Here is a 144,179-nt window from a genome sequence, read left to right as displayed (position 1 = left end):
GTCCTCATGGCAGAACTGACAATGCCTTGGGAAGACCAGAGGTATTTGAATGTAAGAAAGCCACATACCAGGAGCTGGCAGAGCATTGCCAGAGACAGGGGTGGAGGGCATGACGTGAGGTTTTGTTGGCTGCTCACTCTGCAGAACCTACTCTCTCTTTGGCATTGTGGGGGCTGCAAAGAGAAGAGCCAAGACTGCCAGAGAGGCTGCTGAGCGAGCCTCCAGATGGCTATGGATCAAGAGATGTGACCCCTGGGCCCATGCTATGAAGACATGTCAGGACCCGTTCAACTCCGGCTGAGCTGCCCGGGCGAAGGTGTCTAATGTTGAAAGACCCGAAGCAACAGATGACCGCAGGTTATATCACTGATGGTGTGTTCCAGTGTATCCCGGGATGTATTGCAACATCAAATTGTGGAGGCCCTTCCAGAGATATATTTGAATTGTCTTTAGCCAAAGGAGAAGTTCTGGAAGACCAGATGGCAGTTAAAGTCGCACTGTTATTTAAGAAAGGCAACAAAGGCAAGAAAGTAAGTGAGTCAAACATCAATAGGTTTCAATAGGTACATTTAACGTCAGAGAAATGTATGCAATATACATCCTGAAATTTTTTTTCTTCACAAGCAATCACGAAAACAGAACAGTGACCCAAAGAATGAATCACAGATAAATGTTAGAACTCCAAAGCCCCCCCAACTTCCCCCACCCTCCCCCACCCATGCACAAACAGCAGCAAGGCAATGAACCCACCCCCACCAGCAAAAAAGCATTGATTTCCCCCCCATACCAAGCACTCTAGCTTGCAGCAAAAAATCCATAAAGACACAGCCTTGCAGTAGCCCAAAGGCTACTCGTTCACCTGGTAATTCAACATACCACGGGATCCCTCTCTCCCTAGTAAGAGAAGAAGAGGTGTCCCTGTTTCACAGCGAGAGGGCAGACATAACAAAATGACTCGCTGATTTATGGCGTTAAAAATCTGTGGCGTGGCTTTTTCCGAGCTCTGTGTCTCTGGACTCACAGCCAACAGCAAGCCTGTTGCTTCCGATCTTCCTTGTTCTCCCTCGATGCATCAGTCGGTGACACCAGGCTTGAATTGGCCCACCTCCAGAGCCATGGAAATCCAGCACCCTGAGGGTGCACTAGTCTCCTATGCCGTGTCCTTGGCATATCGTAAAGTGGCTGGTATAAGTTATCGGAGGGGACAGAATCTACCAGCATTTTCATAGACAAGGAATGATTAGAGATAATCCACATGGCTTTGTGCGAGGGAAATCTTGTCTCACAAATCTACTAAGAGCTTTTTGAAGAGGAAACCAAGAGGATTGATGAGGGCAGGGTTATCTGTAGAGATTTTTCCAAGGTCCCACATGACTAATCTGAAAGGCTAGATTGCAAGGGATGCAGGGAGAGCTTGCTAAATGAATATATAATTAGCTTGAAGGTAGGAAGCAGAGGCTGAGGGTGCAAAGTTGCTTTTTTGGACCTTGAGACCTGTGACTAGTTGTGTGTCTCAGCAAACAATAATGAGCCCATTGTTGTTTGTCATTTAAGTACATGATAGTGATGGGAATATACAAGGCAGGGGGAGTAAGTTTACAGATGATATTAAAATAGATGGTGTAACAGATAGTGAATAAACCATATAACCATATAACAATTACAGCACGGAAAAAGGCCATCTCGGCCCTTCTAGTCCATGCCAGACGCTTACTCTCCCCTAGTCCCACTGACCTGCACTCAGCTCATAACCCTCCATTCCTTTCCTGTCCATATACCTATCCAATTTTTTTTAAATGACAATATCAAACCTGCCTCTACCACTTCTACTAGAAGCTCATTTCACACAGCTACCACTCTCTGAGTAAAGAAGTTTCCCCTGGTGTTACCCTTAAACTTTTGCCCCTTAACTCTCAACTCATGTCCTCTTGTTTGAATCTCCCCTACTCTCAATGGAAAAAGCCTATCCACGTCAACTCTATCTATCCCCCCTCATAATTTTAAATACCTCTGTCATGTCCCCCCTCAACCAAGAATAAAGACCTAATTTGTTCAACCTTTCTCTGTAACTTAGGTGCTGAAACCCAGGTAACATTCTAGTAAATCTCCTCTGTACTCTCTCTATTTTATTGACATCTTTCCTATAATTCGGTGACCAGAACTGTACACAATACTCCAAATTCGGCCTCACCAATGCCTTGTACAAGTTTTGCATTACATCCCAGTAATGGCATCTGCTTCAGCTAGGTAAGTGGGCCGAAGACTGGCTTTCAATTCAGACAAGTATGAGGTGTTACATTTTGGGTAGTCAAACTCTGTAGAACTTTCACTGTAAACAGAATGCCCCTAGTTGTGTTGTAGAACAGAGGGACCAGGAGTTTGTCACCACAGATAGGGTAAGGAACGTTGGACAGAGTAAGGATACTCCGGTCAGTCATGACATGGAGTATGGAAGTGTATTGCAGTTGGGAAGTTGGGATGTTGTATTGCAGTTGTCCAAGACATTGCTAAAGCAACACTGAGAGTAATGTTGACAGTTTTGGCTATAGTAAAGATGTCTTCAACCTGAAAAGAATGCAGAGAAGATATACGAAAATATTGCCTGGAATCAGGGGCTTGAATTAGAGGAGAGGTTGGGCAGGGTAGGCATTATTCATTAAGGTGTAAAAGACTGAGAAGAGATATTGTAGAGGAATATTAAATTATGAGGGCATAGATAGAGTGAATACACACAGTCCTTTCCCAGGAAAAGTGAATCAAAAATTAAAGGGCATATGTTTAAGGAGAGAGGGTAAATATTTAAAACAAATCATGAAGGGTAACTTCATCAAACAGAGAGTGGTCCATATATGGAGATCCAAGGGTAGTTGAGTAAAGTAGATTAACAACATTGAAATGACATTTGGACAGGTACTTGGATGGGAAAGGTCTAGGGCATGGTTCCCAACCTGCGGTCCATGGACCCCTCAGTTAATGGTAGGAATGAATGGTTTAGCAAATGCTGGGAACCCCTGGTTTATTGGGATATAGGCAAGTGGGACCAGCTCAAGTGGTATTTTTGGTCAGTGTGGACCAGTTGGGCCAATGAACATGGTTCCATGCTGTATGGCTCTTTGATTCTATGAGCAGTGTTCCCTGTAGATGGGAATAAAACCACTGCTGTTCTCAATATATATCAACAACTTGATGCTTCGATAACAGCAAGGCACTTTCTACCTTGGAAGTATAACCATCTTCTTTATGTGAGCAGACACTATCATCACAGTCAATGGCAGGTTTCCCAGCCAGGCTATTGCTCTGTGGGAGAGCAAACGTAACTCCAGGGCAACATTCTGAAGCTTGTGTCAGGGATCTATGTTATTATGTGTCTCATGGTTTGGTCAGAGTGTTAGGGTTTTATCCAGTTCCAGACTGTCTATGTGCTCCATGGCAAGTTGATGGATCTTCTGCTCTATATGCAAGGTGTTTGTTTGTAAAGGTGTGATTTGTCCAAGCTCATCCATGGTTTTATTTGTACAAACATAATTTATTGGGATATGGCCATCTCTGACAGGGGCAGCATCTATCTCCTATTCCTAACTGTCCCTGAGAAGCTTACAGGGAAGCATTTCATCGAGTAGGGGCAGCCCATTGGTAATAGGTGTTCTAGGGTTCAGACCCAACAATGATGAAGGATTGGAAACATATTTCCAACTCAGGACTTTGTATGACTCAGAAAGGAAGCTGCATCTGGTGGTGTTCCCCTACACCTGCTCTCCTTGTGGTTTCTTGACTATAGAAGTAGCAGGCATGGACTGCAATCATTCTTATAGGTAGTTTTCACAATGCCTCCACCTCCTCTATACCCTTTCCATAATGTAGAGACCAAAACAGTGGACAGCACTCCAAACATAATCTGAGATTCTATGAAAACTTAATAAAACGTTTCTGTTTTTTCAAACTTATTCCTAGGTGTGAACCAAAGTCTCTGACCTTGCTCATTGGCGTAGCACTTGGTAATTTGCAAATCTGTTTTCCTACATCCCTTTGTCCCTCCTTGACACTAAGTATGACGGGGCCATTTTATACATCCTCACAAAATGCACCCTATCACACTTATTAAAATTATGTATCCATTCTGAAAGGTTGATGTGTCACTAATCGCAGCGGCACCTTCTCAAATTCCACCTGTAGCTCTCAAATGGACTGAGATGGAAAAAAATGCAGGCGCCAGATTTGTTTCGAGATTGAGCACCATTTGGAACTACGTGTTGCAACATCTCCCTAATTACCTACTGATGTAATGCTGCTAGTAACGAAACAAACTGGATATGTTCAAATTAGATTTTCTGCAAGGATGTAATATCTTGGCAGAAACCTCTAATTCCTTGTTTTCTGCCATTTTTCATGTGTTTCCACACATTAACAAATCTGTCAGCATCATCTTCCAGAGTCTGACTGTTGCAAATTAACAGTTTGCAATCGCAAGATTTCTGAAGAGGGAATAACTTATGTGTTTCTGTAACTATGAGCCAAGCCAACTTCTGTATGAATATTAATGTAAGTGACTTTCATGAGCTAAGATCCCAGAACCGATGCCAACTGTACAGAGAGGATCTCTCTGCAAGGTGTCAGTACCGAGATACGGAAAAAGCACAGTACATTGGAAGTAACGCACTGCATGATCGTTAAATAACCCTCTCAAATGTCACAGAACGACTCAATTAATGTGTGGCTAATTATGTCAGAGTATCCTGAAATCCCACAAGCAGTCATCTCTGTGACTTGCTGGAGGTTAGGGATCATCAAGATGAATTCAAATTGGTGTGGAGTGCCCACACATATAAAGCAATGTAGATTTCTCCTCCTGCCTGACATAGGAAGAGCTTTCTTTATTGACTTCACTCCATCTTCACCATACTCATTCCAGTTGCTGGATCTGAACATCACTCGTTGGGTTCACATATCCTCCAGTAGACGTCTCATCTTAGTGACCCTCAGTAATACAGAGCCTGGTTCTCTTACAGCCAGGAGGACGGACAGTACTTGCTTTTGAGATAAAGGAGGAGGTAGTGTTGTGTTTTTAAAGGAACATCAAGGTGGTTAAGTCCCCAGGGCCTGATGGGATATACCCAAGGTTATTGAGCGAAGCAAGAGTTAAGATTGCCGTAACCTTGAACACTATCTTTGTGTCCCTGATAGCCACAGGTCCTGGAGGACTGTTAAGTAACTAATGTTGCTCTATTATTCAAGGAAGTGTACAGGAATAATCCTGGAAAATATAGACCAGTGAGTTTCATCTCAGTTATTGGAGAAAAGTCATTAGAGTAAGCTTTATGTTCATTCGCTCATTATGTACCATGATGTATGACATAGACAATCATGGTCCTTCTAGGACTAGGATGGTCTCAGCAAATTTTTCTGCAGAAATGGTTTGCCATTGCCTTCTCCTGGCCAGCATCGGACCCCAGCCAGTTCCAAGACTCTTCAGGTTTTCTGCCTAGTGTCAGTGGTCACATAACCAAGCCTTGTGATATACACCAACTGCTCATGTGTCCATTCACCACCTGCTCCCATGACTTCACATGACCCTGATCGGGGGTTAAGCAGGTACTACAACTTGCCCAAGGGTGACCTGCAGGCTAGCTGAGGGAAGGAGTGCCTTACACCTCCTTTGGGGTGGTGAGGTACATCTTCACTTTGCCACCCAAGGATTTATGAGCACTTGGAAAAGCATGGCCTAATTAGGGACAATCAGCATGGCTATGTGTGAGAAAATCGTGTCTTACTAACTTGATTGACCTCTCAAGGAAGAGACTAATGTGGTTGATGAAGGATGAAGGTAGATGTGGTTGTGCTTGGATGTTGTCTACATGGATTTAAGTAGATGTTGAAAAAGTCCCTCGTGCGAGGCTCATGCAGAAGATTAAAATGCATGGGATCCCTGATGAATTGACAATTTGGATTCAGAACTGGTTTGCCCATGGAAGGCACAAGGTAGTGCTTGATGGGTCTTATTTTGGCTGGAGGTATGTGATTACTGGTGTTCCGTACTGGGACCTCTGCTGTGTATAAATAACCTGGTTGAATATGTAGATGGGTGGCATAGTAGATTTACAAATGATGCAAATATTGATGGTGTTGCAGATAATGTGGAAAATTGCCAAAGGTACAGGAAGTGTGGTCATCAGATCATGAAAAGCAAGGCCCCACCAGCACCAATGTTATCATGACGGGAGACACAGATGCTAGAAATCTTCAACACCACAGATAAAATGCTGGAAGAACTCATGAGATCAGGCAACAAGATTATAGAGGGAAACAAATAGTTAACATATTCCCCATCAGGAAGGCATGGGAGATTTACCAGGATGAGCCTGGATTAGAGGAAAGGAAAGGGGGGGGGGGATGTCAGAAGTAGGTTTTTTACACAGAAAGTGGGTGCATGGAACGCACTGCCAAAGGATGGTGGTAGAGGCAGAGACATTAGAGTCAATTAATAGATTTTTGGATAGGCACATCCAGGGACAACACTTTCAATAGTGTAGCACTTTGTCTTGTAGAACAAAAGCATCTGCTGGCATTTGGTGTTCAACTCCCAGTGCAGGACTCAAACCTGACAGCAAATAAACATTCTGCAGTCCTGAAGAAGGGTCTCGGCCTGAAGCGTCAACTGTTTGTTCATTTCCATGGATGCTGCCTGACCCGCTGCGTTTCTCCTACATTTCGAGAGTGTTACAGCAACTAAACACGTTAGCTATGAAGCAGCACACACAAAATGGTGGAGGAGCTCAGCAGGCCAGGCAGCATCTGTGGAGGGAAATTAATTGTCAATGTTTTGGACCAAGACCATACGCTAAATCCTATTGAGCCATATTGGAACAACTTCATACCACATCTTACCCTGCATCTGTTCCAGAGAAGAAAGCAATTCAAAGTAAAACTCTGGACATTAACATTTTTAAAAGGCAGTTGGACAAGCACTTGGATAGGAAAGGTGGGGAGGGATATTGAACCTAGTGGAGTTAGTGTAGATGGGCACTGCCATCAGCTTGGTCATGGTGGGCTGAATGGTGTTTCTGTGCTGTGCCATTCTATAATTTTTCTGGTTGGTCAGGTGTTCAAGTGAACATCATAACCTGTTAATCAATACAAAGGAAAACAGACAAGTGCGCTTCCAGTTGCCCCATAGCCTTTCCAGTGTTAAACCACAAGTGATGGAATCCTCTCCACCTGCCTGGATGAATGCCAATCCTGGAGTGTTCCACATCAACCTGGACAAAGCATTCATTCAATTAACCTCCCAGCATTTAGAAATCTGATGGCAGAGGGGGAAAAGCTGTTCCTGAAATAATAAGTATGTGTCTTCCGCCGTCTACACCTCCTACCTGATGGTAGCAATGAAAAGTGGGCATACCCTGGGTGATGGGGGTCCCTATTGATGGTTGCCTCCTTTCTGGGGTATTCTCTTTTGAGGATGTCCTCGATACTGGGGAGGCTAGTCCCCATGATGGAGCTGGCTGAGATTTCAACACTCTGCAGCTTTTCCTGATCCTGTGCTGTGGCCCCTCCATACCAGACAGTGATGCAACAGTTAGAATGCTCTCCATCTGTAGTAATTTACCCGAGTCTTTGGTGACATATCAGATCTGCTCAAACTCAAAATGAAGTTATAGCCACTGCTGTGCCTGCTTCGAAATTGCGCCAATATGCTGGGCCCATCACCTGCCTCACTTTTCACCCCTAATCCTGGAACACCTTTTCCACAGCTATGAAACTCCTATGAAACATGGGACAATAGTTCAGCAGAGGAGACTCTGCCTCCAAAACCCATTACCTAAAAAGCTAATCTTCAGCAATTTGGGCATCGAGGGAGAGAGGAAGAGGAGAGCCATCCTCAGTACCACCGATGTGGCAGAGAGGGCCTCAAGATGGCTGTGGCTCAAGAGAGGGGAGCCATGAAGTCAGAAGTAGCTAGCAAACTGGACACAAGCTGGGGTCTGATCAGCCCCAGCTGGGTCACCTGGAGAAGGGTGTATGATGCTGAAAGACCTGAAACACCCGATGATTCCAGGAACATCACTGAAGATGTGTCCAGAAGCATCAGTAGATGTATGCACACAACTCCATACATGGGCTGACAAAATCACAGGGGAAGGGTGCATCGAAGATAAACAGGAACAAGCTTGTACATGGCCTATCAGTGGTGTCAACAGAGCTTTACCAAGATGGATTTCTCGCAGGTCGACAGCGGTTATTTAAAAAGGGAGCATTGAGAACGTTTGTCCATTATACATGGCCTATCAGCGGCTATAACTGGAGCACCTTCGTGAGTTAGATAGCAGGGAAGGTTCAGGCATAAAAGGGAGACACTGCCTAGTGGAGCGGTCATTGACGGAGTGATCTGAGGCAGAGTGGTAGAGCTTTGGCTCATTCGGGCTTTGGCGATAATGGGTCTAAATGAGGTAAGTTACTTGTGTAGAAAAGAAACAGGAAGTACATCAGAGGCCTGTGTTCTGTACAGGGTATCAGATATGGGAAGTCCGGGAGACTCACAGCCTCTCGAATGGTGACATTTGCGCCAGGTATGTCGAGCTGCAGCTCCTGAGGGATTGCATGAGGGAACTGAAGAATAAGCTCAATGACCTTCGTCTGGTCAGGGAAAGAGAGGAGGCGTTAGAGAGGAGCTATAGGCAAGTAGTCACTGGGGCCTCAGGAGACAGTTAAGTGGGTAACAGTCAGGAGAGGGAAGGGCAAGAGTCAGTACTCAAACTCCTGTTTAAACTCCTGTTTGAGTACTGTTGGTGGGGGTGGAAATGGCCTACCTGGGGGAGGCAACTGTGGCCGCGCCTCTGGCACAGAGTCCGGCCCTGTGACTCAGAAGGGTAGGGTAAGGAAGATGGCAACAGTAAAAGGGGACTCTATAGTCAGGGGATCAGACAGGTGACTTTGTGGACACAGGAAAGAAGCACAGATGGTAGTTTGCCTCCCAGGTGCCAGGGTCCGTGATGCTTCTGATTGCATCCACAATATCCTGAAGGTGGAAGGTGAACAGCCAGAGGTTGTGGTACATATTGGTACCAACGACATAGGTAGGAAATATGAGAAGCTCCTGAAAACAGATTACAGAGAGTCAGGAAGTAAGTTGAGAAGCAGGACTTCGAAGGTAGTAATCTCAGGATTACTGCCTATGACACACGACAGTGAGTATAGGAAAAGAGTGAGGTGGAGGATAAATGCGTGGCTGAGGGGTTGGAGTAGAGGGCAGGAATTCAGATTTCTGGATCATTGGGACCTCTTCTGGGGCAGGTGTGACCTGTACAAAAAGGACGGGTTGCACATGAATCCCAGGGGGACCAATATCCTGGCAAGGAGGTTTGCTAAGGCTATCAGGGAGAGTTTAAACTAGAATTGCTGGGGGGTGGGAACCAAACTGAAGAGACAGAGGGAGGGGCTGTTGGCTCACAAATAGAGAAAGCTTGGAGACAGTGCAAGGGGGAGGATAGGCTGGTGACAGAGAAGGGATACGCTCAGACCGATGGTTTGAGATGTGTCTATTTTAATGGAAGAAGCATCATGAACAAAACGGATGAGCTTAGAGCATGGATCAGTGTTTGAAGCTATGATGTTGTGGCCATTACAGAGACTTGGATGGCTGAGGGGCAGGAATGGCTACTTAGAGTGCCAGGCTTTAGATGTTTCAGAAAGGACAGGGAGGGAGGCAAAAGAGGTGGGAGTGTGGCACTGCTGATCAGAGATGGTGTCACAGCTGCGGAAAAGGAGGAAGTCATGAAGAGATTGTCCACTGAGTCTCTGTAGGTGAAAGTTAGAAACAGGAAGGGGTCAATAACTCTACTGGGTGTTTTTTATAGACCACCCGATAGTGACAGGGACATCGAGGAGCAGATAGGGAGACAGATTCTGGAATGGTGTAATAATAACAGGGTTGTTGTGGTGGGAAATTTTAATTTCCCAAATATTGATAGGCATCTCCCTAGAACGAGGGATTTAGATGGGGTGGAGTTTATTAAGTGTGTTCAGGAAGGTTTCCTGACACAATTTGTAGATAAGCCTAGAAGAGGAGATGCTGTACTTAATCTGGTATTGGGAAATGAAGTTGGTCAGGTGTCCGGTCTCTCAGTTGGAGATAGTGATCATAATTCTATCTCCTTTACCATAGCATTGGAGAGGGATAGGAATAGACAAGTTAGGAAAGCATTTAATTGGAGGAAGGGGAAATTGCAAGCAAAAATTGGGAAGAGAAGTTCTCAGGGAAAAGTACGGCAGAAATGTGGCAAATGCTCAGGGGATATTTGCATGGGGTTCTGCATAGGTACATTCCAATGAGACAGGGAAAGGATGGTAGGGTACAGGAACCATGGTGTACAAAGGCTGTTGAAAATCTAGTCAAGAAGAGAAGAAAATCTTATGAACGGTTCAAAAAACTAGGTAATGATAGAGATCTAGAAGATTATAAGGCTAACAAGAAGGAGCTTAAGGACAAAATTAGGAGAGCCAGAAGGGGCCATGAAAAGGCCTTGGTAAGCAGGATTAAAGAAAACTCCAAGGCATTCTACAAGAATGTGAAGAGCAAGAGGATAAGACATGAGAGAATAGGACCAATGAAGTGTGACAATGGAAAAGGAAGTGGAGGGATGGGTTAGTAAATTTCCTGATGGCACTAATATAGGGGATGTTGTGGATAGTGTGGAGAGCTGTCAGAGGCTACAGTGGGACATCAATAGGATGCAAAACTGGGCTGAGAAGTGGCAAATGGAGTTCAACCCAGATAAGTGTGAGGTGGTTCATTTTGGTAGGTCAAATGTGATGGCAGAATATAGTATTAATGGTAAGACTCTTGGTAGTGTGGAGGATCTGAGGGATCTTGGGGTTTGAGTCCATAAGACACTCAAAGCTGCTGCACGGGTTGACTCTGTGGTTAAGAAGGCATACGGTGTATTGGTCTTCATCAACCATGGGACTGAGTTTAAGGGCTGAGGGGTAATGTTACAGCTATGTAGGACCCTGGTCAGACCCCACTTGGAATACTGTGCTCAGTTCTGGTCTACAGGAAGGATGTGGAAATTATAGAAAGGGTGCAGAGGAGATTTACAAGGATGTTGCCTGGATTGGGGAGCATGCCTTATGACAATAGGTTGAGAGAACTTGGCCTTTTCTCCTTGAAGTGGCGGACGATGAGAGGTGACCTGATAGAGGTGTATTAGATGATGAGAGGCATTGATTGTGTGAATAGTCAGAGGCTTTTGCCCGGGCTGAAATGGCTAACACGAGAGGGCACAGTTCTAAGGTGCTTGGAAGTAGATAACAGAGGAGATGTCAGGGGTAAGATTTTTATGCAGCAAGTGGTGAGTGCATGGAATGGACTGCTGGCGATGGTGGTGGAGGCGGATACAATAGGGTCTTGTAAGAGACTGCTGGGAAGGTACATGGAGCTTAGGAAAATAGAGGGCTAGGGGTAACCCGAGGCACTTTCTAAAGTAAGTACGTGTTCGGCTCAGCATTGTGGGCCGAAGGGCCTGTACTGTGCTGTAGGTGTTCTATGTTTCTATTAATGAAAATTAATGTTTAAAATGATCATTTCCTGACAGTGTGGATCTTACTTCATGGAAGGTGTCTCGTGTGGATCTTACAGTTCAGATCAGCTGCAAGGCCCCAGTGTGCAGACTCTGTTATGTTACTCAGATTCAGCCGGTGTTGTGTCCTCGTGTGGTAAAGGTGACCTACTGTTGAGGCTTTCCCTGCACAGTTTGCTGTTCCTCCCTCCAGCCTCCATAGGTCCTCCTCCCACTGCCAGTGGTGATGCCGCACTGTGGGATACAGGGTTCGATGTTACTCGAAGCAATGCAGACTCAGAAACATTGTCAGCTTTCCTGGCTTTAATGGTGGGCTCACCTTTCTCTCTAAACTGGCTGCAACCCATTGCTGTCTACTCACAGACTTATGAATCTTCACCTCTTGAATAAAGGCACTTTAGTGTTGTTTAATCTTTGCAATCTTCTGAACAGCTCCTCTGGGTCTGGAAGTAATTAATCGTTGGTTTATTATTATCACATGTACTGCAGTACAGTGGAAAACTTTGTTTTGCATGCCATCCATACAGATCACCACACATCAGTACATTGAGACAGAACAAGGGAAAATCAGCAACAACAGGCAGAATACTGGGTTTCAATGACAGAGAAATTGCTGTATAAGTAGGCGATAAGCTGCAAGGTCATAACAAGGGAGATTATGGGGCTAAGAGTCCATTTTATTGTACAAATAGCCTGCTCAATTTTCTTATAACATCAGGGTGGAAGCTGAGTTTCAGTCTCGTGGTAAGTGCTTTCAGACTTCTGTCTTCCTCCTGGTGGGATGGGAAAAGAGAGAACGTCCAGGGTGGGGGGGTCTTATGTAGGCTGCTTTATCAAGCCTGTGGGTAGCGTAGACAGAGTCTATAATGGGGAACCTGGTTTTCATGAAAGACTAAGCTGCATTCTCAGAGTTAGATAGAGCTCTTATAGATAGCGGGGTCAAGGGATATGGGGAGAGGGCAGGAACGGGATACTGATTGTATATGATCAGCCATGATCACAGTGAATGGAGGTCCTGTCTAGAAGGGCTGAATGGCCTACTCCTGCACCTATTGTCTATTGTCTATTGTCATTCTCAACTCTCTGCAGTTTCTTGCAGTCTCAAGCAGAGCATTTGCCAGACAAAGGTGTGATGCCTCTAAATAGGAAGCTTTCTGTCGTGCGTCAATAGGAATTGATGAGGGTCCTTCCCTGTCACCAAGATATGGCAACCAGGCTCTCATCCTGATTGCCTCAACAATGCTTATCACTGGTCGCTTTCACATAATTTTTACTTCACACGAGAGTTTTGTTTAACAAGTGGATAATAATCAGCCAGAGGAGCTGACTTTCATCATTTGTGTTCCAGAGAGACTTGTCACACAAGTCTTGGGACGTCGGCAGACAGTAGCACTCACTCTTTACTGCTCTTGAACTTGACAGCAGTACAAAGGACGTCAGCAAACACTGCATTGTCCACAGACCTACGGCAGGACTTCCGACATTCGATTGTCTGCAAAGAGACACTTTTATCCACCTTGTAGACATTATCCCCATGTTTTGCACCACTCTCATCAACATCCCATGCCACTCAGTTTGGCCTTTGTTCTGCTATCAGCACCTTCAATGCATCTGTGCAGGTCAGGGTTCAGAACCGACATCTGGTTTTAGGATGTTCCCTCACTAACCATTTTTGAAACTTTAAAGCTCCGCATATCGTTACAGATAGAGCACTCAAACTTGGTTATCGTGTAATCACATTGAATAGATTTTTCTAATTCATCATCCACTCTTTTAAACTAAACTCGTCTTGACAAGGAAGTTATGTTCCAGCTTTATAAAACTGGTTAAGCTACATTAGGAATATTACATTTATTTCTGGTTATTACATTGCAGGAAGAATATTGAGGCTTCAGGGAGAGTGCAGAGAGGTTTACCAGGATGTTGCCTGGATTAGAAGGCATGTTCTATAAGGAGGGATTGGACAAACCTGGAGGCTGAGGGGAGTTTATTTGATAGAGAGATGCATGAAGTAGACAGCCACACACACAAACTGATGGAAAAAAGTCAGCAGGCCAGGCAGCACCTATGGAAATGAGTAAACAATAGTCGTTCTGGGCCGAGACCCTTCATCAGGACTGATGAAGGCTCTGGGCCTGAAATGTCAACTGTCTTTTCCATAGATGCTGCCTGGCCTGCTGAGTTCCTCCGCCATTTTGTGTGTGTTGCCTGGATTTCCTGCAGATTTTCTCGTTTTTGGCAGAGTAGTCAGCCAGTATCTTTTCCCAAGGTTGAAATGTCTAATAATAGAAGAGATGATTTAAGATGGGGGGTGGTAAGTTCAAAGGAGATGTGCCAGGCAAATATTTTACACATAGGTTGGTGGGTGCTGAGAATGCACTGCCAGGGTTGGTAGTGGAGGAAAGCACGACAAAGGCATTTAAGAGGCTCTTTGATATGCATAGGGATGTATAGACAATGGGGGAATACAGATACTGTGTAAACAACAGAGATTTGTTTAGTTATGCATTCAGTAACTAATTTAATTAGTTTGGCAGAACATTGTAGGTCAAGTACCTATTCCTATGCTGTACTGTTCTATGTTCTGAATTAGTCTGGTTAATCTCATTGGTAACTGCCTTGTGTTTAGTATAGAGGTCCATATGCTCCTCGTGTCCCCGGATTCTTAGGATCTTACCTGAACATAGTCTGAATTCTCAAACACTTCTCATAAAGGCCCCTGCTTAAACTCATGGTACAAGTCCCTCTTCATTACAAAAGAATGCACTGCTTTGACAGTACAGGCCATTCCTAGGTAACAAACAGGCTTCACATTCATTAGCCAATTTTATCCATAAACTGGAAAAATACAAAAATCATTCAGCATAGTGACCACACCTCCACAGCATCAAAAGCACATGGGGCTGAAGAGAAAGAACAACCACTAAAAGTGGAGTAAGTGCCATTACAAAGAAGGCACGGCAGCACCTCTAGGAGTTCACAAAGATATGGTATGTCATCTAAAACTTTGATAAACTTCACTGTGGAAAGTAACTGACTGGCTGCATCACGGCCTGGTATGGAAACACCAGTGTCCTTGATCGGAAAAGCCTACAAAAGGTAGTGGATGGTACAAAAGGTAGCACAGTCCATCATGGGTAAAATCCTCCCCACCATTGAGGACATCTACAAGGAGCGCTGTCACAGAAAAGCAGCATCCATCATCAAGGGCCCCCACCTTCCAGGCCTTGCTGTCTTCTCACTGCCGCCATCAGAAAGGGGTACAGGAAACTTAAGTCAGGAACAGTTATTAACCCTCAACTATCAGGCTCCACTCACCCCAACAATGAGGTCCCAACTGATTTCACTGCCTATGCATTCACTTTCAAGGACTCTACCACTCGTGCTCTCAATATGATTTATTATTATTGTGTGCTTCTTTTAATATGCACAGTTTTTCTCTTTTACATATTTCTTGTGTGTCTTTGTGTGTATTTTTTACAGACTCTATTGTGTATCTTTGTTCTTATTGCAAATGCCCACAAGAAAATGAATCTCAGGATGGTGTGCTTTGTGCTAACATACTTGTACGTTGATTATAAAGTTCCTTTGAAGTTTGGAGAGAGAGGAATCTGGTTCTGCCATTCATACAAACAAAGATACATTCATATTTCAGACCTGAACTGAATAGTATTGGAGGAGCTCAATCGTATGGAGGGGTGTCTGTAAATCAGGTATTCGTAGCCTGTACTCATATCAGGACTTTAAGACTTGATTCAAGCACAGGCTCATTTCAGGTTGTGAGACCCTGACACAGAAATCACTGCTGACTGTTTTTGTTTGTCAGTGGGACACATGTTTTTCAGTCTGTGCTCCTCTAGCTTCACTTTTGTGATGGAGCTGGGCAGTGATTTCCCTTCCACATTGCTGGAAGCTGTCTCCTGTCAGTCCCCGTGCACAGAGCCTACCTCACCCTGCTCTATTCAGACTCTGCACGCTTGGTAGTCTGGACGATTCTCTGCAATCATATGACAGACCATGAAGTTATCTCTCGGCACATTCCAGCAGTCAACAGTGATTAGGACACAGTAGCTGACCGTTATTACTCCTGTTATTACCCCTGATCACTGGACTGCAGGTGGTCTCTGAGCATGGTTGAGAGTCCAATGGGACACCTGTAGCTTTGCATGCACTTCAGCTGGAGCTTGGCCTATTTCTACAATGGATTGTTTTCCATTGCGAAGATTCAACTGCTAAAATAATCTGCTTCCATCCACATTTCTCCAAAACAGTGACCAGCCCTTTACCTCTGCAGATGCTGCTTGACTTGCTGAGTACTTCCAGGGCTTTACTTTTACCTTGAGTAAGCAGCATACGTAGTCCCTTGCATCGTACTCAGCCTCGCCCTCAATTTGAATAATGTTAGTGATTTACACAGGTATCCCTATCTTTACTCAGGAACAGCTTAACCCCCTCTATCAGAGTTCTGAACCAATCACCATTTCACACCCCACCTTCTGCCACGTTAGAATCAGAGCCATGAAACACCACAGCACAGAAACAGGCCCTTCAGCCCATCTAGTCCAAGCCAAACTGTTACTCATCCTAGTCCCACCAAATTACAGCTGGACCATAGCTTTCCCTGTCTGTCCTATCCCTGTACCTACACAAACCTCTGCGAAATGTTGAAATCAAACCCACGTTCTTGGACTCTTAAATTTTACCCTTTCTCAGTTATTCTGTTATTGTCATTTCCACTCACACTACTTCAAGATTTGCACCACTCTGTTGTTTTGCATTCGGAATCAGAATTGGGTTTAGTATTTGTCCAAGATGAGGCCAAACTCAGGTTGAAGGAGCAACAACTCATATTCCATCTGCGTAGTCTCCAACCTGATGGAATGTGCATTGATTTCTCTAACTTCGGGTAATTTCTTTGCCCTTCCTTCTTCTCTCTTTCTCCATTCCCCATTCTGGTTTACCTCCCACCCCTTCTCTTCCCTCACCTCATCATCTCCCTCTAATTTCCCTCCTTCATTCCTGTCTCCTATGGTCTGCTGTCCTCTTCTATCAGATAACTCTTCACCCCTTTACCTCTTCCACCTATCCTCTCCCTACTCCGTACATATCCCCCTCCCCTACCCACCCATTGTACCCCTCACCTATCGCCTGCCAGCTGGTATACCGTCCCTCCCCCCAGCTTCAAATTCTGGCTTCAGCCCCCTTCCTTTCCAACCCTGATCTATCTTTTTATTTATTTTTGAGATGAAGTGCAGAGTAGGCCGCACCAGCCCTTCAGGCCATGCCGTCCGGTTTAACCCCCTGGTTTAACTCTTGCCTAATTACGGGACAATTTACCATGAACCATTAACCTACCAACTGGTACATCTTGGGACTGTGGGAGGAAACTGGAGCCCCCAGAGGAAGCCCACGTGGTCATGCGGAGAACGTGCAAACTCCTTACAGGCAGTGGTGAGAAATGAACGCGAGTTGCTGGTACCATAAAGCATTGTGCTAACCACTACACTACCATGCCACCTGAGGGATCTTGGACAGAAACATCCATTATTTATTCCTCTCCGTAGTCGCTGCCTGACCTGCTGAGCATCTCGGGTGCCCTGCTCTGGCTTATTATGACTGGCATATGTCCAGAAATTTGTTGCTTTGTGGCAGCAGTACAGTGTTTTGGCATAAAAATTACAAGTTGAAAAAATATATTGTGCAAAAGAGTAATAAAGAGGCCGTGTTCATTGTCCATTTAGAAAACTGACGGCAGAGGGGAAGAAGCTGTTTGCTAAAACATAGAGAGTAGGTCTTCAGGCTCCTGGGAGGTAGCAACGACTCATCATTGTATTTATTTTATTATCATGAACTCTGTGAGTAAGTAATCTCACAGCCAGGTGTGCATGGCAATCAGGATCTGAATCTGAATGTAGCATCATGTTTGGTGGTGCCCCTGAGATATCCATTCTGGGACATTTTGTCCTCTGACAGTTATAATCAGACCCTTTACTTGCAATGATGCGTGCATGACTGTTTCGCCCCAGTGCTCAGGTCAGCATCTCAAATCAACACTCTTTGTGCATTGTCTGGACTCCCACGAATTTGGACAGTGACAATCATCGGCATCCTGTCCTCATTTCCCAGCATGGGGGCAGTGCTCTGGGTGGATTCATTCTAGCCAATGACATCCCAGTGCAGCCAAGCACGTCAGAGGGGTCAGGAGCTCGAAAGAAGGTGCGTCCTCTTTACTCGGGCGCTCCGGGGAGCCTGCTTCTCAGGGTCTTGATAGCCGTTAGTAAGCATGACACAATCCTTAAAGCGACACCTCTTGTCTGCATGTTCTACTGGCAATGTGTGCACAGTGTCAATTAGGGTACATGTAAGATGTGTAAAATAATTGTTCACCAGGCAGTGAAGAAATTTAGCAGGGTGTCAACTGACAAAGCAGTTCAGTTATGGTGTGTGTAAATAAGGCAAGTCTGTCTGTCCATGAACTCCTCTATTCACACAATGAGGCCAAACACAGTTTGGAGGAACAACACCTCATAGTCCATCTGGGTAGTCTCTTACCTGGTGGCATGAACATCAATCTCTCTGACTTCTGGTAACCACTTCCCCTCTGATTAACAACACAATCCCCTGGCCTTTTTGTATTTCTCCCTTTCTGGTGACCTCTCTCCTCTCCTCTTCCCTTCTCCCACCCACATGACATGACTATCACCTCCTTTCTATTCCCCACCCACTTCCTTTTATTACATGATCTAGTCTCCTCTCCTATCAGATTCCCTGTGTCAGCCCTTTACCTCTTCCCCCCTCTAAGCTTCTCACTTCATCTCCCTTCCCCATCCACCCATCCTCCCCGTCACCTAGTCTCACCTGCCACCTGCCAGCTCGTACTCCTTCCCCTACTCCAGCTTCTTATTCTGGCTTCTTCCCCCTTCCTTTCCACTCCTGGTGAAAAGGTCAAATGTTTACTCCCCTCCATTGATGCAGCTTGACCTCGGGGTTTCTCCAACATTTTGTTTGTGTTGCTCAAGATTTCCAGCATCTGCAGAACCGCTTGTGTCTTGGAACATATTGGCCAGCATGTCCATGAGGTGGTGTATAAATCTGGTAGTGTGTAAGCCAATAATAACTAAGACAGACATACGAGAGACTGCAGATGCTGGAAATCCAGAGCAACACACACAAAACGCTGGAGGAGCTCAGCAGGTCAGGCAGTGTCTATGGAGGGGAATAAACAGTCGATGTTTCAGTGTTGATGAAGGGTGTCTGCCCGACACATCGACTGTTAATTTCCCTCCACAGGTTCTGCCTGACCTGCTGACTTTCTCCAGCATTTGTGTGCGTTAACTGAGACAGGGAGTGTGTAAATCTGGCCGTGTGTATAGCATGCAGTGTGTAAAATGTTTGAACAGAACAATGTGCACTGTTGTTATACTCTGGCAGCTCATTCCACAATTAAAATGACGATATCCCTTTAAATGGTGCAACTATCGACTCCAGCCTGGAGCTGGTCCAAAGTGGGGGTGCTATCCTCACAATAATAACATCTACAACTTGTCATGCGAATGAAGGGGTTGTTGATAGGCTCAGCAGGGAATGAATACCTGATGTGTCATGTGCAAGGTCTGCCCAATTCCCAAATCTCAACCACGTCTCTTCAGAAAGTCTGCACAGACAGAAACAATCCCACATGATGAGTCAACTGCATCCAGCCGTGACAGTCACCCAGCAAACATCCTGCCTCTCTAATTTGTTGTAATTCAGAACATTCAGCTTTCTAACTGCTTAACTGTTCATTCTCTCAGTTATGGCTGGTGTTGATTGGCCATCTATAATTTCTACTTGGTCTAAGTGGCTTGTTCATTCATTCCACAAGCCTGGTTAAGGGCCAGCCACATTATCCATGGCCAACTCTTTCTGAGGTAAGGGTGAGGAATCTGCGCACGAAACCCCATGCATGGGCAGCACTGCCCACAGAGACTAGGGTCACCCTGTACTTCCCAGTCTCGGGCTGATCCAAACCAGATTTCCCAGCTTTGGGGAGGTCACTGGTGCCTTATACTCAGAGAACAGAAGCAATCCAGCTATGCGGACACATGGATTCCTGAAGGCCAGGGAGAAATGGACTGCATTCACACGCAATTCAGTACTGTGTGGTCGGAGGACTTTTCGACCCATCCCCTTTCGGTGCCAGATCACAGATCAGTCCTAAACCTGCATTCATGTCCCAGTAATCTATTCACCTCTGATTCCTATCCATTCCCCCCAGATTCATCCACACAACGAAGGGTCATTTATAGTAAGTTGTGGCCATGCTGTGTTGGCTAGGCCCAGCACATCCTTGGATTGCGTAGACCATTGATGCAGTCACTGCGTTTCACTGTATGCTCCAATGTGTCAACATACATGCAACAAATTAAACTAATCTTCACTGCTATCTTTAGCAACTCAGCTGTCACCTTTGGGACATGGGAGGAAGCCGGAGCAGATGGAGGAAGACTGCAATGCCAAGGGAAGTCCATGCAGACTCCACGCTAACAGCCCCAGAAGTTGGGATCAAACCCTGGTCACTGTCCTGCCACTTTGAACAAGATCAGTTTCTGCATTTTTGTTGAACATGTGACAAAATCATGCTTGCCCTCTGCTTGACTATGTGGTTCATTCGGAAAGGCATGTCCATGAGCTCAAGGGCACCCACGCTTTGTTACAGAGACTTTTGCCATACCCAGTCTGAGAATGGTACTGCGTAAGACTGCTCTTCCACTTATTCACAGTGGTTTGTGCACTACATCCAATGACTAAGCGAGAAGGAAGTTCTTGAGATTGACTCAGATTATTTGTCACACGTACATCGAAACCTTCAGTGAAATGTGTCAATGTAACCCCCCCACCCCAAGGGGGCAGCCTGCAAGTGCTACTACACATTCTGGCACCACCTTAGTGTGCCCACCATGTTCAGCAGAACACAAGCAACAAGGACAACAAAACAAGCCCCTTTCCTCCAACTCACACGCAGAGACAGTCTGCCGGCCCCACAACAGGCTGCCTCTGGAGACTTGTAGCTGTCAGCCCACCACCTTCCCCACTGGACTGCAGACTCACAAACCCAGGGCTTTGGCTATTGGGCCTCTGGGACTCTGGAGTTTAGATCAACCTTTGGCCTTTGATCTTTGACATTGACCCCAGAATTCACCGATGACAGGACCCCGAACTCCAGACTCATTGACTAATGTACCTATGGGGTTACCGGCCCTTGGGGCTTGGTACCCTGTATCCGTAATTGGTCATTAGTAATTGGCTTTTTATTGTCACGTGTGGTACAGTGGCGTAGTGGTTAGCAGGTCACCCAGGCTCAATTCCCACTGCTGCCTGTAAGGAGTCTGTACGTTCTCCCGGTGACAGCGTGGGTTTCCTCCCACGGTCCAAAGATGTACCAGTTGGAAGATTAATTGGTGATTGTAAACTTTCCCGGGATTGGGCTGTGTGACATGACTCAAAGGGCCAGAATGGCGTACTCCGCAGTGGATCTTAACAAATAAATAAAATACAGTAAGATGCTAGCAACATACCAGCCGCCAGAAGAACTAAGGAGGTCGAGCAAGTTCCAACAGGGGAAGGTGTAGAATATAGTGTTACAGTTACAGAGAAAGTGAAGTTCAGGTTAACAATAAAGTGCACTTCACCTGGGGAACTGGCATGACCATGTCATTCTCCGACAGTTCCATTTATCGCTACCATGTTCCTTGATGGAAGGGAGTTCTCTCTCCATTCCTGCCTTCAGTTTCCTGTCTGTGATCCAGAGTGCCCGGTTTCCACAAAGGAACAAGGCATTCTTCTGACGCCAAAGCAGCGATGACAAAACTTTGGGAAGTGTACAGCTATTTGTGCCCCTAGTACTGCTTTAACAAGAGGCATCATAGAGGTGGCCTCAGTGGGATAAACTGTACTCATAAACAACCCTTAGTCTTGCCAATAGAAGCATTTAGTCGATCAATGGGCTTTACTGAGGATCCTTACAGAGGAATGCTATGGTTAAGTGTTCCATAACTGATATGAAAATGTCAGGAAGTCCATGGATAGGAAAGTTTCAGAGAGATATGGGCCAAATCCAGGCAAATGGGACTAGCTTCGAAAGAAATATCGGTCGGCACAGAGCAGTTGGGTTGAATGGCTTGTATCCCTGTAGCATGACTCCATTATATTCTCCAGAGTGACCAATCTTAATAATGGTCAGTCTGGAAGTCCTTATGTTCATAATTCTCTCTGCTACCTTGCCGCAAATATTTGGGAATCAGCAAGCTGTGAGACTCTGTTCTCATCCAAGAGAAATATATTTGGTAGCTGGTTTATACAATGAACAGTGTTCTTTGCATGCCATGCAGAGAGATCTTTCCATATTGAGGTAGAACAATGGCAAAACAGTAACTGCATGCAAAATAACCAATAGAATCACAATCAGGTTTAGTATCACCGGCATATGTGGTGAAATTTGTGAACTTTACTGCAGCAGCACAGTGAAATACATAATAAATAAATATAGAGAGAAAAACTGAGTTACATTAAGTATGTCTATTAAATAGCTAACTTAATATAAGTAACACAAAATAACAGAAATAAAAAAGTACGGAGGTAGTGTTCGTGAGTTCACTGTCCATTTAGGAATCAGATGGCAGTGGGGAAGAAGCTGTTCCTGAATCACTGACTACATGCCTTCTGTACCTCATTCCTGACGGTAACAATGAGAAAGGGGCATGTCCTGGGTGGTGGGGTCCTTAATGATGGATGCGGCCCTCCTAAGGCACCGCTCCTTGAAGATATTCTGGGTACTACAATAGCACTGCAGTTTCAGGGAAAGTGCCGTGTGGGTAGACAATGACATGCAAGTGCCGTGATGGGGTCAAGAGGTCATCTTTATCCTAAGAGGTCCATTCATGGGAGCAGGAGAGAAGCTTTCTTAACCTTTCGCATCTTCTGCCCAATGGAAGGGGTAGGAGACGAAATGTCTATAGAGGATGGTCTTTATGTTATGCTGGCTGCTTCTTCGAGGCAGCAGGAAGAGCAAACAGAGTTAATGATACTGGAAATGTGAAGTAAAACAGAGAGGGAGGGGTAACCAAAGGAGAGAGAAACAGAGTTAATGTTTTGAGTCTAAGAGATTACCTTTATTTGCCACGTATACATTGAAGCATCGTTTGTGTCAAACCAAACCAGCAAGGATTGTGCTGGGCAGCCTGTTTCCAGAGCCAACACGGCATGTCTGCAACTGACTAACCCTAACGAGCATGTCTCTTTCGGAATGTCCGGATCACCCACAGGGAGAATGTAGAAATTCCTTAAAGACAGTGACAGGATTTGAACCCCAATAGGTGACCACTGGCACTGTAAAGTAAATGCACTAAACACTAAGCCGTCAACCCTTCAATAACCTGCAGAGACGTGGGCAATTGGAGTGGGAGGGATGAGGAGAGATCACAAGGGAAGGCATGTGGTAGGGTTGAGTGCAGAAGAAGTTGCTGACCGTTCATCAGCCGAACTAGATTAGGAAACTCACTATGCAACTCATAATTAATCGAAGCTCGCACTTTATTGTCTCTGCACCAACAACCACTTAACCCCAGGCCAACAACTTAGAACATAAATTCTACTGTTCCCTCTGTACCAATACTCACTCAGACAACTTTTCCAATTTATAACACCGAAATAAGGGATCTCCTTTGGCCAGACAATCAATCGATCCTTCCTTCTCCCAGCCCTGGCGTGGGTCTCTTCAGAGAATTATTGTTGATAGCACAATTGAAGTGTCCACTTTTATATTCATTCTTTATCAATTCAAATATTGGCTATAAGTCACCTGGTTGACCTTTAACATCTTGTTATTGGCTCTGATCCAGAAATGACTACTGGCCATTCATTGCTCTGTTCTCTTCAGTAACCAGTTTAAATCACTCCAGACAGACATAAACCACAACATTCACAAACCTGCATATTATATTGTATCAAAAACACCTCACAAGTAACTTCTTATTTGGAAATGATCTCTCGTTCAGCAGATTACCGGAAGCATCATTGTGTCTACAAAGCTAAGCAACTTCAACTCACAAAATGAAGGACGTAAAACAGATCCACAAAATGGCAGCTTCCATCTCCAAGCACAAGGCAGATCTGCCTGCTTCCATTGACCTTGACCCATTCAAGTTTGACACTTCCTTCCCCATTTTAAATCCACCATGGCTAACAAAGCTACAAAGTGGGCCTAGTACTTGGTGAAGGAGTGAGAGGAGGAGATCAAGGAGAGGAGTGCATGGAAGAAGCCGAGTAATCCTCTAGGTTACCAGAAAGGAAAGACACATCTGCTGGAGGAGGGCTAAATCTTGACTTTGGCACAGTCAATGTGACTGCACCGGGTTCAAACACATTGTTCCCAACTCTCAAACACCAAATAAGGCAGCACACTAAACTAATGATATCCGGCTGCATCCACCAAGAGAAATAAACAGTCAACACCTCAAGCGAGACTCTTTCATCAGCAGTCCACATAGCCAGTATAAAGAGGAGAAGGGGAGAAAAGAGACAGGAGTTGAAGGTGATTGGTGGACTGAGAAGGGGTGAAGAATGAAGGACAAATGGAGCTAGGTGGGGAAGGGAGACAAAGGCAGATGGGTATGATAGATGTCTCCACACAGTATAGAGTTGGCTGGTGCATGAAATGACTCACTGATGGTCAAGACTCGTATATTGAGAACTTAAAGGAAGCTTTACACATTTAAAACTTATACTGATAGACTGTCACAATAACATACCTGATCTAAATCAAGGGCAGTGTGCACCCGTCCACCTTAGTCACACAGCAAAGGGCTCAGGTTTCTGTTTCAAAGCAATCTAACTACTTGTCAACAAGGAGAAGATGACAAGCAGTGCAAGTCCATGTGTCGAATGCGAACGAGCTGCGCTGGTGCGAGTCCATGAGGGTGCAGGAAATATTCCTTCAGCTCGCTTGGGACAGTAGGTCTCACTAGACTGTGTCCAGGATGTAGGGTCCCACACACACCCCATGTCCATCAGGATGTAGGGTCCCATCCACACCCCATGTCCATCAGGATCGAGGGTCCCACACACACCCCATGTCCATCAGGATGTAGGGTCCCACCCACACCCCATGTCCATCAGGATGTAGGGTCCCACCCACACCCCATGTCCATCAGGATGTAGGGTCCCACCCACACCCCATGTCCATCAGGATCGAGGGTCCCACCCACACCCCATGTCCATCAGGATGTAAGGTCCCACCCACACCCCATGTCCATCAGGATCGAGGGTCCCACCCACAACCCATGTCCATCAGGATGTAGGGTCCCATCCACACCCCATGTCCATCAGGATCAAGGGTCCCACCCACACCCCATGTCCATCAGGATGTAGGGTCCCACCCACACCCCATGTCCATCAGGATCGAGGGTCCCACACACACCCCATGTCCATCAGGATCGAGGGTCCCACACACACCCCATGTCCATCAGGATCGAGGGTCCCACCCACACCACATGTCCATCAGGATGTAAGGTCCCACCCACACCCCATGTCCATCAGGATGTAGGGTCCCACCCACACCCCATGTCCATCAGGATCGAGGGTCCCACACACACCCCATGTCCATCAGGATCGAGGGTCCCACACACACCCCATGTCCATCAGGATTGAGGGTCCCACCCACACCCCATGTCCATCAGGATGTAAGGTCCCACCCACACCCCATGTCCATCAGGATGTAGGGTCCCACCCACACCCCATGTCCATCAGGATGTAGGGTCCCATCCACACCCCATGTCCATCAGGATCAAGGGTCCCACCCACACCCCATGTCCATCAGGATGTAGGGTCCCACCCACACCCCATGTCCATCAGGATCGAGGGTCCCACCCACACCCCATGTCCATCAGGATGTAGGGTCCCATCCACACCCCATGTCCATCAGGATCGAGGGTCCCACCCACACCCCATGTCCATCAGGATGTAGGGTCCCACCCACACCCCATGTCCATCAGGATCGAGGGTCCCACCCACACCCCATGTCCATCAGGATGTAAGGTCCCACCCACACCCCATGTCCATCAGGATCGAGGGTCCCACCCACAACCCATGTCCATCAGGATCGAGGGTCCCACACACACCCCATGTCCATCAGGATCGAGGGTCCCACCCACACCCCATGTCCATCAGGATCGAGGGTCCCACCCACACCCCATGTCCATCAGGATGTAAGGTCCCACCCACACCCCATGTCCATCAGGATCGAGGGTCCCACCCATACTCCATGTCCATCAGGATGTAGGGTCCCACCCACACCCCATGTCCATCAGGATGTAAGGTCCCACCCACACCCCATGTCCATCAGGATCGAGGGTCCCACCCACACCCCATGTCCATCAGGATCGAGGGTCCCACACACACCCCATGTCCATCAGGATGTAGGGTCCCACCCACACCCCATGTCCATCAGGATCGAGGGTCCCACCCACACCCCATGTCCATCAGGATGTAGGGTCCCACCCACACCCCATGTCCATCAGGATCGAGGGTCCCACACACACCCCATGTCCATCAGGATCGAGGGTCCCACACACACCCCATGTCCATCAGGATCGAGGGTCCCACCCACACCCCATGTCCATCAGGATCGAGGGTCCCACCCACACCCCATGTCCATCAGGATGTAGGGTCCCACCCACACCCCATGTCCATCAGGATCGAGGGTCCCACACACACCCCATGTCCATCAGGATCGAGGGTCCCACACACACCCCATGTCCATCAGGATGTAAGGTCCCACCCACACCCCATGTCCATCAGGATCGAGGGTCCCACACACACCCCATGTCCATCAGGATGTAGGGTCCCACCCACACCCCATGTCCATCAGGATCGAGGGTCCCACCCACACCACATGTCCATCAGGATGTAAGGTCCCACCCACACCCCATGTCCATCAGGATGTAGGGTCCCACCCACACCCCATGTCCATCAGGATCGAGGGTCCCACACACACCCCATGTCCATCAGGATCGAGGGTCCCACACACACCCCATGTCCATCAGGATGTAGGGTCCCACCCACACCCCATGTCCATCAGGATGTAGGGTCCCACCCACACCCCATGTCCATCAGGATGTAAGGTCCCACCCACACCCCATGTCCATCAGGATCGAGGGTCCCACCCACACCCCATGTCCATCAGGATGTAGGGTCCCATCCACACCCCATGTCCATCAGGATCGAGGGTCCCACCCACACCCCATGTCCATCAGGATGTAGGGTCCCATCCACACCCCATGTCCATCAGGATCGAGGGTCCCACCCACACCCCATGTCCATCAGGATGTAGGGTCCCACCCACACCCCATGTCCATCAGGATGTAAGGTCCCACCCACACCCCATGTCCATCAGGATCGAGGGTCCCACCCACACCCCATGTCCATCAGGATGTAAGGTCCCACCTGCACCCCATGTCCATCTGGATGTAAGGTCCCACCTGCACCCCTCCCCGTGTCCATCAGGATGTAGAGTCCCACCTGCCCTCCCATGTCCATCTGGTTGTAGTTTTCTACCTGCTCCTGTGTCTATAAGGATGTAGGGTCCGACGTGTCTCATGTCCCTCAGCAAAGAGCTGTTCTCCACAGAGACACTGTGTGGATAGCCTCTCCCTCACACTACAGGGAAGATCTCCCCTCCTGCTGGATCCATTAGCAGTCAATCCATGGGTTGGGGAACTCCTGACAGTAAGCAAGCACTATCTGTCATCTCCATCTCTGGTGGGTAAAGTACAAGGCAGGGGTCTGTCACTGAATCTCACCCCCACCAACCATCAACCACACCCATGCAGGAGCAAAGGCTGAGCTATCTGGGTCAGGATAACCCTCCTTCACTACTTGCTGCAGTGGGTCCGGCTCCTATTACACTCTACCTTGTCGTAGCCTGACACGTTATCGTCGGCCTGCCTGCACTTTATTCTGCTTTTGCTACTATTTCCCTTTGCACTAACTCAATGTGCTTTTGCAATGAAGTGATCTCGGTGGATGGCATGTAAAACCAAGCTTTCAGCTTTTGACTATACAAGAAGCCAATTTGCAAATGTCCCAATTATTGCCGGTCTGTCAAGACCACCAAAAGATGTAGCATAAAAAAAAGCATGAGATGACATCCCTGAGAACAGCAAAGAGCTTCAGTTTTATAGGAAGCATATATCTAAAGCAGAAGAGAAGAAAGATGTACCTAGAAAATGGTGCCAATAGCACACAGAACCATGGCACTGACTAGAATGCTGATGAAGCTCTCCCATCAAACCTTTAAAGTCCTCCCCTATCTCACACACATCTCTCACTGGGAATAGGCCCCCATTCATTACCCCACGCGTCTCCCAATATGAATTCACCCTCCAACACATGTCTCACTGGGAATTCACAACCCTGGCCTGCACATGCTCCTCCTACTTAGACTTCACACCCTTCCATTCCGCACACATATCCCACTGGGAATTCACATCCCTCCATTCCGCACACATATCCCACTGGGAATTCACATCCCTCCATTCCTCACACATATCCCACTGGGAATTCACTTTCCTCCATTCCGCACACATATCCCACTGGGAATTCACATCCCTCCATTCCTCACACATGTCCCACTGGGAATTCACATCCCTCCATTCCTCACACATATCCCACTGGGAATTCAGACCCCCCCCCCACTGGGAATTCACATCTCTCCCCTCCTTCACACACATGTCCTGTAGAGTAACTTAATTGAGTAACATAATTCACATAGAGTTGGGGTTTCGCTTAAGAACCAGGTTTGATATGATGACGTTACTATGTAAAGAAATTTTAGAGCGTTTTGTCTTTAGGTTTTGGAGTTTAATAAAATGTGTTATACGTTTCTTCAAACATAAAAAGATTTGCTTCATTTTATTTGTGAAAACCTACAGTTCCACCAGGAATTCAGATCCTCACACACACATCTCCCACTGGAAATTCACCGCAACCCTTACCTCCCTCAGATACATCTCCCATTTCTATCTCATACATATGTCCTATTGGGAGCTTGTTTCTATCACCCTCCTGTTCCACCCATCACCTCTCAGTAACACCCCTCCCCCTCCCATCGACCTTTCCCCTCATCTAGTTCTACCCATCACCTCTCAGTAACACCCCTCCCCCACCCATCGACCTTTCCCCTCATCTAGTTCTACCTATCACCTCTCAGTAACACCCCTCCCCCACCCATCGACCTTTCCCCTCATCTAGTTCCACCCATCACCTCTCAGCAACACCCCTCCCCCTCCCATCGACCTTTCCCCTCATCTAGTTCTACCTATCACCTCTCAGCTACACCCCTCCCCCACCCATCGACCTTTCCCCTCACCTGGTTCCACCCATCACCTCTCAGCAACACCCCTCCCCCACCCATCGACCTTTCCCCTCATCTAGTTCCACCCATCACCTCTCAGCAACACCCCTCCCCCTCCCATCGACCTTTCCCCTCATCTAGTTCTACCTATCACCTCTCAGCAACACCCCTCCCCCACCCATCGACCTTCCCCTCATCTAGTTCCACCTATTACCTCTCAGCAACACCCCTCCCCCACCCATCGACCTTCCCCTCATCTAGTTCCACCTATTACCTCTCAGCTACACCCCTCCCCCACCCATCGACCTTTCCCCTCACCTGGTTCCACCCATCACCTCTCAGCTACACCCCTCCCCCACCCATCGACCTTTCCCCTCATCTAGTTCTACCTATCACCTCTCAGCAACACCCCTCCCCCACCCATCAACCTTGCCCCTCATTTAGTTTCACCAATCACCTTCTAGCTTGCACTCCTTGACCTTCCCCTTCCTTTCCAGTGCTGATGAAGGGTCATGGCCCAAACTGTCGACTCTTCATTCTTATCCACAGAAGCTGCCTGATCTGCTGTGTACACCTTGCATTTTATATGTGTGGACTCTGGATTTCCATCATCTGCAGAATCTCTCGTGTTTCTATTTCACAGTCTTGTCTTCAATGAGGACAAACATCAGTTAATAACTTCCTTCTTTTTTCCCCATAACTGCAGAAGTTGTAATAGTTTCTGCTTTGTATGCTAGTTCACTTTCATTCCCAATCTTCTCCCACTCAAGAATTCTTTTCATTATCGTTGGGTCAGAGTTATACAGCTTGGAAACAGGCTCTTTGGCCCAATTAGTCCAGGACAACCAAGAAGCCCCATCCAAGCTGGTCCTATTAGCCGGCATTTGTCCCAAAACCTTCTAATCCTTTCCCATTCACGTACACATCCAACTGTTCTTAAGACATTCTTATTGTACCTGCTTTACTGAACCTGTCTGACAGCTCATTCCACATAGATACTCTCTTTTGTGTAAAAATGTTGCTCTTCGAGTTGCATTAAATCTTTCCCCTTAAACCTACACCTTTTGGTTTAAGTTCAAGTTTGTTGTGATTGAACTGTATACATGTATTTCGCCAAATGAAACAACGTTCTTCCGGACCAAGGTGCACAACACAGTACATATAATTCACACACAAAGTAATATTACTACAAATAATAAGGTGCATTTGCTAAGGGCCTCGTGTGCTCAGTGCTCCTGATGAAGGTCTCAAGCGACTGGAAAGGAGATCTCAATGAACCTCTCAGTGATCATCTCCTAGTTCTTGTTTCCCCAACCTTGGGAGAAAGATTTGGTGAATTAATGCCCTTGTGATTTTATACACCTTTATAAGATCATCTCTTAGACTCCTACTCTCCAAGAAATAAAGTATTCATTAATTAATTTGTTTAGAGATGCAGTACACTAACAGACTCTTCCAGCGCAATGAGCCTATGCCACCCAGTTACACCCATATGACCAATTAACCTGCGAAGCTGTACATCTTTGCAATGTGGGAGAAAACCAGAGTACCCAGAGGAAACCCACATGATCACACGGAGAATGTATAAACTCCTTACACACAGTATCAGGAATTGAACTTGAACTTGGCTTCCACCAAGGCTGTCCAACTTCTCCCTTTAATTCAATTCCTGGCAATTATCATCATTGAATTCGAAAAACATTCCCATCCTCTGTCCTACAGCTGATCTTCACAACATTTTACCTCTTTGCTTTCAAGCTAATACCATTCTTAGCTTCATTACTTCGCTGCAGATGACGGTTTCTTCTCACAGACTTTCTTCCTCAGCAGTACATACTTTTGCAGAGATTTATGAAATAAGTATCCACTCTTACTGATTCCTCTCTAATTTGTCAATGTATTCTCCCACACAAATACAGGACAAACTCAGCAGAGAAGGCAGCACCAGTGGGCAAAACAAACTTTCCTGATAAAGGGTCATTACACAATCCATTAATGGGATACCTATCCACAGATGCTGTCGCTCCTGTTAAGTTTTCCCTGTATTTTCTGCTTTTATTTTAGTTTTCCAGGGTCTGCAGATTTTGGTTTGACTTTAAGTGGATTTTCCCAGTTTGCTTTGAATAATTCAAAGTTCATTTATTAATACTGCCTTGAGATTCATTTTATTGCAAGCACTTAGAATAAAATAAATAAACACAATAGAATAAAAAGCTACAAATAATGAAGATTGACAAACAACTAATCTGCAATGGAAGACAGATTGTGAAAATAATAGAAAAAATACTGAGACCACGAGTTGCAGAATCCTTGATAGAGTGGCGAGGTTGTGGAGGCAGTTCAGTGCTGAGGTGAGTGAAGGCATCCACACTGGTTCAGGAGCCTGATGGTTGAAAGGATCCTGAACCTGAGGCTCCTTCACCTCCTCCTTGAGTCAGCAGTGAGAAGAGAGCATGGACTGGATGGTGGAGGCTCCAGATGATGGATGCTGCTTTCTTGTGGCAACACTCTTTGTAGATGTGCTCAATGGTGGGGAGGGCTTTTCCTGTGATGATCCGGGCTGTATCCACCACTCTATGTAAACTTTTCCATTCCTGAGCATTGTGCTTTCACACCAGTCCTCATTCCATTAGAATGGTCTTTGTCCAAGCTTTGGCACCAGTTTTAGATGCTTGTTTCTCACCCTCACAAATGAATTTAAAACCCTGCCATGTTCTGATTATACTTTTCCAATAGAATCCTTCTTAATGAATCTTACACATCCTCACACGTATCTCTCAGCTAACATTGCTTTGTACAATCTGAGCATGCAAATTGAAATTCAAAAATATTGCAGATACCAAAAGCCTGAAATAAAAGTAGAAAATGCTGGAGAAACCCAAAACGTCAGGCAGCATCTGTGGAAAGAGAGGAGAAAAAAACTTGATGTTCCAGGCCAAAGACACTCAATTTTAATTTGTGCATTAGAGCTAAGTGCCTATGACCTGAAACATCAGCTCTGCTTCTCGACTTCAGAACTTGGAGCAATCCCTTCAGTTAGTGAAGGCACCCCTGTAAAAATCCACAGTGGCGTGGGATGTTCTGCTTTGTCTTCTTCTTCTGGAAGCTGACCGACCAACCCATTGTGCATTTCAACAGGCTCTGTGTCAGAGTAGTAACTTCAATGGCAGATTAACCAAAGCCCTGGGCATCTCTCTACTGCTTCCAACACTACCAAAACCAAGCTGACTGCTGGAATCTTGCTTTATGAAAAATGCTGCAATTTCCCCAAAGACAGCACAACAATTAAAGGAGAAGTACTTGGGTGGGGGAACATTTTCACTCTTCCTGCAGTAACTTCCTTCTCTCCTCAATCCCAGCACAAAATCCTTCTCCAGGCCTCACTCAGTGTATTTCCATTAAGACAGAAGTCTTTCCTTTCCCTCTTGTGAATGGTAAAATTAATCTCTTTGGGGCCTTCTAATTGCAAGGCAGTTTAAATGATCTCACAGATGTGGCTGGCAGAAGACTGAATTTCATTAGTGATTCTCTTTGATCAACTCTTAAAGCAGTAAATGGTGGGATTGGCCCTCATCCTGTAATGATGAACAATTTCAAACACCTGTTAGTGAATAATGAAATAATTATCATTAAATCAGCCTCTTTGTCTCGTTGTTTCCCCAGGCTCAGACTTGTGACAAATGTTTCTAAAAGGCAAGAGCTGATGTGCTTGTCTGAGGTTTCCTAGGGCTGTAACTTTACTCAAACATGGTCTGCCAGAGTTAGGGAGACATGCTGCCAACTTCACACAGTACGAGCTGTCGGGGGAACCTGCTGTTCCTCAATGCACGCGGTCACCCTCTCTGCCCAGCCTCCTCCTGATCTCCTGAGGCTGTCCCTCAGAGTCCAGGATGACTCGTTCCACTGAGCACTGGGTGTCAAACGTGGGGGCTTCTGCACACCAGATTTCCCTTGGACATGGAAGAGCGGGGTTGGTCCGCTGGTGATGGGGACCAAGTCGATGGGAGATTGCATGGGATTGGCACACAGGAACTTATATCTGTTACCTCTCTCACTCACACATAGACATTTTCTCACACCCTCCCTTATACTCACTTTCTTACTCACACTTATGCATACAAGACCATAAAACTCAGAAGCAGAATTAGGCCATTCAGCCCATCAGGCCTGTTCATTCCATCGTAGCTGATGTGCTATCCCCTGTCCCCATTCTCCTGATTTCTCCCCATAACCTTTGATGCCCTGACTAACCAAGAACCTATCAACCCCTGCTCTAAATATATTCAATGACTCGGCCTCCATAGCTGTCAGTGGCAATAAATTCCACAGATTCACCACCCTCTGGCTAAAGAAGTTCCTTCTCATCTCTGATCTAAAGAGACACCCCTCTACTCTGAGGCTGTGCCCTTCAGTCTTAGATTCCCCCACTATAGGAAACATTCACTCAGTCTAGGCCTTTCAATTTTCAATAGGTTTCGCTGAGATCCCACTCATTCTTCTAAACTCCAGCAAGTACAGGGCCAGAGCCATCAAACATTCTTTATACATTAACTAATTCATTCACGGAACCACCTCCTCTGGACCGTCTCCAATGCCAGCACATCTTTTCCTAGGTTAGGGGCCCAAAGCTGCTCACAATATTCCAATCACCAACGAGAAAATCTGCAGATGCTGGAAATCCGAGCAACGCACGGAGAAACAATGCTGGAGAAACTCAGCCGGCCAGGCAGCATCTATGGAAAAGAGTAAACAGTTGATGTTTCAAGCCAAAACCCTTCAGTAGGACTGGAGAAAAAAAGATCAGGAGTAGATTTAAAAGATGCGGGAGAGGAACACAAGGTGATAGGTGAAACTGGGAGAGGGAGGAATGAAGTAAAGAGCTGGGACGTTGATTAGGGAAGGGAAGCAAAGAAGAGAGACAGGTATGTGTGTGTGTGTCTCTGTGTGTATATGTTTATGTGTGTGAGGAAGACAAAGAATGTAAACAGATGAGAGAACAAAAGTGTATGAGTGTGCTTGTGTGAATGTAAGAGTATGTGTGAGAAAGAGACAATGTGTGCATGTGTGTGACTGAATCCATGATTACTCCAGTCAGTTCCGATTGGCTACAATATCTCCTCCACAATCTCCATCAGTACAGTTACACCAGAAGACTGTGTGCTTGCCCCCACCCCCCACTCTACTCACCTTATACTTATGACTGTGAGGTTAAGTACAGCTCTCAAGTTATATTTAAGTTTGTTGGCCGAAACAAAGATGATGGCAAATCGGCATGTGGGAGGGAGATTGAAAATCTGGTTGAGTGGTGCCACAACAACCTCTCACTCAACATCAGCAAAACCAAAGAACTGATTAGTAACTACAGGGGGAAGAAACTGGAGGTCCATGAGCCAGTCTTCATTTGGGGATCAGAGGTGGAAAGGGTCAGTAACTTTAAATTTGTTGGCATTATCACATCAGAAGATTTATCCTGGGACCAGCATGTAAGTGTCATTACAAAGAAGACCCAGTACGAAAACTTTCTCAAAAGTTTTTGCAGATTCAGTAAGTTTTCTAAAGTTCTATAGATGTACAGTAGAGAGTGCTGGTTGCATTATGGCCTGGTATGGAAACAGCAATGCCCAAGAATGGACATAGCCTAGACCATCACACGAAAAGCCCTCCCCACCTCCACAAGTGGTGGTACTGAAGGAAAGCAGCATTCAGCAAGGACCCCCACCACCCAGGCCATGCTGCCATCGGGAAGGAGGTACAGGAGTCTTCGGTCCCCACCATCCAGGCCATGCTGCCGTCAGGAAGGAGGTCCCACACCAACACATTCAGGAATTGTTATTCAGATATCAGGCCCCCGCACCAGTGAGGGTAACTTCACTCACCTCAACTCTGAACTGATTGCATTATGGACTCATTTTAAAGGGCTCGGCAACTCATATTCTCTGTCAGTGTTACTTATTTACTTATCTATCTATTTCTATTACTTGTTTGCTCAGATTGTCTTCTTTCACAGATTGATTGTCAGTTTTGGCATGCAGTTTTTTATTGATTCTACCATATTTCTTTGTTCTACAGTGAATGCCCACAAGAAAATGCATGTGGTGACATATATGTCCTTTGATAATAAGTTTATTCCGAACTTTAAACATGTCAGCTCCTTGCAGGAGCAAGTCAGGTGCTGCTACACAGAAGCTGAGCTGTTACTGAACAACACCCTGCTTTGTTGTTGGTGTTCCTAGTCAATAGAGTCCACAGGGGCGATGACAGGTAGGCTGAAGGCAGTTTTGTTGCCTGGACAGCTGCAGGGGAAGAACCTCTCATTCCTCCAGCTTACTGTGCTTTAAACCAGGAGTAATGCTTTCGGAGATCTGTCACCTCCTGCAGAAAGAGGTCTAGCCACGCGACCCCCACGTTATCACACCAAGCCTCTTGGCCAGTCATCAGCAGCTGATGTATGTCATTGACCTTTTCCTCAAAGTCAACAAACCAAAAGAGCTGGCCATTGGTTTCGGACAGTACACATGCTCAACAGTTGAGAGCTTCAAGCTTGTAGGAGTGAATATCACCAATAACCTGCTCTGGTCCAACCATGTTGATGTGATGGCCAAGGAAACTCATCAATGCCTCTACTTCTTCTGGAAGCCAAGGAAATTCAGCATGTCCCCGTCAACTCTTACCGATTTTTACCGAAGCGCCATAAAGACCATGCTTTCTGGGTGCATAATGGCTCGCTATGGCACTGTTGTGCAAAACCCCACTGAGAGATGTGGACACAGCTCGGCACATCACAGGAAGCAGTCTCCTCTCCGTGGGCTCTGGCTCTGTAAAGCCCCCACCCACCCCGGTCATTCTCTCTTCACCCCTCTCCCCTCGGGCAGAAACTACAAAAGCCTAAAAGCACACACCACCAGGCTCAAGGACAGCTTCTACCCCACTGCTATCAGACTTGTAAAGAGGGTTTCTTCTTTTTTGTTAACTAGCAGGAGTGCTAATTTACTGATAACGAGAATGGTATTCCTTTGTAAACCAAATGGGGATTAATGTTCTTTCTTCTGAGTCTGTAAGCTTTTGTTGATGGGCTTTTGGGCAGATCGGCGCGAGGGGGTCGAGAGAGAGGACGCAATGCTCTAAGCTGGACGAGGATCGGACCCCAAAGGGGGGTCCGAGGCCGGGAGATTCTCCGAGGGGGGGGGATGAAGCTAGATGTGCTTGGTTGACCACTCGGAGGGTCCTGAGCTGTTTGGAGAGTCCGAGGAGTTCGGAGGGTCCTGAGCTGCGAGTCGAGGAGTTCGGAGGGGATCGAATGGTGGCCAGAAGACTTCAGTAATTGAGCTCCAACGGCTGTGCATGAAGTGGTTTGGACTTTGATAAGTTTGGCGCCTTTTCTTTAATTTTCTCCTCATATATACTGTATCGTTATTAATCACTTAGTTATAGTAACCTTTATAAATTGTACTCATTTAATCGCATATGGTGTGCTGCCTGTTTTTGGGCGAGGCGGGGACCTCACACTGCATCCACACCAGCTGATTACCCAGTTTGGCGGGGCCAAAGGCTGCTCCCCCTAGACGAGAACGAGCTGAGCGAGCCTGAAGCGACCCAGGGGGTTACATTGTGGGGGCTCGTCCGGGATTGATTTCTGTGGAAGCTGTGTGATCACCCTCTTTAAATTGTGTCTGCGGCGAAGAGCTGGTGTGCCTTTGTGGGTGTGTGATCGCTGGTTATCGCTGCGTGTGTGTTGGGTGGGGTGGCTGCTGTTGTTAGCCTCGAGGTCGTTGTTCGAGTTCCAACTAGTGCTGACGAAATGGTGCTGGGACCATGGGTTGTCCGTACTGTTTGGAGAGTGAGGAGTGACAGGTTGGGATGTTTCAGCAGTGGTGGGCTCCGCCCAGTTATTGGAATAATGTCCAGCCCTAAAGGGGCGGAGGCGTGGGCGGAGCGGACCTCTCAGTTGTTGGGTGAGTGGCAGTGCTTGGCTGAGGGAAAGCGACAGGGACGGGTTGAAAGTTTGAGTAGACGGGCTGGTGACTTTGTTAGAACTGTCGGGCGCAATTACCTCGAAGTGACCGCTGCCAGTTCTGGGAAAGTGTGGGAAAATGCGTGTGGTTTGACTGGAAGTCAAATGCCGCAGCTGGGGGGCTTATCATATCCGTGGCAGGAGATTGGTGGGAAGTTTTTAGGGTATCCCTTTTTGCCTAGGGGGGCAGATAAATTGCTTGTGGTGCCAAGGGGATCTGTAAAGGGGATCAGTTGTTCCGTTGATTCGAGAGGTGTCGGGAAACTTAGAGGAGGCCCAGTGGGGGAACAGCTTGGGGTCTCTGGGGGAGCACGTTCCCAGCAATGTACCAAGGAACTCCCGAAAGGAGCAGACTCTATTCCTGAAGGCTTAGAGGGGCCACGCGCACAGCTGTTGTTACGGATGGATGGAAGTCAAGTTAAAGCCATCCTCGGCACCGGGGCGCCGGTTAAGTTGCTGTACAGTTGTTTCATAACCGTTATTGGAAGCATTTACCCTTGGCGACATTGAGGACACTGGAGATTCGGGGTACCAGTGCCGGTGATTATCCAGACGACGGTTGTTGGTCAGTGAAAATGGAGTTCTTAGAGGCAAATGTGGAGGAGACTGAGGTTCAGGAATCGTTAATGCTGATGTGTCTGGACCCTGTTGAGACGGGCAGCGTTTCTGTTCTAGAGAGAACCAATATCCTGTTGGTGCGCTTGGGGGCCTGCCCGGAGGAGGTGGGTGAGCGCTTTTTGGAGGCATTGTCGATGCACCCAGAGTTTCGAGCTGCTTGTGCGGACGTGTGTAGCAGCATTGGGCCGATACCGAATTCAAACAAGAGCCAGTGGTGGTAAGGCCTGGGGGAAGTATTTGAGGGTGAGACCCTCTTCGTGGACGCTGCGAAATACCACGAGGGAGCGGAGTTGACTGCTGAAGACACCTCGGAGAGAGAGAGGTTGCGGCGACTGGCCCCTACAGCCGTGGAAGACGGAGGCAGCGTGTGTGTGGATTATATTGCGTTGAAGAGGCGCACTGTCAGTGACCAGAATATGACTGTGCTGTCTTTACGACAGTTATTTAGTTTATAATATTTTCGCTTAGTAATTCATTCAATAGTATTTTCTAGTTAGAATTAGAAGTGTTTAAAGTGTATTCATTGCATGTAAAATATATCGGCATGCGATGACGTCACATCCGGTTTCGCCGCGTCTTATGGGAAAACACCGGTTTGAAATTAGCGCGAGGGTGGGGGCTTTCCACGAGGCTCACCTGAGCAGAAGTTGTTTGCAGGCATGAGAAATCACAGTGAGAGCAACGCTGTAAGTTAATAGATAATCGATATATTGAACTAAGATGTTAATGCTGATCCTGTTAGAAGTAACGACGGTAGATAATGTTTATGCTTTCGTTAGTTAAAGAGTCGCGGATAGTTTGCATGGAAGTGTATTTAAAGTAGTCAATGGAGCAGGTAAACTCTCCCTGTATACTGCACCTTAGTGTAATGTAGTTATAGTCACCTTTGCAAGTATTTACACTTGAAATGTGATATTAAGGAAGGAACAAACACTGTATCAATCTTGTATTGTTTTATCAACAGTTTTCACCATATGTTAATGTGAAGAGTGAACAGTAAATGGTTAATCTTACTGCGATCTGGTTTCATTGACTGTGGTTTATCTCGACGTTAAATTCGACGTTATCACTTACACGCGAAGGAGAACGTTACAATGGCCCTGAGGGCCGAAGAGGCGATGGCCTGTCTGAGTGGTGCGATGTGGTTTAAGGTGCTGGATCGGAGGAGTGGATGTTGCCAGATCCCGATGAGTGGGGCCGACAAGGAGAAGACGGCCGTTGTAAATTCCCTAGGAGTCTTCGGGTCCGAAAAGATGCCACAGGGCATATCTGGAGCCCTTGCAACCTTCCTGCTGGGCAGGTGGAAGACCATAGGGGATGTGGAGGCGTTTGGAGTTTTGGTGTATGTGGATGATCTCTTGGTGTTTGGATTTGCCTCAGGAGAATATGAAGTGAGGTCGTTGCAGGAGCAGCTGAGAACTACCGAGTTAAAGTGTTTTCGGGACACGTGCCAGGGCTGGCGAAGGTCGCAGCTCGTGAGTGACTGTCTCTACGGAATCAAGTTTGAAATGAAGACGGAGAGACTGGAGAAAGTGATCTGGAACCATTCGGAAGACTTACAAGTTGGAGAGAATGAAGAAAGTTGTCTGACTGAGGGTAATAGCAAACTGAGAACCCGGAGAGGGGAGTTTGCGGAGGCGAAGAAATTACAGACGAATCTCAGCAGAGAGAAGCGGAAGCTTGAAGGGAACCTGAAGATGACCATCGACAGTTCAAATGAAGTGCAAAACCTGAAAGTTGATCTGGAAGAAGTCATGAGGAAGAAAAAGCTGGAGAGAAGTGCAGTGAATACTGAACAGGAGGCTGAAGAGACTGCGGGAGCAGTGCAGGCCACGTGTTTCCGTTTGGAGAAGATCAAACAGCGGCTACCGATCACAGGAATGAGGAAGAATACAGATTCGATGGATGATGTGCTGGATGTGTGGTACATGCTGCCTTTTGCTGACTTTCCCTCGATTGAGGAAGAGACCTTTGGCCCTTCTCCCATTGAGTCAGGTGTAGCGGGGAGGGTTAGCTGTGTGCAGTGTGGGGCATGAGTGAGAGGTTGAGAGAGGAGTTGGTAGTGGGCCCAAGGTATCCCCAGTTGTGTCCAAGCCTGAAGGGTTTAGGTGAGGGGGTACGGAGGCCTCAGAAGGGTTAGGGAACTCCCAGATAGTTGGCCTAAGTAGCGCCTGAGGAACAGGGCGTGAGGGTTACTGTGTGGGGAGGAGATGTCACTGTTTGTGCTTGGGTTACGGTGTGTTGGCAGGAAAGGTGGCGAGTTATTTAGTAGTCATGAGGACATGACTTTTATTTGGTGGAGGGAGAGTGTAAAGAGGGTTTCTTCTTTTTGTTAACTAGCAGGAATGCTAATTTACTGATAACGAGAATGATATTCCTTTGTAAACCAAATGGGGATTAATGTTCTTTCTTCTGAGTCTGTAAGCTTTTGTTGACGGGCTTTTGGGCAGATCGGCGCGAGGGGGTCGAGAGAGAGGACGCAATGCTCTAAGCTGGGCGAGGATCGGACCCCAAAGGGGGGTCCGAGGCCGGGAGATTCTCCGAGGGGGGGGGGATGAAGCTAGATGTGCTTGGTTGACCACTCGGAGGGTCCTGAGCTGTTTGGAGAGTCGAGGAGTTCGGAGGATCCTGAGCTGCGAGTCGAGGAGTTCGGAGGGGATCGAATGGTGGCCAGAAGACTTCAGAAATTGAGCTCCAACGGCTGTGCACGAAGTGGTTTGGACTTTGATAAGTTTGGCGCCTTTTCTTTAATTTTCTCTTCATATATACTGTATCGTTATTAATCACTTAGTTATAGTAACCTTTATAAATTGTACTCATTTAATCGCATATGGTGTACTGTCTGTTTTTGGGCGAGGCGGGGACATCACACAGCATCCACACCAGCTGATTACCCAGTTTGGCGGGGCCGAAGGCTGCTCCCCCTAGACGAGAACGAGCTGAGCGAGCCTGAGGCGACCCAGGGGGTTACAGACTCTTGAGTGGATATCTTGAAAATAAGATGGGTTCACAATCTGCCTTATTTTGAGTTTGCACATTATTGTTTATCTGCTCTGCACTTTTACACTTTAATCTGTATTGTTGTATTACCTTATTCTACCTCAATACACTGTGTAATGATTTGATCGGTATAAAGGTTACGCAAGACAAGCTTTTCACTGTATCTCAATCCATGCGACAATAATGAACCAATACAATATGAATGTATGTCCTGATGAAGGGTCTGGGGCCCAAAATGTCGACTGTTGCACGGATGCTGCCTGACCTGCTGAATTCCTCCAGCGTTTTGAATGTGTCGCTCGGGAATACCAGCGTGTGCAGAATCTCTTGTGTGTATGTGGTTCCTGCTCACAGTAGCCCCAGGGATGCCACTGAAACACACTGCGTTTGAGAAAGCTCTTTCTCTTCGAGCGGGGCTGATGGGGTTTCTCTGAGAGCCCACACAATTCAACAGGAAGAGCGGCCTCTGTTGATATGGAAGATGGTAAAAGAAGAGAAATAACAAAATGAGGAGGGGACAATGAGGAGCGGTGGCGAGGGGTGGTTCGAGGAAGTCAGTGATACTTAGTCCCATCTCCAATAACCAGTCTTTGTTGCTGTGCAGGCTGATAAAGTTGTTGAGAAAACGTATGATGTATTGGCCTTCATTAGTCAAAGGACTGAGTTCAAGAGCCATGAGGTAATATTCCAGCTCTATGAATCTGTGGTTCAACAGCATTTGGAATATTGGGTTCCGTTCTGATTGCCTCATTATAGGAAGGACGTGGAAGATTTAGAGATGGTGCGGAGGAGACTTACCAGAATGCTGCCTGGGCTAGAGAGCCTGTCTCATGAGGGTAGGCTGAGCAAGTTAGGGCTTTTCTCCTTGGAGTGAAGGAGGATGAGAGGCGGCTAGATGGATGTGAGCAAAATAATAAGGCATAGATTGAGTGGATAGCCAGAAACCTTTTCTCACAAACACGAGGGGGCATAATATTAAGGTGACTGGAGGAAAGTATTGGAGGGGATGACAGAGGAAAGTTTTTTATACAGAAGTGGTGAGTGTGTGGAAGGTTCTGCTAGGGGTGATGGTAAAGGCAGATACATTAGGGGCACTTAATAAATTATTAGATAAGCACATGGACGATATAAATATGGAGGGCAATGTAGGAGGGAATGGTTAGATTTGGTTTAAAGGTCAGCACAACACTATGGGCAGTAAGCCCTGTACTATATCATAATGTTTTATCTTTTCATTCTATATGCACACCATATAAACACATACAAGTACACATACGCGTGCATACACAGACTGTAGAAGACCTCGGCTACTTTAGCACTGAAGGATCTCAGAACAGCACAATGTAATTCAGGATATGAGGAGAGTGGAAATTAAAAATCTTCACAAATTTGTCCACTGTCTTCAACTTAATTTAGCTTAGAGGTTTGAACTGACTTTTAAAAGAAAAGTTAATGAAGAACTTGGAGTAATACTTTAGCTTCCATTATCGTTAAGCGAGTCCAAAGCGCACAAAGGCCATTGAATTATGCATTGAACATCAGCCATTGTTGTAATGTAGATAAGTGGCTGCAAGTGTCGCCTACAACACTGAGGCAAATGATCAGTTTACCTGCTTTAAATTGGCCAAAAACCCATTGATAGTTCAATGAATGTTAATGTTCAGCCGAGGAAGCCAGTTTAGCATCTTTTCTGAAAAGGCACGTCTCCAACTATACGTACCCTGGACAGGCTCTCCCGGAATAGGTACGCAAGTCCTTGGTAACTAGTTGGGCTCTGAATGAATTCCTCACCTTTCAATATCAGCAAGTTTGTGTAACAATGTCAAATGGGAGCTATTTAGCAGTTCATCAAAAACAATGTTTTGTTAATGTAGAAATTGTCACTTTGTTGAGAAATGAGGAGGGAAGAGAAAAGCTCCTTCACTCTTGGTGAGAAGGCTATATGAATCTTCAACCTGGTTTGAAGAGGAAGACAAACCCAGAGAAGGTCCAAGCAGGAATCCTCCTTCACTCCAGGCAAAGGCCTCAGCTCTGGTCAACCTATCCTCATAACAGGTACTCGCTAATCCAGGCAACATGCTGGTAAATCTCCTCTTCACCCTCTCTAAACCCTCCTGTAGTGAAGCGACCAGGCTGAACACAATACAGTATTCCAAGTGTTGTCTAACCGGAGTTTTGTAGAGCTGCAACACCGGGTGTATGTGCATGTTTATATATTGTATATATGTGTGTGAGTGAGTGTGTGTGTGTTTATATGTTGTTCAAATTCAAGGTTAATTGTCATTCAATGAAACAGCATCCCTCTGGGTCCAAGGTTCAAAGCACAGTACATATAGTTACGATAGCACATAGAGTCACATAAATTAACGTCAGCACAACACCCTGAGTGGCATGGCCTGAAGATCGATGGCGCAAGGGATATTGTCCTGGAGCCATGTTTCTGCAGGAATGAATATCCAGCATCTACTGCCCCGGCAGTGCATTGTGTACAAAGCTATGAAGGGAGTTGAACACCTTCTTAAAAATCACCCTAGCCAGAAGCTTTCTTCAAGTTTTTAAAATAGAAGACCTTTTGAATCTGCAGAAAGTAAAACACATATGATATTCAATACAAAATTGTTGTCTGCCTGAATATGCCAGTATTATCAATTATTCTCACGATCAGCATTAAATACACACTTGAAACATTCACAGCTGTGCTGTGAACTTCTGACATGATGTAACTTAATAACGATGAATGATAAATCTACTTCCTTTAAAGTATATCTACTAAATGTTTACCAATATTAAGAAGCTCAAGATGCACAGATATTGCTATTTCAAAGGCAAATAAAAAGTGGATGGAGATAAACGTCTTTCTGTCACATTTATTCCAAGCTGAAATCCAAATTAACCTCGGCAGGAAGGGATGTAAAAACAGCTTACGCACTGGAAGTGATGTTTGTGCGAAAGGAACTGCATACTCCAGAAGCAGAGCACTCCCCGCCTGACATCCACGATGTCAAGCTCACCACTGAAACCAAAGTCAAGTCAGCACTGCACTAAGTCTTTGGCAAAAGAATGGACAGACTTAGAGGCTGGTCTTGAAACAGTCTTATTGCACAGTCGTTAACCATCCTTGTTTCGGAAATGTCATCCTTGATGATGTACTTGCCCGTGGTAGAGTCCCATGCGCAGACCGATGACATGGTGCTCACACAGAATGATGGTTTGCTGAGGTACCTCTGAAGTGGGTCGTGCTCTCTTGATATGCCCTCCAACTCACTGTAGCCCGTCGGAGTCAAGAGAGGGACAGAGTTCACTGGGGTAACTAGAATGGAAGAGGTTACTGCTTCGTGGTGCTCTGCCCTTCCCCTGCGTACGTTCTGAAGGATTCAGTTGCTCTGCGCCGAGAGGTTGCTGAGAAATGTGCCAACCCCTGCAAAGGCTGTCTTTGGCTTCTCCTACAACCTTCTCTTTCATATGGATAGTACTCATCACACAGGGTCTAAAATGACTCTAGCACCCATTCTCCAGGATATTAGTCTTAAATATACTGACAGTGGGCTGATAAGCAGCCTTCACCCACTCTGACCCAGCCCAGGTCCAGTCCGTGGGCGTAAGATGCATCGTACTGACCAGTGCACCGGTCACCCACTCTGACCCAGCCCAGGTCCAGTCCGTGGGCGTAAGGTGCATCGTACTGACCAGTGCACCGGTCACCCACTCTGACCCAGCCCAGGTCCAGTCCGTGGGCGTAAGGTGCATCGTACTGACCAGTGCACCGGCCACCCACTCTGACCCAGCCCAGGTCCAGTCCGTGAGCGTAAGGTGCATCGTACTGACCAGTGCACCGGTCACCCACTCTGACCCAGCCCAGGTCCAGTCCGTGGGCGTAAGGTGCATCGTACTGACCAGTGCACCGGTCACCCACTCTGACCCAGCCCAGGTCCAGTCCGTGGGCGTAAGGTGCATCGTACTGACCAGTGCACCGGTCACCCACTCTGACCCAGCCCAGGTCCAGTCCGTGGGCGTAAGGTGCATCGTACTGACCAGTGCACCGGTCACCCACTCTGACCCAGCCCAGGTCCAGTCCGTGGGCGTAAGGTGCATCGTACTGACCAGTGCACCGGTCACCCACTCTGACCCAGCCCAGGTCCAGTCCGTGGGCGTAAGGTGCATCGTACTGACCAGTGCACCGGCCACCCACTCTGACCCAGCCCAGGTCCAGTCCTTGGGCGTAAGGTGCATCGTACTGACCAGTGCACCGGTCACCCACTCTGACCCAGCCCAGGTCCAGTCCGTGGGCGTAAGGTGCATCGTACTGACCAGTGCACCGGTCACCCACTCTGACCCAGCTCAGGTCCAGTCCTTGGGCGTAAGGTGCATCGTACTGACCAGTGCACTGGTCACACACCTTATGTCTCTGCCAAGCAGCAGGTGGTGTTTGTACAAAATGAACTGCGTGCAAAACGAACAGCTCCTCCAGAGGCAAAAAGCAGCAGTTCATCACCTCCTGCTTGGTCAGTCACAGACGAACACAATCCACCTTGTCTTCCAGAGAGCAGTACCAACGGGATAGCCAGCCTGCAGGAGCCAGCTCACCCCCCACACCTCTGTTCTGTCCCAGACCCCTCCGGCACCTCCTCTTCTGGGTGGCTGTAACAGGCAACACCAGGGCACGAGGGCCCGGTCCTTGCAACAACTGAGGCCACCCAGCTCCCCCACTGTTGGTCCCAGCAATGAACCAACGAGTATTTTACATTATCAACGTACAACAGGGCCTTGCAAACGCAAAAAGAACGTTTAAGACACCCAATTTCACCATCTGTCAGACCCAGAGAGACCACTGCAACCAAGTGTGCCAAGATCTTACCAGAGGTATTTGTGTGTGTGTGTGTGTGCGTGCGTGCGTGCGTGCGTGCGTGCGTGCGTGTGTGTGTGCGTGCGTGCGTGCGTGCGTGTGTTTATATGATGTGCATGCATACATTTGTGTGTGTTTACATGGTGTGGATATGTGAATGCATATGTGTGCGTGTGTATGTAATGTGTATGTCTATATGCATGTGTGTGCTGTATATGCACATATAGACATACACACTACATACACATGCATACATCGAATGTGTGTGTTTATATGGTGTGTATGGGTGTGTGTGTGTGACTGAAGCAAAAATTGGCATTAGTATGTTAGTATGTTTTACTTTGTGCCAATTTTGACTCAGTGAAGTCACAGTCATTTCTGAGCCGAAACTGAGGGCCCAGCTCCCACTCCCTGACACAGCACTGGTGCTGCCGGTGCTACGCTGTTGGATGTCCTAGCCTTTGAATGAACCATAAAGAGTTGAGAGATGTGAAAGGGAAGGACAGTTTTTCTCTCAGGATTTTAATCAACATTGCTAAAGCATCTGGTCATCTATCTCACTTTGCAGGATCAAAATTGACTCCTGATTTTCCTCTCCCATTTACAGCAGTTATCACATTATGAAAGGTATTAAACTGGTCGCAAACTATCTTGAATGAACAGAACACCAAATTGCCAAAGCTGGAGGAGTCACTTCAAATAGTTGATAGCACAGCAAATAAAACTATAAACTCAGAAAATAGTCCTTTACTGAGTGCAGGGAGCAACAACAGCTCTTCCCAGTAAAGACATTTCTAAAGAGGAAAGCACTCCATGAACATTTGCTATAATTACATGCAAAAAAAAAACAATCCCGGTCATTTACAGTAGGGTAATCAATCAGCTCTATTATCTTTAATGCTTATCTAAAGCCCCATTTCCCCCAAGCTTTTATTCTAGCTTCCGACCTTTTCCTCTCCAGTCCTGGTGAAGGGTGTCACCTGAAGTATTGTGTTCAATTCTGGTCTACTCATTACAGGAAGGACGTGGAAGCTTTAAAGAGGGTGCAAAGGAGATTCGCCAGGATGCTGCCTGGATTAGAGAGCGTGTTGTATGTGGAAAGGTTGTGCAAGCTAGGGTTTTTCTTTTTGGAGCGAAGGAGGATGAGGAGCACTTTGATCGAGGTGTATAACATTATAAGAGGCATATACAGAGTTGCTAGCCTTTTTACCCCAGGGCAGCAATGGAAAATTAAACAGAGATGTCACAGGTAGAGAGTGGTAGGTAACTAGATCTCAGTCCCAGGGATGGTGCTGAAGGCAGATATAATAAAGACATTTATGAATCTCTTAGGAAGGCACATTGATGAAAGAAAGGACAGAAGAGTTAGATTGATTGTGAAGTATGTTCACATAGCTCAGCATAATATCATGGGCTGAAGGGCCGGTAGTGAGCTGTACTGTTCTATGAAATGTCAGCTGTTCATCTCCCTCTACAGATTATGCCTGACCTGCTCCTGCATATCTGCATGTTGCCTCACATGTCAGAATATGAAGTCTCTCTTGTGTCATCAAATCATCTCTGCTCAGTTGCACATCATCATATCCAGTCTTGACTGAAAATGTTCTTCCGTTATGCACCAGAATGTAGATGGCTAATCTGAAAATCATTCCTCCTTGGACCATTTCATACAAAAGAGCACACCCATTATTAGGCATATTGGAGTGAGATTGGAAATCTGGTTGAATGGTGCCACAACAACAACCTGTCTTTCTGTGCTGCAGCAGTAACTTCACTAAATGTCAGCAAATCCAAAGAGCTCATTATTGGGTACAGGAGGAAGAAACTGGAGGTCTTCATTAGGGGATCAGAGGTAGAGAGGGTCAGTAACTTTAAATTCTTTGGAGTTATTATATCAGATGATCTGTCCTGGGTCCAGAAAGTAAGTGCCTTTACAAAGTGGGCATGACAGGACCTCTACTTCCTTAAAAGTTTGTGAGAATTTAGCATGTCTTCTAAAACTTCTACAAACTTCTTTAGGTGCACAGTGGAGAGTATCCTGACTGGTTTCATCAGGACTTGATATGGAAACACCAATGGAAAAGTGGTGGATACAGTCCAGTTCGTTATAGACAAAGCTCCTCTCACCATTGAACACATCTACAAGGAGCACTGTCACAAGAAAAAAACATTTGTCATCTCGCAAGCCCACCATCCAGGCCAGGCTCTCTTGCTGCTGCCATCGGGGAGGTGGTACAGGAGCCTTAAATCCTACACTACAGGTTCAGGAACAATTATTACCTCTTATGAACTTTTGTGAATAATTTCAAACACCTCAGCATTGAACTGATTTGCAAACTAATAGACTCACTTCAAAGGACTTTACAACTCATATTCTGTATTGTATTCATACAATTTGACTTCTTTTGCACATTGGTTGCTGGTCAGTCTTTTGTCAATCTGATTCTCTATCACTTCCTTCAGTATGTCTTTGCTGGTACATGAATAATTTGAAGACTCTGTCCATAGTTGTGAAGGCCCCCGCCCCCCACAACTTTGAATGTCTGTGTAACAAGCTCTTTATTGATTTGCTTTGGTGTTCTTGTGTCAAGAGGCCAATGGGGGTGATATCTTACTGAGCGTAAGAACAAGGAAACGGGTATTGGAAGAAGAACCAGCACTGCAGGAATGCAAGGACTCCTCTACATATCTTGCTGACATTCGTTACACACACTTGAGAACTCATAGGTGCTGCAAGCCAGTTTCTGAATGCTCGTATAAACCCACTTGACTGCACAGTGTGTTTGAGCATCTCAATCCCAGGTGCAGCCCCCTCACACTCTCGAAGACCATGTCAGCAACTCCAAAGGTTGACTGTTATTTCAGATCCTATGCTGTTGATGGGATGTCTGCCCAGAAGCTTGTCCTTGTGGGCAGGATCAGCCTAGATTCATCCGATCTGGCAACTGCACTGCACACGACCACGTGAAACTGCAGAGAGTTGTGGACCCAGCTCAGCACGTCACAGAAAGCAGCCGCCCCTCTGTGGGCTCTGTCTATACTTCTCACTGTATCAGTAAAGCAGCGTAATCAAAGTCACCCCACTAGGAACGTTCTCTTTTCTCCCCTCTTCCACTGGGCTGAAGGTATAGAAGTCACTACGCTCAAGGACAGCATCTAGCTGGCCGTAACAAGACTATTAAATAGTTCCCTAATATGATAGGTTGAACTCTTGACCTCACCACTACCTCCTGGTAGCCTTGTGCTTTACTATCTGCCAGCACTGCACTTTCTCTGTAGCTGTTACACATCAATCTGCATTGTTATTGCTTTACCTTGTTCTATCATGACGCACTGTGTAATGACTGACCTCTATGAGCAGTGTGCAAGACAAGCTTTCTTGCTCTACCTCAGTACATGTGGGAATAATAAACTAACTCCATTTCTCAACACCCCCTCCTCCTCCTCAGCTTTGCACAATGGCCCACCCAACTCCTAGTCGGAGTCAGAGTTAGAATCAGGTTTACTATCTCTGTCATATCTCATCAAGTGTATTGTTTAGTGGCAGCTGTACAGTGCAAGACATTAAAAAATACTATGTCACAAAAGTAAATAAATAGTGCAAAAGGTAAGTAATGAAATTGCACTCATCAGTTCGTGGACTTCAGAAATCTGTTGGCGGAGGGGAAGAAGCTGTCTCTGAATCGCTAAATGTGGGTCTTCAGGCTCCTGCAGCTCCCCCCGACGGGAGTAACGCAAAGAGGGCGTGACCTGGAATGTGAGTGTCACTAATAACGGATGCTGCCTCCTTGAGGCAGCACGTTTCAAGGATGTTCTCAATGTAGGGGGAGGGTTGGTGTTTGTGAGGGAGCAAGTTGGCACCTTCTGCACTGATTGCCATCATCCTGTCCCCAATGCCCTTGAGAGTGGAGACTAACTGTCCAGAAAAGTCTTGGTTCAACGATTTGTTCGAAAGGTTCAAAGGTTTCTTTTTTTTAATCAAAGCATGTACCCATATCCATCTCTGGAATCTGTCTTCTCCAGGTAGCCACAAAACAAAGAACCCATCTCCAACACCCCCACAGCACAAAAAACAATGACATCCCATTCACCAATGCCCAGAACCACCCCACCCCCATCGCCCACAGAAATCGGAACACTGAAAGTGGCAAATCTGTGGAATTCATTGCCACAGATGACCCTGGCCAAGGCATTGGGTATATTTAGAGCAGAGATCGATAGGTTCTTGATTAGTAAGGGTGTCAAAGGTTATAGGCAGCAAAATGGTTGAGAGGCATAATAAAGCAGCCATGATGGAATAGCACAGTGTACATAATGGGCTGAATGGCTTTGTTCTGCTCCTATGTCTTACAATCTTTTGGGCTTATGGAAAACAGACATGACAAGAATAAGTGATAGCCCAGTGGTCCTTCACCATGTCCCCTCAAGAAAGCCCACCAACCAACCAGTCAGTTAAGGTTGGGCAATGTTAGCCTCACTACAGCCATTTATGGCAAATGACAGCAGCTTCACTACAATACACTTCTGTTCTGAATGGTTATTTTCTGAAACCCCTAATTCAATGATCTGTAGTAACAACATAACGCCACAAAAATGTGGCAATGCAAAGTAGCTCACAGCTATTATTCAACTCATATCACTCGATCTTTATTTGAAGGTGGAGCTTATAACTGAGGGAAAAAATAAGTTCCCATTGTGAAGTGTGGGAGATACGGCTTTAGATTTAATGATTCAGCAAATGCTTTGCAACTAAATCATTGCCACAGCCCTGGAAGTAGCAATCTGTTTACAACAGTGGTGCACTCTAAAAAACACAAGGTTAAAAGTAGTGGTTGCTAAAAGACATACAACAGACAGGCGATTTTATAAAGTCTGTCCCATAACATTTCTGTAAGGCCAAAGCTCTCTGGAGCCACTGAGGCACTTCTGCGTCTAACTAAAAGTAACTTAACCAATGCATAAAGCCACTGCAATTTCCTTCAAAATTTCAGTTATTCTTTCTGAAAACTTCTCTTTGGATCTGCACTTCAATTGTCGGCCTTTCAGGTTGACATGAGCACTCTTTATAATGTTTGATGGGAACATTTTTGTCTTGCTTTTTTTGGCGAGCTTTTCTAAAATAACTTAAAATGCAAGGATGTCTATTCTGTTGTTTACATGCATGCCAAAGTCTTGCGCTGCTCACCAACAAAGGTATGAAGGCATATTCTATCTCCTAGGATATCTGGGCATGAATGTAACCCTACAAAGAGTTAAGCAGTCAAGACAGATCAATTTCTTGATAGCTCACTGCCTGAGCCTCTGATTGATTACTTCATGGAGGTCAGAGTCAGAATCAGGCTTATTATCATCGATGTATGTTATGAAATTTGTTGTCTTTTGTGGCAGCAGTACAGAGCAAGGCATAAAAATACTATAGTTTACAATAAAAAATAAATAGTGCAGAAGAAGAATAATGAAGAGGTATTTGTGGGTTCATGGGCCATTCAAAAATCTGATGGAAGGGGGAAGAAGCTGCTCTAAGAACATTGCCTGTGGCTCTTCAGGCTCCCGAACTTCCTCCCTGATAGTGTGATGAGAAGAGGTCTCGCCCCAGATAGTGAGGGTTCTTAATGGCGGATGCTGCCTTTTTAAGGCATTGCCTTTTGAATATGTCCTCGATGGTGCAGAGGATTGTGCCCATGACTACAACGCTCTGAAAACTCTTACAATCCTGGGACTTGGAACCTACATACCAGGTAGCAATGCAACCAATCAGAATGCTCTGCACAGAGAAAATTGCTGGAGTCTTTGGTGACAAGCTAAATCTCCTCAGACTCCTATAGTCGATGGCTTGGCTTCTTTGTGATTGCATCAACACGTTGGGCCCAGGATAAATCCCCTGAGATGTTGATGACCAGGAACTTGAAGCTGCTCACCCTTTCAACCATTGACCCCTTATTGAAGACTTCCCCTTCCTGAAGTCTAAGGTTCTTTCAGTTGCTGCAACTTTGCCAACAGCTTCATAATCTGTGTCAGGAATCCAAAGATCAGCAGTTGGGAGTACAGTGCATCCAAAACGCTAAAGAACTCATTGAGGTTCTCATTGAGAGGCTGTTACCTCTCCCTGGTCGTGCAAATGTGAGTCACAAATTCCCTCGGGCTGAATAAACTGTGGGTAGGTTTGGAGTCCGTGAATCTGGTTAACAAACCATTACAGGATGCAGGGCTCAGTATTTCAGCTCCCTGATGTAAGAGTATGAGGCACCTGTCTCTTGAGATCCTTCCAGCCACCAGGTATTAAGATGGTTTGCCCAGACGGCAGTGAGGAAAGGGTGAGTATGCTAGAGGACAAGATACTCAACATGGAAATCATGGGATTTTTGAGAGATAGCTCTTGGGAATCATCTTTACACCAAAAACTAGTTCAGACATGACAAATAAGAATTTTTTTTGGATAAGAACAGTCTATGAAATAATTCTTTTCTTTTTTCAATCTTTTTATTGATCTTTTTTAAAAAGTGTGTATACAAAGAGGAGGAGAATATCTGGTATATATGTCAAAAGCAGTACATACAGAAGGTAAAATAAACAATATTAGAATCAGTGTTGATGTACAAAGTATAAATTTGATATAGAATGTATAATTCTCCTCTTATCAATTTATGAAGAAGGGAAGGACTATTAGAAATTTTTATATAAAAGAAAACAGTAAAAAAAGGCAGTCCATCCTGAGAGAAAAACCAAGACGAGAGATTCTCTGATCAAATCCAAGGTTGTGAAAAAATAGCCAGAAGAGAATCAGTACAAAAATCAGATCATATGAAAATATTGAATAAAAGGTCACCAGATTTCTTTAAATTTAAAGGGTGTATAAATAACTCAATTTATGCTAGCTTCTCCACTGAAGGCAGAGGGAGGTAGTAGATGGAGTGTATTCTACCTCGAAGTCCGTGACTCAGGGATCTCATCTGGGACCCCTGCTCTGTGTGATTTTTACCAATGATTTAGATGAGGAGTGAAAAGGTGGGTTAGCAAGTTTGCAGATGACACAAATGTTGGTGGTGTAGATAGTGTAGAAAGTTGTCAACATTTACAATGGGGCAGTAATAGGATGCAGAGCTAGGCTATAAAGTGGCAGATGAAGTTAATTTAAGGTGATTAGAGGAAGGTTGGGGGGGAGTCAGAGGTAGTGTTTTTACACAGAGTGAGTGATAAGATCATGGAACACACTGCTGAGGGTGGTGGTAGAAGCTGATGCATTGGGGGCAGTTAAGAGACTTAGAGGGGAACATGGGTAAATGAAAAATGGAGGGGTTTGCGAGAGGGAAACATTAGGTTAACCTCGGAGCAGGTTAGCAAGTGGGTATAACATAGTGGGTCGAATGGCCAGTACTGTACTGTATTGTTCAATGACAGAGGCTGCAAAGAATCAACAAAACAATTTTAGAACTAGGTATACTACTAGTTCTTAAAAGTCCACTGAACATTTACAGACTTACAGATGATTACACAAACATAGAAGTAAGCATAAAGGAGGTTAAACTCCAAAATAAAATGACAATTTAAACTCTTATCCAACACCCATTCGTATTGTTCTTGTCTGTGGAAACGGTGAAACAACCCTCACACATTGCAGCAGGCCACTAGGGGCATGGTGAAGATCAGTTCACTTGTTTGTAGATTCCTCCTGAAACACACCCAAATACTAGAGGAACTTAGCAAGTCAGGCAGCATCTATGGAAGGGAATAAGCAGTCAATATTTTGGGCCAAGACCCTTCCTGAAATGTCGACTGTTTATTCCCTTCCATAGATGCTGCGTGACTTGCTGAGTTCCTCCAGTGTTTTGTGTAGGTTGCTCAAAATTTCCAGCATCTGCAGGATCTCTGGTGTTCAGGTTTTCCCTGCGTTCTGGTTGAGCACAGAACCAAATGCAAACAGATAATCAGTTCCCTACAGTGCGGGAGCATGCTGAGCACAAATTGGTTAACATATTTCTTACTGCTACAACAGCTCAAAAGTACGCCAAGAGCTCAGCAGATATTTGCAAGGTGCTGGGCTAAAAACCAAATCCTTCTTGTGCAGTATTCAGAATCAGAATCAGCTTTATTCCCACCGGCATGTGTCGTGAAATTTATTAACTTAGCAGCAGTAGTACAATGCAATATATGATAATACAGAAATAAATAAATAAATACATTACAGTAAGTATATATGTACATTGAATAGATTAAAAATAGAACAAAAACAGAAATAATATTTTAAAAAGTGTGATAGTGTTCAAGGGTTCAATGTCCATTTAGGAATCGGATGGCAGAGGGGAAGAAGCTGTTCCTGAATCGCTGAGTGTGTGTCTTCAGGCTTCTGTACCTCCTACCTGATGGTAACAGTGAGAAAAGGGCATGCCCTGGGTGATAGGGGCCCTTAATAATGGACATTGCCTTTCTGAAGCACTGCTCCTTGAAGATATCTTGGGTACTACAGAGGCTGGAAACCACGATGGAACCGACTAATTTTACAACTTTCTGTAGTTTCTTCGATCCTGAGATGTATTTGCTCCCCTCTCTCACATCAGACAGTGATGCAGCCTGTCAGAATGCTCTCCATGGTATATCTACAGAAGTTTTCAAGTCTTTTAGTTGACAAATCAAACCTCTTCAAACTCCAACACCTTCTTCCTTCAGTCTGAAGAGTAGAAAAGGCTACCGAGATTCCTGGAGCGAATCTGAGTGAAGAAAACCTCTGTCACCTTGGATATGTGCAAACTAAAGTTGCAGCAGGATTTCCTACAGGTACCAATTGAGGCTCACACACAAAACACTGGAGGAACTCAGCAGGTCGGGCAGCATCTGTGCAGGGAAATGATTCAGTATTAGGATAAGGTTAATTATAACTGACATATGCCATGAAATTTCATGTTTTGTGGCAGCAGTACAGTACAGTGCACAAAAATTACTCTATGTTACAAAATAAATAGCTTGCGCAAAAGATGAATAATGAGGTAGTTCATTATTCAAGGGTTCATGGATGATTCAGAAAGCTGATGATGGAGGAGAGGAAGCTGTTCCTAAAACGTTGAGTGTGAGTCCTCGGGCTCCTGTACCTCCACACTGATGGTAGTAATGAGAAGAGGGCGTGTCCTGGATGGTGGGGGTCTTCATCAGGATTGGAAAAAAGAGCACATAGGAGGGTCCCAGCCCAAAATGTTGACTGTTTATTCTCCTCCACAGATGCTGCCTGACCTGCTGAGCTTCCACAGCATTTTGTGTGTGTTGCACAGACTCAAGATTTCCAAATTCTGCAGAATCTGTGTGATCACACTGAGGCTGCCAACCCAGCTTTTTCATCACTGAGTCAACCGGGGTGAGGCAAGACTGGGGCATACCTTCCTTCTGAAATGTGGCAACGGGAAACTTTCACCGTGGTGTTGAGAAGAGATAACTTGTCAAAAAAGGAATTTCCTCCGAAATCCAGCTGTGTTTGAAACAGAAATTACAAATAATACCAGGTTACCATGGTGCAAGTTAATTATAGTTTAAGTTGGACTCACTGAACAGGATTTTATACTTGTTCTGACTGGCTGGGGTCAGTAACTTCACAACTGAAAACTTCATGTTGCTGTAATCCAAAAGGGGGGTGGGTTCCTGAAGCAGGCACAAGAATACTTACAAGGATAGTGTCCGAAATACAAAATGAAGGGGCTCAGGGGTGTCCATACAGACAAGTATAGGATAATGAACAACCACATCCTGTGTGTTTCCATCGTGGAAAAGAGCAAATCAGGACTCTGATATATTTGATACAGGATTAAATAGGGAATCCCAAAGTGCCTTTGCCTGGAGAATATCGAAAAGGTAACTGCAGGTGAGGAGACTTGAACCAAAATATCGACTGCCTATTTTCTGCCACAGGAAGGAGGGAGGGGGAGGAGGGAGAAAAGGGAATAACGTGAGAAGCTGCGATGTGATAGGTGGAGAAGGCAAAGTGCTGATGAAGATCCTAATTAAGGTTGGCGGCCCAAAATGTCAACCGTTTATTCCTCTCCATAGAAGCTGGCTGACCTGCTGAGTTCATCCAGCATTTTGTGAATGTTGGTCTGAATCTCCAGCATCTGCAGAACTTCTTGTGTTTATGAAGAAGATCTGAGTAGACTTCAGTGTTTCATTCAGGGTATAACAGAACTCATGGGGTTCTACCATACAGGGAGTGAGATTCTATTTTGATAAAGATGTCGCCAGGTTTCGGATGAGATCATTAATGTTTATAGAAGACTGCAAATTACTATTCAAAGACTTCCCCTGCAGCTGGCACACCTTCAGACTTGGAAATACATTGAATGTCCTTTTATCATAGTTGTGTCTAAATCCTGATACTCTCTCCCCAACAGCACAGTGGGAGCACCTTCACCAGAAGACAGCAGTAACTCAGAGGCAATCCTCTCAAGGGAACTAGGGGTGGGCAATAAATACAGGGTCCACCAGCAAAAGATGCAGGTCCCAGAAAATAATCAAAGAAGGGTGAAGGAGCCATGTGAATCCCTGGGAGTCTGCTGCGCACCAGAATAAAAGATGTTTTTGTGATAATTGGCGGATGTATTTTGCTAGAAATCTTGGAAGTGGTGAATGTTCCTGGATAATCTGCGGTGTTGCACTCAGCACGCGTCCACACCCTGATTTCAAACATGCAATCATGACATTCTGAAAATGGCTTTGTCTCATGGCCAAAGCAAAAGATATATCAGCTTACCTGGTTGGGTTACAAAAGATACAGCCTTGGGATCTTCTACCTCCATGGGCAGAGAATGGTTTGTGAGGTATGCCACACACACCCATGTGTCATTGACTGCTCCAAGGCATCATTGAACCAACTTAACCAGACACCAGTGGAAAAGATAAGAATTATTTTGTGGTTACTGCTGGAGGAGATAGGATCTTTATGCATTGTGATTTAATAGGCATTAATTTGTTGGTTGATTTTCATACCTATTGCCTAAAGAAGTGATAAGTGCTTTCCAACACTGCTTTCTGAAGGTTGTTGCCTGCGGTAACCGACTTTTATGGCTAATTGACCTGCGTGCATTTTTTTATTTCTGAGTAAACACTGGTTGATATGGATGGATTATTATCACTGGCCAATGTAGGGAAATACATTATTTTACGCTAGCAGCACAATGCAAAACATTAGAACATACGGTACTATAAGTTGGAATAAAAATAAACAAATAAATAGTAGATAAATGGCGGGGGGGGGGGGGGGGAAGAACCTACTCCTGAAATGTTGAGTGTGGATATTCAGGCTCCAATACCGTCTCCTTGATGGTAGTAATGAGAAGAATGCACGTCCCAGATGGTGACAGTCCTTAATGATGGATACCACTCCTTTGAAGATGCCGTTGTGGTGGGGACAGTGAGCCCATGCTGGAGCTGGTTGACTCGACAACCCACTGCAGCTTCCCTGCAGAATCAGCTTTTCTATTAATGGGAACAAATTCAACTTAACCAATCAAACTCCGTCTGGATTTTACACACTTCAATCAAATCTTCCCTCATGCAAGGGCGTTAAAAATAGTGACTTCTTCATCTACAACACGAGTGAATCTGCAGATGCTGGAAATAAATAAAAAAAATAAAAACACAAAATGCTGGCAGAACTCAGCAGGCCAGACAGCATCTACGGGAGGAGGTAGTGACGACGATTTCGAACCGAAATCCTTCATCAGGAGAGGGTTTCGGCCCGAAACATCGTCACTGCCTGCTCCCACAGATGGTGTCTGGCCTGCTGAGTTCTGCCAGCATTTTGTGTTTTTAGTTTTTTACTTCTTCATCTAGGTTGTTTCCCTCAGCTTTGACTTGTGATTGTGGATTCAGATGTTGGTTAGACCTCAGTCAAAGTCAGGAATCAAAAGGTTGAGCACGGTGTGACTGATGTCCTGTGCTGCGTATATTTCAATGCAAGAAGTATCATAGGAAAAGCAGATGAGCTCAGGGCCTGGGCTAACACATGGGATTATGATATCATAGCCATTAGTGATACTTGGTTGCAGGAGGGACAGGTCTGGCTGCTCAATACTCTGGGGTTCCGTTGTTTTAGATGTGACAGAGTGGAAGGGATTAAAGGAGGGGGAGGTGACGTTACTAGTCAGGGAAAACGTCACGGCAGTGCTCAATCAAGGCGGACTGGAGAACTCATCTTGTGAGGTGTCATGGGTGGAACTGAGAAATAAAAATGGTATTACCACGTTAATGGGGCTATATTACTGACAATCCAACAGTCTGCGTCGACTGGGAGACCGTTTCGCTGAACACCCATGCTCTGTCCGCCAGAGAAACCAGATTCTCCCAGTGGCCACACATTTTAATTCCACATCCCACTGCCATTCTGATATGTCTGTCCATGGCCTCCTCTACTGTCAAGATGAAGCCACACTCAGGTTGGAGGAACAACACCTTATATTCTGTCTGGGTAGCCTCCAATCTGACGGCATGAACATTGACTTCTCTAACTTCTGTTAATGCCCCTCCTCACCCTATCCCTGATATATTTAGTTTTTTCCCCCCTCTTTTTTTTCTCTCTCTCTGCCCATCACTCTGCCTGTTCTCCATCTCCCTCTGGTGCTCCCCTTCCCCTTTCTTTCTCCCTAGGCCTCCCGTCCCATGATCCTTTCCCTTTTCTAGCTCTGTATCCCTTTTGCTAATCACCTTTCTGGCTCTCAGCTTCACCCCACCCCCTCCGGTCTTCTCCTGTCATTTCACATTTCCCCCTCCCCCTTTCAAATCTCTTACTATCTTTCCTTTCAGTTAGTCCTGATAAAGGGTCTCAGCCCGAAACGTCGACAGCGCTTCTCCCTATAGATGCTGCCTGGCCTGCTGTGTTCCACCAGCATTTTGTGAGGTTGTTATGGTAGGTGATCTTAACTAATTGACTGAGACTCCCATACAGTAAAAGGACTGAATGGGATATAGTTTGTCAAATGTGTTCAGGAAAGCTTTCTTAATCAGTACGCAGAAGTCCCAATGAGAGAGTGGGCAGTACTTGATCTGCTGTTAAGGAACGAGACAGGGCAGGTGATAGAAGTTTGTGAAGGGGGACACTTTACATCCAGTGATCATAATGCCATTTGTTTCAAAGTAAATATGGAAAAAGATAGCTTTGATCTGCAGGTTGAGATTCTAAATTGGAGAGAGGCCAATTTTGATGTAATCAGGAAGGATCTGTCAAGTGTGGATTGGGACAGGCTGTTTTCTGGCAAAGGTGTACTTGGTAATTGGGACACCTTCAAAAATGAATTTTAAGAGTACAAAGCTTGGATGTCCTTCAGAATAAAGGGTAAAGGTTTAGGGAACCTTGTTTTATAATGGATACTGTGGCCCAAATTAAAGGAGATGCATAGCATGTGTAAGCAGGTAGAAACAAATGAGGCACTTATGGAGTGTAATAAATGCAGGAGATATTTAAGAAATAAATGAGGAGGGCTAAAAGAAGGCATGAGGTTGCCCAAGGTGAAGGAAAAGCCCCTTGTCTACTAGGGCAACATATTCTACAGATATGTTAGGAGCAAAAGGACTGCAAGGGACAAAATTAGTCCTCTGGAAGATCAGAATGGAAATCCATGTTGGGAGCCAAAGGAGATGAGGTAGGTTTTAAATGTACTTTTTACATCTGTATTAACTCAGGATACGGGCACAGAGTCTATAGAAGTGGGGCAAAACAGCATCAACTTCATGAACCCTGTACAGACTACGGAGGAGGATATGTTTGCTGTCTTGAGGCAAATTAGGGAGGATAAATCCCCAGGATCTTACAAGGTGTTCCTTTGGACCCTGTAGGGGGTAAATGCAAAAGTTGCGGGGGCCCCAGCAGAGTTATTTAAATCATCCTTAGTGATAGGTGAAGTACAGAAGGATTAGAGGATTGCTAATGTAGTTCCACTGTTTAACAAAGGCTCTAAAATTAAACCAGGAAATTATAGGCCGATGAGCCTGACATCAGTATTGGAAGGAATTCTAAGGGATCAGGTGTACAAGTATTTGGATAGACATGGACTGATTAGCGATTGTTAGCATGGCATCATGCCTGGTGGGTTGTGTCTAACCAACCTTTTAGAGTTTTTCAAGAAAGTTGATGAAGACAAGGCAGTGGATGTTGTCTACGTGGACTTTAGCAAGGCATTTAATAAGGGACTACATAGGAGGTCAGTCAAGAAGGTTCATTGACTTGGCATTCAAGTTGAGGTAGTAAATTGGATGTGAGATTAGCTTTGTTGGAGAAGACAGAGACTGGTAGTAGATGGTTGCCTCTCTGACTGGAGGCCTGCTGTGACTAGTGGAGTGCTGCAGGGAATCAGTGCTGGGTCCTTTGTTGTTCATCATCTGTATCAATGATCTGGATGATAGTGTACTCAACTGGATCAGCAAAGTTACAGATGACACCAAGATCGGGGGTGTAGCCTACAGGAAGGAGGACTTACCAGAGCTTGCAGCGGGATCTAGACCAGCCAGAAAAATGGCAGAAAGAATTCAATGCAGACAAGTGCGAGATGTTGCACTTTGCTAGGACCGACCAGGGTAGGCCTGGCTCTGAATAGTGCTGCAGAAGAAAGGGAACAGGGAATACAGACCATAATTCATTGAAAATGGTGTCACAGGTCATAAAGAAATCTTTTGGTACATTGGCCTTCATAAATCAAAATATTGAGTATGGGAGATGGGACGTTACGTTGAAGCAGCACTAGACATTGGTGAGACCTGACTTGTAGTACTGGGTGCAGTTTTAGTCATCTACCTGCAAGAAAGAGGTAAATAAGGTTGGAAGAGTACAGAGAAAATTTACAAAGATTTTGCTGGGGCTGGTGGACCTGAGTTATAAGGAAAGGTTAATTAGGTTAGGACTTTATTCCTTGGAACGTAGAGATTGAGGGGAGACTTGATAGAGATATACAAAATTATGAGGGGCATAGACAGGGTAAATGCAAGCAGGCTTTTTCCACTGAGGTTGAGTGAGACTACAACTAGAGGTTATATGTTAAGGGTGAAAGGTGAAAAGTTTAAGGGGAACATGAGGGGAAATTTCTTCATTCAGAGGGTTGCGAGAGTGTGGAATGAGCTGTAGGATATGCCAGCTTGATTTCAACGTTTAAGAGAAGTTTGGATAGGTACATGGATGGGAGGGGTATGGATGACTATGGTCCCAGTGCAGGTCGATGAGAGTGGGTTCGGTGTGACCTAGATGGGCCAAAGGGCCTGTTTCTGTGCTGTAATTTCCTCTGGCCATATGACTCTATAACTTCTATCTGTGTATTTCAAATACTGCTTGCTACTGCTCTGCAAAATAATATTAATGCTTTTATTGCACTTCTACATTTCAGTCATGAAATAGGACAGCACTGAGTCATGGCTGAAAGAAGATCATAGTTGGGAGCTTAATATCCAAGGACTGTGTTGTGCAATGAACCAGATCTGATTAGGAAGCTTAAGGTAAAGGAACCCTTAGGAAGCAGTGATCATGACATGTTAGAATTCACCCTGCAGTTTGAGACGGAGAAGCTCAAGTCAGATGTATCAGTGTTACAGTGGAATAAAGGGAGCTACAGAGGCATGGGAGATGAGCTGGCCAAAGTTGATTGGAAGGGGGCACTAGCAGGAATGACGACAGAGCAGCAATGGCTTGAGTTTCTGGGAGCAATTCAAAAGGCACAGGATAAATACATTCCAAAGAAGTATTCTAAGAAGAGGATGAGGCTGACAAGAGAAGTCAAAGACAGCATAAAAGCAAAAGAGAGGACATACAGTATAATGGAGCAAAAATTAGTGGGATGTTAGAGGAATGGGAAGCTTTCAAGAGCCAACAGAAGGCGAATAAAAAAGCCTTAAGAAGAGAAGACATGAAATCTGAAGGAAAGCTAGTCAGTAAGATAAAAGAGGATACCAAAGTTTTTTCAGATATATAAACATTAAAGCAGAGGTGAGAGTGGATACTGGATCACTAGATCGTGTTACTGGAGAGGTGGCAGTGGAGGACAAATAAATGGCAGATGAATTGAATGAGTATTTTGCAGTATTGCAGAAATTCAAGAGTGTCATGGGGAAGATGTGAGTGTAATTGCTATCACTAAGGAGAAGGTGCTTAGGAAGTGAAAGGCAGTGGCAGGTGAGACAAGGGAGAGTTGGAGGATGTTGTTTACTTGGATTTTCAGTTGGCCTTTGAGAAGCTGTCACACAAGAAGCTGCTCTACAAGATAAGAGTGCAAGGTATTATAGGAAAGACATTATCATGGATAGAAATCAGCTGATTGGCAGGAGGTGAAGAGGTATAAAGGCAGATTTTTCTGGTTGGCTGCCCATTACTAGTGATATCCCTCAGGGGCTGGTGTTGGGGCTGCTTCTTTTCATCTTATACATCAATGATTTTGATGATGGAATTGATAGTTTTGTGGCTAAGTTTGTGGATGATACAAAGATAGATGGAGGGGCAGGTAGTGTTGAGGAAGACTTAAGACCGATTGGGAGAATGGGCAAAGATGGAATATAGGGTTGGGAAATGTATGGTCATGCACTTTGATAGAAGGAATAAAGGCATGGAATTATTTTTAAACAGGGAGAAAGTTCAGAAATCACACTTGCAAAGGAACTTGGGAGTCCTCGAACTGGATTCCCTGAAGACTACCTTAGAGATTGAGTCAGTGGAAAGGAAGGCAAACTCAAAGTTGGCATTTATTTCTAGAGGACCAGAATATAAAAGCAAGGATGAGGCTTTGATCAGATCACACCTGGAGCATTGTGAGTACCTCAGAAAGGATGCGCTGGCATTGGAGAGGCTCCAGAAGAGGCTGACAAGAATGTTCACTGGAAGCAATGTCTGAGGAGCGTTTGATGGTTCTAGGCCTACGCGCACCAGAGTTTAGAAAATTAGGAGAAATCTGAAATCTATCAAATATTGAAAGGCCTAGATAGAGTGGATGTGGAGAGGATGTTTCCTACACTGTGGAGTCTAGAACCAGAAAGCACAGCCTCAGAGTAGAAAGACGGACTTTTAGAACATGAATGAAGAGGAATTTTAAAGGCAGTTAGTGTGTTTTCCCTTCTCAGGGTCTGCAAGAGTATCACACTTCTCAACACTTCTAGCTGTTGGATATTCTGCCAGTGTATCATTGGGTATTGAGCTTGTAGCCTTTTGTTTGGTGTTTGCTTAGAGCAAATGCAGGTTTGGTTTGCTCCCAGTGGACATCTGTGCATCGTTCTCCATTACCATCTACACAATACGCTTTGCTCAGTCTGAAGGTAATTCATTTCTCTTACAGTGCTTTAACTTTGAATTGTACCCATCAACTTTGGCTACCTCTCCGTTAAGAAGTATTTTACGCTATTCGCTGGTTCCTCCATATCGTTACTGCTCATCGAGGTGTGATGACATTTTGCATTTCTCAGTTCATTTTGGTTGCTGACTCCTCGTGTGCTACCGTTCCTCTGAAGATCGTCATCTTGTCATGGTGGAGAGGCTTGTGAGTTGTTGAGATCCCGAGGGCAATACGATCTGGAGTTTAGCCTTCTGGCACTTGGATCCTGGTAGGGTCATCCATGGTGATAAGGTCAAGAGAGAGGTTCCAGACAAAGGGCGATACAACCAAAACCTCAGAAGTAGAACAGAATACATCACAAGAGCAGTAAGGGCAGAGGAAGGTTGCCCAGTTGAGGTCCTCAGTCATCAGTCACTGAGATCACCTCCTACTTTTGTTTCCAGACTCCAGAGAGTATGGGATTACTCTGTTGAATCTCTCTCCATTCGATAAATCAACCAATCTGGGAATCAATCTGCTGGACTCTTTCCATCACAGGCACAGTAACTCATTCCTTAGGCAGGGAGATCAGACCTACACAGACATTCCAGAGCCGAGCGTAATTGGAACAAGATATCCCATGTTGTGTCCAAACCCTCTTGCAATAAACTACATCATACTCTGCTTTCCCAATTGCTTGCTGCCATTGCATGTTAACCGTCAGTGATTCATGTACAGGATAGTCGGGTCCTTCAAGACAGCAATACCTTTCAACCTAGTCCCATTTAAAATGTAGAACATATATTAGTATAGCACAGGGACAGGGCTTTCAGCCCATGATGTAGTGTTGAACTAAATAAAGTAGTAATTGAATGTCTCTCTACAGGAATCCCTGTTACACAATGCCCATGTCCCTCCATTGTCTGAACATCCATATGCCTATCTAAGTGCCTCTATCATCTCTGCCTCTACCACAGCCTCCTACCACTCTCTGTGCAACGAGCCCTCCGCATCTCCTGTAAGCTCTCACCTTAAATGCATGCCCTCTCTCCTTAAAAACATTTGCCTCCAGGATTACACATGTCAGCTCTGGGAGGAAGATACTGACTGTCTATTTTATCTACATTTCTCATAATTTTATATAGTTTCATAAGGTGACCTGTCAGCCTGTGGTGCTCTGTGTCCAAGTGTGTCCAACCTCTCCTTATAACATTCTGATAACCATCTTCTGCACCCTCTCTAAAGCCTTCCTATAGTGGTTCAACTAGAACTAAATGTAATACTCAGATGCAGTCTAACATGAGTTTTATAAAGTTGCAACATAACTTCCTGACTTTTGAACTCAATGCCTCAACTAATAAAGGCAAACATTCCGTATTACTTATCAACACCCTATCAACCTAGGCAGCCACTTTCAGAGAACTATGAACTTAGATCTCAAGATCCCTCTCTGTCAACAATGTTAAGACTATTGTCATTTACAGAGTAATATCCCTTTACATCTGATCTTCTTGATAGATTCTGCATTCTTATTTTTCCACCTAAGTGGACGGTGGTGAGTTTTCCATTTTATATTCTATCAATCATACCCTCATGCACCAGCCTACCTGAGATCTCCCGGCACATTCTCTGCATCCCCCACAGAGTTTACACTTCCACCTAACTTTGTAATTCATCATCAAGGATGCCCACCATCTAGATCATGCTCTCTTCTCACTGCTGTCATCAGGAAGGAGGTACAGGAGCCTCAGGACCCACACCACCAGGCTCAGGAACAGTTATTACCCCTCAACCATGCAGCTCCTGAACAAGGGTGGATAACTTCACTCACCTCAACTCTGAACTGATTCCATAGCCTATGGACTCAGTTTTAAATACTCTACAACTCAAGTGCTCATTATCTATCTAAGTATCTAGTTATTTATTTAATTTGTAGAGCTTGTCCTCTTTTGTGCATTAGATAGTCAGTGTCTGTTCATTTATTATCAAAGTATATATCCATATACAACTGAGATTCACCTTCTCCAGACAGCCATAAAAAACAGAACGTGAAAATCATTCAGAGAGAAACATCAAACCCTGTACAAAAAAGAACAGCATCCCTGATACCCCAAACATCGACCCCCCCCAAAATAACCCCCCCGTACAAAAAAACTAACAGAGCACAACAGAATAACAACCCCAAACACCTTCCCTCACACAACAAAACAGAAAAGGAATGGCCAATAAAAACACAGAGCATAAAAACCATAATTCTGAAAAAGTCCACAGTCCATAAACTCAGTAGTCCAATCCATTACACAGAGACACAATAGCAGCTTCCGATTTCACTGATATTTGACGGAAGAGAGGGGCGCCACATGAGCTCAGCGGCCTATCCATCCGCCATAGCAAGCCACGCGGTGACAGGCCACTCACAGACTCCTCCTGGACAGAGGTCAAAGGAGAGACATTTCACTCGCTTTCAGCATTCGTCTCGATGCCTCAATCCTCCTCGACACTTCAATCAGCGATTAATGGATGCTATAATCAGCAAACTGGAGACGAACATCAGCTCGCACCCAGTCTCGAAAGTTTACTCACATTGAGGCCATCTGTGTGCTCTGAGTGCTCACTTCTCGGAGACTGCAAAGTGCTGATCATTCAATCGATCTCCAAACTGTAAGTCGCAAGTTTTAACAGTCCCAGAAACACATTTAAGATGAAAAACAGATGTAAAAGAAGTAAAATAGACATTTTCATGAGCTATCAGGAAGATGTCAACTGAAGGAGCATTGTACACTGGCGCCATCTTGACCAGAAGTCAAAATGATTTTGTGAAGTTTTACATTGATTCTATTGTACTGCGAATGCCTGTAAGAAAATGATTCTTGGGGACATATCTGTACTTTGATAATAAATTTACTTTGAACTTTGAACCTTTGCTCATGTGTTTTTCAATGGAGATGTGGATCACCTGAGTACACATTAATATCTTTCTTTAGCTATTGCAGGTTTTCGAGTATCTACTGATATCGGGTGTTTTAAAACGTGTAAGTGTTATGTGCGCATCTGTGAAGGTCAGGCGTCCTCAGCCCACTCAGGTATTGTTCCGGGATGGAGGTCGTCATCTGTCCCTAGTGCTTGCAGTTAACCCTTCAGATGATATCGATTGTGTATTGTGCTTCCTCCACAGGCTTTTGGTTCCATTGTCCGACAACATTGATTTGATACCCAACACCCTCACTGGACAAATACTGCAAATTTCATACCAAGTTAAGATTATCATCACTAGGGCTTTGCAATGAGGCAGATTCACAAAACAGAGTTGTGCAAGTTAAATTATTTAATAGTGCAAGGTTCAAGTATTCATAATAATGAGGTAAAAAGGCGACATCTGTCCCAGCAGCCCAGCAGGGTACCTGCCTCTGCTCTCACACCTTGTACGAACATATGGGCTATGCCTGTTTCCCCACCCAAACGCCAGCCTGAATTAGGCTGAGTCAGGGAGGGACGAACATAAGGACAGTCATCAGGGAGGCTCCCCTACTCTCACAGGGGAATGCCCGTTGAATGCACTCACCTCAGGGGTGAGGCTGGTGGGGGGGGGGAAGGTGTTAGTGGGAGGCATGAGATTAGTGGAGGGGGCAGGAGGTCAGAGAAAAGTAACTGTGATAGCAGGTGGAGTGGGAAAGCACACAGTAATGGGAGAGGAGGAAGTGTGTGTGTGAGAGAGAGAGGGGGGTTGTGCTGGAGCAGAGACAGGAGAGGGAGAGAGAGATGAGTATGAGAGAGAAGGGTGACGTGATGCTGGAGCAGCGAGCATGAGATAAATGAGAGAGAGTAGGTGGGAGAGAGAAGAGTGTGTCTGTGAGAGAGAGAGGGGTGAAGAGGTGGTGTTTGAGCAAAGAATGTGGGAGAGAAATGAGAGAGAGAGATGAGTGTGTGTGTGAGTGAGAGGAGGAGAGAGAGGGGGGAAATGATGATGCTGAGAAGTATGGTGAGACCAAATGGGCAGCAGAGGGAGTGAGAGGGCGGGGGTGTGTAGGGAGTGGAGATAAGGGGAGGGAAGATGGGAATGAATCAGAGGGGATGGGAATGTCAGGAGCCAAAGGTGGGCAGAGTAAATCGAAGTGGAGGGAATAGGAGGAGCATGAGGACGGGGAGGTTAGTCAGAAGTGATGAGGACGGCAGGGTGGAGACAGTGGAGTGGGTGTATTAAGAACTGGAGAGAACACTTCAGTTTGCAGAAAGCTCAGACGTAGAGAATGGGGGGACTTGGGGGTTCAGATCACAGTATCATAAAGTCATACAACATGGAAATTGGCCCTTTAGCCCAACTCATGCCAACTATATTACCCAGCAAGCAAATCCCATCTGCCTGGATTTGGCCCTTAGCCTTCTAAACCTCTCCTATCCATGTAGTTATCGATATGTTTTCTAAATCTTGCTAATGTGCCGCGCTCAGCCACTCTTATTGCTGCCTCATTCAAACGTAGACCACCCTCTGTGTGAGCAGCTGCCCCTAATGTCCTGCTTAAATCTCTCGGCTCTGATCTTAACCTCTTGCTTTTAGTAGTGCCTCCCAGGGAAAAAGACCACGTCTTTTGGCCATGCCCCTCACACCTCTATCAGGTCATCCCTCAGTCTCCTACGTCCCAAGGAATAAACCCTAGTCCGCGCAATCTCGCCTTGTCGTCCAGGCAACAGGCTGGTAAATCCTTTCTGTGCTCTTTATAGTTGAATTACTCTAGAAAAAATTCCATCCCCGAACTCCGGTGGGGATAGGGTGTGTGAGGGAGATTGGAGAGATGTGAAATGGAAGACAGGGAAAGAAGGGCAGGGAGTGGCATTAACATAAAGGATGGCATCCGGAGGGAGCAGGCAGACGGTGGGAACAGATGGAAGGTGACAGCATTGGGGGAAGGATAGAGAGGCCTCAGCCTGGTGCTGGAGAGTTGGAGACAACCCACCCTATCAAAATCAGGTTTATATCACTGACAGATACATGTCATGAAATTTGTAGTATTGTGGTAGCAGAATCATGCAGTATACAAAAAATCATTATAAATTACAAATAGATAAATAGTTTAAAAAAGCAATCGTGAAATAGTGTTCATGGACTAATCAGAAATCTGTTAGCAGGGGGGAAGAAGCTGTTCCTAAAACATTGAATGTCGATTTCCAGATTCCTGTACCTCCTCCCTGATAGTAATAATGAGAAGAGGGCATACCTTGGTGATGAGGCTCCTTAATCATGGATACTGCCTTCTTGAGGTACCACCTTTTGAAGAACATGGGATCTGGCAGAGCCTACACCCTTCTGCAGGTGGTGAGAGTTATCGCCATAGTATATCTGTAAACATTTGCAATAGTCTTTCATGTCATACCAAATCTCCTCAGACTTTTAGTGAAATGCAGCCTCTGGTATACCTTCTTCATGATTGCATTAATATGTTGGGCTCAGGATAGATCTTCTGAGATGTTAATGACCAGGAACTCGAAGTGCTCACCTTCTCCACCTCTGACCCCTCGATTGAGGAATGGTGTGTGTTCTCTCAACTTCCCTTTCCTGAAGCCCACAATCAATTCCCTGGTCTTGTTGCCGTTGAGTGCAAGGTTGTTGTTGCAACACCACTCAGCCAGCTGATCTGTCTCACCCCTGTACGTCTCTCCATCACCACTTGAGATTCTGGCAACAACAGTAGTGTCATCAGCAAATTTGTGGAGAGCACTTGGAGCAGATGTGTTCTCTGGGTCTGCCCATGAACCAGCTCACTCCCTCAGACTGATCTCCAGTGCAACAGACAAAGATACTCCACTTGGGCCTGGAGCTCGCCAAGGTGGTCAGACTTGAGTTAAAAATAAAGGTGACACTGTACACTTGGCCCAGTATTGTTTACATCTGAGTGCAAATCTAGCAGACACATATGTTCAGAAGCAAAGCATACGTTTATAATCTACTTTGTTTTATTCTCTAACTTGTTTCCAGGAATAAGAGGATCATCCCATGAATAGTATTCGCCCACTCTGGCTGAAGTTTAGAGTTGTTTTTTGCACAGTGGTTGTTTGTCATTCGTTGTGTGTAGATTTTTATCGACACTGTTGATTTTCTCCGTTCTATGCTGAAGGATTGCAAGAAACTTCAGAGCAAGGCGGCTGCAAGAGAACTGGTGATTTTTTTTGAAGCGAAGGGATTCTTTTTACTACTGGGATTAAAGAGAGGCGAGACTGTGTAGGCGCATGGCGTTAGCCAGCAGAGCGCGAAAGGCTTAAAAAGAAGACCACCGTCTCCAGCAGGCAGCGGAGTGAGAGGCAGTAGAGTGGTAGGACTTTGGCTCAACAGGATTAGTCGGTAACAGGACGAGGCAAGGTAGGTAGTATGTGTGTGAGGCCAGTTTTCTGTGCTCAATGTCAGATGTGGGAACTCCTGGAGTCTCCCAGCCTCCCGGACGGCCACATCTGCACCAGCTGTGTCAAGCTGTAGATCCTAAGGGATCGAGTTAGGGAACTGGAGATGCAGCTCGATGACCTTCATCTGGTCAGGGAGAGTGAGGAGTTGATAGAGAGGAGTTACAGGTAAGTGGTCACTCCGGGGCCACGGGGGACAGACAAGTGGGTCACAGTCAGGAGGGGGAAGAGGAAGAGTCAGGTACTACAGAGTACCCCTGTGGCTGTACCCCTTGACAATAAGTACTCCTGTCTGAGTACTGTTGCGGGGGGGGGGGGGGGTGGAGAGACAGCCTACTGGGGGAAGCGACAGTGGCCATGCCTCTGACACAGAGTCTGGCCCTGTGGCTCAGAAGGGTAGGGAAGGGAAGAGGAAGGCAGTAGTGATAGGGGACTCTATAGTTAGGGGGTCAGACAGGTCAGACACAGGAAAGAAACTCGGATGGTAGTTTGCCTCCCTGGTGCCAGGGTCCGGGATGTTTCAGATTGTGTCAAGATATCCTGCGGTGGGAGGGAGAACAGCCAGAGGTCATGGTACATATTGGTAGCAATGACAAAGGTAGGAAAAGGGAGGAGGTCCTGAAAAAAGACTACAGGGAGTTAGGAAAGAAGTTGAGAAGCAGGACCGCAAAGGTAGTAATCTCAGGGTCACTGCCTGTGCCACGCTACAGCTAGAATAGGAATAGGATGAGGTGGGGGATAAATGCGTGGCTGAGGGATTGGAGCAGGGGACAGAGATTCAGATTTCTGGATCATTGGGACCTCTTTTGGGGCAGTTGTGACCTGTACAAGAAGGACGGGTTGCACTTGAATCCCAGGAGGACCAATATCCTAGTGGGGAGAGTTTAAACTAGAATTGTTGAGGGGTGGGAACCGAACTGAAGAGACTGGGGAAGAGGCGGTTGGCTCACAAATAGAGAAAGTTTGTAGACAGTGTGAGAGGGAGGATAGGCAGGTGATAGAGAAGGGACGCGCTCAGACCGAAGGCTTGAGATGCATCTATTTTAATGCAAGGAGTCTTGTGAACGAAGTGGATGAGCTTAGAGCGTGGATCAGTACTTGGAGCTATGATGTGGTGGCCATTACAGAGACTTGGATGGCTCAGGGGCAGGAATGGTTACTTCAAGTGCCAGGCTTTAGATGTTTCAGAAAGGATAGGGAGGGAGGCAAAAGAGGTGGGGGCGTGGCACTGTTGATCAGAGATAGTGTCACAGCTGCAGAAAAGGTGGACACCATGGAAGGATTGTCTACAGAGTCTCTGTGGGTGGAGGTTAGGAACAGGAAGGAATCAATAACTTTACTGGCTGTTTTTTATAGGCCGCCTAATCGAGGAGCAGATAGGGAAACAGACCCTGGAAAGGTGTAATAATAACAGAGTTGTCATGACAGGAGATTTTTATTTCCCAAATATCAATTGGCATCTCCCATGAGCGAGGGGTTTAGATGGGGTGGAGTTTGTTATGTGTGTTCAGGAAGGTTTCTTGACACAGTATGTAGATAAGCCTACAAGAGGAGAGGCTGTACTTGATTTTGTATTGGGAAATGAACCTGGTCAGGTGTCAGATCTCTCAGTGGGAGAGCATTTTGGAGATAGTGATCACAATTCTATCTCCTTTACAATAGCACTGGAGAAAGATAGGAACAGACAAGTTAGAAAAGCATTTAATTGGAGTAAGGGGAATTATGAGGCTATAAGACAGGAAATTGAAGGCTTAAATTGGAAACAGATATTCTCAGGGAACAGTATGGAAGAAATGTGGCAAATATTCAGGGGATATTTATGTAGAGCTCTGTTTAGGTACATTCCAGTAAGACAGGGAAGTTATGGTAGGGTACAGGGACCGTGGTCTACAAAGGCTGTAATAACTCTAGTCAAGAAGAAAAGAAAAGCTTACAAAAGGTTCAGAGAGCTAGGTAAAGTTAGAGATCTAGAAGATTATAAGGCTACAAGGAAGGAAAATTAGTAGAGCCAGAAGAGGCCATGAGAAGGCCTTGGCGGGCAGAATTAAGGAAAATCCCAAGGCATTCTACAAATATGTGAAGAGCAAAAGGATAAGATGTGATAATATAGAACCTATCAAATGTGACAGTGGGGAAGTGTGTATGGAACTGGAGGAAATAGCAGAAATACTTAATGAATACTTTGCTTCAGTATTCACTATGGAAAAGGATCTTAGTGATTGTAGTGATGACCTGTAGCAGACTGAAAAGCTTGAGCATGTCGATATTAAGGAAGAGGATGTGTTGGAGCTTTTGGAAAGCAACAAGTTGGATAAGTCGCTAGGACTAGACGAAATGTACCCCAGGCTACTTGGGGGAGGCAAGGGAAGAAATTGCTGTGCATCTGGCGATGATCTTTGCATCATCCATGGGAACAGGAGAGGTTCCGGAGGATTGGAGGGTTGCAAATGTTGTTCCTTTATTCAAGAAAGGGAGTAGAGATATCCCAGGAAATTATAGACCAGTGAGTCTTACCTCAGTGGTTGGTAAGTTGATGGAGAAGATCCTGAGAGGCAGGATTTAGGAACATTTGGAGAGGTATAATAAGATTAGGAATAATCAGTTTGGCTTTGTCAAGGGCAGGTTGTGCCTTACGAGCCTGATTGAATTTTTTGAGGATGTGACTAAACACATTGATGAAGGAAGAGTAGTAGATGTAGTGTATATTGATTTCAGCAAGGCATTTGATAAGGTACCTCATGAAAGCTTATTGAGAAAGTAAGGAGGCATGGGATCCAAGGGGACCTTGCTTTGTGGATCCAGAACTGGCTTGCCCACAGAAGGCAAAGAATGGTTGTAGATGGGTCATATTCTGTGTGGAGGTCGGTCACCAGTGGAGTGCCTCAGGGATCTGTTCTGGGACCTTACTCTTTGTGATCGTGTTATCAGCAAACTTACTAACTCATCCCTCCACTTCCTCATCCAGGTCATTTATAACAAAGGTTGGAGGTGTTGTGGATAGTGTGGAGGGCTGTCAGAGGTTACAGCAGGACATTGATAGGATGCAAAACTGGGCTGAGAAGTGGCAGATGGAGTTCAACCCAGATAAGTGTGAAGTGGTTCATTTTGGTAGGTCAAGTATGATGGCAAAATATAGTATTAATGATAAGACTCTTGGCAGTGTGGAGGATCAGAGGGGTCCTGGGGTCCGAGTCCATAGGACACTCAAAGCAGCTGCGCAGGTTGACTCTGTGGTTAAGAATGCAAATGGTGCATTGGCCTTCATCAACTGTGGGATTGAGCTTAGGAGCTGAGAGGTAATGTTGCAGCTATATAGGACCCTGGTCAGACCCCACTTGGAGTACTGTGCTCAGTTCTGGTCACCTCACTACAGGAAGGATGTGGAAACCATAGAAAGTGTGCAGAGGGGGTTTACAAGGATGTTGCCTGGATTGGGGAGCATGCCTTATGAGAAAAGGTTGAGTGAACCTGGTCTTTTCTCCTTAGAGCAAAGGAGGATGAGAGGTGACCTGATAGAGCTGTCCAAGATGAGAGGCATTGATCATGTGGATAGTCAGAGGCTTTTTCCCTGGGCTGAAATGTTTTCCACAAGAGGACACAGGTTTAAGGTGCTGAGGAGTAGGTACAGAGGAGATGTCAGGCATAAGATTTTTACTCAGAGTGGTGAGTGCATGGAATGGGCTGCTGGCAACGGTGGTGGAGGCGGATACAATAGGGTCTTTTAAGCAGCTTTTAGATAGGTACATGGAGCTTAGTAAAATAGAGGGTTATAGGTAAGCCTAGTAATTTCTGAGGTAGGGACATGTTCGTCACAACTTGGTGGGCTGAAGGGCCTGCATTGTGCTGTTGGTTTTCTATGTTTGTATGAAAATGAATCCCAAGGTAGGATATGGAGACATTTGATGATGAATTTATTTTGAACCTTGAACTTTAGATTCTGATGGCAATGGTATGGTGGGTGCTAGGGGAGAGCCTCGAACTTGTCAGCATTAGTCTCTGGCCACCTGGGACTGCAGTGTGGAGAAATGTCCTCCGTTGGAGGGTTGTGGATATTTGGAATTCTCTCTCCCCCAAGGCAGTGGAAGCCCAATTTTGATGTCAAGGCGAGGCCGAGGTCAAGAGTTCCTTGGACACTATACAATGAAGAAATGCCAGCAGGAGGATGTAGATGATGAAAGATTAGCCGTGGAACTGACAGAAGGAGCAGGCTCAAAAGGCCAAGCATTGAAGTCTTCAACTGAGGCAGTGGCAATCACAGGCAGAAAGGAGGAGGTAGAGGCATGGAGTATCTGTGGGAGGGAGTTCATTACAGATCAAGGCAGTTGGATAGTGATATTGTAAAGTCCACTTCAGTCTCATACACACATGTAAGCACATATACATGCACAGAGGCACACATACACGTGTAGTCATGCACAAAGACATCCACACACAGATGCAGACATATATAGGTGCACACACTCATAGTTGCAAACACACTCATGCACACACCCACACACATGCAAACATACTCACACATACACAAACACACTTGCACACACACACACATGTAAACATACACAAACGCACTTGCACAGATACATACACACACACGTACAGACACAGACATGCATGCACAGGCACACACACACATATATGCAAACACATGCCACAGACAAACTCAAATGCAAACACAAACGCACAGGCACACACACACATATATGCAAACACATGCCACAGACAAACTCAAATGCAAACACAAACGCACAGGCACACACACACACAAACAGACACACGGATAGGTACAGACTCACACATACCATGCTGTATTTAGAAATGCCTGAAGACAGACAACCACAGACATACAGTAATGCACCTCGTACACTATATTTGTTCATTTAAATCCTCATACATTTACAGACACACACAGATACATATGTTCATCAGAAAGTTTTCATAGACACTGAAGGGATAGTCTGGTTACTCTTTATGGCAAGTTCAGTTGAGATCTTTGTTCCTGACTGTGCACTGGACTGTACTTTTCCTGGGAGTAGAAGATGGGTGCTGGTGAATTACAGCTCCCCTCTGCAACTCCCTACAGTTTAATTCCATGCAGTATCACCAACACAGAAAGCAAGCTGCTAATTCACTGACACCCATTTGCACAAAAACACAAAGTCCATAAATCCTGGATTGCATGGCCATCTCAGAGTTTTAATGTATGTGTGCCTCTCTCCTTCACCCTCTCACTTACACTCCCAGTTCCTTCCCACACTCAGCTGGCGCCTGATCTAGTGAAACATGCGCTGTCATTACCAACAGACAGCTGTCAAGGGATCTGGCGATGTAGCATATGTTCTGCCTGGGGCAGGGCAGCTGATTCATTCACACTACCTAGAAAGCAGAGTAGATACTAATTGAGCAGAATCTTTCTGACAATCAGGAATGTTGCCTTCTGGAACCGTATACCCAGGAACCTACCAGTGTCTGCAAGCAGGCTACACCTCACAACCAACTCCACCCATTCCCTCCAACATCACTAATTCCATTTATTACTTGCCTGAAATTCTGCAATGGAGGTGCAGGTTATTTCTTCAACCAAAAATAGCTCAAGCTGAGGCCTTATCTTTGCTCTGACATACTGCGGTCCCTAGCAACTCCAAATGGAATATTTGAAACCCATAATATTTGACTCAAATGAGCTTCAGATTGCATGGCTGTGCCATTAAAATCTAACTTGCACTTATGCTAGAAGACCATAAGACACAAAAAAGCATAATTAGGCCATTTGGACATTTAATCTGCTCTACTGCTCCATCATGGCTACAAGTCACCTGCTCATAAACCACTTCTATAATTCTTGCACTCCATAATTAGACCAATATGATATACTCCTGACCAGTTTCAATAGTCCAACTCTTGAAAACTTGAAGTAATCAGACTTGGCGGCCTGTGATCTAATGTTTGTTTCCTCACCTCTCCTGCCAATGATATCCTTCATTACCCCCAACCCCCATAAAATAAAAGCATCTATTTTCAAATTCCCATGAATTGATTATAGCTCCCTCTGAAATAGTGAGCCCCTTACCTCTATAATCTCCCCAACCTTTATCAGTCCAAGGTATTTGCACTCTTCCCATTCTGCCTCTTCAGGAACTCCAGTGTTTTCAGATCTCAAGCCCCGAGCTTCCCTCAGCCAAACCAAAAATAGAAACGTACCAGCTTATCTCTCTACTGAATCCTATTGGTGTTCCCCTTTCCTTGATCACAAAAACACCTTTGGATGATGAGTTGGTCCACCTCGTTTGGGTCAGGCAGACATGATTAGCAATGGGAGGAATGTATAGCTGGAAATGTAGTGAAATGGGCAATGTTTCCTTCAATCAGTTGATCAGACACAATGGTGGGGAGCCACCTTTAGTCTTTGTAGTGACGACACTGCCAAGCGCTCTGGGACAAAGTTGTAGGATACTGATCCACTATGAGATACATCTCCAAGTGGGGATCGTGTGTGACTGGTGGCAAAACCTGCACGTGTCACACACTCGACCATCTTGTCCTTTGGGATGCTGTTAAAGAAGCTGTAGCGAATTGAATTGCATATTTTATCAATGGTCAATGCTCCATCCATAGTGAAGATAAATTTCCAGCCCTGAGCTGCATTCATCCAAGGAACTGCTGCACATCCTCTCAAGTTTGTACCCTGTGGATGGTGGGGAGTCAGGGCTTGTCACTGGTAATCACAGAACAGTTACAGCACTGGAAGAGGCCATTCAGCCCATTGAATCCAAACTCACTTAGCTCTACTTCTCCTCACTTTCCCACAGTACTTTAACTTCATTCCTTTCAGACAATCAAGGGCTAAATTGCATTGTTTTGTTGCCTGTTGCATTCTGAGCATTGTGGGCATGCTCTGTTGTTACCAGAATGTGTGGATGTCCCCAGCACACCCTTAGGTTTGTTGGCTTTTAGCGTAAATAACACATCTCACTACATCTTGATGCACACATGATAAATAAATTTGAACCTTGAAATAGGGTAGTACTGAAAATGTTTAACTTTAAAATAAGGATTGAGTAGCTTTTAGTAGCTTTCAAACATTTCCCATAGTCAAGTCTAATCAGAAATAAAGTTTTTGGTGCCACAATCCCAAAAGTACTTTGATGATTCAAACCATTTTCTCGGTAGAAAAGTATTTCATTTTGCTTGTATTAGCCAATCACCTCCAGGCTGTCTCTTAGTTCTTAATACTTCATCAATAGAAATGACTTCACTTTTACTTAATCTGTCAGATTGTAATGGCCAATATTGGGTTCCCTCATAACCTGTGTTCAGCGCAAAAAAAGCCCTGGTTTTTCCTATCTAACCTCTTTATTGTCAGCACTGCAAAAGGCGCCCTTTGGTCAGCCTGAAACGTTGATCTGCCAGCACATCGAGATGTCTGTGGAAGAATGCTGCCAACGGGCACATTCCAGGTTGAGGGTGTACATGCTGAAGGATGCACTGGTGCTTGGTGCAATCACTGCAAGGGCCCAGTGGGGAAGAACCACAGTATAGGCTTCTTCTGCTAATGGAGAGCGAGGGAGGCTGGGTTGGGCAAGAAAGTCCCTTAATTATTGTCATAGTGTACCACTGCAGGGGGCCACGGTGCTATTAGTTTTAAGAAATGCAATAGAACATCACAGAAATAATTAACTATAAATGCAATAATGAAAAGATATAGCGCTGTTTTTTTCATTTAAATAATACTTATTTAAAACTTTTATCTTGGTAAAAAATGTACTCAGGCCAAGACTCATATGCCCTTTTAAAACTTGATTTCTCAACCTGCCCTCCAACATACTGTACATCTCCAGATCCGTTCTTGTATCCCTTTCAGAGTTGCGTGCTCTAGCTTATATTGCCTCTCGTTCTTCCAACAAAAGATATTACATTTCATATTTCCTCCACATTAGATTTCATCCACCACATTCCTGCAAATCCACAAAATCTCTTCATATTTCACGATTTTAAGTTTTACCTCTGCAGCAGCTTTAGAAATTGTGCCCTACACATCCAAATCATTAATGTAGATTAGAGAAAGCAGTGGCCCCCGCGTAAGATCTCAAAAAGCCCACACAGGTTTGAAACATGTGCTGGAAAATTAGGTTTTCAAGTGCAGTGTGGTAGCTAGCTCCATATTCTAATCATACCTTCATATATTTAACTCAATAATAGATCAACCCTCATGTTTATTGTCTCTCATTTCATTCATCCTTCAAGTATCTTTTGTACATCTGACTTCTCAGTGTTTTCAGGAGCTCATCCAAGCCTCGCTGTCAGCCCCTTCTAGAGGAAGGGGCCCAGTCGGTTCAGACATTTAGTGAGTGATATCATTTCCACACAGGTCACTCCCAAACCACAAGGCCACATTTCCTGCTGATCTGGTTGTGGCTTTGCCTCCCATTGAGCTTTGCAAATTAGTTACATCCGAAGAGTTAAGCAGCTTCCATGCCATCTGGTCACCTTATGGATGGAGGGAACCCGAGCAGGGATGGGAGGGGTTGGAGAGGAGGGAAAGCTGCCCTGATTCTAAACAGAGCCATTGGCTCACAGCAATTCAAAAGGCCAAGTCTTGTTTTTAGTTCATGCAGTCCTAAACCTTTTAGCATTTCTGTGGTTTGTGCAGATGCCAGATAGAAGAGCAAAAGGACAGCATTACTACCTTGTGTAAGGAGCAAAGATTGAAGCACATTCCTGCTTGTGATTTTCAACAATAATCCCTGTTAGAAGATATCCCTGTTAGGTCTAGTGAGGAACCAGATCAGTCTTCAGAAAATGATTAAATTAGATATTGCTAAGTTTCTTCTTTGTTTGCGAATATAAAAAATGTAAATATTGAATAATTTTAATCGTCATCAAATGTTGTTTCTGACAATCCTTTGCAATCCAAGTCTGGGGACAGCCAGGCTTGCTGTGGGCTTGGCTTAGCTGGCAATCAAAGCTGTCCAGCCTTCTTGTGGGTGGGACATCTGAGGCCCCACCACTTTACAGGGTTCATATGCATAGGATCCTACAATCTCCTGCTACGAAGCCTCCAATGTGCAGGATCATAAGTGTTGGTGGACTCAGCTAACTCCATCATGGGCATGACCCTCTCCACCATCAAGGAAATCTTCAAAAGACAACACCTCAATGAGGCAGCATCCCTCCCCATCTGGGACATGCTCTCTTCACAGTCCACAAACACTACACCAGAATCGGATTTACCACTGACCAGTATCATGAAATTTAATTTGCAGTAGCAGTACGGTTCAAGACAAACTAGAATAAAAAGGAAAATGATAAATAATGAAGAGTAATGAAGTAGTGTTCACTGACCAGAGCAGAAGCCATTCTGAAATATTGATGTGGTCTTCACGTTCCTATACCTCCTCCCCAATGGTAGTAATGAGAAGAGGATATGTCCCTGATGGCGGGAGCCTTGAATGATGGATATCACCTTCTCTTGCACTTTTTATTGTTAGATAGCAAGTTCAATGTCTTGCACTGCACTGCTGTGACAAATATCACAACCTGTGTTGGTGATAATAAACTTGATCCCGATAAAGGCAGAGACTGATTACTCGAGGCAAGACCTGCAGGCAGGAAGGGAAGGCAGCCAATGTCTGCTAATTGCTAAATTCCGGGTCCTGGGTTGTGTGAAATGTCATGAATTTTAAGACCAATGGTGTCAGAAGAAATAAATCTCTCCGTTATCTGAATTTTAAAACATTGTGATTAGATCAATTAGCAAGCATTCTAAACTGAAGGAAATGCACACCGCATTTTGACAACATTCCCATGAAAAGGACAGGGCTTTGCCCTTTCAAAAAGCTAATTTATAAAAAGTTAGAAATATGTACAAATGCTTCAAAACAAAAAAGAGAAAAACATGGATTTTTAGGTTTAAAGTCAGAGAAAGGACATAGGAAATGAAAGATTTGCCAGCTTGATGGAAGGTAGGAGAGATGAAAAGCAGGGTGGAAATTAAGGTGAAAGAGCAAATAACGAGACAAGAAACAAAAAGGGTCAGTGGAAGGTCCAAATGGAAAACAATGATCTAAATAATACTAAGAGAAAATCTGCAGATCCGAGCAACACACACAAAATGTCAGAGGAACTCAGACCAGGCAGCAACCATGGAAAATATTCGTCAACATTTCAGGCCAAAACCCTTCAGCAGGACCCAACAGTCAACATTTCGGGCTGAAACATCGAATGTACTCTTTCATAGATGCTGTCTGGCCTGCTGAGTGTTTATTTAGCTAATACTGTAACTCAAATATTGAATCTGAATCAGACTTACTGTCACTGATATACATCTTGAAATGTGTTATTTTGCTGCTACAGTAGAGTGCAATATTTAAAAACATTTAATTTTCATATATCTTAAAGTAATTTATAGCATAAATGGTGCAAACAGAGCAAGATAGTGGGGTGATGTTCACGGGTTCATTGACCATTCAAAAATCTAATGGTGGTCCATAAATATTGCCAGAAATACAGTCCAGATGGTTATAAATGTTCACCTTGCATTGAAATGCTCATCTCATCTTGATGCAAGGTCAACATTGCATCATGGCAAGGTGTTTACCAACAAACTGCTCACCACGATCATCCAATGAATCATTATTAACCAAAACTGAAATCTGTTGTTTCAGCATTTCAGTCAAAATCCATTGGAAAAGATTCACCTTGTGACTGAACCAGCTCAACCACCTTCCCAAGGGCAGCAGGGTGCTGCACAAACAACAGTCGGAGCTTTCAAGCAACTACACTTAAAGCAAGAGCCAGCCTTGGGTTTGAATCATAGCTGGAGTCTTACCTGGAACAATTTTGAAATGATTGGAAGTTGCTGTGAATGTACTGCCCTAAAGATCAATGAAACTGGCCTTAATTGATTTATCTGGAGTTACCAACCAGGCTTCGCCATCTTCTCACAGCCACCAATAGGCATGAGGTACAGAAGCCTGAAGGTTCAAGAAGAATTACTTTGGAAGTTCTTGACTTTGGTAGTATGTGTAATTTTGAATAGAAAAGTTGCCTATTTGGCATTTCAAACTTTAACCTGCTCTGCTGAACGGGCAACAGGAATACCAAGGTCAATGAGGCCCACACCTGCAACTGTGTAACAGACAAAACATGCAAGAAATCTTGAACAGGTCTCACAATGCATTATTTCCCAAAGTCAAGACCTTCCTAGACCCCATTACACTGTATTCACTTCCAAGCAGAAACTTAACTACTGGGAGGCTAAGGATCACCAGAAGCTCAAGGATTTAATTTTGGAGTGGCCATTGAGTTTCCATTTACCCCACTGTCCTTCAAAATAAACAGCAGCTGGGTCAACATGAGAGCCGAGATCAAACTCACATGTGTCCCCACTGGCCTTTAAATTGACCCAATTCTCAGTCCCAAATTACAGAAGGAAAGGTCAGACAGGTGAGCAAACACTGGTTTAAATTCAGAATATTATTTTTATTCTTTCTCATTCGACATTATATTACAGAACTGAGACACAAAATCCACACTTCAGAAGCTTCATCTAGACATCCATCCGTTTAAAATTCACTGACAAAGGTTTTAAGAAAACTGACCCACTGGATTTACAGAAAGTACCTTACAACTCACACCAAGAATAATTATTGCTTTCTCCACAACCCCCCACCCCTCCCAACCGCCAGAAGAGTCAGGTGAGTTTTGAGGAAGAACATTCAAGCAGACATTAATACCCTGTTTTGTGTTTCTTCTTGTAACTGTGCAGGAACAGGAAAGGAGTTATATCCTAGCTTACCCATTACCAGGGAAACACTTCTCCATAATAACAGGAAAATGGGAAGACTAAACCCTATTTACAGGAGGTAAACGAGCTTTTCTTAAAAAAGGTTTCAAAGTTGCACCATATTTACATTACCCATTAAATTACATATAAATAAATATGTACATTTAAAACACTGTTCCCTTTTTACCCTATTTACCCTGTAAAGGAAACTCTCCCAAAGACTGATTAAAGACTCTCTTAAAATATGATTGTGTTGATACCTAATTTTCAAGTAGGTTTGTAACTGGGCAGAGTTTGGCCTCCAGACAACAAATGTTTAGCCAACAATCCAGAGGGCATGCAAGATCATTCGGCAAGGTCAGTAGCAGAGTTGAGGGGACTTCAACCTGTAGACTAGTCAGAATTGCCACAGGTCAGTCACCTCTGATCAGAGCAGAGACACGTGCATCTGACTTGCTTTTGAGCACCGCAAGCCTGGACTATGGGCATCACTGTTGCAATGGTCATTATAAGCCTGAAAGTTCATTGTTAGCCAGAATCAAAACCAAACTGGAGAGAGGCTCTTCCTGAGATGCTTTCAGATGTTTGGTCTTTGGCTCAGAGGTGTTAATCCCTTCAAAGTCAGCTCCATCAAAACAGGAATCTTAGACAAAGCTTCAATCCAGTCCCAGTTCAACATCTCCTTTTCACACAAGCAGCAAGCAGGAGGACATTTGGCTGCCATCTCCCTCCAGACTGTTAGCAGCAGCACTGAGCTGTGTAGCCGTTCTCTCTGCTCTGCGAGATCAGGTTTAATAGCCGAGATTTAAGATTTAGTGGCAGACTCAGAAATTACTACAAAAAATCAGTTACTCACATTATAAAACTGCAGGAAAATATACATGATTGTATTGTATTCCTCAGCTAGATATATTAACCAGACTGTCCTGACCAGTTAACACCCCTCTCAAGTACTTCTCAATAGTTTCATCTGTATTTTCTTGCTCAAACATGCTGACTTTGTTTTAAAATAATTCCAAGCCTGCTCCACTTGTGGAACAAGAGCTAATTAAAAAAGTAGAACCTATCTTACGATGTGAGCAATGGAGCTTAAACTGTTATTAACAGAGCCACTGGCAGCGCTGCACATTGAGCTACCCTGCCAATACATGTACACTTCCTACCCTGGCCTTCGCAGAGCTTTCAAAACAGATCATTAAATTTTGTTATAAGGAATGGATTTGGTCTGTTCCAAAAGGGGTCCGACTGAGAATGGCTTTGTAACTGTTCATTTTTATACAGCACCCAAATGATGGGCGTTGGAAATGTGCTTTGAGCACAGTTAAGTTGCGAGTCCCTGATTATAGCCCAGCAAGTAAACTGTCCAAAGAGATTGCTTAAACCCAGTGGGGTGCAATGAGAAGAGTTCCAAGAAAGCACTGAAGACTAGAAAACCCTCCTTCCTGACCTGAACGGGCTGCAGATTCTGTCTGTAATTGGAGCGGGCATCGAACTGCTCAAATCAAGTTCAATCGGCTTGGACTGCAGTGCTGAGGGTACCAAAAGTCAACTAGTAGTAACTGAGGAGCATAAAACATCATTCTGCCTTCCTCCAGGTGTTTTTGTACACAACTTCTAGCTTAAGTAAAACATGCTGGGGAGCCCCTCTGTGTTAGCAAATACACTTGTGGCCAGCCTAAGATGCTAACATCCAGCAAACTGTTCATGGCAGCTTTAGACCCACAGATGGTCAGGACATCTTCTAACCACGCTGCAAGATCCAGTGACTACATGCCCTCTTTCAGCAATGTGACGCCATTTAGGTGCGTCTTCCCATCTTCCTCGAGGGCTCTATCTCATTGTCCCTGATGTTGGCGATCTCTCTGCTTATTACTATCTAGGAAAAGTCAAAGTTACTGGGAGACAGCTTTGCCAGGTACAGTGCAAGTAAAAGGGCCCTAAAAATTAAACTTATGGCTTCATCATAGGGCAGTAGCCTCTTCTCCTCTTCCCCTGCAGATTCACCCCGCTCCAGCTCACCAACACATACAACAAAGCTGGAATCACAGCAGGGGAAGAAGCTTGAAGTCATTGCTTGGGGGTACCATGCAACTAACACTGCTTTGGGAGTGGTGCTAAAGTAGAATATACCTTGGGGCCGAGGCCTTCAATAAACTTCTGGCAATGGAAGCAAGACTGTTTCATTGACAGTTACCCCAGCCACAGTGACTTCCTGCCCATGAGTCTCATGATGTTGGAGGTGCCAAATGGATTTGATACTTGGAGCCTGAATAAAATGGTTGATCATGGAGGCATAGTGCATATCTGCAGCCCTGCAAATTACAATTAGCAGGAGTTTAGTCCAGCCCTTTGGCTATTGGGTGCCATTGCTGTTGCTGGTTTGAGGAAGTTCAGGTTGTCCCAGAGACAAAGAAGGGGGAGAAGGGTTAAAGTCCGCGGATTCAGAGCCAGCAGCTCATTTCCTGTGCTTTTCATCTTTGTCCACAGTTTTATTTGGGTTGATGTCCTGGGAGTTCTGGCCACTGTTGGCCATATACACTTTGTCCAGGGCCTTCACCGCTTCGTTCAGGTAATTCTGCAGCGAGGACATGGCAGCGCAGATGGCTGGGCTCCCAAAGCCATGTGTGATGAGGCTGAAGTGAGTCAGGCAGCCCTGGATTTCAGGATCCAGGATTGGACTAGGCCGGGCATTTCCCAGGGGTGACCGATCCTGGGTCAACATGTCCATGAACTCTTTAAAGATTTGCCTGCAAACAGAAAAAAGGGACAATTGTTCACTCATTCAATGTACAATCCCTAGAGAACAAGACTGAGGGTCCAAAAACACATTTGCTGTATCGGAGGGAAATGGGGAATTGCTGCCTTGTGTTTCACAGAGACATGGTTCATCTCAGACATACTAGATACATCAGTAAGACCCAAGGGATTCTCAAAACACCAGAAGGACTGGACCACCAATTTGGAGAAGGCAAAAGGTGGGGATTAGAGTTTCATGATAAAATCTCGGACATAATGGTTTTCAGAACATTAGAATTTTTTTTGACAAGAACAGGCCATTCAGCCTAACAAAGTTTGCCAAATTCCTAATCAGTGTTGAAATAATTATTGACTTTAGATTTTAAAGTCTCTAAGGTACTACTCTCAACTACAGAGCTAGGTAGTTTTTGTCCATGTGTCCATAATTTGCCAAGTAAAGAAAGGTGTCCAGTTGTTAGTCTGGAATCTCCCTTTACCTAGTCTCCACCGATGGCCCCGTGTCCTCACCGATGGATAAATTTTGAAGTAGCAGCTGGCGCCCACCTTACTTACACATAGAACATAGACATTTACAGTATTTTACAGGCCGTTTGGCCCACTGTTGTGCCTGCCATGTAACCTACTCAAGAGACTGCCAAGAATTTCAAGGCCTTCTAGTTTTTTAAGCTCCATATACCTATCTAAGGGGCTCTTAAAAGCCCCTATTGTATCCGCTTCCACCACCACTGCCACCAGTGCATTCCACACGCCCACCACTGTGTGAAAAACTTAGCCCGACATCCCCTCAGTACCCATTTCCAAGCACCTTAAAACTATGCCCCTTGTGTTAGTCATTTCAGCCCTAGGAAAAAGCCTCTGGCTATCTACATGATCAACGCCCCTCATCATCTTGTACAACTCTATCAGGTCACCTCACATCCTCCATCGCTCCAAGGAGAAAAGGCCAAGTTCATTCAACCTATTCTCATAAGGTATACCATCCAATCTAGGGAACATCCTTGTAAATCTCCTCTGCATGCTCCGTATAGTATTCACATCCTTCCTGTATTGAGGTGACCAAAACTGAACTAAGTACTCCAAGTGGGGTCTGACCAAGGCCTTATATAGCTGTAACATTACCCCACAGCTCTTGAACTGAATCCCACAGTTGATGAATGCCAACATACCATTCACCTTCTCAACAACACTGTCAACTTGCGCAGCAACTTTGGGTGTCCTATCGACACTGACCCCAAGATCTCTCAGATCCTCCACACTGCCAAGAGTCTTGCCATTAATATTATATCCTGCCTTCAAATTGGTCCTACCAAAATGAACCACTTCATACTTATCTAGGTTGAACTCCATCTGCCACTTCTCAGCCCAGTTCTCCATCCTGTCAGTGTCCCGCTGTAACCTCTGACAACTCTCCAGACTATCCACAACACTCCCAACCTTTGTGTCATCAGACTTACTAACCCATCTTTCTACTTCTTCATCCAAGTCATATATATTTATTTTAAAAAATCATGAACATGAATAATGAAATCCAGAACAACCACCTTTTGCCTTCAGTAAGCGAGCCAATTCTGGATCCACAAAGGTCTCCCTGGATCCTATGCCTCCTGACTTTCTGAAAGAGCCTTTCTTGGGGAACCTTATCAAATGCCTTACTGAAATCCATATACACTACATCCACTGCTCCACCTTCAATGTGTTTTGTTACATCCTCAAAGAATTCAATCAGCCCAACTTAAATAGCCCAACTTTCTATTAGCCTTCCAAATCACTTCTGTGCTTTGTCTGGATGTGATGGTGATGAGTCTACCAGGACGCCCAAACCTCATACGGTGTACTTTCCAAGTCAAGACCCCCCCCCCCGTATATTTATATTAATATTTCCATTTCCTATGTAATAGTTTACTTTTACTCACAATAAATCCGCTATTTACCGATATCTGATTTTGTTTAGATCTAACTGTATTGATTGTGCTGCCTGAATGTTATCAGCCCATCCCCCTAATTTTGTGTCATCAGCAAATTTCACTAGTTTACTTATTTCTCTTGTATTGCTAATGTAAATTAAAAACAGCAGTGACCCCAAAACTGATCCCTGTGGAACCTCTTTTAACATCTTCTAGGTGTGAAAACGATCCTCTCGTTGCTTTTGAGCCAATTCTGCACCCATTCATACCTTTTCCTGAATCTCTACCTCCTGCAATTTGATTAACTTCTTGTGAATTTGATTAACTTCTTGTGGGGTACCTTGTCAAAAGCCTTGCAAAAATCCAAGTAAATGATATAAACTGCTCTATTATCATAAATTTTTGTTACCTCTTCATAGAAATCCACCATATTAGGAAAACACAACTTCCCCTTTCTGAACCCACATTGGTTTTCTGCTAACATGCTTGTTCTCATCAGTTGCCTTTCCATCTCATTCGCACTCTTGTTCCTCCAGTCTGACCATTCTACTCACCAAAGGAGCTCAGTGACCCTGACCTCAGTTCACATACAGCTGTCGATGTATTGAGTGCTGCAATTAGGAACAAGAAACATCCTTCCCAGCACCTCTCAAATCATTGTCAGGGACTTCAGTTAGGCTTTTTGAAGAAATCTCTGCCCAAATATCACCTACAGCACAAGGGGCCCCAACACACAGTACTTGACCACTGTTACATTATAGGAATCCCACCTCTAGACTGCATTTCAGGAAATCTGACCTGGCTGCCTTCCTCCTACCAGCAAGCAGGCAGAGGTTAAAGAGCAAGACTCCAGACACAAGGAAAACAAAGAGGTGGCTGTGGGACGCAGAGGAGCAGCTATGGGATTGCTTCAAGACAGTGGACTGGGCCGCATTCAAGGTCTCAGAATGTAAATGAAGTCATCATGATTGTCATGGACTTTACAAACAGAGTCACAGACAAGTGTGTGTTCTCACAAAATAATTCGGTGTCTTCCCCACCTAGAAGCCATGATATATTATCAGAAACACAATCTGCCGAGAGCCAGGTCACATGCATTTGGGTCTCTCAACCAAGTAAGATACAAGAGGCCTAGGTATGGCCTCAAAAAAAAAACCTGGACCAAATTTCAATCAATGAAGGGTGCTCAACAGCTGTGACAGGGTTTGAATGCCATCATCTCCTACCAAGTGAAACTAAGCCACATAGGTGGCAAGGGTTCACTCCCAGAGGAGCTCAATGCCTTCCATGCTTGCCTTAACCATCAAAACATAAAGGAGCCTTCACCAACTCCTACAGCCCCCAATGATCCTGCAATTACCATCTTTGAGAGCGTTCTTCAGGAGGGTGAGCCCATGTAAGGCAGTCCAGCTGGCTATACCAAAGACCTGTGCTGATAACTGGCTAGAATGTTCACTGGTATCCTTAACCTCTTGCTTTTGCAGTCTGAGGTACCCACCTGCTTCAAGCAGCATTCAATTATATTGGTGCCTAAGAAGAACCTACCTCAATGACCATCATCCAGTAGCACTTACATCCACTGAGATGAAGCGCTTTGAGAGGTTGGTCATGAAATATATCAGCTCCTGCCTGATGAGTGACTCAGATCCATTTCAGTTTGCCTACATAACAGGACAACAGTAGATGCCATTTAATTGGGTCTGCACTCAATCCTGGAATATCCAGACAACAAAGATGCCCTTTAATCGACTACAGCTCAGCATTCCATACTAGCACCCCTTCAGAACTATTAAGCTTCAAAGAACTTGGTCTCGACACCTCCTTGTGCAACTGGATCCATGATTTCCTCACTTGAAGACAGTTTAGATTGGCAATAACATCTCCAGCACAAGTCTGTGTTCTTGGATCCCTGCTCCACTCATTTTACACTTCTGACTGTGGCGAAGTATAGCTCCAATGTCATATTTAAGTTTGCTGAGGACACCACTATCGTTGGCCGAATCAAAGGCGGTGACGAATCCACATATAGGAGGAAGAATGAAAATCTCACTCAGTATCAGCTAGACCAAGGTGCTGATTATTAAGGAGATTATTCAGGAGAAGGCGGATGTCCATGACCCAGTCCTCATCAGGGGATCAGAGGGGGAAGAGGGTCAGCAATCTTTAATTCCTTGCTGTTATAATTTCAGAGGATCAGCCCTAGGTCCAGCACACAAGTGCCGGGGGTGTGAGACACAAGGCTGAAGCATTTGTAAACATGTTCAGCAGCAAGTGCTGAGTGGAAGATCTGTCTCGACTTCCTCTCGAGATCCCCGACAAAGAAGTCAGTCTTCAACCAATTTAATTCAGTCCCCATGATATCAAGAAATACCTGAGAGCACTAGATACTGCAAAGACTGTAGAAATAGACTGATGCTGCATTCCAGAACTACCTATACCACAGCTAGGCTGATCCAGGACATTTGCAACACCAGCACCCACCCATCGATGTGAATATTTACCCAGGCATCCCCTGCTCAGGATGAATCCAATCGAATTACAGCCTCCCCAGCCCTTTCGCAATCCAGAGCAAAACAATGGCAAGCATCATTTATATTCCCTTTGAACACCATTCCCTCACCACTTCCACTCAGCCAGCACAGGTGTTAGGAGAGGTTAATCGTTCAGACAAACACAGCTGTCATTTCAAACCTCATGTCCCATTTCTGTCCACCATCTCAAGAGGCAAAACTTACTTGGCCGCAAGGAGCATGCTTTTCCGGCTAGCGATTTCATTCCGGTCTATATGCTGTCGGGTCAGGTACTCTGCCGCTGCTTTCGCGGGGAACTCAGTCTCACACACGTAACCAAAGTCACGGGCTAGGTGTACAGCTTCCCCTAGGGGCAAAATATTACATCAAATTGGTAACAGGCAGATCCTAGACTTGGGTGTAGGACTATAGGGTATAGTAACACAGATCTTTAATTCCCCGAAAGTGGTGTCACAGGTAGACAGGTTTATAAAGAGCTTTCAAAAATCAGTATTGAATACAGGAGTTGGGAATGTTATGGTAATGTTATGCAAGATGTTGCTGAGGCCAAATTTAGATTATTATGTGCAATTCTGGTCACCAGCCTACAGGAAAAATATCAATAAGATTGAAGAGTACAAAGAAAATTGATAAGGATGTTGCCGGCACTTGAGGACCCGAGTTACGGGGAATGATTGAATAGGTTAGGACTTTATTCTCTGGAGCATAGGAGAATGAGGGAAGATTTTGATAAAGGTTTACAAGATTCTTGACAGTGTAGAGGAACAGAAGGATTTTGTGGTCCATAACCATCAAAGCAACCATGCAGGTTTAGCAGCTTGGTTAAGGTGGCACACGGTGTGTTGGCCTTCATTAATCGAGGGGATTGAGTACAAGAGCCATGAGGTAATGTTCAGCTCTACAAAACTTTGGTTCGAACATACTTGGAGTATTGTGCTCAGTTCTGGTCACCATATTACAGGAAAGCTATGGAAGCTTCAGAGGATGTTGCCTAGATTAGAGATTATTACTTAAGGATAGGTTGAGTGAGTTAGCACTTTTCTCTTTGAAGCAAAGAAGAATGAGAGATGCCTTGATAGAGGAGGTGTATAACAGGCATTGTTAGAATTGACAGCCTTTTTGCCCAGAGGGCATTACTTTAAGATGTTTGGAGGTAAATATGGGGGGGGGAAGGGGAGGTCAGAGTATTTTTATTTTACAGAGACAAGTGCATGGAACACGCTGCCAGCAGTGATGGTAGAGACAGATACATTAGAGACTCTTAAACAGGCACACAAAAAATGGAGGGCTATGTGGGAGGAAAGAGTTAGATTGTTATTAGAGTAGGTTAAAGGATCAGCACAACATTGTGGGCCGAAGGGCCTGTACTCTGCTGTACTGCCCCATGTTCCATATGAATATGAACTTGGTCCGGGTCAGTGTCTAGTTAGCAACGCTCCCAAGGAAGATCCTGAGAAAAGGGTTTGACTCTCAAGTAAATATAATGAGACCGACGTACCTTCCACAAGAGAAGTCAGTAGGGTCACATTGGCTGCTTTCCGTCTCCCAGCAGGAAGGTTTAAACCAATCTTGTCAAGCCTTTCCCGTAATGACCTTCCTCCATTTTTTGACTTCGCTCTGCAGGTAAAGCAATTTTGTAGGTTTATTTCTGAATGCCACAAAGTGTGTGCCATTTCACGAGAGGTGACCTTGGACCCTTCTGCCCTGTGGGGTTCAGGAAGTGCCATTATGCTGACAGTCCACCTCACCTCATCATAAGCTGGGCTCAGTAAACCCACTCCAGAGGGAATGACCATACCTAGCAGCTGACAGCTTCGTCACAAAACAACACATTCTACTCGTGAAACCAGACAACTATAGCTCATGTCCTCTATCTCTACACACACTTGCCTTGCACAGTAATAGCAGGATCTTCAAAATGGTTAATCACTAACTTGGGCTTTTCTCTTCATAGTAAAGGAGGCCGAGTTGCAACTTTAAAGGGGTTTTTCCCAGGACAACAATGGCTAGTACCAGAGTGCATCTTTTTAAGGTGAGTGGAGGAAAGTTTAGGGGAGATGCCAGAGTTTTTTTGTAAGCAAGAGTGGTGGGTGCCTGCAATGCACTGCCAGGGATGGTGATAGAGGCAAAATATTAGGGGCTTTTAAGTGACTCTTAAGATAAGCTCAGGGATGAAAGAAATACAGAGAGCTATGTGAGAGGGAAGTGTTATACTGATCTCCGAGTCAGTTAATAGGTTCGCATAACATCGTAAGCCAAAGGGCCCAAATTGTTTCATGTTCAATCTATACCCACAAGTGATAGCAGATTAGCAACAAAGTCTGTGAGCTGTCAATGCACAAGTGATAAGGACACAGTAAAATGTAAGAAACAGAGCCAGGAGGCCAATCAGCCCCTCATGCCTGCCTTTGCAGCAAGATCACAGATGATCTTTACCGCAGCTCCACATGCATTGATTGTATCTCTTCATATCTACCCAGGACCACAAACACCAACCAAAGTAGGCAGAGCAATGGCCACCCCAGCAGAATGTTCATTATTTTTCTGATGAAAGCTCAAGAGCACCACATTTTCCCAGAACAATGGATAACTGATCAACAAAAGTTGAGGGGGGGGGGGAGAGAGGGGGGGGGGGGAGAGAGGGGGGGGGAGAGAGGGGGGGGGAGAGAGGGGGGGGGAGAGAGGGGGGGGGAGAGAGGGGGGGGGAGAGAGGGGGGGGGGAGAGAGGGGGGGGGAGAGAGGGGGGGGGAGAGAGGGGGGGGGGAGAGAGGGGGGGGGAGAGAGGGGGGGGAGAGGGGGGGGGGAGAGGGGGGGGGAGAGGGGGGGGGGAGAGGGGGGGGGAGAGAGGGGGGGGGAGAGGGGGGGAGAGAGGGGGGGGGAGAGGGGGGGGGGAGAGAGGGGGGGGAGAGAGGGGGGGGGAGAGAGGGGGGGGGGAGAGAGGGGGGGGGAGAGAGGGGGGGGAGAGAGGGAGGGGGGAGAGAGGGAGGGGAGAGAGGGGGGGGAGAGAGGGGGGGGGAGAGGGGGGGGGAGAGAGGGGGGGGGAGAGAGGGGGGGGGGAGAGAGGGGGGGGAGAGAGGGGGGGGGAGAGGGGGGGGGAGAGAGGGGGGGAGAGAGGGGGGGGGAGAGAGGGGGGGGGGGAGAGAGGGGGGGGAGGAGAGGGGGGGGGGAGAGAGGGGGGGGGAGAGAGGGGGGGGAGAGAGGGGGGGGAGAGAGGGGGGGGGGGGAGAGGGGGGGGGGGAGAGGGGGGGGGGGGAGAGGGGGGGGGAGAGAGGGGGGGGGAGAGAGGGGGGGGGAGAGAGGGGGGGGGAGAGAGGGGGGGGGAGGAGGGGGGGGGGAGAGAGGGGGGGGGGGAGAGGGGGGGGGGAGAGAGGGGGGGGGGGAGAGAGGGGGGGGGAGAGAGGGGGGGGAGAGAGGGGGGGGGAGAGAGGGGGGGGGGAGAGAGGGGGGGGAGAGAGGGGGGGGGAGAGAGGGGGGGGGAGAGAGGGGGGGGGGAGAGAGGGGGGGGGAGAGGGGGGGGGAGAGGGGGGGGGGAGAGAGGGGGGGGGAGAGAGGGGGGGGGAGAGAGGGGGGGGGGGAGAGGGGGGGGGAGAGAGGGGGGGGAGAGAGGGGGGGGAGAGAGGGGGGGGAGAGAGGGGGGGGGAGTGAGGGGGGGGAGAGAGGGGGGGGGAGAGAGGGGGGGGAGAGAGGGGGGGGGAGAGAGGGGGGGGAGAGAGGGGGGGGGAGAGAGGGGGGGGGAGAGGGGGGGGGGAGAGAGGGGGGGGGGAGAGGGGGGGGGGGAGAGAGGGGGGGGGGAGAGAGGGGGGGGGGAGAGAGGGGGGGGAGAGTGGGGGGGAGAGAGGGGGGGGGAGAGGGGGGGGGAGAGAGGGGGGGAGAGGGGGGGGGAGAGAGGGGGGGGGAGTGAGAGGGGGGGAGAGGGGGGGGGAGAGAGGGGGGGGAGTGAGGGGGGGAGAGAGGGGGGGAGTGTGGGGGGAGAGTGGGGGGGGTGTGGGGGGGAGTGTGGGGGGGGAGAGGGGGGGAGAGTGGGGGGGAGAGAGGGGGGGAGGTGGGGGGGGTGAGGGGAGGGGGGGGTGAGGGGGGGGGAGAGGGGGGGGGGAGTGGTGGGGGGGAGAGGGGGGGGGGAGAGGGGGGGGGGAGAGGGGGGGGGAGAGGGGGGGGGTGAGGGGGGGGGGTGAGGGGGGGGGGGAGTGGGGGGGGGGAGAGGGGGGGGGAGAGGGGGGGGGGGGAGATGGGGGGGGGAGAGGGGGGGGGGAGAGGGGGGGGGGAGTGGGGGGGGGGGGAGAGGGGGGGGAGAGGGGGGGGGGAGAGGGGGGGGGAGAGGGGGGGAGAGAGGGGGGGAGAGAGGGGGGGGAGGGGGAGAGAGGGGGGGGAGAGAGAGGGGGGGGAGAGGGGGGGAGGGAGAGAGAGAAAAGACCGGCAGTTTGCCCAAGCTGCAAGTCTCCCCTCCCCCACACCACCAATGTTGTCCAAGGGAAGGGAACTAGGACCCATACAGCTTGGCACCAGTGTCATCACAGAGCAATGAGTGGTTAAGTACCTTGCTCAAGGACACACACGTGGCCTCAGCCAAGGCTCGAACTAGCGACCTTCAGATAACTAGACGAACGACTTAACCACACGCCACACCATTCTTCAGTACAATTATGTATAGGAGATCAAATTGATTGTTATTCTGGTTCCGATGCAGCACAAACGCCTTAGAGGCAGTGACGGGAATTGAACTCGGGTCACCTACACTGTGAAGTGTCATGCTAGCCACTACTTTACCGTGCTGCCCTAAATGGTTGCTGCAACCCACGTTTTTTTTTTCATTTATCCCAATCTAAACCTTTCTATTGCACTTCATGTGCCAATGCCAACAGATGGTCGAAATACTTTACAATCTTCCTTCTATTATTTGCAAGCTTCACGTTATTTACAGGTTTTCAAAATTGTGCCAACTGCACCAACCCAACTCCTCACCTTCAAAAGAGGCCGTCTCTTTGAACTGTTATTAATGACTATCTGTCACTCCGTTTGCTCGGCCTTCATGCTATGTTGTTCATCATCTATGACAGGCAACAAATTGATACTTTGGCTCCATAAAATAATCTGCTTAACGTCACCTCCGTTGTCATTAACGAGTCAGAATTTCTGACTACTTTATGCAGCACTACATGCTTTGAGGTGGTTTTCTGTGTAGTATCAAATTGCTCAGACATTTCTTGCCCATCGCACTTGCTTTCATCAGACGTGCTGGAATGATTTCCTTCTCAGAGCAACCCCGCTTTAAGCATCAACACGGAGGTCACTTTCATCCAATCCATACCTCGCGAGGCATATGCCAACCAATCAGGTTCTGGGGTGCAGCTGTTTCCACTAGTTATGCGAATTAGAATCTCTCTAAACTGGTCTTAATCCAGTCTTGACAACTCAGCCCAGTAAGTTATGTCTTCCCTTTCAGCTTCTCTCCATCAAATCTAACCCCAGCTACCCAAATCAAGGCTGCCAACAACCTGCCTCCCCAGCAATCACATCTCATCCTCAGCCCACATATAGATTGTAACCCCACTCTCCTCCCAATCCATAACATTAACCTTTCCTAATCCTCAGCCCAAACTTTACTAGCTTTCCTCCTGAAGCTCTGCACTAGCACAGCACATGAAAGTCCCCTGGATTTATGCAAAGTCGATGCACTGCGACTGATGTCTCCAGCACCACTGGGTTTCCAGGTGCTGATCCCTCTACCCAAAAAGTGTTTGCCTCACTACCCAGTAGATGACCGATGCACAAAGGGCACCAAGAAAATACTGTGATTTATTCTCAATCCCATGCCCTATTTAGTCATGGACCCATGAATGGTTCATGAATCCATGTACATTCCCTCACTGTTTTAATTTCCTTTCTGCACCAGAGTCATAGAATCATAGAGCATTATAGCACAAACACAGGCCACTTGAACCATCTAGACTATGTCAAACTATTGTTGCACCTGGACCCCATCCCTCCATACCCCTCCCATCCATGTACCTATCCAAACTTCTTAAATCGAGCCTGCATGGACCACTTCCACTGGCAGCTCATTCCACACTCCCATCATCGCGAGTGAAGTTAACCCTCCTGTTCCACTTAAATATTGCCCCTCACCATTAACCCATGACCTCTAATTAGTCTCACCCAACCTCAGTTGGAAAAGTCTGCTTGCATTTACTAATTTATTTATATTTATCACTATTTTATAGATTTCTTATTGCAACAGAGCAATTTGTTAATGTGTTGCTCTGTATTGCTGCAGCATAACAAATTTCATCACATTTGTCAGAGATAATTAATCTGATTCTGATTAGTCTTCACCAGGTTATTTGCATTTCACTTCCTGATTAATTGTTCCTACCACAGATGTTTAAAGGACGGGACTCTGTTTCCCAGATTTTTCCTCCCTTCTTACAGAACACTGATGTCAGTTGGAGCAATCCAGTTCCTGACGAAGGTCTCTGCCCGAAACGTCGACAGAGCTTCTCCTCATAGATGCTGCCTGGCCTGCTGCGTTCCACCAACATTGTGTGTGTGTTCCTTGAAACTATTGCTGTGTCAAAGAGGAAGATTGTAGAATGCACACTGCTCCTCTCGCACCTAGGTGGTCATGGGGGTATTGCCAACTTTCCTGGTACTACCGCCATCTACTTTCAGCAGGTGGAGGCTGTGGGTTTGGGAGTAACTGTTTAAATCTGCAGTTCAGATAGGTATCCCAGTTACTCTCTACTTCCACAACTGTGGCAAAGTTCCCTTTCTGAGCAAAACCATGCAGAGTGTGTATTACACTTCGGTCCCACCTTCAGCCTCCATCCAGGGGTCCACTTGCGCAAAAACAGGTACGCACACAACAGCAACTGAGCTGACTGTGCACTGTATGCAGTTGCTCCACACGGACCCACTCTCCTGCATCTCAGTTTTATGTAGCTGAGGATTATTGCAACTTCCAGTAATCCTGAGCAACATTCCAACCTTCCCCCTCCACCTCAAAATATGAAGAGCTGCTAATTCAATTCACACTTTCTGGCCGCTGTGTCAGTTTTCTGAAATACCAGACAAGCCTCATAAGTAAAGTGGTCTATTGAAATAAACCACTCTGACTGGTAGTGACTAAGAGCATAGGAATTCAAAAAAAACACAGGACAAGGCCTATCATGCTTGCATATCAGCCCAACCTACTGCCTTCTCATATACTTTAACCACCCCTGCCAACATTGATCTGCTATTCAAGCACATCTGTAATTGTGTTGTTGATCAAACTTCCTCAGGAATGTATCTTGCAACACAAAAGATAATCTCCAAATCCAACTATTTTATGCTTAGATTCTGACCCTTGGGATTGGAGCCAGTGACAACAGAGAATGATTTGCTTCGATTGGTTTTGTTGATGGAACTAACTCTGCCTTTTCAGCGCTTATTTATATTCCCTAAAGAGCCTAGGCACTGTATTGGCGACTGCGTTAAATCCCCATCGAGAGCAAGACATTAGCGAATGAAAGAAAACATAGCACAGCCACCTGCTGGAATTCTGAAATTTGCTCACAGCCCATTTAAAGATCACACTTCAAGAATGAAGTTCAAAGTAAATTTATTATCGAAGTACATACACGTCACCATATACAACCCTGAAATTCAATTTCCTGCAGGCATACTCAGTAAATCCATAATGGAATCATAACCATAACAGAATCAATGAGAACACACCAACCTGGGTGTTCAACCAGTGTGCAAAAGACACAAGCTGCACATACAAAGAGAAAGAAATAGCAATAAATAGTGAGAACACAAGATGAAGAGTCCTTGAAAGTGAGTTCATAGGTTATGCGAACAGTTCAGAGATGGGGTGAGTGATGTTCTTCCCTCTGGTAGTCCAAAGCCTTTGGTTGAGAAGTGATAATTTCCTGAATCTAGTGGTGTGAGTCCTGAGGCTCCTGTACCACCTTCTTAATGGCAGCTAGGAGAAAAGAGCATGGCCTGGGCAGTGGAGGTCCCTGATGAGGGATGCTACTTTCCTATGACATTTTACATGGACACACTCAATGATTGGAAGGATTTTGCCCGTGTTGGTCTGGGCAGTATCCACTACTTTTTGTAGGATTTTCCATTCAAGGGCATTGGTATTTCCAAACCAGGCAGTGATGCATCCAGACGATATACTCAGACTACACAGTTTTAAATGTCATGACTAATCTTCGCAAATCTCCTAAGTAAAGACACTGCCAAGCTTTCTTTGCAATTGCACTTGTGTGCTGGGCTGACAAAAGGTCCTCTAAAATAATAACACTGAGGAATTTACCTGTGTTGCTGACCCTCCAAGAGGAAAAAAAACAGAAGTCCATCAGCCAGTTCTCACTGAAGTCAATAGTCAGCTCCTTGGTCTTGCTGACATTGCTGTTGGGGCACCACTCAGCCAGATTTTCAATCTCCCTCCACCTTGATTTGTCACCTTTGATTCAACCTATGACAGCGGTTTTGTCGGCAAACTTGAACATGGCACTGGAGCTGAGCTTAGCCACACAGTCATTGGTATAGAGTGAGTAGAGCAGGGGACTGAGCACACAGCCTTGTGGTGAACCTGCGCTGATGGAGACTGTGCAGGAGATGTCGCCAATCCAAACACTGGGGTCTGCAAGTGAGGAAACTGAGGATCCAGTCAGGCAAGGAGGAATTGAGGCCAAGGTCCTGATGCTTATTGATTAGTTTTGAGGGGATGATGGTATTGAATGCTGTGCTGTAGTCAATAAAGAGCATTCTGATGACTACATCTTTGCTGTCCAGAAGCACATAAATAGTACTGTAATTTTATCTGTTGCACAGTACTGTCACAAAAAAACAGATTTCATGTCATGTGAGGGATGATGAAGCTGATTCTGATATGGGTCTCTATCATGAACTGAGAGTGAAAAGAGGTCAGAGAGAGGGAAATCATGGGTGGGGGAGGGGAGGAGCAGGAAGCACCAGAGAGGCCCTCTATAACTATCAATAAATCAATTGTTTGGATTCAGATTACCTTGCCTCATCTCAAGACTGGGTGTGTCTGCACCCACACACCCCCAACCCCTGACACTCCTCTGCTGGCTGTCCCACAGTCCTCCCAAGACACTCCACCCTCACTGTTCCCAACATCCTTTGCTCCTGCCAAATTTACAAACTCGATCTCCACAAATACAGTATTGTGCTGTGCAAGTCTTAGACACCCTACAGAGAGATACAGCGGTGCTAGAAAGTTTGTGAACCCTGTAGAACTATTTCTGCATATGACCTAGAATGTGATCAGATCTTTATGCAAGTCCTAAAACTAGAAGAGACCAATTAAATAAAAACAAAAAACATTATACTTATCTATTGAGAAAATGATCCGATGTTACATGTTTTGTTGGAAAGAGTATGTGAACCTTTGCTTTCAGTAACTGGTGTCACCCCCTTGAGCAGCAATAACTTCAACCAAACATTTCCGGTAACTGTTGATCAGTCCTGCACATCAGCTTGTGTGCAGGAATTTCAGCCTATTTCTTCTTACAAAACTGCTTAAACCCTGGGATGTTGGTGGGTTTCCTTGCATGAACTGCTTGCTTCAGGTCTTTTCACATTTCTATAGGATTAAGGTCAGGACTTTGACTCAGCCATTCCAAAACACGAATTTTCTTTTTTGAATCATTCTGTTGCTGATTTATGGATCTTTCGGATCATTGTCTGGTTGCATTACCCAACTTCTATTAAGCTTCCATTGATGAACTGCTACCCTGAGATTCTCCTGTAAAATGTCTTTTAATACAATTTTGAATTCATTTTTCCCTCAACGACTGCAAGCTGCCCAGGCCCTGATGTAGCAAAGCAGCCCTAAACCATGATGCTCATTCCACCATGCTTCACAGTTGGTCTGAGGTTTTGGTGTGCAGTTCCCTTTTCCCTCCAAACATAGCAATGTGTATTTCCTCCAGAAAGTTCAATTTTTGTCTCATCTGGCCAGAGAACACTTTTTCCAGAAATGTTGTAGTACATTCAGGTGGTCTTTTGCAAAACTGAGAAGTACGGCAATTTTTTTTTTGGAGAGCGGTGGTTTCCTCCATGGTGTCCTTCCATGAACACCAGTCTTGCTCAGTATTTTTCTTGTAGTGGACACATGAGCAGAAACTTTAGCAAATTCTAAAGATTTCTGCAGGTCTTTTACAGTTACACTTGCATTCTTTTTCACCTCCTTCAGCATGGTAAGTTGCACTTTTGGCATGATCTTTGCAGGATACCCACTGCTAGGGAGAGTAGCAACAGAACTGAAGTTTCCTCCATTTGTAGCCTTCTCCAGCTTCATGTACCTCTGCAATTCTTCTAATGTCCTCTGAAAGCTGTTTTGATCAAGGCACGGTGCACATAAACAGATATGTCTGAGGACAGCAGGCTCTGTCAATAACCTGACTTGGTGTGCTTTTTAAAAAAAATATAGGGCAAGGCATATCTACAACCCACACCACTGATCTCATTGATCAGAACAGCAATACAGTGCAAGACTTAAATTACTAAGTTACAATAATAAATAAATATAAAAAAATTAGCAGTCATGGTCTGTTCTGAAATCTGACGGCAGAGGGGAAGAGGCTGTTCTTAAAACATTTGAGTGTCTTCAGACTCCTGATCTTCTCCGTGATGGTAGCAACAAGAAGGGACATGTCCAAGATGGTGAGGTCCTTAACAATGGATGCCATCATCTTGGGGCATCACCTGTTGAAGATGTCCTCAATAGTGGGGAGGACAGTACCCATGATGGGAGTTGGCTGAGTTTACAATCTTCTGCAGCTTTTACTGATCCCTTGCATTCTCCCCTCCACACCAGACAGTAATGTAACTGGTCAGAATGATCTTCATTGTACAAGCGTAGAAATTTGCTAGGATGTTCGGTTGTATACAGAATTCCCTCAAACTCCAAATATGCCTTCTTCATAAATGCATCAGCAGTTTGGGTCTAGGTTAGATCTATGGAGATGCTAACACCCAGGTCCTTCTTTCCACTGCAGACCCTTTGAGGGCTAGTGTGCATTTCCTTGACTTCCCCTTCCTGAAGTTCACGATTAGTTACTTGGTCTTGCTCGGGTTGAGTGCAATACCACTCAACCAACCATTCTCACTCCTGCATGCGTCCTCGTCACCATCTGAGATTCTGCTAACAGCAGTCGTACCACCAGCAAATTTACAGATGGTGCTTCAAGTGTGCGTAGCCACACGGTCGTGGCTGTAGAGAGAGTAAAGCAGTGGGCCAAGCACACATCCTTGAGGTGTGCTTGTGTTCATTAACAGTGGATACATGTTAATGAGGGTAATAAGGGTAATTTATGATCCAGACTGACCGTCTCCCAGCAAGAGGTTGGTCAGATAACTGGTCACTGTAGATTGTGCCTCATGTGTAGTTGAGTGGTTGCCTGGAGGGAGTCAATGGGAATGTGGGAAATGACACGATTAGTGTTGACACGTGCTCAATGATCGATGGATTCAATGGGCCAGAAATAATGACAGTACACCCTCGCAAGTGTGGTGAACCAGGTCCAACCCCGTCAGGCTGCTTGCCCATCACCCAGTCCCAAAGCGGTTTAAATTGCAGCCAAGCAAACATTGGAACAATTGAAACTATTGTTTTGGACTCCGCCAATTTCCTGATTCCATCCCTCTCACTGGCAAGCAGCTGAAGCTCGCCGGACTATCAGCAAACCTGGTTTTGTGAAGAACTCGGGCGTGTTTCTAACCACACATTACTATGCCCACTCTCAAAAACTAGCCAAATATATCCACCACTACCCCCCCCCACCCACCCGATCTGCTGATGAAACCTTTATCCAAGCACCTGGGTGTGATTGTCAAAAACTCTTCCATCTTCTACAAATATCTGGACTCACTCCAAATCTCCTTCACCCAGGCTAACCCACAGTGACATTTGCTCAGGGGCCTCATCTTAAACCCTCGATTTCCATCATACACATCACCATCACCCACGGCCACAATTATCCTTTGCCCACCACTCTCTCTGGCACTAAGCACCTACTTAGTTCCTTTTTGCTGTAAATCTGACCCCCTTTCCCATTCACAATGGTCTGGTAGTAGTTCTAAGAATGTCTGAATTAGAGGCTGATGCTGCTTCTCTATTTCATATGTTCATCACATTACAACACCTCCTGCACCCCAATCTTTAATTTCCACACGATAATTTTGAGGCTCCAACCTATCAATGCATCTGGAAACCTCAGCACATCAAGCCATTCTCATCTATTTACAGTACATGTTATGTCTTCAAAGAATTAATGAACTGGTCAAATGTGACACCCCTTCCACTGAACCACCTTGACTTGGCTGAGAATTACCTTTAGTTTTCCCAGTGCACTACTACAACCTTTAATAACATTCCACACCACCCCAAGATGAATATTGAGCTAACTGCTGTTTCCCCATTTCATCAACCTTACTTGAATAATAGTTAATTTTGCTCTAATTTTGTAAATGGAATCTTGCCCAAATCTAGAGAACAGTGGAAAATTAAACTAATGCGTCATTGACCCCCAACAGCCAATTTCCTTTCCCACTGCACAATACAAGACCAAGTATAGATCGTTGTCTGGCTGGCTCTGGAAAATGCTGACCTAAAAAGAAACAAGCAAAAACCCTTCACAAGCTCCGCAGTCCATTGCAGTTTTTCAATCCACACACAGATTAGCCCAGATTATCACCACACTTTTAATGGGGTCTATTACTTCTGCTGTTATGCTCCATCCCGCAGTGGGGTTACAGGTGGGGGGTCAGACCATCTCACAATGCCTTCCCTTCATCAGTTACACCTCTGCCAAACTGCTTGTACAACCCGATTTCCTGGTCCAAAACCATCCCTCCTTTTTTAAGACGATGTTTAATTAACATCTTAATAACCCTTCCACCTTTCTGCTCTTGCCTGCAAGTGCCCTTCAGCATTCAGATCCCTTTCCGTGCTCGAGCAAGGATCAGCACATTCACCCGTTAATGGTTACTGCTCCCGGAGCCATGTTAAATTGAGACCCATCACCCCAACGCAAAGAACAACATTTTACAAAGCTCCAGTTTAAGAGACATGATAACAGAGCAGTTAGTACAAAACCATTAAAGCACCAGCACTGGGGGTGTGGCTGCTGCCTATGGAGGTTGTATGCTCCCCCTCCCCCAATGGCGGGGCTTTCCTCTGGGTGTTGCAGTTCCCCCCACGTTCCAGAGACATGCGGGTTAGTAAGCTAGTTGGGTGGCACGTGCTCATTAAGCCTATTGTATCTCTAAAATAAAAAACAAACATCCATTCTTTCAGCAGATACCACAAAATCCCTGCTGCTTGAAATTTTACAAGGCAAAATATTGAAACAGGGTGCACAAGTTCAGCTCCTACAGTTAAGTCTTTAGAATCCAGACTGACAAAGCCCTGCAACACCAACAGGCAGTGGTCCCAGGTTACCAATGGAGTAAAGCCCATCAAATATCACAGGCTGTCTAGCGCATTAGTCAAAGGGGGCTAATGAAAGGTGGCGCACAGAAGCACTCAACGGGTTGTTTAAAGATTATTTAAGGATTTATTTAAAGATACAGCATGGTAACAGGCCACTCAGGCCCACGCTGCCCACTAACACCCATGGCAACCAATTAACCTGCTAACCCATAGGCCTTCAGAGTGTGGGAGAAAACTGGAGCAGCTGGAGGAGACCCACACATACAAACCCTACAGACAGCAGCAGAGTTGAACGCCGATCGCTGGTGTTGTGATAGCATTACGCTAACCACTGCAGTACCATGCTGGCCGTTGCGATTTGGGCTGAGGCCCTTCATCAGGACTGGAGAGGAAAGATCAGAAACTTTTCTTCGCATAGAAAATTTCACATTTCTTCACTGCAAGCTCACTGAATCAGTGTCACACATTCACTTGATACGTCACAGCACCGTTCGTGCATGCACATACCCATTTGTACTGTTGCATCCTTCAGTTTTAAAGTATTTCACTCCCCAACAGGGCAGAGGAATGAATTAACCATTGACACACAAATTCTTGCCCACTCACCTTCGCAGAACACCCCCAAGAAGGGAGGCGTTAAGACACTCGGGCGGGGCGAGACGTCTCTGGACCTCGGCCACTGTCACCTTGTACTTCGACGTGGAGCTGAGGAGGGAGAGCCGGCCAGGGACTGAGCAAAACACCTCGTTGAGGTTTGTGACGCCACCGAGCAGACCGTCCTTCTGATAGGAGAGTGCCGAAAGTGCCATGCCTCTGGATATCGTCACCGGTCCTTGGGAAGGGAGAAGAATGGAAGCCATGTTAGTCAAAGGACACTCAAATTTGAGATGGGCAGACAATGAAAAACTGTACACTTTTAAACAAGGACTTTTACATTGCCAGCATGTGGTCAAAGACAAAAGTACATAGAACTACAGAACAGTACAGACCCCTCAGCCCATAATGTTGTGTTCACCTTTTAACCTAACACTTCTGTCCTACACAGCCCTCCATTTTCCCAACTATGGATCTAAGACTTTCCCGAATGTCCCTAACTTATCTACTTCTAGCATCACTACTGGCAGGGCATTCTACACCACAAAAAAAACTTAACTCTAATATCCCCTCTATACTTTCCTCCAATGGTCTTAAACTTGTGCCACTTCCTATCAAATTAATTCCACCCTTGAAAACATCTCCACACTACTCACTCAATCTATGCCTCTTACCTTGTGAAACTCTATCAAGATACCACTTACCACTATCTTTCTCCAGAGAAAAACCCTAGCTCACTCAACCTATCCTTACAAGACAAGCTCTCTAAACCAGGCAGCTTTCCTGGTAAATCTCCTCTGCACCTTCTCTAAAGTTACTACATCATTCCTATAACAAAACAACTAGAACAGAACACAATATTCCAAGTGTGGCCTAACCAGGGCTTTATAGAGCTGCACTATTACCTTCGAGGCCAACATGCGATACACCTCAACAACCCTATCAGCTTGTGTAGGAACTTTGAAGGATCTATGGATGCAAACTCCAAGATCCCCGTTTCTTCACACTAAGTATCCTGCTTTGAGCCCTGTACTCTGCCTTCAAATTTGACCTTCCACTGTAAATCACTTCACAATTTTCTCTATTGAACTCCATCTGCCATTTCTCAGCTCAGCACTCTGTCAATGGTCCAAGAGAACCCTAAAAAATTCAATGCAGCACAACTTTGAGTGTTGGAGCAGAGGCAGAAGTTTAAATGGCATATATGCCAACAGCACGAGTGGGTGGGTACCTGTGTATGTGTGTTATGGCAGATCCAGGGGCAAGAACCTCCTGACCCCAGTGGAGGTGGACTTCCTGTGGCTATTTTGGGTGGTGGCTGAACAAGCAGGAACAGCTCCATCAGGTAATGCATTAGGACAGGGGCACTTCCAGGGCAGGGGTGAGAAAGAACAAGGCAACCCTACTCTCCCAGCTTTGGGCTGAGGGCCTCCATTTTCACAGCCCAATCCAAGCTACAGAGCGGGAAAAGAAACACTGCGGATCTCAACACGAGTCTGGACAATGCCAGAAGGTACAAAATTATGACGAATGTTTATGTACCTTAAGCTGCTTTCCCCCTTCCCACTCTCTCCCTCCTCAAAGGAGTCTGTCCACCACTAAACTACCACCAATAGCAAACAGTCAATATTTTCACCAGTGTATGATCAACCCAGTTGAGTTCCCAACTCATGTCTCCTCCATCCTGACCTTGGACATTGAGTAGATGAAGGTTCACCCTTCCTGCTGTCTGAGATTGCCCAGATCCCAAGCTGGTAGGTTAATGGGGCTACATATATGATACTGGACTTACCCCTGATACAAGTGGTTGAGAAGCTAATGAGCATGCAAAAACCAGGAAACAGGAGGAATACAAATGAGATTGAGAGAGATGCTACAGATTCTATGGGCTTAATGGCTTCCTTTTTGCTTCTTGAATCTTAAGTATGCTTCCTTCTTCCTCTTGACTAGATGTTCCACCTTTCTGGTCAACCATGCCTTTCCCTGCCTCAAAGGGATCAAAATTCACCTTCCCAATTAAATCCTATACGGTCAGTTTCTGTCTTTATCCACTGCTATAACTAAAGGTCAGGGATGCATGTTTCAACACCTCCAAAATTCTCACCTACTGAGAGATCTGTCACCTGACCATGTCCATTGCCAAGTACTACATAAAGTATGGCCTCCCCTGCAGTGCGACAGGATTCCACTCTGGGCAGACTTAAATCCTGTCCCATCTAAACCTTTACACTAAAGGAGGTGCCAATTAGTTTAGTGAAGTTGAAGTCACCCATGACAACGACCCTGTTATTTTTGCAGCTTTCTGAAAACTGCCACCTGCTCTGCTCCTCAGTGTCCTAATTAAAAGAAATGTCAATAAACTGTCTCCTCCACAAGATTAAAGGAGCTTTGAGGTCAAGTGTCCAACATTCATCCTGCACCTTTCTGGGTCTAAGAGGAGCATTACGCAGAGTACAAGGAGCTCCTTGCTCTTCTCCATACAGAGTTAGAGTTGAATCCCAGGCTGGCACATAGGACAGTTTAATATTGCATTACTGTGACTGCATAGTAACTCCCGAGTGAGACATCACAGAGTAGGATTTGTGTACTACACCTTACTTAGGAGTAACAGAATCAGGTTTAGTATCACCAGCATGTCATGAAATTTAGTAAATAAACAAAAAAACTATTAGATCAAGTGTACATAATGCTCTACTCACATTAATGGCAGAGTAATTCAATCCCTGAGTGCCTCAGTAAAGGGTTCGAGCACTAAGAGCCTGGACAAAGGACTGGCAACGCAAGGGTGCTGTGGGTGGTGATATGTCCATGTACACATTGCCATCAACGTTGCTGCTGGGAGAGTCTGTGGGCTTGGGAATGACTGTTTAGAAACTGCAGATCAAATTTTAGGAAGAATACAGACCTCGGCCACAGCATGCTGTGAATGAACATTTCCAATCGTGCTGGGGAGTCGGGCTTTATGTCCTGGATGGTGTGAGCTTCTTGAGGGCTGGAGCTGCACCCATCCAGGCAAGTGGACTGCATTCGGCTACATTTCTACCTCGTACATGGTGGGAAGGCAGGTGGGTGCAGGAAAACAGTTCCTTGCCACAGGATACCCAACTTCAGGCCCTTTCTGTAGCCACCATATTATCAACACAGTAACATAGTGGTTAGCAGAAACACCATTCCAGCACCAATGACCAGGTTCAACTCCACCACTGCCTGTAACGAGTTTGTATGTTCTCCCTGTGACTGCTTGGATTTCCTCAGGGTGCAGTTTCTTCCCACATTCCAAAGACTCACGGATTGGTAGATTAATTTGTCACATGGTTGTAACTAAGCAAGATGGACTCGAACCAGAAACCATATTGTATTTATAAATAGCTAATGGCGACTAGTCCAGTGGAACCTCTGGTGGGAGAGTGGATGACATTGAATGTCAAAGGTACGAGGTGGGACTCTTGTTGGAGGTGGTCACTGTTGTAACATGAATCTGAATATCACTCTGGATCTTACTACATGCAGACATGTTGTTTGCCAAGGAGCTGACAAAGGACATGAATATTTTGCACTCATTGGTAAACATCCACAGTTTGAACTTGATGTTGGAGAAATGGTAGGTTGATGAGATAGCTGAAAGACATTGGGACATGGGACATGACTGTGGCCCAGGATAAATGATCTGCCAAAAGCACAGTCTTCTGCTTCGTACAATGTACAACTGGAACAGTTTCCTCTTGATACCCTTTGACCCCAGTTTTACCAGATACAGCACTTGATGCCACCATGGTCAAGGACAGACACTCTGCCCTCACCTATGGAATTCAGTTCTTTGCACCACATTCAGATAAAGTACATGACGAGGTGGCAATGGCGACAGCCCACCTGGGTGATGTCCAACTCTCGTCACTTTGCACGTGATTGGCAGTAGATTGACCAGTCAGTAATTCCTGCATTCCATCTGACTTTTTGTTAATGAAACAGACAAAGGTAAATTTTCCACAATGTTGGGTAACTGCCAGTATTGTAACTATACTGGAACACAAGTTGGGTCACAGAGATCGTATACAATTCCATCTTCTTTACTACAAAAATAATAAAGTCTGGAAGAAACTGCAGGAAGGACATACAAAGCTATTCCTCTGAAAATGAGGAGACAGCTCTCAGGAAGGATTGGGTTAGTGATATTCTATTTCACAGGTAATAGAGCCAACAAACTTTGAAGAGGACTTTAAAAGTAATTAAGTTTGATTACTGGGTTGGGTTACTGGAAAGAAACAATATCTAGAACAAAGCAAAGAGTGCAGTCACAATTCAAAGAATTTTAAAAAATACTATAATGAGGTGCAAATGAAAAGCTCACTTAACATCTACAATAAAGCCTTTTTAAAAAAATGGACCATATTGAAATAACTGGGATGCTAACTTCCAGTTAATCTATCATTCCTTTAAGCACTATTCACAGCTCAGCACAAATCTATTGTTATTATTTAGTCTTTGTATAAATCAATCAGGAGCAAATCAACATGTCAGAAAAGAGCTCCTAGCATTTATTTAGCCCCTTTCAAAACTTCAAGACAGTTGCTTGCAGCAAATTAGCACTTGTGTTTGAATTGTGGAGGAGGGGGTGAGAGATAACTGTGGGAATGGGACTGATGAGAATACTCAGAGCTAGCAAGGATTAAATGGGCAGAACAGCCCTCTCCATCATAGGAAAATGAGAATATGGCAATAAATTGTTCTACAGGAAATGTAAAAATTGACATACAGCATGATAAAGACTTATCACTCAAAACTCCAAGACCAGTATAGATTTGATGAATCAAATTCCCTCCAATGTCTTACATAAATATGGGGAAAAATCATAAGCATTGAAAACGAGTATGTACGCTCAGATGAAAATACAGAGCAAAGAGCTAAAATGCTCCTTTCCTGTGTTAAAGTGTTAAAAGTCACAACTTCTGTAAGCATGTATTTCTCTATTGAGGCATGGAATTCACGAGCACATTGAGAACAATATTTTCCAAACCCATGAAACTTACTGCATGACAAGTTTTAATAAGGGTTGCAAGTTCCCAGGGTCTCAAACTGCCAAATGAACTGGTGTGTAACAAATTTCACAGCCAAAACAACAATATATGAAGATGGTTGGAGTTAACTAGGCTGCATATATATAAAGTGTTAAATAACTACACCACTTAGAAAACAAGATGCTCTCAATGTACTAACCACAAGTACTGTACTGGGAAAGTTCTGCCTAGTCACACAATCCAGAGGGTCATCCTTAACCCATTTTGAAAGTGTGCAATGCTCTTCTGGGGCAGAGAAATCCAACAAATTCCTTCCTTCCCACCACTACCAGTTAAGCATCAATATGGTGGCTCAGTGAATACAGGCCAAAGTTGAAGTTGCAGCTGGTGGTATCACTTCTTGGCAGACAAGGGAGGGAAGTAGGGAATGTGCCTAAATGATCAGGGAACAGATGAGGGAAACATGCACGTCCAGCCTTTCTATTTAAAGCAGATAGACACAGCCCTGAGCCATAGAGAAATACTTGTCCCACCAAGACTGCACAGACAATTAAGTTCAAAGTAAACATTAAAATACATATGTGTCACTCTGCAAAAGACAACTGACTGCAAATTCAAAAGAGAAAATAAAAAAAACAATAACTATCAAGAACATGAGATGAAGTCTTTTCCATGGGAATAGTTCAGTGATGGGGCAAGTGAAGTTCAGTGAATTTATCCCCTCTGGTTCAAGGGCTTGATGGTTGAGGGGTTATAGCTGTTCTTGAACCTTGTATGGATGCAAGGCTCCTGTACCTTCTTCCTGATGGCAGCAGTGAGAAGAGAGCATGACCTGGGTACTGGGGGTCCCAGATGGCAGCACTCCTTGTAGAAACGCTCAATGGTGGGGGGGGGGGGGGAGGGGGGGGAGAGAGAGACTGGGCCATATCCACTTTTTGTAGGATTTTTTGTTCAAGAGCATTAATATTTTCATACCAGGCCACAATGCAACCAGTCAATATACTCTCCACCACACATTTATAGAAGCTTGTCAAAGCTTTAGATGTCATCTGAATCTTTGCAAACTTCTAAGGAAGTAGATGTGCTGTCACGCTTTCTTCATAATTGCACTTATCTATGGGCCCTGGACAGATCCTCTGAAATAATAACACTAAGAAATTTAACTTTGCTGGCCCCCTTGTCCTCTGATGCCCAGTGAGGACAGGCTCATAGATCTCTGAATTCCTCCTCAAGTCAATAATCTGCTCTTTGGTCTTGCTGACATTCAGAGAGGTTGTTGTGGCACCACTCAGCCAGATTTTCAATCTCCCTCCCATATGCTGATTTGTCACCACCTTTGACTCTACTAACGACAGTGGTGTTGGCAGAAAACTTGAAAATGGCAACAGGACTGTGCTTAGCCTCACAGTGGTGGCCTCCGTCGGTCTCGAGAGACCATGGATCTGCGCCTGGAGTTTCCAGGGCGCAGGGTTGTATGGGAGACCAGCAGTTGCCCAAGCTGCAGGCCTTCCCCTCTCCACGCCACCGATGTTGTCCAAGGGAAGGTCACTAGGACCCATGCAGCTTGGCACCAGTGACGTCGCAGAGCAATGTGTTGTTAAGTGCCTTGCTCAAAGACACAAACACGCTGCCTCAGCTGAGGCTCGAACTAGTGATCTTCGGGTTACTAGTCTGATGCCTTGCCCACTAGGCCACGCGCCAACACGATCTTAAGTATAAAGTGAATAGTGTCGGGGCCTGAGCACACAGCCTTGTGGTGCACCCATGCTGATGGAGATTGTTGTTGCCAATCTGAACTGACTGGGGTCTGCAAGTGAGGAAATAGAGGATCCAATTGCACAAGGACACATGGAGGCCAAGATCTTGAAGCTTATTAATTAGTTTTGAGGGAACAATGGTATTCAATGCCAAGCTGCAGTCAATAAAGAGCATCCTGATGTATGCATCTATGCTGCCCAGATGTTCTAGGGTGAGTGACTGGCCAATGAAATGGCACCTGTTGTGCCAGTAGGCCAACTGGAGTGGATCCAATTCAGTTCTCAGACAAGAGTTGATGTTTCAACAGCAACCTCTCAAAAACAAAACAAAATACTCTGCTGGTGCTGGGGTCAAAGCAACACTCAAAACAAGCTAGAGGAACTCAGCAGGTCAGGTAGCATCCGTGGAAATGAACAGTCAACGTTTCAGGCCCAGACCCTTTGTCAGGACTTCTCAAAACACTTCACAGCAAATGCAAGTGCAACTGAACAATATCCACCCCCAATTACACCAGTGGTGAAGAAGAATATGGTTACCTGCCTCAGTGGATAGGAGGAGAACCATGTAATCAGATTCCCAAAATGCAGTCTGGGCATAGAACAGTAGGTATTCCTTCTCATTCGATAGCAGTGATCCACTGTGTTGGGACCTCTGGTGCTGCAGGTTATATGCCGATGATAATTGGGCAGGGATTTCTTCAAACAAGTCCTATTTAAGTCCCCAACTATGATTTGAAATGAGTCAAGTTGGACTGTTTCTTAAAGGCTGCCATCAACAAACAATATTTTGCTTTTGGCGGTATGTAAACTGTGATCAGGATCATGGGGAATTCTTGTCTTGGTAAGTAGAATGGTCAGCACTTAATCATTGGACATTCCAGGTTGGGGGAACAAGAATACGACAGAATTGCCAGTCTGAGCACTAAAAGGTGTTTATAATGAATCAAAGACCCCCCCCACCCCCCCAATCTAGCAGTTCAGTCCATCCTGTATATTGAGAAGCCTTTGGATCTTATTGATACATCCAGCATGTCAAGAGTAAGCCACGTCTCCATGAAACAGCGAATACAGCAATTCCTCATTTCCCTCCAATACAGCAATTTTGCCCTTAGGTCCTTAATTTTGTTCTCCAGCAACTGAATATTTGCTAACAAAATGCTAGGTAGAGGCTAATAGCATTTCACTATCCCTGCATTCCTCTCAGTTCCCATTATACCACCCACCTATGCACTGAATGGCAACTTAAAGCAGTCAATTAACTGACTGACTGACGCACCTTCAGGACATTGGAGGCAATTTAGCAAAGAAAGCAAACTGACATAGTCACAAGGATATCATGCAACTTCACACTGACAACCCTAGAATCACGATTAAATCCAGATGGAAATCCCACAGGGAGCCGTGCTCAGAGAGGATGAATACCAGCATTTGAATCTGCATTGCTGAATTCTATCTGGAGTTTCTGACTGTCTGCACCACTGTCTGGTGTGGGTGCTCCAATGTGCAGGATTAAAGAGGTTGCCAAGGGTTGTAGATACAGTCAACCCCATCATAGGTGCAACCATCCATGCCATCTTCAAAAGGTGGTGCCTTAAGGTAGCGGCATTAGGGACCTTCTCCACCTGGCACATGCACCCTTCTCACTGGGAAGGAGGCAGATCCACACTCAATGTCTTAGGAATAATTTCTTTCCCTCCAACAATTCTGAACAGTCCACGTACTCTACCTCACTATTCCCCTTTTGTACAATTTATTATTAGTATCTTATAGCAATTTTGTATGTCTTTGCACTGTGCTGCTGTTACAAAACACACTTCATGTTATATTAGACAGTGATAATAAACCTGCCTCTGATTCAATCACCTCGATGATATTTCCTAGTGCAACGCCATGGATGGTGAGTGGTAAAGGGAAAATAAAATCTGCCCAGTGTATAACAGCATAGAGTTACTGTTTAATTAGTTATGTAACAAAAGAACAAATATCATGAGGGGGAATCCAGCAGTGAAAACTTTGGGGGATTACACACCCAAAACCATCTGCTCCTCCCAAGCATACCATTCAGAGTCATCTTACTGTGACACTGTCCACAAGATGAAAAGCAAAGATGTTCACATTAACCTGACTGTCACATGGCGATGTACAGTATCAGGTATTTCAGAATTAATGAAGCATATAGAGCTGGGAAAAGGGTCTGATCATGATTTTAAACAGGGATCCACAAATAACAGCTAGATCCAACAAGAAAAAACAATATTGTTACAATCATATAAACTCAGAGGACTCTAACATCCATTTTGATGCATCTCTTCAGAGTGGTTTGATAGCCAACAGCCATGAAGCACATTTGGACTTAGAGCCATGTAACAAGATTTGTTTTGCAAAGCTTTGATAATGAAGAAGTTCAAGTTAAATTGCACTTTAACAAGGCGCTAAGAGCAAATACAGCCTTTATGAGATGACCTGTACTCTTAATGTGCTGTTACAGACATCATAAGGTGCTAGGAAACAGCCCCTTTTAACAGATGGATACACTTTGGTATTGCATTAACAGGACATAAATGGGAGGTACACACTAAGATACTATTTTCTGAAAGTTATCCCTGATTTGCAGTTGTAGATCAGTACTGGCTGTTCCTACCACCACCCTACAAAGCCTATCTCTACACTCAATTATATTGGTTCTCCCCCCACTCCCAATTAGTTTTGAGTTTACTTCCTTCCCCTTGACTCCTTGTCTCTGGTTTAGGAGTAGTTCACAATCAAGAATAGCAGAAAACAGGAGGTGTAGGTCACCAAGCTCTTATAGTCTACTCCACCATTCAATATAGAGATCAAAGAGACAACACCACAGCACAGAAGCCCATATAATCTATGTCAACCAGTCTTCTGCTTGTCAACATTCAGACCCGATGGAGTGTTTTAAATATTTTAAGTCAGTCTTTTATTTTGTAGTCTCTAATAAAATCATTTCAACGTCTATCTTGTCAAGTTCCCTTATGGTCTCATAGGTTTGGATACGGTCATCCTCCATTCTTCTATCATGAATACAGAACCAAACTGTCTAGCTTCTCAAAATAGGACAACCTTCCATTACCAGGAATTAGCCTGGTGAATCTTATCTGAACTAGCTCCAATGCCACTGTCCCCTTTTGGCTAAGGGACCTAAAGTACCTTGTTTTCCAGCTGAGGTCTCAACAACATCCTGTACAAATGCAATAAAATCTCATAATTATTCTCCTACACCCAACTCAATACCTCTGAACTTTACACCTTTACAGTCTTTTGTTCTTCCTACTTAAGTGCATAATGCACACTTCCCCACCTTAAACCCCATTTGCCTGCTTTTTAATCAAATCACGACCACACTTGCAGGCTGCCCCCAGCACATCTCCTGCTGTGCTGGTCATTGATGTTAAAAAACACATTTGACTGTTTCAATGTACATGTGACAAACACAGCTAATCTCAATCTTTATCTTAAAAAAAGAATTTTGTGACAGCCAGTTTTCACCCCATGCCAATACTCTTCCACCAATACCTTGGCCCACAATGCTGTGCCAACCCTTAAACCCTGCCTCCCATATAACCCCCCACCTTAAATTCCTCCATATACCTGTCTAATAGTCTCTCAAATTTCACTAGTGTATCTGCCTCCACACACCAACCACTCTGAGAAACCTCCCTCTAAATATCCTCCTTGAACTTCCCACTTCTTACCTTAAATCCATGTCTTATCTTACTGAGCAGTGGTGCCCTGGGGAAGAGGTGCTGGCTGTCCACTATCTATTCCTCTTAAAGTCTTGTGTACCTCTATCATGTCTCCTCTCATCCTCCTCTCCAAAGAGAGAAGCCTTAGCTCCCTTAATCTCAGATCATAATTGAGAACAATTTTATCAAATACGATTAGCAAGTTCAAATATGGGTTAGTAAATTTGAAGATGATACAAAGGTTGATGGGATTGTGGGTAGCATAGACAAATACAGCAGGATATAGATCATTTGTAGATACGGGCAGAGATATGGCAGATGGAGTTTAACACAGCCAAATGTGAAGAATTGCACATTGGTAGGTCAAATGTAAAGAGATAGTATTCTGTTAAAGCAAGACCCTTAACAGTGTTGATAAGCAGAGGGATCTTGAAGTCCAAGTTCACAGCTCCCTGAAAAAGGCTACACAAATTAATAGGGTGATTAACAAAGTATATGGCATGCTTGCACTTATTTGTCAAGGCAATGAGTTCAAACACAAGGTGTGTTCCAGCTTCATAAAGCTCTTGTTAGGCTGCTTCAGGAGTATTGCATACAGTTCTGGTTGCCCCATTACAGGAGGGATGTTGAGGCTTAAGAGGGTGCAGAAGTGGTCTACCAGGATGCTACCCGGATCAGAGGGTATGTGCTACGAGGAGAGAGATTGGACAAACTTGGAGCAGTGGAGGTGAAGGTAGATTGTGAGTAGACAGACAGCATCTTTTTCCCAGCAGTGAAACGTCTAATACCAAAGGGTAAGCATTTAAGGTGAGGGGGGATGAGTTCAAAGGAGATGTGAGGAGCAAGATATTTCACAGAGTAGTGGGAGCCTGGAACACACTGTCTGGGATGATGGTAGAGGCAAATATATTAAGGAAATTTAAGAGATTTTTAGATAGACACACGAATGTGAGGAAAATAGAAGGATATGGACATTGTGCAGACAGAAGGGATTAGTTTAGTTGGCTATTTGATGACTAATGTAATTGATTTGGCACAACATTATGGGCCAAAGGATCTGTTTCTACGTTCTGTAATTTCCATTTTATAAAGGAAACAAGAGATTCCACAGATGCTGGAAATGTTGAGCAACACACACAAGTGCTGAAGGAACTCAGCAGGTCAGACAACATCTGTGAAGCATATAGGTCTGAAATATCAACCATTTCCCTCCATAGATGTTCCTGAGCCTTTTAGTCCTACAATTTGAGTACTTATCACTGTTCATCTATTGACCTATTACTTAGCTTACTTTGCCTATTCCATCTAAGACGACTCCACCTTCATGCCAGTATAATTTCCCTTATTGAAGTTAAAACAGTCGTTTTGATCTTGTGGTGCTCAGCTTCAAATGAATCTACAATTATCTTATTGTGGTCACTATCTCTTACAGGATCTTTAACCACAAGACCTTATTCAAAGTAAAGTTATCAGAGCACATACATATCACCATGTACAACCCTGAGATTCTTTTTCCTGTGGGCATACTCAGCAAATCCATAAAACAAGATCTGTAAACAGGATCAATGAAGAGCAAAGACAACAAACTGCAAATACAAATAAAAATAAATAATGAGTATGAAATAAGATAAAGAGTCCTTATAATGAGATCACTGGTTGTGGGAACATCTCAATAGATAGAGGTAGTTATCCCCTTTTGTTCAAGAGTCTGATGGTTGTGGGTAGTAACTGACCTATGGTACGAGTCCTGTAACTAACCTATTGGCCTATGGTACGAGTCCTGAGGCATCTGTACCTTCTACCTGATGGAAGCAGCAAGAAGAGCGTGGCGAGGATCTTTGATGATGGACGCTGCTTTTCTATGACAGTGTTTTGTGGTGTAGATGAGCTCAACAGTTGGGAGGGTTTTACCCATGAAGTACTGAGCCAAATCCACTACCTTTTATAGGATTTTCCATTCAAAGGTATTGTTGTTCCCACACCAGGCCGTAATGCAGCCAGTCATTGCAGCTATTGAAGTTTGTCAAGGTTTTTGATGGCATGCCAACTCTCCACAGACACCTGAGGAAGTAGAGGTGCTGCTGTGCTTTCTTTGCAATCACATTTATATGATGGTCCAGGACAGGTCCCAGTGCCCAGTAATATTACTGACCTTCTCCACCTCTGATCCTCCGCTGAGTATTGGCTCATGGACCTCTGGTTTGCCTCTCCTGATATCTACGATCAGTTCCTCGGTCTTGCTGACATCGAGTGGGAGGTTGTTGTGACACTACTCAGCCAAATTTTCAATCTCCTTCCTGTACGCTGATTCATCACTCCCTTTGATACAGCCCACAACAGTGGTGTCATCAGCAAACTTCAATATGGTGTTGGAGCTGTACTTAGCCACTCACCTTTCTCTATTTAAACCAATTTCTCTATTAAAATCTAAACCAACTTTCTGTAAAATACTTTTCTGAGCAGCAATCCCTGAGTAACACCACAAATTCTTATACAATCACTTGCACTTATGTTGCAGGATTATAAAAACCCTCTTAGGTCACATCTGGAATATTGCATTCATTTCTGATTGCCCCATTATAGGGAGGATGTGGAGGCTTTGAAGAGGATGCAGAAGAGATTCACCAGGATGAATCTGCTGCCTGGGTGAGGAAGCATGTTCTATGAGAGATCAGACAAGCTGGAGTTGTTTCATCTGGAGTGGCAGAAGTAGAGCGGAAACCTAAAATAGGTCTCTTAAGATTATTGAGACTGATACAGTTGGTATCTTTTCCCCCAGGGTTGAAATATCTAATACTAGAAGACAAGCTTTTAAGAGGGGATAAAGTATGCAGGGCAAAGTTTTTTGTTGAAGACTGGTAGGTTGTCTGGAATGCACACTGCCCAGGGTGGTGATGGAAGTAAATGCAATTGGGATGTTCAAGACACTCAGACATGCATATGAATGTGCAGATAATGGAGGGTTAGCAACATGGTGTAGGTAGAAGTGATGACTTTAGTTAGGGCACTTAGTCAAGCACGATATCCTGGGCCTTGGGGCCAGTCAGATGCTATTCTGCTTCACATTCCACTTGCCCACTTAGTTTATCCAATCATTCTGTTGCTAAAGTTCTCCCATGAATATGGCAGTCCCCTTCAGATGCATCCTATGCTTCCTCAGTTACACTTCACTCTATCAAGGAGCCTATTGACTACTTCCACCTGTCTTATTTACTGAAAATGATTCTACATGGCTGTTGATTCCTTTTATATCAGACAACATTGCTCTGATACCAACCTTGATCAATGAGACTAACCCTCCCCCTAGTGACTTGTTCATTTGGAACATATAACCCAGAATACTGAACAGCCAGTCCTGATCACCATGCAACTATTTCTCTGTAATAGCAAAATGAGGACGATCTAATACGAATATGGGAATTGAAGACCAAATACGCTACATTCCCCTCCACCCCCTCATGCATCCTTAAAAGCTTTGGTCAACTCAGGAAAAGACCAATCCTAAACTCAGCTCACAGTCTACTATAGAGATGATGCTCTCATTTCCAAATGGCTTAAACATAGGAACAATCTTGAGCAGCCATTTCAAAACTCCAGAGATCCACACATAAAACTCCCTTAAAATTGCTGCACAAATTGGTAGAGCAGTTAAGAACTCATATTGCATGTTGACCTTCATTTGTCGGAAAATTGACTTCAAGAGCAGCAAGAGTAATTTTGCAGTTCTGTGATATGCATATTTGATCACACTTCAAGTATTGTGTTCAGTACTGGTCATCTCATTGTAGGAAAGATGCAGAAGCTTTCAAGAGGATTCAGAGAGGATTTACCTGGATTAGAAAGCACGTCTTAGGAGGATAGGTTGAATGAGCTATTACTTTTCTCATCCTCCTTCACTCCAAAATGAAGTGACTTGATAGAGGTGTACAAGATCAAAGGCATTGATAGCATCTTTTTCCAGGACGTAAATGTCTACCATGAGAGAGCATACTTTCAAAGTGATTAGAAGAAAGTATCAAGGGGGATGTCAGAGGTACTTAACTTTTAAAAAAGTGTTGTGTGCATGGAATGTGCTGCCAGTGGTGGTGGTAGAAGCAGATACATTGGAGACATTTAAGAGACTCTTAAACAAGTACATGGATGAAAGGGCTATGTGGGTGGGAAGCATCAGATTGATTTTAGAGTAGGTTAAAAGGTCAGCACAATATCATGGACCAAAGGGCCTGTGCTTTTCTATGTTTTAGAAAACCCTCTAGACCCACTGGAAATATAAGCAATCTAGCATCAGTGATCTCACAGGCCAACATTGGGATCAAACCCTATACTCGACAGTCCCAATAGGTGTCCCTCTTCTCCAAACTACCAAAACAAGCATTGTGGTTAGAAATTACCAGGCAGACAGAAAGAATTACAAGGATGTTCTAAAATCTCCTTGAACATATGCAGAATCAATGGATCTCAGCAGGTCAGGCAACGTCTATTGAGGGAAATGAACAGTTGACATTTTTGGGACCAGAACTTTCATTGAAATGTCAACTTTTCACTTCCTCCAACATTGCGTTGCTCAAGATTTCCAGTGTCCGTCCTTGACTGTTAAAAGCAGAGTAGCCACATCCAAGAAAGCACAAAGCACCTCAAATCTGCACAGTGAAACCAACAGTGGAAGTATATACAACTCCACCATCTGGACCTCCTGTCCAAGCTGTGGCTCTTTATAGAGGATTCCTCAGCCCCAACAGATTTGGAGTGGTAGTCAGTCACATTGGGCCCACAGACACACCTTGGAAGGGCAGAACCATCAAGCTAGGTAAACTAACCCTATGCTTGGACAAACCCATCAGAGACCAGAGAGTCATTCTACTCTACTTGGGAGTTGGTGACCAAAACAGACATAATAAGAGAGCCAAATGCAACTCCACAACAGGTCAAAGCTTCACTGATCTCCACACACTGACACAAACATTGAACAGGAAATAAGAGGATGCCACCTGTTGGGAGTTTTAACATCAATCTGAAAAAATGGAGGGCAAAAGAATTAGAACTCAAAGTGTTCATGTAAACAAGACATTGAATTTGGATCAGAAGGCCAGTGAACAGAGATCCATATGCTGCTGCTTGTGTCACAATTAGTTCTGCTGCAAATTAATTAATTGCAAAGGGGGAAGGAATGTCGACTGTGGCTTTGATAGACCTGGGCAGGCAGATAAAACAATGTTACTAGCTTATGTAGTGTTTATGGGACTATCTTGCCAATGAGGCTGACTCAAGAGTATATCAGAGTGTTTGTTCAGCAAGGTCCTGCAACCAATCCCCAGTTAGTGTTCAAGTGAGGAAGAATCAGAATTAGATTTATTGTTATTGACATAAGCCACGACATTTGCTTTTTTTTTGAAATGGCAGCTGTGCAGTGCAAGACATTAAAAAATTACTAAGTTACAAAACAAAAAAAATAAAGAGCAAAAGTGGAATGAGATAATGTTCTGAGTCGGTCAAAAATCTGACAGCAGAGGGGAAGAAGCTGTTCCTGATAAAAAAGTAACATTTCAAAGACTAACCTGGAGCAAAACTCAAATCTTGAGTAATATAGGGGTAGAAATAGAAGGCTGACACAAGGTGCATCCATTTATCATATCTGCACCCCTCAACGTTGTAAATCTAAGATCTCCACCCTGTGATCTCGGGTCTAGTTAGACCTACATGCAAATAGGTAGTTTAGTAGGCAACTGTAAATTAGCTGGAGTGTTTTGGTGAGTGGTAGAATCTGAGGGGAGTGGGATAGATGGAATTGTGGGTAGCACAAAATAGGATGTGTAAATGTGTGGTTGAAGGTTAATATCGACTCAGTGGACTGAGAAGCACATTCCCAGGCTATCCTTCCAAGTGTGAGGTGATTCACTTTGGAACAAAAAAAATACAACCTAAATGATTCAAATTTGGTAAGGAGGCTTGGGCTTCAGGCAATTTTCAAATAGTTCTAGAGCTGAGGAAGCAGTTATGTGAAAGGAGCGAGAAGGATAGAGATCTAAAATCTGTTCAAAATAACGATAATGTCGAAATGAGAAATAAAGAGACACCTTCACGGTAGACCTCACAAATTTAAATTAATCAAAGGACAAAGGGAAGCAGAGGAGTGGTTTCATTTTCAGTAAAATGCTGGGTCTGTTCCAACTGAAACATTCCTGCCTGAAGTGATTGAAGATGATGAGATGTTAATTTTGACATTAAACCTGAGAAAATTAAGTTCAAAAGTAAATACTAGGAATAGAGAAAGTATTTGTACTGGTCAGAAACCATTGTCCCTCTGCAGACAGGCCACTGCTGTTTACCAATAAGAAAACACAAGCAACTCTACTTCCTCAGATGGCTACAGAAATTTGTCCTGGACTCATCGATCCTCAATGTGCATGGATGAACAATTTAAAGCATTCTATCTACGTGCGTCACGGTATGACAGCTGCTTGGCCCGTGACCACACAAAACTGCTGAGAGCTACGGATGCTGTTCAGCACATCGTGGAGACTAGCCTCCCCTCCATGGACAGTCCATGAATGGAGTGATGAAATAATGGGCTGAAGGGCCTGATCTGCAGATAAAGTCCAGTGGATCATTTTGCTCACCTGTGCCAACCTCACTAGCTCACATTAGATCCTTCAATACCTTGCCCATTTAAGTCTTGCTAAATGCATCTTCAACACAAATTGTATCCCACTCTCTGGCAGCATGTTCAGCTATTAGTCACTATTCATATAAAAATCTTACCCTTCAAATCCTCCTAAACTCTGCCCACTTACATTTTACCTCTGGTTTTTGATATCTCTACCATGGGAAAGATCTAACCTACCTTTGCACCTCATGCACTTCTTGTCCAGTTACCCCTCGCACTCCTGCACTCCAGGGATAACATACCCAAACAATCTCTCCCCACAACCAAAATGCTCAAATCCGGGCCACGTCCCAATGCATCTCCTTGACACACTCTCCCACCACAAGCACAACCCTAGGTCATGTTGTCCCAAAGGACATTTCCAGAACAGCATTCCTTTCCCTAAAGACTCCAGATACTTTGAAATTAGGGTTTAACTGCTGAGGACCGTCCCCACCCTCCAAGCTCTAAACTGCAGGCACCTTAGCAATGTGGAGGACAGAGTGATCAAGGTCCACATCTAAAAAACACTCAGTTAACACACAAGTTGATAGGATGATTAAGGCGGCATACAGGGATGCACTGTCCTTAGTTGGGGGAAATATTGCAGCTCTATAAAACACAGGGTTGGCCACACCTGAGGCATTGCGTCCAGTTCTGGTCGCCTTATTATGGGTGTGAAGTGGAGGCTTTAGAGAGGGTACAGAGGAGATTTAACAGAATGCTGCCAGGATTTGGATTAGAGAAGCTTTGAGTACTGAATGGCATTTAGATAAGGGGCCTAAATCTGCTCACAAGACTTCAAGTGCAGTCTGAGCACTGCCTTATAAAGCCTCAGCATGATATCCTTACTCCTTGATTCTAGTCTTCTCGAAGTGAATGCTAACATTGCATTTGCCTTCCTTACCATTCACTCAACTTGTTCAACTTTAGAAAATCCTGCTCAGGAACTCCCAAGCACCTTTGGAGCTCTTTCTCAAATTTCTCCGTTTAGAAATAATCCAAGCCTTTATTGTCCTTGCCCAAGGTATCTCTGAACTTCTGTCGACAGATCCAGTTAAGTACGGCTCACAAGGTTGAGCAAGCTGGGGCTGTTCTCTTTGGAGTAAGGAGAGAAGTTGTGTCTTGATAGGTGTATTACGGTAAGGGGCATAGAGAGAGTCGACAGCCAGCACCCTTTCCCCACCCCCCACAGAATGAAAACAGCTAACATATTTAAGGTGCTTGAATGAAGGTAAGGGAGAATATCAGAAATAAGTTGTTTTTTTTAAAAAAAAGAGTCAGTGTAGTGGGTGCATAGAACTCCCTGCCAAAGGTGATAGTATAGGTTGATTCATTAGGGACTTAAGAGACATCTTAGATAGCCATCCATTTTACTTTCAATCATGTGCCCACGTGGCTGGGAAGTGTTTGACCTTGGAGAGGGTCAAAAGGTCGGCACAACATTGTGGGCCAAAGATCTGCATGATGCTATATTGTCCTATGAGTCAGCATTATCAATAAATTTACTACAGCAGCAGAGTATTACCCTTCTTCTGAAGAGCAGCCATGCACCGTACGTTTCATAACAGAGGTCACTATGTGACAATTGAAGACAGGAATCCTGCATTTATCCCCCCAGGCAAGTTGGCAAAAATTGAGCCAGACGCATGAGCAAGCGGAAAGAAAATGAGTTGACATTTAAATTTTTTTCTCACTCAAAAAATCTGGGAAAAAATTATTGGATTTCTTCAGTGATTATTGTAAAGAATGCAGCAGGCATTTAGTCTCTTGAAAATCCCACAAACAGCAATGAGAAAATAAGATTATGTGTTTTTAAATGGCTAGGATGGGCGAAAGAATGGAGCAAAACATGGAAACAGACACACACCCCCCTAACTTGTTAACGTTTCCAGAGGCTGCGTGACCTACTTGCAGCAATCTGTTTTACTGCTGTGTCTAGCCTTTGCCTCCAGAAAACAAGCCGAAGAACAGGTTAACCAACGCAGATAGTATCTCCATGCTACAGTCACACGACCTGATAAACAAAGGCTTGGTTAGTTAACAAACTCCAAATGCCATTCGGTACTCAAAAAGGTTCATCTGTGGTGGACCCATTCAGTGCAGGCCTTAAGCTGCAAGACATACTTGAAGGTAGCACTATCTTTCTGATGTTAATTGGGAGCTGAGGTTAGATCTGAGATGGCAAGTGACAAACTGGAGGGTGTGCCTCTCCCTACACTCCCATGAACTTTAATAAAGAAAGTCATAACTACAACGGAACCCTACCAGCTGTAACACTCAATATTGTAGGAACTCAGCAGGTCAGGTGGCATCTATGGAGGGAAATAAACAGTTGGAATTTGGGGCACAGGAAAGGAAGGGGGCAGAAGGCCAAACAAGGTGGAGGGAGGAAGAGAATTATAAGCTGGCACGTGATAGATGAGACCAGGTGAGGGGGGTAGTTGTGTGGGGTGAAGGAGGAAGGGAATGAAGTAGAACACAGGGAGAGGTAAAGATTTATCTCATCTCAAATTAAAAGGAGAGGAAAGAGGACCATGGAAGAAAGGGAAACCAGAGGGTGATGGGCAAGTGAGGAGAAGGGATGAGGGGGTAACATGAATGGGGAATGGAAAAGGAGAGAGAGAGTAATTATCGGAAGTTGGAGAAATTGGTGTGTATATCAGGTTGGAGGCTACCCCAGATACTTCTTGTCCAACCTGAGATTGGTCTCATTGTGGCAGTAAAGGATTAGCGAGAGCACATACATAGAATTCTAATTGTTTTCATTAATTCTTGAGTTAGTAATTTCACTACATTTATAGGAAAACATGGACACCTCTAGGAAAATAAAGCTGTCTCACAAAATACTCTTTAACCAAGTTTAAACATTCAGGTATGGCTGAGCTCTTGACCTTCCAACCAACATCCAACAGCTACCACTTTCTTACAGTCACTGGTGATAACCCAAAGTTTTCAGATCAATACTGCAGGTCAGATGCCAGCCAACATTAACCAGGAAAGTTCCCAGCTTTTATTCAAGTATTATTTGCTTTATTCTGTGCTGTTGGCACAAAGTACAGCCATGAATACAACTGCTTATGACCCTTGTGCAGAAGCTGAGAAATTCGCTTGCTGTTGGCATCTGTTATTTAAATAGCGTGTGAAATGCGATACCGAAGGAATGAAAGTGATGTTTGAACAGAGTCTGGCTCCCAAGTACATCAGGAGTGGAGATGTTCCATTCTGAACCACATTTGGATTGCTTTTAGGGTTGGTTAACACCTGACTTAAGCAGCTCTTCAATAAATTCATATAAACACTGCATTAACTTGAAGCATTTTGATTCCTTAGTGAAATATTGATATGATTTCTTACTATACAGGGCATGCCTCCTCTTTAAGGAGATATTGACACCTAGTGGTAGTGACTGGCAGAGAGGAGGGAGGCAGAGACAGGCACACGGAGAACGGTACAAAGCCAACACCAGGAACCACGGCAAAGCTTCACCTGGCTCGATGCCTTAATTCCAGAAGGAATACCCCAGGACCGTGTGTTTGGAATTGTGGGGAGGACAAAATGAGATGTACAAGAATTGTTAAAAAGAGCATGCTCCATGGTTAGAACAGACCACAGGAAATTGTTTCAAGCAGCTAAAAGCTGGTAAGATACTTTGGCTTGTGACAATTAAAAGACTAACAGTGTGATAGTTAACAACAGGGTAGTCTAGGCAAATTTCAAAACAACAGTAAAGAACATGCAAAGACTTGAGCAAGATGGAACCATATGAGGTGGGGTGGGGGGGGGGAAGGAGGGACAAAGGAAAAGGGAAAAGGGAGAGGGAGTTCCACAAAATATAGATGCCCCCCAATCTGTGGGAAGATGTGAAAGATGAAGGAACAACAGCTCTGCATCAATATGCCACAGTAAACAACACTGCACAAACATTGAGCAATAGATGACAAAACAAGAACAGAAATAAGACTTCGTCATCAGTGATATCAGACTCATCCATACAGATGACTTGTAGTGTTACATTAAGATAGTGCTTGACAACTGCTTTAAATTAACAATGCAAAGCATTTATACTTCAGTGATAACTAAAGCAAGAATGCAAAGTTTAGTGCAAACTAGCCTCCCCATCAGACAATATTCAAATGTAAATGGCAAACTGAACATTTCAAAATTAATAGCAGGACTTAACAACAACTGTTGGAAAGAGAAAATTGCCCAGCCATCAGCTTTAGGTATAACACAGGCAATGACTTTAAGACTATTTAAGGGACTGTTGAATATTGAAACACCACACCCAAGTGTTCCATGACATGTTAAGACAAGCTAAGAGAAAGGAGTGAATCACTTGCAACAAGGCAGTAAACCCAGCACATTACATACACTAAGAGATGCACTAACAAGATGGCATAACCCCTGCGGCAACAGTGACCTCGTGCATACCACGACACATTCGGATGCCAAAGATGAACAATTCTAGCCTTGCCAACTGTTGCAGATACAGCTACAGACCCAAACAGAGTGAATGTGGAGGAGACATTTCCTCTAGTAGGTGAGTTTAGGGCCAGCTGGCACAGCCTCAGAATACACACACGTCCCTTTAGAACAGATGAGGAGGAATTTCTTTAGCCAGAGGCTGGTGAATCTGTGAAATTCATTGCCACAGACTGTTTTGGAGACCAAGCCAGTGGGTATATTTAATGCAGAGGTTAATCTTTGATCAGTAAGGGTGTCAAAGGTAGTGGGAAGATGCCAGGAGAACAGCATTGAGAAGGATAATATAAAGGAATGGCAGAGCAGATTTAATAGACTGAATGGCCTAATTCTGTTCCTGTGGTTTATGGGCTTACATCAAAGAGCTAGCCTGCAATTGTTAAAGGTTCTACCATGTATTTGCATATTTAAATCACATTTAACACTTTTCATACCTTTTGTAAAAATGCTAAAATATACAGCATTTAGGGTGTAAAATTCCGTAGCATCATCTGGTCAAGTGCCGGGCTCCTCCGACACGAATTAATAAGTAAGAGGATTGAAAGGACCCCAATCACTGCAGCTAATTTTGGTAATGTTTGGTTTTAGAACAGTCCTGAGGCAAAGATTGAGACTATTACAAAAACTTTGAAGCCTACAGAGATGCAATATTGCTGTTAAACTTGAAAATGAAACTTTGATGACAAGAAATACCACTGACAGATTACTATGAAAAGCTGATTTTGATTTTAATCCAAGCATAGAAACAGAATAGGCCATTTGGCCCTTCGAACCTGCACCACCATTCAGTATGATCATGGCTGATCATCCAACTCAGAACCCTGTACTGAAGCTTTCTCTCCATACCCCCGATCCCTTTAGCCTCAAGGGCCATATCTAACTTCCTCTTAAATATAGCCAATGAACCAGTGTCAACCGTTTCCTGTGGCAGAGAATTCCACAGATTCACCATTCTCTGTGTGAAGAAGTTTTTCCTCATCTCAGTCCTAAAAGGCTTCCCCTTTATCCTTAAACTGTAAGCCCTCGTTCTGGACTTCCCCAACATTGGAAACAATCTTCCTGCATCTAGCCTGTCCAATCCCTTTAGAATTTTATACATTTCAGTAAGATCCCCCCCTCAATCTTCTAAATTCCAGTGAGTATAAGCCTAGTCGATCCAGTCTTTCTTCATATGAAAGTCCTACCATCCCAGGAATCAATCTGGTGAACCTTCTCTGTACTCCCTATATGGCAAGAATGTCTTTCCTCAGATTAGGGGACCAAAACTGCACACAATACTCTAGGTGTGGTCTCACCAAGGACTTGTACAACTCCAATAGAACCTCCCTGCTCCTGTACTCAAATCCTTTTGCTATGAATGCCAACATACCATTTGCCTTTTTCACTGCCTGCTGTACCTGCATGCCCACCTTCAATACTGGTGTACAATGACACCCAGGTCTCATTGCACCTCCCCTTTCCCTAATCAGACACCATTCAGATAATCATCTGTTTTCCTGTTCTTGCAACCAAAGTGGATAACCTCACATTTATCCACATTAAATTGCATCTGCCATGAATTTGCCCACTCACCTAACCTATCCAAGTCACCCTGCATCCTCTTAGCATCCTCCTCACAGCTAACACCACCGCCCAGCTTCATGTCATCCGCAAATTTGGAGATGCTGCATTTAATTCCCTCATCTAAATCATTAATATATATTGTAAACAACTGGGGTCCCAGCACTGAGCCTTGCGGTACCCCACTAGTCACTGCCTGCCATTCTGAAAAGGTCCCGTTTACTCCCACTCTTTGCTTCCTGTCTGCCAACCAATTCTCTATCCACATCAATACCATACCCCCAATACCGTGTGCTTTAAGTTTGCACATTAATCTCCTGTGGGACCTTGTCAAAAGCCTTTTGAAAATCTAAATATACCACATCCACTGGCTCTCCCCTATCCACTCTATTAGTTACATCTTCAAAAAATTCTGTATGATTCGTCAGACATGATTTTCCTTTCACAAATCCATGCTGACTTTGTCCGCTGATTTCACCTCTATCCAAATGTGCTGTTATCACATCTTTGATAACCGACTTGAGCATTTTCCCCACCACCGATGTCAGACTCACCAGTCTATAATTCCCCGGTTTCTCTCTCCCTCCTTTTTTAAAAAGTGGGGTTACATTGGCCAAGCAAAGCTTATTAGATTTGAAAATGCAAGCATCTGCAAATTTCCTTTTGTCTTGGATTTGGAAATGTTGGGTTTAGATTGCAACAGAAGACCAAAACACTGCTTGCTGAGTATCAGACCAAGTTACTGTCACATCTGCCAGATATGCAAAGGTCCTCAGGGAACGATGGCTGCAAATGTGCTGGTGTCATCAGCACATCAGCTCAAGGAAGAATTTACTCCACAATATGTTTCCACCCAGATTTAGAGCATCAGTGATGCAGAATGTTCAAAGGTAGCTATTATAATTTCAAAATCATTGCAATTTAAAGATTTTATTCCTGCCAAATGTGGATCCCCCCCAGCACCAGACTTCCTATCCGCATGGAGACACGCTGATGGGTTCAGAAGCAGAATCACTTTTCTCATCCTGTACTGAGATGACATCAGAACACCCAAAATGCCTCCACTCCTTTGCCTTTTGAGGCAGATAATTATACAAATGTAATTAACTTTCAGGAGAACGACGCAATTCTGTTATTTTCAACGGTACCTGAACACAGAATGTTACATCAGTAGAATCTGACAGCCTGCACTAGTCATGGGTGCCAAGAATTTTAAAATTGCATTGAAAAGTGTGATTCCTTCCCAGTCAGTGGCACTAAATGTGCAATATGTTTGCCTTACTACATGATACACTGCCTCTGAAAATAGTGTCATTGAATTTCTTGGCAGATGTCAATTTGGCTTGGTGTAGTTCCATTGAAGAATCATTACTAGAGCACAAAATTGTGAATGGGATCTGACCAGGTGGGGGCTGACATTGTGAACCACTAAATTACCTACAATCCTTTAAACTACCCAGGAGCCCAAAACAAATAACAACAACAACGGTCAGAGTCCCTTCTAGGACAGTGGCACTCACCAGCCTCACCTCTGGAAGGCAATGTCAGCCTTCATTGGAATCGTTTGTGTAACGTCCTTGTTTTAGTTATGTTTCCAAATCCCTCCATGTTTACTTTAACCTAGGTTAGTGGGAATCTTTCCCACGAGGGGAAGATATGAGGGAGGGAGCATGATTACATGGCGTATCTGACTCATTATCACATCAAGTGAGCATAAAGCAGTCACTCACACCATGGTCTCACAAAAGCAGTCCATTCATGAAGCTCCTACAGTTATACAGCACAGAAACAAGCCCTTCAGCCCACTGTGACTATGACACCCTGATTACCCATCTGCCTGCATAAGGACCATTTAAATCCCAATGAAATTCTTCTTAAGTGCAGTAATTTTATCTGATTCTACAACCTTCCCCGGCAGCATGTTCCAGATACCAATCTCTCAAAATCATACCCTTAAGATGCACGTGAAGACTCCAACCTGCCACCTTGTATTTATCTCCTCTGATCTTCAATACGTTTACACTAGGGACCAATTACTCAGAACTCTTTCGCCTACTATCCACCCGGCAAGTCCAGACTGACTTTGTTGCTCCAGGGAACAGAAGAACAGACCATCTAATGCCTCCCCACAACTGAAGTCCTCCAGTCCAGTCAACACCTTGAACCTCCGCCACATTCTCACTCTTCCTTTAGTGAGGCAATCAGAACCAAGTGCAGTGCTTTGTAAAGTTGCAACACATTATCCAGACTCTTATATTCTATGTCACCAATTAAACCACTTGATACTGGTTTTAATAAAGCATTCATTCCTATTCAATGCCATCATCAGCAGAGGAAAATGGTAGCATGGATTGTAAACTGAACATAAACTCATGGTAGCAAAGTAATGAGTTCCAGGAACACACTTTGGAACTTTCCTGAACTGGCTGAAAATAACTGCTCAAGCAGAACCCTGTTCCTACCAGCACCAAACTGAAGTACAATTCACCCATTGGTTTTATAGAAGTCAGATTTATCATATGTACAAAAGATACAGTATCATTTGCATTAACAACCAACACACCAAAGGATGTGCTGGGGTTGCCCGCAAGTGTCACCACACACGTTGGTGCAAACATAGCATGTCCACAACGCTTGGCAGAATGACTCGGAACACAAATGCAATAAAACAAGTGCCTTTCCTCCATCTCACCCACACTTGCAGATTTCAACTCCAGGACAGGCCTCCAGTCTCTGGGCTTCAGCCCAGGGATAGCGATTTGATTGGATTGAGACACCGTTTGAAGCAATCAATTTTTTGAAGCAATGAAGCTCCTTTCCGGGGAATGTGCTAAGATGGTAGCGCGATATTAATATGCAGCAGCCTCTCCGGACTCTGGATTGGGAATTGCCAAATGTAATGTGGATTTTCTGGTGTAGTCTGTTTTGTCATGTGCTTTTGTGATATCATTCTGGGGGAACGTTGTCTCATTTATTTTTTAAACTGCATTGCATTTGTGGTTTTTAAATGACAATAAACTGAATCTGAATCATTATATAATTAGTCTTTCAGATGAAATTGCTCTTTAAATACAAGCGCTAGGTGGAGTTAGCCAACCACTATCGCATTCTTTACACTATTTGTTGTAATTTTTCATAACTTTCTTGTCTTTCAGTGTATTGCTGACAAAAAACAAATTTCATAACACATCCCAGTGATAATAAACCTGACTGACAACAGATTAAGCTGCAGCAGTACCTTTATACTAGTAAGATTTGTTTGCCATTTCTGGTTAAACACTAGTTTCTAAATATTTCATCAGAAAATACTTGCAACTCCATATACTGGCTGGGAGAGTAATTGGTCACAGTTTAATCCCTTTGAACCAACTCTTCAGAATTAAATTATATATTGGCATACAGTGCAGAATAGGACTTCCAGCCCTCAAGCTGCATCACCTAGCAATCCCCAAATTTAATCATAGCCTTATCACGGGACTAATTAACCTACCTTTGAAAGGTAAGATGTCTTTGGAAACCCACAGGGATCACGGGGAAAACGTACAAACTCCTTAAAGGCAAGGACAGGAAAGTTGTGCTAACCACTAGCTACCGACGTGCCAAAGACGCAGAAGTGCCAATTTTACATCCTGCTTTTTACTCTAGGCTGCTCTCAGCATTGCCCTGTTCAAGCCAGTGGTCTTTAGGCCAATCCAAATAGGAGTATCACTGGTTTCACGCTGTACCCCTCCATCCCATCCGAAGAACTAATTAAATAAATCCATGCTCCGGTTTCCGAGACAACACCAGCACCAGCTCTGCGCACTGTCACCGCCAGTTCAATTACAAGCCAGCAAACTCGAGTAGAATTATCATTCCACCCCCCACCCTCTTAATAAAGCAGGCTGCAATACCTATACTCCAGCAGGTCAGACCATGCAAACTCAGACCCCTACATCACTTTGAAAGGACATCAGAGTGCGGGGGTGGGTAAAAACGAGCAAGACCGCTGATCCACAGGTCTGCGTTTAAAAGTAATCACTTACACGGCGTCCCCGACTATGCCGACAAATCCATCAATTCCAGACCCTTTCTTGAAAAGCTCCTCAACCCCAAGGGGATTTACAGAGATCAGTTGAACAAAGAGCTCCTCTTTGGGACATAGACTCAGGCGGTTTCAGAGAAAACGTGCACAAAGTCCACAGACATGATCGAACCGAGATCGCTGGCGCTGCGGGGTGCTTTACCTAAACTGCAGCACTTCTGAGGTCTACCTCCATCTTTTGGAAAGAGGACAGTCGAACTGTACTATAAAAACAGTCGTTTTAACGCATAATAACCCGTCGGGAGGCAATTCCCGCTCGGATTGGATTTTCCTCATGCCCATTAACTGTGCCTGGGAAGTGCTCAGGGAATGACTGGAGCTTTACAAGCTGGCAGGGCCGCCAGTCCGGAAACTAGGGATGAACGGGAGGGCAGCGACTCTGCAGAAGGTAGACCTTACCTTTTCTGATCACTCCTTGGTCCTGTACGAGTATGTTCGAGTCCTCTGCATGCTGAAACAAACCAACAAAATAAAGTCACCGTTTAAGCCGGCTCTGCGCTGCAAAACCCCTACGTGTGTCTGTGTCCAACATCCGGCTTATTCAACAAGACCTTGCCCCTTAACACTCAACTTTTCCCAGTTATCAGAATATTACAACGAATCGAGTCCGAGGGAGATCACTCGGCCAACTTGCCAGTGACAAAAAAACGTACTTTTTAAATGTCAAATATATTTGAATGAAGGTCCTTATTTGAAACGTCAAAATGATGCAAAATGTCAACGTCAATTTAAAAAAAAATTAAATAGTTGCAAGAGAAAATATATTCTGGGTAAATATCGTCATGTCATAGTGATATTTATATTATAAAGACCCAAAATGAAACAGCAAATAACGGAGTAAACAATATTTTAATTGGGTCATTAAACGATTTACAAATTGGATTTATAATGCGCCAAAAATCCCAGCGATTTCCCACCGTTCATTTCCTCACAAAATCCCCACCCCTGCGGGAATGGCAGAAGCATGCTAGCAGGCAAAGAACAAGCCTTTTGGTACACACAATACTTCCCGGTCAGAAGTGGACAAATTACTCGTTTACACACGCGGAAGTAATTCCACAATACACACAAAATGCTGGTAGAACACAGCAGGCTAGGCAGCATCTATCTCAGCATTGGTACAGATCGGCGCCTATGCAGCGATCAAGTTGGCCAAATTAAATTAGATTTAACTCATTCCTCAAGAGTATTTTCAATTGTAACGATCGAGGATAAGTGGAAGCGATCGGTAAACATTAATAATCTACCTGGGTGAAAATAAACTATTCCCGTGTAAAATGCGCTTTCCGTTTGTGCGTGAGGCCCGTTTAATTAACAGCTAGGGCTGACAGCCTGTCATCTAATATTCTAATTCAACAGTGATGCCCTGCTCTCTCTTGCCATCTCTTAATTGACATCAGACTGATCTCACCTAGAAATACAAGCCCTCTGATATTTTTGCATCCTAATCTAAATTGTTGATTCTGATTTTGAATCTCTCACTGAAGAGATTCTGAGCTAGCCTCCAATAGAGGAATTTACAGGCCAATTTGAAGTAATTATTAAAAGACTGGGAAAAAAAACGCTTCATAGTTCTTAAACGGCTAAATTAAATGTAGACTGCTCTTACCGGTACATCCTCCATAGTGTGAACGACATCGTGCATGTTGATGTTTTCAGCCAGGGCAGTGTCCATATGATGATTGCCCGGGATGTGGATGTCTGCGCGACGGATCTCCCTCCTAGGCTCCAGCGCCGAGAGTTGAGCGGCCGCCCCTACCCGCTGGTGATGAGCAAGCGCCGACTCCTGACCCTGGCGGCCCGGCCAACCCGCCTGCGACGGCGGCTGCTGCTGCTGGTGGTGGTGGTGATGGTGCAAGACATTGAGGGAGTAGGGGTCGCTCAGGTGAGAGTAGGGCTCCGAGGACTGGGTGTAGGTTAGGGGCTGATACGGAGGGGGAAAGTAGGGCGGCTGGAAGTCAGAGCTGGGAGTGTGAGACAGGGGAGGCGCTGAGGAATACAGGTGCTGGGTAACTGCGCCGAGCTGCGGCAATCGGGGGGTGCCGTTACTGCTCCCATCGTGTTGGTCCTGAAGAGACAAGAAAAAACGTTCAGGTTACTAACCATCTGAATCTTAGTACATGAACAGACAGATCCTAAAGGGCATCGCAATTAACACGAAATCTCTATATGCAAATATTGCCTCATCTGCTCGGGTTCCCAGATCTTAATTGCGAACATCCCTTTTGTACTCGACTGCATTTCGGCATCCGCGAGGCTTACACTCACTTTAAATGCAACTTCATCGCTTAAAATGCGCATTTATCTTTAATTCTATTCCCAGATCAAAATCTCGCTCGCAGATGGGAATAGAAATTAAAGCGAAGTCTGTGGGAGCTACAGCAGAAATAAGACAGACTGACGTTTTCCGGGAATTAAGTATCCAATTTAAAAAAAACTCCTAAGCATCCGCACCCAAGAAGAGCGCGCTCGGTTCCCCCTCCTGTCAAAGTGCAGAACTAATACTGGAGTTAAAAGTATTTCAATTAAATTATCTACTATAACGCAATAATCTCTATTTGCTATTCAATGTTCTGTGGTCGATGCTTGGGCCGAATAGCCTGTTTTATGCACTGCGATTCTGATTCTGATAGACACCACCTTCAAGAATTTCACACATGCGAACCATATCTAACAAGATCACTTTCTGCAACCAATAATCCAATTTCAAAAGCGAATTAGAGTAATAGACAATAAGCAGCGACATTGCTCTAGTTACTGAAATGAAATGGTATTTTCGGAAGGTAAATCACTGCCCAGGTAGGTACCAGTGCAAGTTTTCATTTGAATCGTGATTTAAAAACATCCGGAAAATTTCTCCGGAATTGTAAACTGGATGCAGCATCTGATAAAGGAGTTGTAGACGTTCAAAGGGACGAAAAGCGACTTGGAGGTGTACGAGATCAGAGGTATGGAGCGAGTGGAGACCTGTTTCCCCGGCGGAAATGACCGATACAAGGGGACATGATTTTAAGGCGATTGGACGGAAGTATGGGAAAGGGGTGGTGTACGTGCAACACGCTGCCAGGGGTGGTTGATATTCCCAAGGACGTTTAACAAATTCTTAGAATGGCACCGGGAGGCGAGAAAACCGGAGGGCTAGGTGAAAGGCAACTGTTGGATTCAATTTATAACAGGGTGGCGTGGGTTGAATAACCCTGTGTAGTAATGTTCTATGACTCTTACACGAGTCGATTTAAGCTTTTAGAGGCGGGGGGTGGGGTGGGGGTGGGGGGGGGGAGAGAAACATTGTGTACGGTTACATTCCGTGGAATTAAAATAGAGCCCAGTTCCGACTAGGCAGTAGCCGTTCAGCCGCACAATGCTGTTGCGAAGAGACAGTGCGCTGGAGGAATGTTGTTGGAGCTGCCGAGCAGGATGGAGCACTCCGAGCCCTACGATATCCTCAGCCCGCCAGGCCATCTCTTAATGACGCCTAGGGGATTACAATGGAGCGTGACGCCAACTTCAGGGCTGGTCATGTCGAGCACCTGGACGAGGATGAACGTGAAGTGAGCAAACACAGCCACTTCGAGGGAGGGGAGCGAGTTATGCAATTACGTCAAAGTAACAAAAATCGTTATTACTAAATTGGATGATTTCCTGGGACTTAAAAAACAAATTCAGCAACTCGGCCCGAAACATCGACTATATTGTTTAACCTAGATGCTGCCCGCTCTGCTAAGTTCCCCCAGCGTTGAGTGTTGCTTGGATATCCAACATCTGCAGATTTTCTCTTTGCGAAAAGAGCGTGGTTTGTCCATCAGGGAATGTGAGAAGCTAGAACTAAAATAACTGCGAACCTATGGCGTGTAATAAACGCCTCCGAAACAACCTTTGTAGAACTTTGTAGTCAGAATCTTCACTCTAAATGCCAACTTGCACCTATTGCCTCCACGGACGCTGTTTGACCCGGCGAGCCCTTCTAGCTCTCTGGGAGTCCATCAGATAGGCATATACGGTTTCTCCAGTGCGGGAACGAGCGGGGTTAACCGCTGGCACACTATCTTCACTTCCTGTCCTGTTCCGCTACGTTAGCTCATCGGTATCACCCGGGTGGTTACCCTCAGGCCCCTTCACCTTGGGTGGTCGGCTACTTGGTCTTACTTGGCGAACTCCCGCTCCCTGGAGGGCTGTCTACAACACTCAGGCCCCCAGTTGCCGTCGCCAGCTTTCTAACTTTACCGGCCCCGTACGCCAATGGCCGTTTAGTTTCATTTGTTGAAAACATTAATCCCCATCACATAACTATTCCAACCTGACCTCTGAAACCGTGCAAACAAGCTCAAAAATCACAACTACACAAGACTTCTATAAACCGCAAAAGTCTATGGACACTAATTAAAGCATAAATTAGTACAGGGATGAAGGAACATACTAAAAGAAAAGCTACGGTCGACAGCTCAAACTGCCCCTGGTTGCAGTATTCAACAAGAGGACAATCCATTTTCGCAGCAAATCGGGATAAGAAATTTCACCAGCATTTTTTTACAGCACTAGGGACATAAGTTTATCTCCAAATATCCGTAGCGAAAACCCCACAGCCTGCAGTGAGTCTCCCTCGCTCACCTCGCAGTCCTCTTCATACTTGACGTTATCGGCCAGTTTCCACAACATGTTCGTTCCGCGGCGAACTAGACTCGGGAGAAGCCCAGCCTGGCAAGCCAAACCGAGCGCTCGGTGATGTGAGATCTCCCACCGCCAGCGGTTGGCTGTCCTCCCTTTAATGAGCCCTGCCTCGCACTACAATGAGTATGTAGTTCCGCGGGCGGAAGCCGGCAGAGCGCCCCGCCCCCTGCGTGACGTAGGGTGCCAGTGACGCCAATTACTCCCCCTCGAACTCGACCAATCAAAGTGGTGCTATGGAAAGGAGGCGTGCTATTGGCCGCCCGCGCCTGATGCGATGCCCTGCTGCGGTGTTGGAGTGGGATTTGTCAGGTATGACCCTGTCTCGCCCGGGCACATTGCCCGCGAGCAAGAAGCGACCGGCTCCGCCGCTGGAATCTGCCGTTGTCTCCAGGCAGCCGGTAGCACCGCTGGGAGCGGAGCTCGCTGCCAGTCCGGGCTGCCCACGTGTCAGTCCAATTTGAGACAGGCTCTTGCAGCCCGTGTGCGGATTACTCAACTGTCACTCCAAATAATGGTAAAGTGATCACAGAGGGTCTATCCCCGCTCTCAGTACTAGACAACAGACTTAGCACCCTCTTGTCATGGAGGGTTGCTGAATGAGGGTATTTGGAAATATTCAGCAGGAATCAATTTCCGAACTCCTTCTCCTTGGCAAGGAGTGACCAATGGAACAGCTCCACCTAATCGTTTCACGTTTAGTAATAAGGTGTTAGCGGTAAGGAGCCTCGCCGCGGTCGGGAGTACAGTGTAACAAATGTTCTGGCCCTTCCGTCCGCAGCTCCCACCTTCCAGCCTATTCTGGCTGTCAAACCAAAGGCTCGAATTTGAGACAAGTTTCACAACTGGTCTCTCTGTTGATATTAAAATAGCCCACCCATAAATTCGTTCACGTTGACTCAAGTCCGGCGGCGGTAAGGTTCTGAAATGTTGAACCAGCATCTTCTAGAGTCCCTGTGTTAACTTGTTAGTCGCTTACTACATTGATTTTCCTTGTATGATTATTAATATAAAGATTGGTGTCATAATAAACAGCCTTGTGTTTAATGTCCCGCTTTTGTTCTATTGTTGGGATATGGCAAATTCTACTGCAAGAGAAAATGAGACTACCGCTGCTGGATCTACAGTAATCCTCCCTTTTTGTATTGCGTCTTCCAAATACTTAATTTTAGTTTAAATACTAACCGAAAACATATTTAATTCGCCCTTTTCAAAGACCGTTTAACGTAAGAATTTGCTGCATACAATATTTAAAATTAAAAAACACGGAACTGTTTTGGATCCGCCCGTCGATGTTCAGCGTTCCAGCAGAACTCTCCCGTCCTCAGACACTCTGCGCTCGCCTCGCCTGGAACAATGTTCGGAACTGCACTTGAGCGGAATCGCTTCAATCAGGAAACGCGTCGGAAACATTGGAAGTCTGATCATTGTAGTAACTATAATGGGTTATATTATCTCACACCCTGTGCTGTATCGTATTAATTGTGGACTATGGTCTATTATATTGTCCATGTTTACATTGTATTTCAATACATTGCATTCTATATTTTAATATTACAATTATCTATAAGTTATCCGTTTTGTAAAGTATCTGACTGTATTGTGTTTATTTTTATTGTACAATCTACCGCATTAAATTGTATGTGACAGTACATTACGCATAGGGTTACACCACCCATTGTTATTTTGTATAACACCGCGCTATGTTGCCATGTATGATATTATTCTGCTTTATATACCCAAGATAAATGACATCGCTTTATTTTGTTTTGTATCCGTATTATATTCCCCGATTATGTGGCAGGAAATCCAATTATCTATTTTATACTGTGCCGTTCTGTGTTTTACATACGGGAATCTCACTACTCTGCGGTTACCCATACAGGCTCTGTGTTGCTACCTTTTTGCACTTTAAAGGGGGCGAGTGGTGACTGATTAACAGTTGTGCTTCTGTGGAAGGAGAGTTGTGCAGAAATACAATACATGACACTGCCAGTGTTCAAGAACCCTGAGACGTGTACCCAGGGAAGGCAGACTGTGTACTGTACTGGAGAGCTGACTGTATCCTCGAGGGTGAGACTTTCCTGAACAATGTTCTTTCTACCACTTTTGACGGAGTGCATTATAAACTGAGCCATTAAGGAGCGGCATTGCCCCGGCTAGGAATCGCGTCAAAAATGCAAGAGAACAGCCACGAATTTCAAAGCAGCTACTTGGAGGATGAAATTAGCGAAGCCATCCATCCTTTAGGGTTAGGGTTAGGTCGCCATATAAATGACAGCTAGTTTCCCGCAAAGAGTCGTCGTTTCTCACCAGCGCCATCTTGAACTTCAAGGACTACTCATCTCATGTTCTCGACATTTATTGCTTCTTTATTATTCACATCATGTTTTTGTATTTGCACGGTTTATTGTCCGTCTTGACGGTGTGGCCTTTCATTGATTCTATTGTGAAAGCCGGCTAGAAAATGAATCTCAGGGTTGTTTTTGTTGGCATATATATGTACGTTGATAATAAATATACTTCTTTCGAGTTTCCTGGTCACGTTGGCATAACCACCCAGTACAGCCACGGTCCCTGCGTTGCCGACTGCAATGGACATGAAAGGGGGTGCTAGTGGGAGGGGTGTTCGAATTCTTCTGGAATCGCAACAGCACATTTCAACACAAACCTGAGAACCCTTGTTACTGATTCAGTGGAAAATCAACCAGCGCCCAGTTAATTATTCAAGGTTACTTCAGTGTAAATGAAACTATTAAAGTGTGGGAAATTATCTACACACTAATCTGAAGGGGGGATTGCAATTCCTTCTCACTGATTAAACCAATTCTACTGCATCAGCCTTCTCTCTAATAAATGCCACTCATTTACTTTTTAATATGACCCGCTAATTAAGCCATATTGTGTCTGATGTATTCCAAATCGGAGACAAAACTGTCGATATCAGCGAGGGGTCTACTCGCTCTCCAGAGAGCGGGCAAACGTGGAGAAGCCCTGCTATGCGAATTTTCCCTCTGTAACAGAAGTCACTAGAAGCCACCGGGCAGTCATAAAAGATAATTTGAAAGGAACAATGGAATATGCTTCAGGCCCACCGTGTAGTAAAGGAGAGAAAGGTGTGTCCCTTTTACATACCTGGAGCACTGCGTTCCTTAATGGGCACCAGACACAAGCGGGGGGGGGGGGGGGGGGGGTCATTGGGGCATTTGATACTGGAGCTACCGAGACTAAGATCTACAGAGGCGTTTAAGTTCTCTTAAGTGCCGAAAAATGAGGTGTGAAAAAGCTAAGGCGTTTTAAATGATTTTTAAAAAATGAATAAAGAAGACAGGAAGCTAATGTAAGAATTAGGCTGCTCACAAAACAGCGGATGGAATCCTTTCCCCCAATATGCAGTCGAGTTCATTGCAAATTAAAAACTGCGGACACTAAAATCGAATTTTTAAAAAAAAACAAAGTACCTGACACAGTGCCCGGCAAGCGAGCTGGCCAGCAGACCGGCAAGTGTTCGCCGCATTTACTGTATTTAACTTTCGCTCAACCTAATGCTTGAAGGCTGGGACTGGTATAGATCCTCTTATAACAAGCGTCAGGAAAACAGAACTATCGGCTCAGTAAAGAGACAGCAAACCTGAAGACTAAATGCCCGGTAATTCCTTTGTACCTATTTCAGAGAGTTTTACAGAAGGGACAATTCGGATCATCTTGCCTTAGGGTTATTGGAAAGAAACACTCTAACGCCCTATAACTGCGTGCATTTTCCACTTGTAAATGTTCCTTTTTTTCAAATATTTATCCGATATCCTTTTGAAAATTACTGTCGAATCTCCTTGAACCACCCCAAAAGTGAATTCTCGCCGAACCTTCACAATTATCCTGCATTTTAAGAAAGAATACCGCGTGGTGCCAACTTTCTGCAAGGGTTTTAACGGTGTTTAAACGATGTACATACAGAAAGATCCTTATATTTACAATCGCGATGCGCCACTGCTACATTTGCTTTATTCACCAAGGAGTCAGATGCGCCGAAATGAAATCACACAGTTCGTGATTGGGTTCACTCTGTATAGTTTAGAGAGCAACAGCAAATATTGGAGCAAAAGTTGGATTTTCTCTGCCGTTTCTACGGGGAGGGCGATGGTTCTTCGGACCCGTATTTAAGGAATAATTTCCTCCTCTGCCCTGTCGTCTTTCAAGGTTACGCTGCAGGCTGCGCTGACATAAACCACCACACAGGAAAGGCGCCCCATCTCCTTCCAGTCTTTGCCCCTTTTGAAATGCCGCAATTTAAACTGCTCCTCGTGAACATCACGGTTCTCCCAATAACTCATTAAATTCATCCTCATTAGCTGCTAACGAAATAACTTGGGCAGTTAAAGCTTTGGCTGTAACTGGACCCCCGCCGAGAAGACTGAAATCCAGGCCTCCGTCATCTGGTGCCTTTTAATCGGAAATTCAAAAAAAAAATCAAGACTGATCCTATTTTTAAGCGATAAAGGAGGAGATTGCCCGCCAGCCGGTTCTGGATCCAGCCACATCGGATTATTACATAATATGCGATCTCACTTTCGCGTAGCTGTCCACCAAAATCACACCTGTCCGACCGTCCACCTTTCCAACTTTAAATTGCATGGAAATGTTGTCTCCCCTCCCCCTCCCCCGCGCGTAATCCCCACGACTGCTGTGGGGTAGATTTTATCACTGTCCCTGCCTCCGGATAGTAACAATCCAGCTAACGGCGAAATGGAACGAGAAGGGCTCACTGCTTGGTGTGGAGGCAGGTACTCCCGGTCTAAGAACCTGAATCGACAGGCTGCGGACACAGCGCCGCTAAATGGGAATAGTCATCGATGGGCACTTAACGGTCAGTAGGGACGAGGCAGACCGAAGGAAGGGCCTGTTTCTGAGCTGTATGACTACACACAAATCTCAGTATCACATTGGCGAATGTTTCAGTCCTGTCCCAGTAGGTCCAATCTTCCTCTGCACACACTGACATACATGCGCTTTACATTACTGGGTTACTTCGCCACTGAGTGCAAATGATCCTTAAAACTATTAATAGTGGGCCATCAATTAACCCTGTACACTCACAGCCACAAACTGTCTGAACACCCAGTCGTAGAGCTAACACCATGAACTAAAGTAACATATCACGCTACGTTTACAGGTACAGTAATTATTTTGCTGATTATTTGAGTGCTGCAGGCCAGCCCTTGGTAAGGCAGATGTAAACCTCTAGCTAAACGGGTTGCTTTTTATCATTACTTCGTTACTTCTAAGTTTGTTTTAAACAAGCAGGCGCCGGGATTTACCGCACGCCCTCGCCTTGCCCCCCACTGGAGGGAAAGCAGAGGAACTTCTCCTCCCACAGCCCTCTCCCTCCCCTCACCGGGCTGCCAAAAGTACGATCCGCGCGCGGCAGGAGTCGCCGGGGAGCGCAGGCCGAGAAACCGTCCCCGTTTTCCAAAGCGAGCTGCACCGTATAGGGGCATCGCCGCTCGTGGGATGTCGGCAAGTCTCGGTATCCAGAGATGAAGTACATCCCTCTCTCCCACGAGCCGGCGTGTGGGAACGAGAATGGTAAGGGTTCGGGGGGGGGGGGTTGATGTTATCGTGTGAGGGGCGACGAACCCCAAGGATATATGTTTGCGAGGCCGCTGCACCCCACCAGATTCCGGGCAGTATCCTCCTCATTTCCCTCCCGGTCTCAAGGACCTCCGCTCCGCTTGGAATAACGAGCCCCATCGCCCCGAACTGTGTGCTGGGGGCGGGTGAGGAGGGTGAAGTTGTCAGGAATCCCTCCCCTCGCCGTTGAATCAGCCCTCCCATGAAACGCGCAGCTGGCGTCTAAACCATCCCCAACGCCCCTCACTCTGCTACTCGAACGGGGGTTGCCGGCCTGGGACCACGTACCTGCCAAACGCCCACTTTCCCCATCAGCGACATGCTGGGAGCCCGGCCCGAGCGACTGCCAAAGGTATTTTGCCTCTTCCAACCCCGCCGGACTGGAGTTGTGGCGGCCCGCGCCTGCGCACCTACGCTAGACGCACCTCAGTCATTTACCTGAAAGAAAGAGGAGGAGAGAGACGCCAGGCTCCAAGCCCACAGAGGTGGCTCCTCTCTCCTGTTGCTCACCCTTTTGTTTCCGCCTGTTGTCATGCAGGCTCTATTGATTGTCCGCTAAGGAGGCTATCGTCTACCTTTGTCTGGGACACGCTAATAGATTCCTTGCGGAATGCTCACTAATTCAACTCAATACGTCCTCTATCAAAGCAGTAAAATGTAGAGAGCCAACTGCCACGGGAGCCTTTCGGAGGGGGGATAGAGAAAAGTTGGGGGTGGGTGGCGAGGGATGCGTGTCACGTTCAATAGAGCCAAGTACTGTTTCCGTCAAACATTGATCCGTGGCGTGGTTTTCTGCAGGAAAGTCAGTCTCTTTCCCCACTTCGTTACCGCTCTGCAGACTTTTCCCCGAACTTATCACCTGTAGTAACTTTAAAATGAAAAAAAAATTAAGGAAAGGAAAAATATAAACGAATTTAGCACCATTGCCACGACGTGATTGCTCCGAGGGGCTTCCCTACTCACTCAGCAGGTCGCTCGGCCTCCGCGGATAGAGGCGTATTTCAAGTTAGAGGGAAGTTTTAACCGCTCCCTGTAGTATTTCCATCTCCGAGCTCTGCTGTGACGCTCTCGGGTCTGGGCCACTGACTTCAACTGGTTATTTTTGTCTCTTGGTTTAACTGTTGTATGTTGGGCTCACAATTTTCTCCTCTCAGTCTTGTCATCAAAATTCTAGCAGTCTCTCACCCATCAACAGCCGTACTGGAGAATACCGGAGCAAGCACGACAGATAGTCAACTCGTACAAACAAGCTGGATGCACTCAGCAGGTCAGGCAGCATCCGTTGAAATGAGCAGCTCGATCTGCTGAGTTCATCCAGCTTGTTTGTACGTGTTGATTTAACCACAGCATCTGCAGTGTACTTTATGTTTACGATAGATAGTCCATGTTTCAGATAATTAAACTCACGCCAGAAATGATTAACATGAAACTTTGAGCAACGCACACGAAATGCTGGAGGAACTCAGCGGGTCAGGCAGCATCTATGGAATCGACATTTCGGGCCCAAAGATTTCGACACAAAATGTGAACTATCCATTTCCGACCACGGGTGCTGCCTGACCCGCTGAGTTTCTCCAACATTGCGAGCGTTGCTCCGGATTTTCAGCATCTGTAGCTGTCGTATCAAGCCTGGAACCTTTCTCTCCAGATGCTGCCCGACATGCCGAACATTTCCTGCATTTGGTAGTTTTGTTGTCCTGTTATCTCTCGGTTGCCCGCCTATTTACTTCCATTCACACTATTATGGAAGTTTCCTAACGGAGTGATTAAGGTCACTGACACTTTCTGCTACACTCACCACTTCTACCTGTCATTCAGCACAACCCTCTGGGCATTTGCAAGCATCAACTTCTATCCAGGTCACTGGAATCGCCGCCCGTTCAAGCCTTCTGGGCTTTGCTGACTGTCGGCAGGATTACAACGTAGGCTTCTTCTGCTACCGTTCACGGAGGATCAGGAGCTGGGTGGGCAAGCCAGTCGTATAGGAAAGGGGTGGCATTTTAGGGGCCCACGTCGTGGCAGTGGTGCTATATTCGTTTGCGTTTTTCCCTCTCTCTCTCTCTCTCTTTAAATTTACACCACGTAATGTAAGGACCATCAATAAAAAGGTGTTTTTTTTCTTTTTGTATATATTTTATCATCCATAGAAGGTAATTTTCTGAACTATATAAAAATAATAATAAGCTAAAGCAGTGTTTCCGGTCTGTCTGTGGAACGCTGCCTTTTGAGTGGCATGATATTTGAACCCAAACTAAGCACCCAAGTCCAAGGGAAGGAAGCGGGTGCAAGATATAACCATTTTGAGAACGCGCCACGGTAAATATGAGAAAGGTGCTCCCTCTCGCACCTGAGATGACCCTGAACTTCCTTGCATGAAGCCGGTATGCAGTGACCACTGCCGGGTGGATTATGGTCGAGTTTGTCCGCAGCAAGCGCAAGTAGTCCAATCGGATAGAACGTCCCACGGCTATTAGATCATACCCAACCTATGCAACACTAGGGTCTGGGGTTGGACTGGGGTGGCTGTCCGTGGAGAGATGGTGACAACCAGGCGAGTTGGTTGGCATGTGTGCCAATCCAGGCAGTGAGTGTTCACCCTCCTGCCGCCCAGTCCCGGCTCTTGGAGGCCGACGATGGAGGCCTGTCAGAATCGGGTAAATTCGGGTCAGAATGCTGAGAACGAACGAGCCAGATCAGGGAATAACAATCTTCGCGGACTCTGTCCACCAAAGAGCAGAGAAGCAGTTTCTTAGCCTGGAGACTGAACCGTACAGAGGTTTTAGAAAATAAATTCTCTTGTGATGTAAACTGGAATAAAAGCCGAAAATGTCTGAGAAACTCAGCGGGACGGCAACATCACTGAAACGTTAATGGCGATTTGTCGGGGGGTGGGGGTGGGGGTGGACACTGAATTATCCTATGACCGTAGGAATGTCAGTTATTCACTTACGAGTTAATAAAGCGTATTGATTTTTAGTAGTCTCTATCAAGCACACTTCGTTTATACACACGAGCATTATTTTTCATATTACATGCCAACGCTATGCTGTGTGTGTTTTATTCACAAGAATTCTAGCTGCTACTGTAAGCCGCGGGAGTGTCGGATTTAATGGGACAATTTGCGTATCGAAGGCTTGAGTTTGGAGAAAGACCGAGATATTTATTTCCAGTGTATGCTGTCTCCGCAACCAGTGGTACAGAAAAGCATGGATAAATCACAGAATCGCCGAGTCGCCTTTATAACTTTATTTTCGTTCCTCAAATAACTTCTAAACAACGTGCAAAAATATATTTACTGAATTTGATAGCAAAACGAGTTAAATTAATTGCATTTGACCACTCTAATGTAAATTGGAAATATAATAGTGTTGATCACTAATTGGTGGTGTAATTGCGTTAACGGAGGAAGGCAATTCATAATTATGCCAGTGCCCTGATAATGAATAACCATAATTAATGTTGAATATAATGGATGCGGTGAAAACGTCGCTTCTTGCTTGGAATTGAGAACAGAAAATGCTGGAAACACTTAGAAGGTCAGACAGTATCTGATCTTTAATCAGACCTGTCCTCTCATATGGTAGTGTGGGCAATTTGTTCATCTCGTGTCATTTGATAACACCTGAATCGCTCCCGGGGACCTGGGTTTTATAAATCCGCGAGATGACAGCGGTTGCTCAAGGCATCTGTTGAAACTCTCGAGTCGGATACTTACCTAACCGCAGATGACAATTCCGTGGAATCTCAGCGCGGTTACAAGCTAACTCTTGCGAAGAACGACGATCCTATTGGGAAATCTGGGTCAAAGCAAAATTGAGGCTTTAAACGAATCCAGTCAACTAAAACGCCTGTCTTTGCAAACGTGCAAACAATTAGCTACACAACCACGGGCCGATTAAGCACAGCGCATTAATCGCGCAGCCTGCAGGATGGCAATGAAATTATAATTCAATCAGTATTGGAAAACAAATTACATTTATTAACTAAATTGGTGACACAAAATGTACTATAATTTATATTAAAATAAACTTATATTATATTATTTTAATATTGTAATATTATAATTTAGTTTCATTGATTTGTGAGCAACGTTTAATAATTTTAGATTACACTTGAATATCTATTTAGTTCTAATTATTTAATTAACCGCGTATATTAGTATTATTAAACATGTAATGTGTTATTAATTATATTTAAATACATTTGAAATTTGGTAAGAATTAAATCCATTATGTTTAACATAACAAACTCGTTTCATGTAATGTTTAAAATTGTATTAAATCAATTGGGTGTAAATAATTGTACATGATATCGTAGTTATAATTCTGTACCGTGGTAATCAAAAAGCAAACAGCAGTCGTTGCTGCCACCCTGAAACACCTATAATAAACACGGAGAACACACAACAGGTCTGACAGCGCCCGTGGAGAAACAAACAGGTCACATTTCAATTCATGGCTTTTCATTTCTCTAGGTGATCGATCTGAAATATCACCTATCCTTCCTCTCCGCGGATACTGCCGAACCAACCTTCC

The 144,179-nt window shown here is 45.1% G+C and overlaps 1 protein-coding gene across 2 annotated transcripts; it reads right to left on the bottom strand.

The window, feature by feature from the left end:
* Nucleotides 1-80,587: 80,587 nt before the first annotated feature.
* Nucleotides 80,588-134,120, bottom strand: tfap2c (transcription factor AP-2 gamma (activating enhancer binding protein 2 gamma)). Of its 2 annotated transcripts, XM_059980393.1 has the most exons (7): nucleotides 133,960-134,120; nucleotides 130,961-131,419; nucleotides 129,751-129,802; nucleotides 102,110-102,335; nucleotides 89,549-89,667; nucleotides 88,255-88,396; nucleotides 80,588-83,605 (listed from the first exon to the last, which is right to left on the bottom strand). In XM_059980393.1, the coding sequence occupies exons 1-7, from the start codon at nucleotides 134,005-134,007 to the stop codon at nucleotides 83,314-83,316; spliced, it is 1,338 nt and encodes a 445-aa protein (XP_059836376.1). In that variant the 5' UTR covers nucleotides 134,008-134,120; the 3' UTR covers nucleotides 80,588-83,313. The 2 variants fall into 2 exon arrangements, with proteins under 2 accessions (XP_059836376.1, XP_059836377.1); XM_059980394.1 differs by lacking the exons at nucleotides 88,255-88,396; nucleotides 89,549-89,667.
* Between the last annotated feature and the right edge of the window lie 10,059 nt (nucleotides 134,121-144,179).

Source organism: Hypanus sabinus, chromosome 9, assembly GCF_030144855.1.
Source record: "Hypanus sabinus isolate sHypSab1 chromosome 9, sHypSab1.hap1, whole genome shotgun sequence".
Lineage (NCBI taxonomy): Eukaryota > Metazoa > Chordata > Chondrichthyes > Myliobatiformes > Dasyatidae > Hypanus > Hypanus sabinus.
The sequence above is the reverse complement of the archived record's forward strand: the minus strand, read 5'-3'. Positions and strand labels throughout refer to the sequence as shown.

Excerpts from the sequence above, each read along its gene's own strand:
- tfap2c (XM_059980393.1), bottom strand. The coding sequence starts at position 134,007 with ATGTTGTGGAAACTGGCCGATAACGTCAAGTATGAAGAGGACTGCGAG. Across the intron at positions 131,420-133,959 it reads AGTATGAAGAGGACTGCGAG|GACCAACACGATGGGAGCAG; the intron begins GTGAGCGAGGGA and ends TTGTCTCTTCAG. Across the intron at positions 88,397-89,548 it reads ACTGACTTCTCTTGTGGAAG|GGGAAGCTGTACACCTAGCC; the intron begins GTACGTCGGTCT and ends TTTTGCCCCTAG.